Here is a 144,179-nt window from a genome sequence, read left to right on the forward strand (position 1 = left end):
GCGGAAGTTCCAGGTTGGTTCCATTGTCTTTCTCTTATCTATTATACATAGAAGAAATCATGAATTGATTTAAATTGTTGTTTCTAGGGTAGCTGCCAAACCTAGAGGGCTAGTCGTTCGAAAAGACACTAGTTTTCCCAAAAACACTAGCCTAGGCCACACTAACCCTTAACATGATGGGATTTTGTCCCACAGAGTTTCAAACCAGTGACCTTCACATCACGAAGTGACTTAACAATACACCCCATCACTGTCTATTCTACGCCCTGTGGACTTTTATTATTACTATTATTTATAAAAAAAGTTATATATAAACGAAATATATATACATTGACAAAAACATGGAAGAAGATTCTTAATCATAGAGATTTATCTCTAATGGAGCTTCTTAATCTGTAAATAGGCTTTGTTACAATATAGTGGGCCAAGACAATGGCTTATCAATACCATATGCCCCAAAAACCATAAATCACTCAGTATGACATATGGGACTTATTCATATGACATTTTTTCAATAATTAATAATAATAATAAAAAAAGAACATAACTATGGAAATAAATCTCAACCATTGATCTGTGTATGCTACTATGAATATTTTAGAATATTTCATAGAGGTCAAATTCCTACCAACTAGTAATTATTAATAATTTTTCCCATAAACATGTCTATTTGAGATAGGCATTTAATGGTTGCCCTTGTAAAATTAAATTATGGAGGTCCTATTCCAAAATAAAAACAGGACTAATTAAAAAAATATAAAAATATATCTTAAATTACAATATGTCCACATAAAAATGGCACATTTTAAATATTATTTCAAACAAATATTTATATTATACTATATTAAACTCAAATACATTAATATATTAAATTTTATGTTTTTTTTAATTGTATTAAAATCTACAAAATTAAAATGTTATTAATTTGTGTTAATAATTATAAATTATGTGTTAAATTGAATTCTACATTATAAACTTATAATATGATTGTAAATTTGAAATATTGTTTTACAATGATTTTTAAAAAAATTGGTACTATTCTAGTAATATGAAAATATAATAGTAATAAACGGTGATGAAGTGTACACTTAAGGCATTTAGTGATGTGAAGGTCACTTGTTTGAAACTTCTTGGGCAAAATCCAACCATGTTAAGGGTTGGTGTGGCCCATACGAGTGTGACTCCCCAGTGATTTTGATGGAATAAATGCCCCTAGGTCACAGTTTCTCAAGCCAAAGGTTAAATGTGCAATCATCTCAAGACTCACACAACTTAGCAAACAAAAATAATATATGAAAATGTAATAAAAATCAATGATCTAATTGGTTGATAACAACAACACATTGGAACATTGATTTATTAGATTTTCATGTTTAGTCAAGACAAATATACATGCATTAAAATTTATTCATATACACAACTATAAAGTGAATATTATCAAGTTTTTCATTTAAGTCATTTATGAAATTTGTCATTTAATTTTTTTAATAAAAATATTTTGAATAAATATAATAAACATATTTGTAATAAACTAGGTGTTTGTTGGGTTGGAGCATGCCCTAAGACTGTTTATGCTTTGCTAAGAGCTAGTCCTCCTTGACAATAAGGAATCAAGTTAATTGCCCGAGACCCAGAGGAAAGAGTGAAAGCTTGCCCCCTTACATACCACCAGACCCAGAGGCAGGAGTGAAAGCTTGCCCCCTTACATACCACCAGACCTAGAGGCAGGAGTGAAAGCTTGCCCCCTTACATACCACCAATGGGTAATTTCATGTGGCATGGTTTTCCTTGAATAACGGTGATGATTCAGCGTACATTAGGGGATAACAACTAGTGATGGTTAGTGGATAACAACTAGTGATGGTTATCCTCACTACTAGTTTGCCAACTAAATTATGATAGGTTTTCCCACCTAATGGACTTTAAGTGTGACTTTTTGAAAAGTTTTATGATTTATTTTCCAGTCTAATTTGTTTAGAATGTGATAGGGATTCATTGAAATCACAAATTTGGTAGGTGAACTCTTCACGATTGAAATTCAGTGGGGTTTTTTAGGGCGTTGAAACCATATATGCAGTCAAAAAACTAGTTTAAACAACAGAAATCAAAATTTAGCGACAATTTTTTTAGTTAAATTAGCACTTAAAGACTACTCCCAATAAATATATATATAAACATATTTTCATTTTAATTTACTAATACTTTAAAAACAATATTTATTATTGTTAAAAATAAATTCAAAATTCAAAATTTTCAACCTCCTGAATTGAAAAGTTTTCAATTTCATAAACCATTTTCAACTAACCAGAACTAAATGAACATTAAAGAAACCAATTTAGAAAAAGAAACCAATTTAGAAAGTATTAGTAGTAGTTTTGTGCAACTATATGTAAAAAATTTAATCTACCACTTTAACTCCCAATTTTTTTAACCTAAAGCTTACTCATATCAAATCAAAGTGTGCGACATTAATATTTTAAGTTATAATTATTTATATAACTTTAATAAACAAATTTACTTGTCTTTGATTTACTTTTGTCATCCATTTTAATATTTTAAGTTCTAACTATTTTATACAACTTTAATAAACAAATTTACTGGTTTTTTATTTACTTTTGTGATCCATATCATTTTAGTTATGATCTATATTTTTTTAGAGTGTCTTTGGAATTAATCACATCATTAATTATTGGTAGACCTTTTGAATCATTTAATATCGTTCATCCTTAAGACAAAGATGAAAAAACCAATCCATCCTTAGGTATAAATAATGTGGATTTATCATGTTCCATAAATTAAAAAAAAATAAGATTAATAAAATATTTTTTATGTTTAATTAAAATATGTTCATATTTTAATTAAACAAAAACAAAACAAAAAAATTATTAAAGTCCAAAAAGTCCCACTAAAGACAACTCCAGTTTTTTATAGGTTTTTGAGGATGAACCAGGTTAAATGGTTTGAAACATGGACCAATAATTAATGATGTGACTAATCCGAAAAACCATTCTAAAAAAATTACTTTTATCAATTCAAAGTGTAAAATATTAATTTGACAATCTTTAATTATTGTATATGATCTTAACAAACACATTTATATATTTATATAAATAATTGTTTGGTAAGTGCTAATAGGCATCAATCCATAGTAAGTATCAAAGCACATCATTATACATATGATATTCCTAAAATTGAAAAAATCATAAAAACTAACTAAATTTTAACTTTATTTTAAATCACTATTATTATTACTATGTCTAGAGCCAAGTATAAAAGAGATGTGGTAAGGTTATGTTATGTAATGTAAATATTTTGACTTGGTTGAATTGCATAAAAATAAAAATAAAATAAATAAAATTAAGTGAGTCAAAAAAATTTAATTAATAATTATTTATTTTATTTTATTTTTATTTTTATGTAATTTGACTGAGTCAAAATGTTTACATAACATAACAAGACAAAACATTACAACATATCTTCCATATTGGACAAAATAATTATAATTATTGATTAGTAATATTAATAATTAAACTTGATCCATCTTAACTCTGGAGCCTAAAGGGGTCAAATCTCTCAAAACATAAACATTTCCTAAGTTTTGCACTCAAAAAAGAGGTTTGCACCATGAAAGATTTAAGGGATCAAATCTCTCAAAATATAAACATTTCCTAAGTTTTGCACTCAAAAAAGAGGTTTGCACCATGAAAGATTTGATCCCTCCCATGGCTTCATAAATCCTCAATTAAAATGAATCTAAGTTGATTTATGAAAAAAATTAATGCATAAATTAAACACATACAATTAAAAAAACATGAAACAACAATCTTAATAATGAAGATTTATCTCCATTTTATCATGGAGATTATTAATTTGTAAATAAGCTTTGTTACAAACCATGGGCTAATATCCTAGCTTATAAATACCACATATCCAAAAAAAACCATAAGTCACTTCATATGATACTTGTTCATATGATATTTTTTTAATTAAATAAATAAATAAAAAGAACAAAAAGAGTATAACTACTTTGGAGATAAATCTTAATTTTTTTATTCTACGGAGGTTAAATCTAGATCATTCACTGAATAATTATTAATAGCCAAATTAAAATTCTAAAAATCATATTCCAAAATGAATAAATAAATCTTATGAACATATTATTATACCTGCATGGTATTAGGCATTCAACTTTGTTTTGACTACATATTAGTTTGTCTTTGACCAAAAAATTCTGCCATTTATCCATGGTTTAACATCAACAATTCATTTTTTTGTTACTTTTTATTATTATTTAAATTTATTTATTTGTAAGATGATTAGTTGAGGTCTTATTATGGACTATTTAATAGCTTCTATTTCTATTAGTTACTAATTTTGTATTTTTAGTTTTTTTTACCTTTTTTTCTATTATTTCATTTTTCATAAATTTTCTCATTTTTTCAATTTAAAATGACTTCTTGTATTAAAAACATATTTTAATAAATTTAATTATAAAAAATTAAATATATTAATAAAAATAAAACAGATAAATATATAGGAAAAAATAAACACATATATTAAAGTGTATATATATTAACATAAACAATATGACTTAATCATATATATATATTAACATAAACAATATGACTTAATCATATTTCTTAATTTTTGTGATAGTATTCAACACTACTATATTTTATTAATTATTTTATATTTTAATAAAAAATTGTATTTATTGTTTTTTAATTTAATTAAATTATATTTAAACCACATATATTAACTATTACATAATTATTATTTTGAATAAATTAAATATTAAAATAAATTTAAATTAATATTTTAAACGAAAAAAAACAAAGAGATGTAAATGTACACTGCTTTTTATACACGTTGGAAAGAAATCATGGTCTTAGTGTCATAACTCTAGCTTATCCGACTAGAATGTATTTAATTTTAGTCACTATCCATAGATGGAAGGTTAATCGAATATATTTTTTCAACCTTGCTAAACCATGAATATAATGTGCGACGAGGATAAAAAAAGTTGACCATGATTCTTCATTCAAAGTCTAGAGAACTCTTAGGAAACGAAATTAAATTTACGAGGGATCATTTTCAAATGTAAAATATTTTATGTTATTATTATTTTTTAATTAAAATTTTTATATTTAAAATAAGGTTAGTCAAATTATATTAATATCGTATCGTCATTTAATATATTTTTAATAAAATTAAGAATTGTTTAAATTTTTTGGAGAAATTATACAAAGAATAAAGAAGAATGATCAAGATGAGGAGAAAGATTAACTGACCAATAATATATAAATATGCAACCATAAGTTCCCTAACGGTCAAAGAATAAAAATTAAAAGAACGTTAAGGGACAAAAATCAAATTAGTTAATTTTGAATTTTATTTTAATTTATTTTATTTTAATTTAATTTATTTTGAATTTTAATTATAAAAATTAATAGTTCTAACCATTTATAATAATACTTGGTTATTAACAATTTTTATATTTTATTATAATTTATTTACTGTTATTTTTTAAGATACAACTATATTATCAATTAAAATTACATAATTTAATTGATGATTGTTAAAACAAAAATAAATGAATAAATAAACGTGATATTATTAATAAATACAACTAGAATTATATTAATTTAATTAAGGTTTGTTTTAACAAAAATTAGAATTGTATTAATTTAATTAAGAGTTGCTAAAAAAAACAATACCCTAAAACAAAACTTAAATCAACCGAGAAAGAAGAACGAAACTTATCTTTGTTCTTACCCCCTTAGTTTCCTTCTTCTTTCTTGGTTGATTTATGTTTTGTTTTAGGGCATTGTTTTTTTTAACTAATCCTTAATTAAATTAATATAATTCTTAATTTTTATTTATTTTTAAACAATCCTTAATTAAATTAATATACTTCTTAATTTTTATTTATTTTTAAACAATCCTTAATTAAATTAATATAATTCTAATTGATAATATAGTTGTATTTATTAATAATATCATGGTTTTTTTCTAACATTCATCAATTAAATTAATATAATTCTAATTGATAATATAGATGTATCTTAAAAAATAATAATAAATATATTATAATAAAATATAAAAATTGTTAATAAAAAATTATTATTATAAATTGTTAGAATCTATCAACTTTTTATAATTAAAATTCAAAATAAAATAAATTAAAATTAAATTCAAAATTAACTAATTTAATTTTTGTCCCTTAACGTTCCTTTTTATAAATCTTTTAATTTCTACTCTTTGACCGTTGGGAGTTTACCTTTGCATCTCTAAGATTTATATATTATTGGTCATTTGATCTTGCTTCTCACCTAGATCTAGGTTCAAAACGCATAGACCCTTTGTTCTCTATCTAATTTCTCGCGAAAATTTGAGCAATATATCATGAATCACGTAAGCATAAAATCTGAGAAAATTAATAACTAGTATAGATTTATCTAAATTTCATATCTACAAAGAGGGATCAAATATTTGGAGATGTGAACCTCTATTTGAGTGTAAAACTTGAGAAAATGTTTGCACCACAAGAGATTGGACTCTTCTAGACTCTTTGTAGATCTTGGGTTAATATGGATATATGTTGGTTTTCAACAGCACACAAATAAATTGTTTTAACTATAAAAATGATTAATTTTTGTAGAAATTCTCACTGTAGATTAATCTGATTATGCAATGTACTAAAGCAAAATACTTAATCTACTTCTACAATCAAACTTGTAGAAGCTTAACCGATTTGAGCAAGATCAAACAGAACACATATAACAGAGAAGAAGAATCAATCACACATGAAACACAGAAGAATACTCTGGGGAAAGCCTCAGCTAAAAACCCCGCTATCTATATTATCATACAAGTGGAAATATCTCAGGATTACACAAAGATTTAGCTCTCACAGCTATCCAGCTCTCAGTACAATCCCTCTTACTGCTCATAGACAAACTAAACAACTCATATTCCTTTCTCTCTGCCCTCCAAGCCTCCTATTTCCTTGCGTTGTTTTCCCTGGGTGTTCCTGTTGTAACCTTGTGTGACACTGATCTCACACACTGTAAAACTGCACAAATCTCAAGGAATGAATTCCTTCTGCATGCAAGAGATTTTCTTATAGGAAAATTCTAGCAACTGATAGTACACTGTCCCTGCCTTTAATCTCAACTAGGTCTTTGTCTGAACTGACATGCATGAGTTATTTATGAGAGAATATTCAGTTATCTGGAGTACACTAGTTTCATGCATGCATGCATTAACTGACTGAACTCACAATTAGTTCCTCAAACTATTTGGAACTAATTTAACTGTACTTAACTCAGTTAACTGAGCTAACTAATTACAACTCAAATACAACTCATCCTTATCTCCTTAATTAAGGGATAACTTCCTCAATCAAAGGGATAACTGTTGCATGACTTCACAAATACTTCATGTTTGAATTTGTCCAACTTAAATTAACTCAAGATGAATTAATTAGTTATTTTTCAAATAGCTGGTGAGACTAAATTCAAATTTTAATTCAAGGACAAATTAAAATCGGACTATTCTTGTTGCCACATTTCAACACTCCCTCCCAACAAGAAAGGGATTATCTGCCACCTCGATCATGTCTCTATGGAACTCGAATTTACACTTTGACAATGCCTTAGTAAAGATGTCAGCATCTTGCTCCTCGGTCGAAACATACTGCAACAACATGATCCTCCTCGCCACACAGTCTCTGAGATGATGATATCGAATGTCGATGTGCTTGGACCTGTCATGAAATACTAGATTCTCAGAGAGTTTGATACAACTCTGATTATCATAATAGATCATAGTTGGATCCATCCTCTGATCAAACAAACCAACTAGAATTTTCCACATCCAAATGGCCTCACATGCTGCCTGACTTGCAGCCATGTATTCAGCCTTTGTTGAGCTGAGTGCAACTGACCTCTATTTCTTGTTGTGCCAAGAAACTGCAGCGGACCCAAGGTTGAAAATTCCTCCTAATGTGCTCTTCCGATCTGATGGACTCCCTGCCCAATCTACATATGTAAAGCCCTATAGCTTCACTCCCTCTATCTGTCTGTACCATAATCCATACTGAGATGTGCCTCTGAGGTATCTCAAAACATGCTTAGCGGCCTTCCAAAATAGCTTGGTCGGGACTCGGCTGAACCATAGCTTGACTCAGCTGGCTCACCGCATAGCACAAATCTGGTCGTGTGTTCACTAAGTACATCAGTGAACCCACAAGTTTTCGATACACAGTAGCCTCTACTACTTCTCCTAAAGTAGCGCCCTCCTTCCTCCAGTTACCTGCTAGAGGAGTCTGCATGGGCTTGCACTTCTCCATGTGGAATCTCCTAAGTATCTCATTGGCATACTTTCCTTAAGACACAAACAACTCCCCATCCTTCTGCCACACTTCCATGCTTAGAAAGTAGTGCATGAGACCCATGTCTTTCATCTCGAACTCTCTTGCAAGGTCCTCCTTACAAGAGATGATCAACTAATCATCACCTGTCAATATCAGATCATCAATGTAAAGAATAATGATCAACTGCTTACCTTTTACCATGATGTGGTACAGGTTCGCATCTGCTTCACTCTTTGTGAAGCCCAACCCAGTGAAGTAGTCGTTGATCCTGGTGTACCAAGCACGAGGTGCTTACTTCAGCCCATATAAATCTCTCTTGAGTTGGCACACATGCAACTCATGATTGAAGGTCTCAAAACCTTCTGGATGCTCTATGTACACCTATTCCTCAATCTTGCCATTGAGGAACGCAATCTTCACATCCATCTGATGGATCTTCCAACCCATCTGTGCTGATAGTGTCAACATCGATCTGATAGATGAGTACCTTGCTACAGGAGCAAAAGTCTCATCATAGTCGATCCCCTCGACCTGTGAGAAACCACGGGCAACAAATCTTGCCTTATGTTTCTCCACACTACCATCAACAGCTTGCTTTACCTTGTAAAGCCAACAGGAACTCACAACTGACTTGTTCTCCGATCTTGGAACCACATCCCAAACATTGTTCCGAACTATGGAGTCATACTCCTCCACCATAGCATCAACCCAAATCAGTTGTTGCACTGCTTCCTCAAAGGAAGATGGCTCGGTCTCAACACATTCCCCAACAAGGGCGATGTATCCAGTGTACCTATCAGGTGACCTCCTTTGTCTGCGCTGAGAATATGGTTCTCCCACATTCTCTCTCCCATCCAATAACAATCTGTCAACTTCTCTCGTGTGCTTCTACCCATCTCTGGGAGACTCTGCTTGAGTGGATGTCTCCACTCCTAGAACCTCTGCATGCGACTGCTCCACATCAATCTGAGGCTCCTCCTCCTTAGGAACCAAAAGTTCCTCCATAGCCTCTAGTTGGAGCTCCCTCTCAAGGGAAACTCGCATGGCCTTCTGCTCATCAAACTTAAGATCTCTGCAAACCACTGTCCTCCGACTGGTAAGCAAGTACACCTGATAGTTGTGGGGTGTATCAGTGTATCCCACAAGTATCCCCAACTCATTTGTCGGCTCAAGCTTCTTTTGGGAATCCTTGGTCACATGGAAATATACCGACGAGCCAAAGATCCTGAAGTGACCCACATCTGGTCTCTTCCCGGAGAAAGCTTTCTCTCGTGTCTTCATCCCAAGTATGCGATGTGGACTTCTATTCTGCAAATAGACCGTTGTGTTGCATGCCTCAACCCACAAATGAAGTGGTAGGCCTTGGTCATGCAGCATCGCCCGAGCTTCCCCCACAATTTTTATGTTCTTCCTCTTGGCCACCCCATTCTGCTGTGGGTTATGAGGTGTCGTCAACTCCCATTTAATTCCTTCCGCTACACAGAAGTCCTTAAACTCTTGAGAGACATACTCTCCACCATTGTCACTTCTCAAGGCCTTGATCTTCTTCCCTGATTATTTCTCAACCAAATCTTTGAACTCACAAAACTTTGGGAAGGTTTGATCCTTCTTATGCATGAAATAGATCTGGAATTTACAAGAAAAATCATCAATGAAAATCATATAATACCTTTGTTTCGTTTCGTGGTTGATGCTGTCGAGAATGGTCCACACACATCAGTATGAACTCGCTCCATGATTGCTTCAGCTCAGCTGTCTCGATCATGAAAGGAAGACTTGGCGTACTTTCCCAAGGTACAACCTTTGCATGTGTCCACTTGCTCAATTTTACCTTTGGGAAGTCCGATAGGAATATGTTGCATTATCTTCAAGGCTCTATGATGCAAGTGGCCCAAACGCCTATGCCATAAATCGACAATGTCTTGGCTTTGCACCAATTCTTCTTTCAAACTCAATGCAACACAGTCATCTACCTCCAGCTTGTACAGATTCTTCACTCGAATCCCAATCCTCTTGGTCTGACCCGTGGCTATGTGCCTTAGGAACGCCTTTCCTTTACTAAAGACAACATTGTAGCCTTTGTCTTCCAACATCACGACTGATACCAAGTTCTTCTTCAGTCTAGGCACATACTTACATCAGTCAGGGTGAGAGGAGCTCCATGCTCCCTCTGAAACACAACCGTACCTTCACTTGATACACGATACGTTCCATCATCGCCCATCTCTATGTGCATCTTGAGGTTTTTCTCTTCCAAGGTACTGAATAAGCTCTTATCGTCGGTCATGTGGAATGAGGCTCCACTGTTCAGGTACCAAACACAACCCACCATCGATGAAACCATACATGCGATGAGGGTAAAATCCAATTTGAACTGAGAGGCCAGTGCCTCACCTTATGATCATTTGGAGGATCCCTTCTTGGATTTCTTCAATGGACAATTAGTTGCATAATGGCCCACCTCATGACAATTAAAGCATCTCACTTTAGATTTGTCAATCTTCTTCCCACCATGAGAAGAACTCGATTTGGAATGGGAAGCCTTCCCTTTCCCTTTCCTCGCCTTACTTGCTAAGGCTAGATTTTCTTCATCATCATGCTTAGATGAAGAACCATCTATGGTGCTCCTCCTGATCTCCTCCTGCATCAGATCCGACCACAATCATTCCCATCCGGCAGTTTCTCTCTTCCATTCACTGAGTCTTGGTAGCTATGCCAGCTCTTAAGAAGACCGAGGAGAGTAAGACTCACCATAACATCATTGGCTGTCGTTATTCCCACACTTCCAAGCTCATCTTTATAGGTGATGAGCTTGTTCAAATATGTAGAAATAGTGTTGCCCTTTTGACACTTGATTTTCCGAAGCTTTTCCTTGAGCGCCAGTTTCCTCTGGTCGCTACTGTTCTAATATAGGTCCTTCAATGTCTTCCACATTGAGAACGAAGTCTCCTTCCCATGGAGACTCGAGAGAATATGGTCTCAAACTCCCTCCTGAAGAATCCTCCTCGCCTTCACCACACACTTCTTCCATTCTTCCAATTCTTGGGCATTAGCTGTTGTTGGCTTGGGGATTTCTTGATCAATGAAATCCTTCAAACCATTGTCTTCTAATACTAGTTCCATGTGATTCTTCCATGCTATGTAATTCGATCTACCATCCAGTGCATACTCGAGTCTCAAGCCATTGAACACCATTCAATAACTTAGAGGTGTGATAAGAATTCGATTTTGTACCTGCAATCAAGAACTTCAAACTTCGAATTTGTTCCCTTCTATGTATGTTATTCACAACTTATCACCTTTGCTCTGATACCATGTATAAACTATCACTGTAGATTAATCTGATTATGCAATGTACTAAAGCAAAATTCTTAATCTACTTCTACAATCAAACTTGCGGAAGCTTAATAGATTTGAGAAAGATCAAACAGAACACATATAACAGAGAAGAAGAATCAATCACACATGAAACACAGTAGAATACTCTGGGGAAAGCCTCAGCTAAAAACCCTGTTATCTGTATTATCATACAAGTGGAAATATCTCAGGATTACACAAAGCTTTAGCTCTCACAGCTATCCAGCTCTCAGTACAATCCCTCTTATTGCTCATAAATAGACTAGACAACTCATATGCCTTTCTCTCTGCCCTCCAAGCCTCCTATTTCCTTGTGTTGTTTTCCCTGGGTGTTCCTGTTGTAACCTTGTGTGACACTGATCTCACACACTGCTCCAACACACTATAAAACTGTGAAACTCTCAAGGAATGAATTCCTTCTACATGTAAGAGATTTTCTTATAGGAAAATTCTAGCAACTGATAGTACGTTGTCCCTGCCTTTAATCTCAACTAGGTCTTTGTCTTAACTGACATGCATGAGTTATTTATGAGAGAATATTCAGTTATCTGGAGTACACTAGCTTCATGCATGCATGTATTAACTGACTGAACTCACAATTAGTTCCTCAAACTATTTGGAACTAATTTAACTGGACTTAACTCGGTTAACTGAGCTAACTAATCACAACTCAAATACAACTCATCCTTATCTCCTTAATTAAGGGATAACTTCCTCAATCAAAGGGATAGTTGTTGCATGACTTCACAAAGACTTCATGTTTGAATTTCTCCAACTAATTAACTCAAGATGAATTAATTAATTATTTTTCAAATAGCTCGTGAGACTAAATTCAAATTTTAATTCTCAATTTTAATTCAAGGACAAATTAAAATTGGAATATTCTTGTTACCACATTTCAACAATTTTCACTTGTTTCCTATAATGTAAAAAAATATTTTTATTAGTATATATATTTTTTAAATGTTACATCTATCTCTCTATATATATAAAAGTATTTGTTATTAATACTTTTTCTAAATGTTACATGTCAATTCCCTATTATAGTTTGAATGAAATATTATTAATTTTTTTACTCAACATGTTTAACCCACATGCATATTTTTAAATATTATATATGAATTCTATATAAATTATTTTATTTTTCTCTACATATAGTTGATATAAATTTATGTTATTTATAATTGATAGTAATAAAATTTTGTTTTTTTAAGTAAACCAACTTTATATTACATGAAATTTACAATAGGGTACATCATAATGGCGATTGAGCTATAAAACTGCAACATTTAGTTGTATCATGAAAGCCCGGAAGATGTGAGATAAAAAGAGAACCCAAAAAAATCCTAAAAAACTGGCTTGAGCCAAAGAACCAGGTGCTTCGCTGAAAGAGGAAAATGACTTGAAGTTGATAGAAGTTGAATCCATCATTCCGACAGTTTGAGTACAAAGAGACGAGTAAAGAAAATAACGTAGGTATGAGAGCATAGATGGCTAAGTGGTTTTAGAGAACCTATTCGAGTCAATTTACTACTCCACATGTTGCCCAGGAAGCTCTTCTAGAATCAACGTTGGGTCGTAGTAATGGTCGACTTCCAGTTGAGGATGAATAGTTGACTTGGGGATAACACTTGCGCACAAGTTGTTGAATGGGATCACTGACATGGAGGGAATGTTCTGAGTTGAAGGAAGATATGTGCTAAGATGTTGATAATGCCCTATGCCAAGATAATGACCACTACCACTAGATGGAGCAAGAATTTTGGTATCGTGCTCCAAAATGACAGTTGAACTCTCAGATGAGGAGGCAGTAGCAGAGGTGGTAGGAGAGTGCAGTTGGAGGCCCAGGGCTCTGGCCGTGTCTTTCATCGTCACCTTAGCATGACCCGAGTAGAACTCCAAGTTGAGGAGATGACCCTTGAGCAACAAGGAGAACTCCTCATGATCACGAAGCTGAAGTCTAAGCACGTTGCGCAGAGCCCATGCATGGTTCCCCACTTTGCGAAGCACCAAGGTTTCCAAATATAACACATTACTATAGTCAATTGATTACAGCTTAAGTGGTTGGGAAAAATAGTTGTTATCCTCCCCACCCGGGTTCAAGTCTTGTAAGTTGACATGTTGATGCTCTGGAATAGAGTAACTTTGTTGTGCTAGTAAGTGAGTCTATACTGAGGGCTAGCCTAGTACCAACAACCTCTCTCCTGTAATGCCCAATTATTTTTCTATATGTTTTTTAATTTTATGGTTCCCAACACAATAGTGTTTTATAAAATGTATATGGGCACTTAGTCACGGGAGCTCTTTCTACTCATGAGCTCTCACAATGGTTTTTTTTGGGTTTTTTTCTAATGCATGGATACACACAGGATGTATATATAAAGAATGTAATTTTCAATCATTTATATGAATTAAAATACAATTTTTTCCCTAGTGAAATAACAATACATGACGACATCTCCCCCAAATGGCTATTGAGCACCTCTCAACCCAATAATCGATTGTAAAACAAAATAAATATAACTATTTTAAAATTGAGTATATGAAAAAGATGATAAACACAAATATTAATATTTTCTAATAAAATAAATGAAATAGAAAGGCATTAGCATATGACTTAGAGTGAATAATTTTAAATGAGCATATATCTTCTTCTTCTTCATTTTCCTAAAGAAATTATTGTGATTTCTATTTCTAAATTGATTGGAAATTGCATGTCACATGTGCATTTTGCATTGAAAAAGTTAATATTACATCTTAATGTATATTTCATTTTCATTTTTGGTAAAAAATAGCCCTTGTTCTTGCCTTCTTTCTTTCCTTTTTAAACTCATGGCACCCCTCTGGAAAAGGTTTCATGGTGACTAATGTTAATTTAGAAATCAAATAATCAGGATTTGTATGAAAATTTGAATGTTTAGGATTTCTATGGTGTGCCAACTCTTTATGAGAATTGGAGTTGTTAGATTTGTGAAGTTTATACATTCTCGCTAATGTGGCTTTATTTGCAATTACCACAATTCAAGTATTTTGGTCTCTTCTTTATTCATTGTAGAGGGTGTTGATTCATCAACCTATACTTGTAGGTATACATTTATATCTCTCTCTAAAATTGTAGTTTGTTAATATTTGACATTTTGCTCCTCTTTATAATTTGATATATGTTGCTTAGAATTGTCATCATCTAGGTTTTGGTTTATGTCTTTTTTTTCATTGCAGGATGATCTCATGCTTGAGGACATTAATCTTACAAACGACATTATTGTTGATGAATATAACAACAGAAAGTTGTATTTTTATAATCTAATTCTTGATTCCATTTAGAGCCTTTCCTTTTAAGTATCATTGTATCTAATAATCCCTTATTAATGTTGATTTCTACACATATGCATGCATATGTCATAGGACGAAGATTTATTTGTTTTATATTTGTTTTTAAATATCTACCCAAGGTATTCCTAATGACTTCCAAAACTATTAAGTTCCTAAAGTATATTGATAGATTTAGGAGGCATACCCAAACAATAATTTTGGTGATGCATATATGGGATGGATTAAATTCCAGGAATCATGGGGTGACCAAAAGCCTGGCTCTTCCCCAGTGGCATGGGCCCTCCTCAAAAAATTTATGATAATTGACAAGACTATGAAATTGGAAAATAAGAAAACTTTTGGAAACAATAAATACCTCAAAATCCTTTGCAGAGTTTGAATAGAGCCAATATTACAAATCTGGCATAGAATGCCAGCACCATTAAATTGGAATATTAATTCCTTGGATTTACAATGTAAAAAGAGGAAGAAAACTATCTCCTACTTACCTTTACTATTGGAAACTTCTTTACTTTCTCCACAATATACATGTTAGGCAAATGATTCAAGCAACAATTGCAAAATTTTCCTTTGATTTCATTCTTAAAGGAAACAGGCTTTGAAGATGAATATACCTTGAGGCCCATTGTTCCAAATAATCATAAAATCAAAACAATGCTTGAATAATTCATATTTTGTATTCAAACAATAGAGATTGGTTCTCTATTTATTTACCCTAAAAGAGAAGGTAATTCTAATTCACGTGAATTTGTATTAAAACTCCAATTTGCACTTGATATGTTCTCCTAAGAAAAATTATTCACCCATAAGAGTAAGGTTTTCCTAATGAGAGACTTACTAATAAAATTAAATCAGGTTTTTATAACATGAGATTCACCAAACACTTGTTTAGCAAGCCTATCAGGTTCAAACAATTAGAATGCAAGCATTTTGACAAACACTAGGCTTGAGCCTACCCCCTTCGATAAATTTAGAGCCAATTTCATGTATCCTCACACTTATTGCACGCATTCCTACAAACACTCGAGTAAACAATTCATCAAACACTTGGCGTGTAGTCATAGATATCTTTAGTTACAGGTATAGGTGCAAACACATAAAACATATTTGTTATGGAAAAAGCATGGGCTCCTTCCTTTTCTTGTTGGGAGTTTCCTTCTTGATCTATTTATACATAGCCTTAGCTAAAAGCCCCATCTGCTGGTAATGTTCACATAGAGATTAAATTACAATGGCACATCCAAATTCAAGGGAAAAATCTCCTTCAAAGGCCACTAATGATGTTCAGTCTCTGAGGGTCTCATGATAATAGAGATACTCCCCACTTTATCTCTCAATATCTATTTGCATCTGCGGGAAAATGAATATCTATTAACTACAAGAAGTAGGTTTCCATCACTATATAAAATGTTAAAATCACTACTACTAAAATGAGTTACCTTCTTATGTATTATTAATTCAATGTAGTAAGGTGCACATAAATGTGCTTGATCATTGCCTGGTTTTGAAATTGGAAGTGATAAATTTCTTAGGGAACTTAAACCTTAAACCCTCTCCATTGTACTCTCTCTCTCTCATTTCAACTGAAACTAGGACACTTGTATTATATATAAAATTTATACCTAGGATAAACAACAAAATTATGTATTATTGATGTCTATAATTTCTAAACAAAATAGACAACTTCTTATATACAAATGGTAGAGCTTATATATGTCTTCTATCAAAACATCATAGAACTTCTTACCGTTGTATATTCTAAAGTGAACACCTAATATTCTAATAGCATTTAAAAGCATTAAAACTTAATAGAAAATACGACTATAGTTAGCTTATTTCAATCCAACATTGGAGAGGAAGGAGTCCTAATTTCCAAGCTCCATTTCCTCTATCGACCAATTGATTGCATTGAGCCCTCCTTAAAATCCCCCTAAACATAATGGATCGACATTCTTTGATTAGGGACCCATAATTAGGTTCCTTTTCTCAAGTTTATAACCATGTTTCTCAATATATTACACTCATCTTCCTCAATGACAATTTATGGGTATTGTTAAACTAGTATACTCATAATTGAGGAAATTTGGGAGGTGCATTGATGTTTTTTCTCATAGACCTTTGTGGTTAGCAAGAAGAGGGAAGTCCTATTTCAATGAATATATTCTTTGTGAGTTTGAATAACTCTTACAATTTATTATAATTCCTTGTAGGCCATAGAAGTAACAAACATGTAGGGCTACCAACCTAGTTTAAAGTTCCACCCAAGGAACAATTGAAACAAGTAAATAGCTTCACAAATCCATGGACAAAGTAACACCACTAAGATTCCACCAAATTCAATAATTTTTGAGGGATTATAATCCCACTGATCCCGGGAATAATAGTGTTAAGAGATTGAACCCGCAAATGGAGAAACCCACAACACTAGAATACAAATGCTTTCTATGACAGAGGCATATAAAGCCAATGCGACCAGAACCAAATTGTTTGATAGGGGGGAGATATTTCTTAACTAGATCAAATAATGTTAGATCTAAGGCTTTTGTGATTCATAATGTAGATATCAGTCCTTCGGATTAATCACATCATTAGGATTTGGTCGACGTTTCGAACCAACCAATGTGGTTCATCCTCAGGACCAAATCCTAATGATGTGATTAATCCAAAAGACTGATATCTAGATCAAATAAATTAAAATTTGAAATAATATATATAATTTTAATTTAGTTGATCTAGTCAAGAAATATCTATATAAATATGGGTGTATAAGAAACAAAAATAATCAAAATGAACTCCCATAAAGAGATTATGATGTATAGTTCGTTGTAATTCAATCATTCAACTATTTTCTCTCCAAAATCACCTATAAAAGATCTCAAAAGAAACAAAGTAAAATTTCAAACATTAATGATTATACTTTGTTTCTTTTGAGCTCCTATATATATATATATATATATATATATATATATATATATATATATATATATAGAGCTCAAAAGAAACAAAGTAAAATTTCAAAGGCTAATGATTATGTGTGTTGGGTTGGGGGGGGAGGAATGGGGGGAGGAGGGGGGGGACAAATCATACTTTCTATCTCAAATAAAATTGAAAGTACATTCCAAAGGAGGAATTCCATGATGAGGATCATAAAATCCTCTCTCCTTTCCAAAATATTGCTTCCATGTAATTGAGTTATTCATATATTTCCCAACAATGTTCAACTGCTCAACTTCATAGTATCAAAAAACTTCTTTCACTAAAGACCATATCTTATAGCATATTAGATGTAAGAGCTATGATCACAAGCAACAATTGTATACCCTTAAATTATTCCAAAATGAACAAATTTGAAGGGAGACTAAAAGTTGATTTCGAAAGAACCTCTATTGCAAGGTTGTATTTTATATCAACATGCTAAAAAAGATATATCTTGGAATAATGTGATTATCCCTTGAATTTGATTTGCAATTGCTTTAAGTCCCAAGCATATAACCTAAGTACATCCTTCCATCCAATTAATGACCAAGGCAGAGTTCGCAAAATATTGTATCTTTTGTGTACCCATTGAAATTGCAATTTTGAGTAATGAAAACAAAGCACTAAATTCACCCATGTTATTTGTGACTATCCCAATATTATTCTTCCCATGAAACCTATGATGATTTGAGATTGATGAAACAAATATTATCCTATAATGTTGGCCCTCTAATTGAATTTTCTCTTGATCCGTACTTAAACAGGAATGCAACAACTTACAAATATAGTCATAAACACATAGATGCAGCAGAAAAACACTTCATTTCATTAATAGAAAAATATTGAACTATGCTTATAAACATAATGGAAATAAGATAGCTCAAGCGATGGTAGCTTATCTCTGAGAAGAGATGTGGTGGCTACGTGCCTATGAACTGTGTTACAATGAGGCTCAAGGGCCTATTTATTATTTAAAATCATGATAAAACCCTAAAAAACCAAAAGCCTAACCCCAGGAGATGTAACACCAAGAGTTTGTGGGCCACGTTGGGGTTAGTTGGGCAGCCAACTTCCCAAGGTCGTAACTTGGTCATATTATCTCTGTTTGGCGCGTAAGATACCTTATTGGAAAGGTCTCACCAAGTAATACAATTTTTGCCACAGGCCCTTTCCTGTGGCTATAATCCTATTGCGAACCACAAAAAACGTCGTTTAGGGGGTCAAAATGGCTCTAGAAGTTCAGGACCCAAAAAACTGCTAAAAATAGTAAATGCTGAAATGAACAAGGAAAACGATGAAACTGACTAAGGGTTCTAGGTGGAATAGGAGGGTGGACACTAATATACACCTGGATCATTCCTCCCCCCTTAGGAATAAATGGTCCCCATTGTGTGTGGAGCCTCCATGAGGTGAGGAAATTTCTATTAAACCTAGTCCCTGGTTAACCACTTGCCCTAGTGAAGGAGTTGGGCTACTTTGACAACTCAATATAATTTTATCCTCTGTTGGTGAGTGTTATTGATCTGTGTGTCCATGATCTGATCAGATGTGGCCTATTCCATGCAGTCTGGGTTGAGCTCTGTTGGTGTGAGTTGTTCTGCAATGTCATATGTGTCCAACAATGGTGGAAAGTATGACCGAAGGTGATCTACATTGAACATTGGGTGCATACCAAGGAACGGTGGGATGCTGAGCTCGAAGGCATTGTCACCGATGGGCTTGGTGATGGTGTATGGCCCATATCGGAGCGAGTGAAGCTTTCGGTGGGGTCTGGCAAGGTGCCCCTTCTGCAAATGTACCCAAACTTTGTTGCCCACTTGGAACTTGTGCAACACTCGATGTTGATCATGGTGTTGCTTGTACTTAGCATTGGCTCTATCCAATATATCTTGGACATGCTGGTGAATGTGTTGAATGCGCTCAATGAAGTTGTTATCCCTTTCAGCTTCAGACTAAACGTGAGCTGAATCTACCTGAGTTGTTGCAAATGGTATGGCCACACCAATGGCACATAATGGCTTAAATCCCAGCCCTACCTAAAAGGGGTTGTTGCTTGTTGAGCTGTGGAGAGCTCTATCGTAGATGTATTGGAAATAGGGGAGACTTTCATCCCATGTGCTTGGATTCTTCAAGTTGTACATGCACAGAATGTGTACGATCATCCTATTGACAACCTCTGTATGGCCATCAGTTTGGGGATGGAAAGTCGTGGACTTAGCAATTTTTGTATCCAGCATCGACCAGAGATTGACCAAAATGCACTCAGGAATCTGTTGCTCTGATCTGAGACAATGGACTGTGGGATCCCAAAGTGTACCCACACTCGCTCAAAGAAGTTCTTAGCAGTGGCCTCTGCTTTGATACTCTTCTTACAGGCCTCCATGATGGCCATCTTAGAGAATATGTCAAAGACCACGAAAACGAAATCATTGTCATGCTTAGTAGAAGGAAGGCTTGACATGTAATCCATGGAGACAGATTCCCAAGGCCATCTAGGAGTAGGCAAAGGATTATACAAGCCTTTCTTCTTGATGGTGTGTTTGGCAATGGGGCAGGTGGTGCAGGATCTAATGTACTTCCCAACATCCTGACGAAGTTTTGGCCAATAAAAATACTTCTGCAATACCACCATTGTTTTCTCTATTCTGAAATGTCCAGCAACTTGACTATAGTGCGCCTCCCAAATCATCTTGGCACGCTCACTTGAAGGAACACATATGTGTCCCATGTGGCATAATTGTGCATCCTGAAGGTGAAAAATTGGAACTTGCTTCCCTTCCAGGAGTGTCTGTTATATGTTACCAAATTCTAGATCACTCTTGTAAAGATGTGGCCACCTCGATGTCTCGTGCCCACAGGAGTTGAGCACATTGATCAACGCCATAACTGGTGGTTGGCTGAGGCAATCAGTGATGTTATTGGTGCCGCCCTTCTTATACTTAATATTCAAATGGAATTGTTACGGATAGGTTGACCATTTCTGATGGTGATCGTTCTGCAACTTCCCTTGTGTTTGTATGAACTGTAAAGGTTGATGGTCTGTGTGGATGACTGTTTCCTTCCCCATAATGTAATGCATCCATTGACAGCAATCCTACACAATGAAATACATTTCTTTGTCATAAGTGGGTTAATTTCGGACTATCTGAAAGTGTCTCACTGTGGTAAGCCACTGAATGCCCATGCTGAGTAAGAACAACACTAATAACATAGTCGGAGGCATCTGTCTCAATCTAAAATTATTGTTGCAAGTCCGGTAATGTGAGGATTGGTGTAGAACAGAGGTAATTCTTCAACTCGGAGAATGCTTTTTTTTGTTTCTGACCAAAAAAACTTTGCTTTCGCTCCACTCTTGGTGACTTGACTTAAAGGCCAAGTGATATGAGAGAACCCCAACATGAACCTACGGTAGAAATTGGAAAGACCTAAAAATTTGCGGAGCTATGTTAGAGTGGTTGGGGCCAAACAATCCCGAATGAATTTTATCTTGGATGGGTCCACATGTACACCCTTCTCATCAATGATGTATCCCAGATATTGAAACTGGGTCAGGCCAAAGGTGCATTTCTCCAAATTAGCACACAACTTGTGTTGTCGCAGGGTTTGAAGGACCTGACGAATATGGTGGAGGTGGTCTTCTCAACTCTAGCTGAAGATCAAGATGTCGTCTAAATATACCAGCATGAATGCATTGGTGAAGGGTCGCAAGATGTCGTTCATCAGTCTCATGAGGGTCGTCGGGGAATTCGTCAATCCAAATGGCATGACCAACCATTCAAAAAGGCCCTCCTTGGATTTGAAGGTAGGCTTCCACACATCATGGGGTTCTATAAGCACCTAGTGATAACCTGACTTCAAGTCAATTTTGCTTAAATATTTGGCCCCTTTGAGCTGGTCTAGAAGGTCATCAATCCGCGGGATTGGGTACCTATTCCAGACAGTGATCTTGTTCAGTGCCCGATAGTCAATACAGAGCCTCCAAGTCCCATCCTTCTTCTGTACCAATACAATCGGGCTCCCACAAGGTGATGAGCTTGGCCTAATGTTCCCTTTCTGCAATAGTTCCTGAATCTGCCTCTTGATCTCATCGTTCTGCAGAACAAAGCATCAATATATCGTCCATTGGGAAACGGCACACCCAAGGTCAGATCGACGAAGTGCTTGACCTGACAGTGTAGAGGTACCCCTATGGGTGAGGCGAAAAGATCCCTGTACTCCTCCATGACCTTGTCCATATGTTATTGTGTAGAAAATCCCTACTTGGAAGTCGTGGCCACAACCTTTTTCTTTCCTTGGGGGTGAATCATAAGGAAAATAAATTTTCCGGTCTGGGAAATGATCTTACTACATTACTTTGCAGTGATTAAAGAGATGGCAATAAGCGAGGCTGCCTCCGGTATCCTGTACAACTTATTAGCCAAAGTAATAATCACAGAGAAAGGTCTAGACTCATATACAAAATTTCGCTTCCACAAGTATGGTTGTCCTAAAAATACATCACAAACTTCAAGAGGAGCAACTTCACAGTACCTCATCCATGAAGGGCTTGATGTGCAGATCTCTTGTAGGACACCTCAGCTCACCATACATCCATAAAGCAGCCAACATTAGCTCACTTCTCACAGATTTCCCACGTCATTTTCAACATTTCACCAATCTGCCCTAATTTTTGCATTTTTCTCCATAAGCTTCCCTCTTGCCATTTGAACAAATCCAACCATCGTTTTCCCTCTTGATCTTCCTTAACAGGCTCCAGACACTTCAACACCTTCATATAGCCTTCAGTTACCCTTTCCCATCATTTTTCCTCCTTCAAAACCTCCAAAAATAGCTCTCGACCTCCTCTGGTAGATCCTCCTATAGATCCCCTGCAGCCTCCTGTAGAATTTCCTGTAAATGATTTTTCGAAATTTGATTGCAAGGGAAGTCTTCAGAAGGGTACTAGGGGATTCTTAGGACCTCTCCACACCTTCCTCCACCTCTGTAAAAACCAAATCCATCCTCCATCGCCACCAAACCTCCGCACAATCACAATCCGATAAATTACAAGCATAATAATTTCACATAAAAACACTCAAAAAAATACAAAAAGATGTTTTCTTCTCATTTCTTTTTAGAAGTAGCTTGAATAGATGCAATTTACCTTTTCAGTAGTCAATGGCACTCATTTCATCAGTTTTCATCTCTTTTCCTGCAAAAGTAGGGTTAGTTGGGAAAATTAGGGTTTGCTAGGGTTTGCGTTACACTTCAGTCTTCTTTATTTTTCTGCAAGTAGAATAGTCTTTGTAGAGTTAGCTTTCTTTCATCACAGTTAAAAACTTCTTCTGGAAACTCATAGAAGTTGGCTTGAGCTCCTAGTGATCTTGCGCCAACTGACCAAGTGACAGCCTGCAGTAAGAGCTAGTACTTGTGCATACAGCACCGTCGCTTCCAAGTTTGTTACGAACTACCGGGTTGATAAAAGTAAAGTAGGAAGCCCCAAGAGTTGCAGCATTATTGCTGCAATACTGGTGCTCACCACCTACCGTAGCATGGTCCACTTTATGTATTTGTCTTCATATCTCCCGACAGGGTAATATTGTTCCTTGATGGCATCTCGGAAAGAATTCCAAGTGGGTGAGGCTAAAAATAGCAAGGGTTCACTCTCGTCCTTTTGTTCACACTAGGTTTCCCACCAACCCTTGATGTGTGGGGCGGCTTTGAGAAGTGCAAAAGTAATCTTTTCTCTATTAGAAAAGTCATGAACTGAAAGATGTCCTTCCAACAGATTTAACCATTTATCTACGGCGTCATAATCTATCAAGCCTTCGAATATGGTAATATCGAAGTTAACTTGTACCTTAAAAGGAGTGGTGCCTCCAGAGTGGTTGTTGGATGAGGATGCATGAAATGTGGGTAGTCGTCGAAGGATCTAAACAAAGTTATTCATCATCGCATCCCTTTGTCGCTCAAGGGCTTCCTCGAGCAAAATTTTGAAAGGATCTCCTGCCCCCTCGTATTTATTTTCTTCCGCCATGGGAGTTCGTCAGATTTTTTGAGGCTAATCTTGCAATGGTTCAACCAGATCAAACCGTAACTCCTTATATCCTGACCTCGTTGGGGACATGCAAAGAAAAACAGAGAAAGAGCAGATGGATATGATACCACTGATCCAAACTTAAATAGGAACGCAATAGCTTATAGATATAATCATAAACATAGAGATGCAGCAGAAAAACACTTCATTTCATTAACAGAAGAACATTGAACTATGCTTACGAACAAAGTGGAAATAAGATAGCTCGGGTGATGGTAGCTTATCTCTAAGAAGAGATGTGTTGGCTACGTGCCTCTGAACTGTGTTACAGTGAGGCTCAAGGGCCTATTTATTATTGGAAAACATGATAAAACCCTAACCCCAAGAGATGTAACACCAAGAGTTTGTGGGCCCTGTTGGGGTTATTTGGGCAGCCAAATTCCCGAAGTCGTAACTTGGTCATATTATCTCCATTTGGTGTGTATGATATCTTGTTGTAAAGTTCTCAGCAATTACTATAGGTTTCACTATAGGCCCTTACCTATGGCTTTGGACCTATCGTAGACCCCAAAAAAACATCATTTAGGGGGTCAAAACTACTTCAGAAGTTCAGGGCCCGAAAAACTGCTAAAAATAGTAAATTCTGAAATAAACAAGGAAACAGATGACACTGATTGGGGGGTCTAGGTGGAATAGGTGGGTGGCCACCAATATCCACCTAGATCAACTCTATTGCAGAAGCCCTATAAATAGGACTTATTAATGCATGAACCTTCAGGCAAACAACAACCTAGGGGACAAGTTCCACCCTTCAAAGGAATTAGCCCGAATATGGCTTGTATAGCCACAAAGAATGGAGTTATAGCCTTAACTTAAAATGAGATTCTATGGTGAACTGCCCAAATCCCCTAGAAAGACCAAAGGGACCACTGAAAACTTTTCCAAAACCCACCTTTCTGGAAAGTATTTGTAACACTCTTCAATCTGAAGCGATCCCACAGGGAAGAAAAATTTAATTGTAGTTCCATTTCCAAACTTTGCCTATGTAAGAACAATTTATGAATAGATGAGTAATATCTTTTGTGGTTGCACAACACAATGAACAAATCCATGGGCCCTCAAAAGCCTATGAATCATCCCAAAATAGGTTAAGACTCGATCTCAAAGAACCAACCACAAGAAAAAGAATACTTTTTAATGGTGCTCTGAATTTCCACAACTTTTTATACCACCACTTCTTCATTTTCTTTCATAGACTAATATCCCATATTTGTAGTGTAGATCCCCCAAAATGTGTTATAGACCAAGACCAACTCATATTCTTTGACCCCTATCCAAATATGCACCCATGATAATTGTGCAATGTATTGAACCCAATGATCATTCCAAATCTCATCCAAATGTAAATCCTCCACTATGATCCAACCTTGCTATCATATATTTGTTGAGTCCTCCTTCATGGTCTTATTTAAGGTATAAATCCCCCTCTCATATAGAGTCAACACAAGGAATATGTAAGAAATATATTCCAATTATAGCCAACAATAACATATTTACCTATACAGAAGTTATTACCATACCTAACCCATGAAGTGAGGTGAAGCCCTACAACTAAAAAATCCTAAAAGATTGACTTCCATTGAGGAAGAATTGGATAAGCTCTTGTGGTGACTATGAATCCAATCCCATAAAGTGCCTAGGGCTATATATTTGGCAAACAAAATATCTCTCCATAAATTGTCTCTCGTTATGAAGACCCATAATTACTTTCCTATCAATGCCTTCCCAAACTAATAAATATTTTTAATACCCCACCCACCTAGCTCCTGAGGAAGAGCTAAGTGTGTCCAACTAACTAGTTTTGAACCTAAATACTTTGCAGAACCTTTCCATAAATAATTAAAGGTCATCTTTTGGATCTTGTTCAAAATACTTTCTGAGATAAGTGCCATCAAATGCTAATAAATTAGGATGTCCTTAAAAACATAATAAGTATAAGATAACCTCCTCTTGAAAGAAATCAATTACACCATTTGCTTGAAGCCAATTCTAATCTATGATGCGATATCCATTAAGTTTGATATAATAGCCCAAGTATTTGAATCCCTCATTTATGGAATGTACTTGGAAACCAAATATATCCATCACTTGTCTCTTGTCATCATCCATAAAGTCTATAATGTAAATATACAACTTCTCCAAATTCACTACCATCCTTGTAGCTCCACAAAATGTATTTATGAGTTTATTAAAACAAACTCCTTAAGCAATTTTACAACAACAAAAAGTACATCATCAACAAATAATAAATGTGTAAATCTCTTTCTAATTGGATCTCATTAATAAGATGGGAGTGTCTATATTTATTCATTAATATACTCAGTCCTTCTACATAACTAACAAAAATAAATATGGAGAACGATAACACCCCTGCCGAAAATCCCTAGACATCCTGAAGAATTTGATCTAGATCCATTAATTAAAACCAATAATGAAAAGGACACACCCCATTATCCACTCAACCATTTGTAAATTAAACCCAATATGTAATAAAATAAATTATAAGAAATTCCATGAAACATATTCATAAGCTTTAGATAAATCTATATTCAAAACACAATGGGTCTCACCTCCATTTTAACCAAATTAACACATTCTTGTGCTAACCTTATTTCTTCATGTATCAATCTACCCCCTAAATAATCTTTGCCATAATCTCATAGATATAATTACACAAAGAGATGGGCTAAAAATCCCCAAAGTTCTTAGGGAAATCAACTTTTTTGAATAAGTGATATAAATGTGGAGTTGAAACTACATGGTATCCACCTAGAAAGAAGCACTTGTTCTATGCCACATAAAAGATCACCTCCCACAATGTCATAGAAATATTCCAAAAAAATAAGTTTTCCAACCATAAGAACCTGGGATCTTTCATTTTTTTAAAGTTTTGATGACTGCCAACAACTCATATGAAGCCATGGACTGAAAGAAAACCTCATTCTCCTCTTCATCCAAAAATTCGAGGAAAAATTCCAACAACTTTAGCATAGAACCAATGTCCTCATGGATAGTAGCCTTTAAAATCTCACTAAAATAATTGATCCCAAAAGTCAAAATGTCCTTGAAACCTCTTATTGAATTACCATCCTTGTCAACCAAGTGTCAAATTGTCTGGGAATTCTTCTTGAGGTTGGTGAAAATTTCAAATTATTCATGTTTTGGTCACTAGCTTCAAGATATTGAACCTAAGTTTTTAACCTCCATTCCCTTTCCTCAGATAGAAAGAACTTAATATATTCCTTCCCTAAGGACCTCAAATGGGAAATTTTTTCCATAAACATTCCTCCACTAAAATTTAAGGAATCTAATTCTACCTTTATCTCATGAAGTTGAATATACATTTTCTCCCTACAAACTCTAGCCCAATTGACCACCTTCTCCTTAATTGTCTTCAAATATGAGTGAATTGCAAACATGATAAACATTATTCTTTCATATGAAAGGGAACCCAAGAAGACTTAACCAGCAATCTAAATTCCTCCTCTTCTCCCCATTGATGATTATACTTGAACAAGAATCTAGAGTGCATTTTGTTGATACCAATTTCCAAACATATATGCAAATTGTCAAAGATATGAATCTCGCCAAACCAAGATCTAAACTGACCAAATTTTTTGATGAAGCCATGATGGGTGAGGAACCAATCTAATATCTTAGAAACCCCCACATTCCAATATTTTTATTTGACCATGTAGGGGAAATCTCAACACATTTCAGATCAATCAAGTTGACTCTTTCTAAATGACTAATAAAGAAGTTTTCCAAACAATCCTCTCTAGCATGGGAGCCCTAGATTTCACCTCAACCAAGCATTAATTTGAGATATATGCCCACAAAAATATTGTCTAATTGCAAGCACATAAGTGGCAAAATGCATTCCCAAAAATGTTCCTTATCGTCATATGGACCATAGAGATTCAATGATGTACATCGAGGTGAAGCCCATGTCTATGTACAACAAGAGCTAGCCTTAACTACATTTCAAAATAAAAATTCAAAATAAGATATCTCAAATACTAGTAACCAATCCTCCCGAAGACCTGAATGAGTCAAGCCCAATAAACTGCCATCCTTTAAAATGTTTATAGAGAGATTTAATTAACTCATTGACATGACCCATTATCTTTTGTAGAAAAACCACTTCGAAAAACTTAGCTACCAAGAACCTCTTAAGGGGAATTATTTTCCCTCCCAACCCTCTTACATTCAGAGATAGGATCTTCATGAGCAAATAATTGGTTGGGTTTTCTTGGCTCTAAGAACCCCTAATATGATACTTTTTTTTACCTAATGTATCTCTTTGGCTACTAATTCATGCAAAATGTGAATTTGTGATTTCTAACCTAGCTTACCCAGATCCCTATCTATTGGAACATCTAATCCTAGCCCCCTAAACAAATGGTTGTTATGTTTGGGCCTACGAAGATATGGATCTCGACCAAAAGAAGTTGAGGAGTCAAAGGAGTACGGGATGTGGATGGATGAGGCTTCCAGAAAATGGAATCTTGCCTCCAACATTGATAGACATTGAATGCAAACCAAAGGAAAAAGGAGAATGGGAATACATAGGGCACACGTAGGGGACAAGTCCCATAGAGAGATGTGGGATGAAGGAACAACATTTTTGGCATCATTATGAATAATAGGAGAATGTGTGTGTTCCTTATCCAAAAAATATTTAATCTAAGAATTCGAGTCCCAAATTATTTCTAATGCATCCAACCATGAATTTAATGTGTCTAGATCATCAACCACCTCATGTTTTATAGAGATATCCCAAACTAGATCCACCATCTCTGTAGCAAGAGGGATTAATATACCTTTGACTAACAAAACCTCTTATATTTTCTCTTGAAAGGAATTGTGAACCCAGGCTAAGCTATCATGATCAATATTTGTTTTGAAGGAAAATCCCCTTTGTGGACAAAGGTGATCTCTCTAGCCCAATGAGTGGGTCTAGCAACAAACTAAAATACACTTTCCTAGCTTATGTTTAACAAATGCAGAGAGAGAGTGACCTACCTCACTCTGATGCTAATCACTCAATCCTTTGGAGATGACTTTGATTCCTTTGCTTCCAGCCTCGCTCCTTGTTTTTTACGTCCGAGTGCCTACAAGGAAGATCAAAGCGAAATACAAGGTACAAGAGCATATATGGCATACATCAAACATAAACTACTTAATAGATCAAGGAGTATTAAGCTAAAAGCATAAATATTTACACAATTCTAGAAAGTGAACATTCAATGTATATATTAATAAGCTCAAAGGGGAAGCATACAACCTATGCCTTGATGTTGGAGACCTCCTTTTGGTGGATGTCCAAGTCCAAACAAATACTTTTCAAGCACTCCTTATCCAAGTTAGAATGGGCAACATTTGAGCATAATCTCAGTATAGGAATGCATTCAACCATTTGTTACACAAAATATTTTCACCATGACATTCTGCAGTCAGTGTGAGTCTATCACCACTGACACTTTCCTCCTTTGCAAGTCTTTAACCTCATCTCTTCATGTCAAGCCTTGAAAAATGAGAGAAAGCCCTTAAAAATCTCTAAAACTCTGGTTCCACACTTTCTCTTAGCATTACCTGCGGTCCCGCACCCACTGGTCATGTCCCTTGCGTACCTGGCTGCTCTATTTCTGTGTAATGGGTGTGGACCCCTGTAAAAGTAAAAAAGGCGCAAGTACATTCTTAAAAACTCACTTTGGATTATTTCTGGAAGCTTCTAGAGGGAATCTTGAGGTGGCAAGTTCGCTCCTTTCAGGTGCATGCATCCCATACCTAAAGGAGCTAACCCCTTGATGTGAGGAGCTTATCCCTTTGAAGGAGGACTCTATCCCTTCATAGGTGGTCCTGTAACTTCCTTCCTCTCACTATAAAATGAGGCATTGGGCTGGTTATTAAGGAGGTTGAAAGCTTAATATTTTTTAGGGTAAATACTATTGGAATTTAGACTTCCTAATTGAGCTTGAAAGGAGAGATTACATACCTTTTTTGATCTCATTGGGAAGAATGTGAGGCTTGTCAAAGTAAAGGAGATTCTTGCTAGGACCCTAGGAGGAGCTTGTACAACATCAAGGCACCAAAGGTTGTAAAGTTCTTCTTTGTTCAAAGTTAATACAATCAAGTTTATTTTTCTCAATAAGCTGTATTTTATAGTTTATTTCATGGATTCCTCAATCACCATGATGAATATGATTTATTATATTGGCTATGCAGGTGTTATTTGATGTGTGCTTGCTTGTGTTTGCAGGTTATTAAAAGGAAACTCATTTGGACGGTCGAAGCGTGGCTGCCACAAACTAGCGTTGGACTTAAACTAGGGTCTAAAACACCTCTTGGTTTTTATTTATAAATCGCAATATTTAGAGAAAGGTAGATTTTCTTGTTCTGTTTGTCGCTAGATATCATTTGATACTAGGGAGATCGGTCTTGTCCACAAGAACGATTTATCCGGCCGACAAAATGGCGACTCTGCTGGGGACTTGAATTTTGGATTTTTGCCTTTACTTTTACTTTGACTTGAGAAACCTTTTCTTGTTTCTGGTTTTTTGCTTGATGTGTGTGGGTTGGGTAGATTTTAGATTCTAAATTGTTTTTTGTTTTTTCACGTTTTTGAAATAGGACCACACGTTCTGTTTGTAACACAGTGTGGACATCCTTGCACTGTTGCTTTACTACACAGAGCGGTACCGCATCTGGTTATGCCGGAAGCCTGCGGACCCTGTCAAATTTTTGAAAAACCTAAAATATTTTCATCCAATTAAGCTTAGGATTTGTTTACGTTTTTTAGCCTCTTCCTAGATCTGCATGTGTCCTGTCAAAAAATTCTTGTAAGTGAATTCCATTGGAATTTTGGTTTTAGGTGATTTTCTAGAAGTTTTGCATGCCTGGTTTGATTTTCGCTTGGTCTTTGTAGTAACTCAGAGATTAGAAGCCTAAGAAACCTCAGATTACCCTGGTATTTTTGGTCTTCTTGATGAGTCTGACCGATTTGTGAAATCTTCCCTTGGTGAGAAATAGATCTCGTTTTCTCTTTGCAAAGCTTTGAATGAACTTGTTGGAAAGTTTTGAATTTCATTTTTAAAAAAGAAAACATAGTTGGGTGTTTTTTTATTAATTTGTTATTCTAAACGAATTAGTCCTTAGTTTGTTGAATAACTAAGTAAAACGTCCTCGAAAAGAAATTTTTTAAGCTTTTACTTCAATTAGGTTTTTAGAAATTATTAGATCTCAAGCATAGTTTTTCATAGTTTTGAGTGTTTTCTAGAAATTTTAGAATCTCTTTTGAAAGAAATTGTTTTCTGTAGTTTTTGAGTGTTGAAAAAGAAAAGGATTTTTCGTGAGCATAATTAGTAGTCTCGTTTTGAGTTTATTGAAAAAGACAAAAAAGTTTTTCTTTCCATTTATATGTTGAAGAAAAGATTTGATTTTCAAAAAATTGCATTCTCAACTCTTTCTTTAGCTAGAAATTCATTGAAGAAAAAGAATTGTTTATCATCTTAGGTGCATTTTTAGTGTTTTGGAGTCGAGTCTTCACACCATAAAGTTTCATCTCCATACCTTTTGACTTAAGAAACAATCATAAAAATAACACTTAAAGTAAAATTGATCTAGCAATCTTTTTATTTATAGGGTTCTTATCACCAACATAGCTTAGGCTAGTATCTTGGAGTAGGGAGTAATTAACTCTCCAAGATAGTTAAAACAAACAAGTAGCTATATCTTGTGGTAGGAGATAAATTCCAATTGTTACATCTATGCTCTGGGAAGCTCCTCTTAAAGGAGTCAAGCACGAGATCATATCTGAACCAGTGGGGTAATCAATCCTTCCTCATTGGAAACGATAGCAGATATACACGTATTAAAAACGGTAAACCTCGGATTAACCATTATCGAGGAGCCTGGGCTCACTTGCTGGTAAACCTTGGAAGGAGCCTTCAAGGGGATTGAGCTTTGTTACTCTGCCCTTGCGTGTGTATCGGATTGTAGACTATTCCCCTAGGTATATTTGTTTCTGTTGGTAACCATAGTGACCATAATCTATAGGATTCTTTCCTAAGGTGACGGTGGAGGGAAGATCCCACTATACCTGGAGCAGACGTCGACTAGACTCACTTGGACTCTCTGGGGGGTTCTCTTCACTCGAGATGGTTTAGTGAAGAAACTTGTGCCAGTCTGTTTCATTAAGCAAGTTGTCGGGGTAACTGTTCCAGCTACCCTTTCTGTATTGAATTCTGCGATGTTGGATTTCATCACCAACTAGTGTTTTTGGTACGGAAAGTTATTGTTTGTGTGTGGTTTGAACTCCTAGATTTTTAGGCGTGTGATTCAAATTGTTTGGTTCTTTAGAGACTTTAGGTGGCTTTATTGATATTTTCTTTGTTTGCGTGTGAAGTAATTAAAATATTTAATCGTGGCTGAATTACCGAGACAATCCCGTAGACTTCGGGGGCAACCTCCCGAGTATTCACCAAGCCAGCTTGAAGGGCTACGAGCTCTTGTAACTCCTAGTGACAGTAGAGTTGGGTCACCGGAAGAAAGAGAATCTTCTTTAGTTGTTCATCCTGATTATCAAGTTCAAGCAACAGAGTATATTTCCTAACCAATTTAATTTTCTGAAGTTACTGGTAGTATATCTTCTACTAGTGAATTAGCCGAAGAACTTGAAATTTTTTAGCCTGAAACTGAACCCGCTGCTACTCCATCATCAGGATTTGCTTCTCCAACTTCCAGTGGTCCTGGTTCACCCAAGGTAGGAAGGATCATTACCCAAAATCATCCCTCGGGACTCATTTCTATTGAAGAACTTGTTAGTCTAGAAGAAGATATAAGTCTCCCTGAAAATCAACCAACTTTAGAACTTAGGGAGCGTGAATCAATTTTCTATAGTCCTCCTAGGAGGGATGCCTGGTATCTCTCATTGACCAAGTTTTTAGAAAATCTGAATCTTAGTTTTTCACCACCTCGAGTTCCTTTTCATCCAACACCTAGAGGTTATTATCCTCCTTTGAATATGTCAAGAGAGTCATCCATGTTTTCCCAATCACCGGAATCATTTTTATATGGCGGTCCTTCTGTTCCTTCTGGGTATCAATCACTCACTCGTACTTTTTCAGGAGCATCTCCTCAACCCATTGAACATAGGCTATCACCTGATAATAACGGAACTAAATCGTTGAGTGTAGAAGAAATTCTTATGATGTCTGGTACTATTCCAAATCCGCAACCTCAAGGTAGTCAGTTACCGCCTGGGGGGCAACCTCAAGGTGCTCAGTTATCACCTGGGGGGCAACCTCAAGGTAGTCAGTTACCACCTGGGGGGCAACCTCAAGGTCAGTACATACCTTCGGGACAGTACATTCCTCAAGGTCAACCCCAGACTCAGTGCTTACCTCAAGGTCAACCCCAGTATCAATATATGCCTCAAGGTCAACCCCAGTTTCAGTACGTGCCTCAAGGTTATCAACCTCAAGGTCAATACCCAACCCAAGGTTTCCAACCACCTTCAGTTCAATCATTTGTTCAAGGAGCTGGAAATGTACCTTTGAATTATCAGCCCTATGCTCAACCCCGTTATGGTCCTCAATATGCTCAACCTTCTATGGGTCCATACCTCGAAATGAACATGGTGTGGGATCCATCTCAAACTCAACAAATTTTGCAACCTAATGTGCAGTTTTCATCTCAATCTGGACAACCTTTGGTTTCTGGTTCAACCCAGCAACCTGTCCAACCTACTATTCAAACTTCTGCATCTGGTGTAGCTCATCAGTCTAGGCCTAGTTCGCCTTGAACTCCACCTCAAACGACTGCTGCAACTACTGCAGCTTTTGTGCAATCTACCCCACCTACTTCTGGAGTATCGGCAGCTCCGGTTTCTACTATTCCTGTATCAACTCCTCAAGCATCTTTACCTTAGTCCGGAACCACAATTCAAACTTCGGTTCAGATGCCCGCAGGACAACCTGGTCGAAGTATGGTTGTCACAAGTCAACCGAAGTTCACTTATCAACCGTACCAGGGATAGTACCAATTCGGTCTTGCTGTTCAAAGCCCAGTTTACCAATATAAACCGTACCCTGGATATACTTATCAGCAACCTCAAAAACCCCAGTACGATCCGGTTAATCCTAGTTTTCCGGGAGGGTATAATATCCCAAATGAAATTCCAATTCCAATTCCAAGTTATCCTGGATATCCTCCTCTTGGCGCTGGTCTTATGACCCAGGGTTTTCAAGACCCTAACCGTCAGTTACCGTTTATTGAAACTTTGGATTTGCATGATTTGTCGCGCCTTACAAACGATCCAATTAATTATCTTCCGTTTTGGCCGCCAATGTCGAATAAGTTGCCTAGTGATATCCCAAAGTTTGAAGGTAAATCAGGCGAGGAACCATCAAACCATGTGATGACTTATCACCTCTGGTGTGCATCTAATCCCATTATATATGATTCAATTCGCTTGCATCTTTTTCAACGCACTCCGATTGGTCTTGCGGCCAAGTGGTACATTGAGTTACCGAGAGCCTCTTTTTATAATTTTAGTTAGTTAGCCACTTAGTTCTTAACTCATTTTCAGTTGCCTATTAGATATGACAATGGCATGGAATTACTAACTTCATTAAAACAGTCAACGTCCACATATATTTCAGATCATATTCATGAATGGCAGCGTCGACGACGTTTAGTGAAAGTTTTTATTTCGGATCAAATCTTAGTAGAATGGTTTGTTAAATCATTGTTACCTAAAATCACTGAGGATGTAGCTAAGGCAAGAGTTGTTACTGAAGAGCAAGTAATTTCTCAAGATCAGTACCTTGACCTCGTTTATACACAGTCGGGTACTTTACACGAGAAAATCCCCAACCTTCCAAAACAAAATCAAATAACTGCAGCTCCTTCAGGGTCTCATGCCGCTGATGGTATGATTGGTTCAGTTAATACCAAAAGTAAGAAGAAATCTTAAAATAATTCTTCTCCAATTATAACTTTACCAGATTCACCGACAAGAGACTCTTCCGCTGAAATTCCTGCCGATATTCATGGCGTAGAATCATCTACGGCCAAATCAAAATCCAGCGGTAAAAAGAAAGGGAAGAAGAAAAATAAGCAAAATTCAAAAGAGAAATCAGATAAAACTGAATCTATTGACGAGAAACGTAAACCTCGCTATCCTTGTCTCATTTGTGATGAAGAGCATTTTACAAGAGACTGCCCACATCACACTGAGGTTGCGAAAATTGTCAAAGGTTCTCAAACGCCTACTGTCTTGAAGGATCCTTTTCTTAGTCAAGATAGTAAGATGATTGGTTCTTCCTAAAATGCCTCAGAAGAACCCATAATGATGATGTCCCATGTTAGGATTGCAACGCGATCGCAAGATTATGGTAGTAAAAGTCCTGTTGGTGGTAAGGTAGCAGAATCTTCTAATTCAAACCCATCAACTTCAACTCCTGGTTCTGATCCGCTATAGATCGAGAAACCTAACCCAGACTTAGTAATCAAACCGCCTACTAAAGGTATACTTCAGAAGTCAGCTTTCAATCCGCATGCGATAGCTACTTAGAACTATAACATTATTGAAGACTTAGCTATTTCCCCTTCAGCAATGTCGGCTTTGGAGGTGCTGCAATCATGCCCAGCACAACGTAAATTAATTTTGTCGGCTATAGGAGCTGTTGATATTCAGGACTCGAACCTTATAATCTTCGATTTAGAGAATAGTACACCTCGCTTACCTCATCAAATGGCTTTCCAGATACCAGTGTTAGTCAAAAACAGACCTTGCTTTAGGACTGTAATTGATGAGGGAGCTTCTACGTGTATTATGTCGATTCAATGTAGGAGATCGCTTGGTTCTCCTACACTCAATCAATCCCCGACGATTCTAAAGGCTTTTGATGGCCGTGGGTTCCATCCTTTTGGAATTCTACAGGATTTACCTATAGGGTTTGAAGGCAAAACTGTTAATCTAGATGTGGAAGTGGTTGATGCCCCTCTAGATTACAACCTTCTCTTGGGTCGTAGTTGGTCTTACGCTATGACCGCTGTTGTTTCATCGGTCTTTCGGCTTATAAAGTTTCTTCATAATGGAAATATCGTAACTATAGACCAACTAACTTACTTTTCATCCAACCCAACCTCTTCTGAAAGTATCCAGCATGTCGGCAAAACAACTATCCCTTATAAGGATGTTGGGGTAGGATTAGTTAAAGATTCTGGTTTACTAGGAACTTTTTCTTTTCCTCCTCCTAACATATCACCTTCTACTGCAACTATTCATATGATTTCATCAAACACTATTGTTTTCGATGATCCTTGGATCGTACCTTCTGAATCTGAGGTGGATTCATTTGGTGATGTGATGCCTTTGAGTCCCTATGAAATTGCGTATCAGGTTGTACAGTCGTTTTCCGACCCTTGTTCAACCGAAATTGATCTAATGAATGTGGTCCATGGAGAATCACTTTCAATATCAACCTCAGATTCAACAACTTTTTCCGATCTTGTTCATACTGATGAACAGATTCGTGAAATCTTGTCTGTTGATGATTTACCATGGGAAGATCTTCATCATCGATCTTTGTTTTTACCTGAGCTTGATAATTTTGAAAATTATTTTTCATCTATTTTTACTAATGATTATGTCAAAGAACCATAAAATCCATTGCAACATCATGATTCTGAATTGAATTTGGGAAATATTTCTCAAACGGTTCATATTGACATTTCAGTTAAACCTGGAATTGTTGAAAACATTCATATAGGTGCTTCCTGTACGGAAAATGAACTCCAAACTTATAAAGCCCTATTTCAAGAATTCTGTGACGTGTTTTCCTGGTTATACGAAGAGATGCCAAGAATCGATCCAGCAATTGTTGTTCATGAAATCAAAAATTACCCGGATGCTAAACCTGTCCGGCAACGTTTGCGTCAGATACATCCGCGAAAAGTTGCTACTATTAAAGCAGAAGTTGAGAAATTACTTAAAGCAGGTTTCGTTTATCTAATTCCCTTAACGGATTGGATATCGAATATTGTTCTTGTGAACAAAAAGCAAGGAACGATAAGAATATGTATCGATTATAGGGATATTAATTGAGCTTGTCCGAAAGACAATTATCCAACCCCCTATATCGATCAAATCATTGATGATTGTGCCGGCAGTGAAATTTTCTCCTTTATGGATGGTTCTTCTAGTTACAATCAAATCAACATACTCCCTACTGATCAACCAAAACGGCTTTCATTTGTCCATGGGGACATTTGCTTATTGCAAATTACCTTTTGGATTAAAGAACATCGGAGAAACTTTTCAAAGAGCTATGTCTTACGCGTTTCATGACATCAATCACATTGTGCAACCTTATCTCGATGATTTACCTGCCCATTCATTACGTAGAGCCGATCATCTCACTCATTTACGAGCAATATTTATGAGATGTAGGCATTATCGAATTAAGTTGAATCCACACAAATGTGTTTTCTGTATAGAAACGGGTCGTTTACTGGGATTCGTTGTTTCAAAAGTCGGCATTCGTATCGATCCCTCAAAGGTTGAAGCTATTGTCAAATTGCCTCCTCCTTCAACTCTTCGCCAACTCCAAAGTTTCCAAGGGAAAGCAAACTTTTTATGTCGATTCATTCCTAACTACGCCGAGATAACAAAGGGTTTTACCAGGTTGTTGAAACAGAATACTTCATTCTTTTGGGATGAGATAGCTGACAAATCTTTTGATCCATTTAAACACGCATTGACCCATGCACCGTTATTGCATCCTCCCAACTACAACCAGGATTACTTCTTGTACCTCGCCGCTTCTCATTCCACCATCGGGATGGTTTTAGTTCAGAAAGATGAATTCAATAGTGAACATGTGATTTACTATCTTAGTCTAACTTTGAATCTGACTGAGCTTAAATATTCGCATGTGGAGAAATTGGCCTTGGCAGCTGTTCAAGCTGTCCAAATATTTCGTCATTACATCTTACTACGCAAAACTACCATAATTTTTTACTATAACCCTATGATCTATATTTTAACCAAACAATTGCTAGGGGGCAAGTATTCCAAATGGATTGTTATCCTGTAGGAATTTGACTTGGAATTTGAAAAATCCAAGTCGAAGAAATCTTTGGTATTTGCGGAACTAATGTGTGACTTCCCACGTGCTGATACTAAAACTGTGGCGGAAGAGCCCATTGCTGACGAATCCTTGTTTCTTATCAGTACTCTTGATCCATGGTATGGAGATATCATTATTTATCTCCAAACCCAATCTTTTCGGCCTGAAATTTCACGATCTCAGCGGAGGAAAATACGATTCCAATCCCAATAATACAAAATCATTGGAGATACACTCCGTCGTCGTGGGGCGGATTCTGTTTTCTGACGTTGTTTAACTCATGAAGAAGCTAAAAAGTTTCTAAATTACTATCACTCTGGAGCATGTGGCGGTCATATGTCTAGGTATGCCACATCCCAAAAGATATTGCGCACCATTATTTCTGGTCTTCTTTATTTAAATATTGTATTTACGCGGTCCGAAAATGCCATAATTGTCAAATTTTTTATCGAAAGATGCGTGCTCCACCTGCTCCTTTCCACCCTATAATTGTCGTCGGCCCTTTTGCAAAGTGGGGTATCGAATTTATTACATGTAACCCTCACTCGGCTGGGGGCATGCGTATATCATCCTTGCGGTAGATTATTTTACCAAGTGGGCCGAGGTGATGCCTACATTTTCGGCAGACGGCAAAATTGCTGCAATTTTCATTTTCAATCATATAATTACTAGATTCGATGTTCCACAAGCGATTATTACTGATCATGGGAGTCATTTTCGAATTATCATGATGACTAAACTAACAGATCAACTTGCCCTGCGTCACGATAGTTCTACTCCATATTACCCACAGGCTAATGGTCTGGTTAAAGCTATGAACAAAGTTCTAGTCATCATGATCTGACGAATCATTGGTATTCGTAGGTCGAATTGGCATAACATGTTATTTTCAGCGCTTTGGGCATATCGAACCTCAGTAAAAACATCAACTGGTTTCACTCCTTTTCAACTGGTTTACGGTTTGGAAGCTGTGTTACCCATTGAATGCAAAATCCCGTCATTGCAAATAGCCATAGAGTTACTCCCAACCACTTCCGAAGAGGAGAAGCGTTTGTTGTACTTAGCTCAGCTAGATGAGAATCAACGTGATGCTGCATTAGCAATTGAAACTCATGCCAAACGAATTAAAGCTCAGTACGATCGAAATGTTACACCTCGTAATTTTACGGAAGGAGACCTAGTCTTACTATCCAATCAAGCAAACGATAAGCTAGGGGCTAGACAATTTGTACCTATGTGGCATGGTCCTTATGTTGTTGAGCGAAAGCTGGTGAAAGGGTCCTATGAATTGGTAGATTTTGACGGTGTCTCTTTGGGTAAGCCCAGAAAGGGTCTTTATCTGAAGAGATATTATGCTTAAATCTAGGTGTGGAGATTTTAGTTAGATTAGTTTCTTTCTATCTGGTGTGTTTTAGATTAGAAAATTGTGCTTAGTTTAGAGAGTGTTTTTATCATTATTCCTGCTTATCTTGATTTTACTCTTGATATTGCAGATGTCGACGTCTCTTCAAACATACATTAGTACAATGAGGGTGCTTGTCGTAATACACGGAACATTTCTTCTGCAGCTTGGGTTATCTATTCACCCTCTGATGAGTTGGTATCTATGCATGGGGTAAGCCTCGGTCAAACAACAAACAACATTGCAGAGTATAGTGCAGTGATTGAGTTATTATCTGAATCCATCTCATTTGGGTTTCAGAGTTTGATTGTTAGGTTAGATTCTGAAGTCGTTGTATTGCAGCTTAATAGAGTTTATGCCATTAGAAATCCAGTGTTATTAAGATTATTTTTGAGAGTTCGTCTCTTGGAACACATTTTCGGTAGACGGAAAAACTGCTGCAATTTTCATTTTCAATCATATAATTACTAGATTCAGCGTTCCACAAGTGATTATTACTGATCATGGGAGTCATTTTTGAAATATCATGATGACTGAACTAACAGATCAACTTGGCCTGCGTCACGATAGTTCTACTCCATATTACCCACAGGCTAATGGTCTAGTTGAAGCTATCAACAAAGTTCTAGTCCTCATGATCCGACGAATCATTGGTATTCATAGGTCAAATCGGCATAACATGTTATTTTCAGCGCTTTGGGCGTATCGAACCTCAGTAAAAACATCAACTGGTTTCACTCCTTTTCAACTGGTTTACAGTTTGGAAGCTGTGTTACCCATTGAATGGGAAATCCCATCATTGCAAATAGCCATAGAGTTACTCCCAGCCACTTCCGAAGAGGAGAAGCGTTTGTTGTACTTAGCTCAGCTAGATGAGAATCGACGTGACGCTGCATTAGCAATTGAAACTCATGCCAAACGAATTAAAGCTCAATACGATCAAAATGTTACACCTCGTAATTTTTTGGAAGGAGACATAGTCTTACTATATGATCAAGCAAACGATAAGCTAGGGGCTGGAAAATTTGTACCTATGTGGCATGGTCCTTATGTTGTTAAGCGAAAGCTCGTGAAAGGGGCCTATAAATTGGTAGATTTTGACAGTGTCTCTTTGGGTAAGCCCAGAAATGGTCTTTATCTGAAGAGATATTATGCTTAAATCTAGGTGTGGAGATTTTAGTTAGATTAGTTTCTTTCTAGCTGGTGTTTTAGATTAGAAAAGTGTGCTTAGTTTAGAGAGTGATTTTATTATTACTCCTGCTTATCTTGATTTTACTCTTGATATTGCAGATGTCGACGTCTCTTCAAACATACATTAGTACAATGATGGTGCTTGTCGTAATACACGGAACATTTCTTCCGCAGCTTGGGTTATCTATTCACCCTCTGATGAGTTGGTATCTATGCATGGGGTAAGCCTCGGTCAAACAACAAACAACATTGCAGAGTATAGTGCAGTGATTGAGTTAGTATCTGAATCCATCTCATTTGGGATTTGGAGTTTGATTGTTAGGTTAGATTCTGAACTCATTGTATTGCAGCTTAATAGAGTTTATGCCATTAGAAATCCAGTGTTATTAAGATTATTTTTTAGAGTTCGTCTCTTGGAACGTGAATTTGATTACATTGAATACCAGCATATTCCAAGATATTTAAATACATTAGCAAATGCAATTACTTCTCGAATGTTAAATAGACATTTGCAATAATAAAACAGTAAATTTAAAAACATTCCATAACATGTTTTACAAGATAGCCAGTAATAGTGATATAGCATAGCATAGAAGTGTGTCAAATATACATCGTCTTCGATCATAGGTTGAAAAAAACCTTATTATCGGCAAAAATGATAGTACAAAAAGAAAAAATGTCGTATCAAATCTACAAAAATGATCATCCTATCACTGGTGATGATCACGATAAGAAACCACTACTCGGGCCACCCTACAAAGGAACCTCCTGAAAGGCCCTGGGACCCCAATCACACAGCGTTGTAACCTAAGTGGAATGTCATCTATGCTAGTCTCTGGAAAATTTGCTGTTAAATGCTCTAGATGATTTTCCAATTCGGTCAGGGTCTCTGTAGATTCGTCCCGTGGGACCGGTACTGCTACAGCTAGGTGTCTCCTCTCATAGGGCCGGAGAGTGGCTGGTCGCCGTGGACCCACATCTGCATTTGAAACTTTTACTATCAGTTTTGGATGATTTAAAAAAAAAAAACAAAAAAATTTAAAACTTAGAAAATGTTGAGAATGATTTTACCTGAGTCATCCCACTGCTCTCCTGGTGGAAGAGTCATATCTAGATCACCACGATAATCCATCCCAGCATAAGAAAAATCTTGAATCGCGAAAAGTTGGTTCTCCAACCAATGAAAATACTTAGGAGGAAATTGAACAACCTCTGAACCCTCCTCGGGATGATGGGCTATAACTGCAACCCAACGCATCAGCTTGGGCTCTCGGGGAAGTCCAACTCCAACAGAAAGATTTTGGGGGACCAACATCAGGACCCTCTCTAGACCAAAGCTCACAACTAAGAAACCATATCCAAATTTTTTTAGTTGTCTGTTCTTTGCTCTAGTCAGTTGGCCTTTTACATTCGCCAACACAGCTTTGCACTAGTTGAAGATGGTGCCTCGATAACAGTCTACTGCCATTCACATATGGGATCCGATAGCTACATTCAGTGTTGCGCTTCCGCAAAGTCTGGTGACAGTAAATGCAATCACTTTGATTTCAGGACAGGAGATGGTTTTGATATCAATCCCTTTGTCCTTTGTTTGGTCATTACAAAACTCTAGTCGGAGACTATCGACAGACTGGCCACCTGGCCTAGTCCCGAATAGAGATAATTGTTCACCTCTCTTGGGCAAACCAGTCAAGAAGTAAATGTCCTCTAGCTCCATTTTGAGCCGGTGGCCACCAATAATGAAACACTGGTCCTGTATATTCCATCTGTCCACCAGCCACTACAAAAAGTCTACTTGGGCCCTCATGCCAGGTATGGCCCAGAATTTAAATAGCCTGCATGCCCTCAATGCATCTATTGAGGGTTGATGATTAATTGCGGCAAGGTCCACATCTTCGTGCTCCCGCCAAATGAGCATTGTGTATATCCTACATTGTAAAAAATGTGGATTAGAACATTTTAATTCAAGAATTTTTGGGCAGAAATGAAAAATTTACAAATTTAAAACCTATTTCGCGGTGTCCGCACCTGCTAGTTAGGGACAGTGCGTAGATCTGCACTCTGCCCAAGCAGCAAGTGCAGGCCCCTGGCTCTTTCCTTTGTAGGAAAAAGTCGAGGTCCGTAGGTTTCGCATGTTGTGCCTGCAGACCCCCGCGAGCGGTGTTTTAAACTAATTTTTCTCTAAAAAATCAAAATGGAAGCCTAAAAACAAAATTCAAATGGTTGAAATGCAAGATTAAAGTGACGTGGATTACTTGGAGGTGACGGTTTTCATTTCCAACGGACGGATTTTCCGCAATCTTCACAGGAAGTTTCTTACCCAAAAGCTCTCTTTTCTCACTCTGAAGTCAAACGGTAAAAATGAATTTACAAAAGCCCTTTTTATAAGCTTTTTTGAATAAAAGAATTTTTAATTTGTTTAATTTTCACTTTAAAAAGGTAAATTTTCGATGCATTTTTATTTATTTTAAACAGGTATGAGTAATTTTTGAGTTTTTGTGCAGAATATTGGATTTTTCAGGCAAAATTGATCATTTTCAACAAAAACATTAGAGTCCTCTTTAAGCTCTTTTCTGACTCGTAAAATGTGAAAAGATTGTCGAGTTTTTCTTTTTAAGCTCGTTAAAACGGAATTAAAAATATGGTCCACTTATAGCTCTTTTCTGACCGTATAAACATGAAAATATTGTCGGGATTTTGTCGTTTCAAGTTCGATATTGGTTATAAAACGACGTGTCATTGATCACTTTTTTACTTTTTCGAATCAAAGGCACTAATTATGAAAAGTACTCCTTGATCGTAATGGTCAAGCGGTTCTCTCAAGTATTATTTTATGCTTTTTCAGGCTTAGGAGACACAAATTTACGAAAAAGGACAACCATGGAGTTTTCTTAAGTTTTTCTTCTGACTCCCTAAAATTGAAAAACATCGAGTTTCTCCTATACTGGACTCGTTAAAATTTAACAGTAAAGGACCTGTTCAATTTCAAACAAGAACGGACCACTCCTTCTTAGGGTTCAAATTTTAAACTAACCTGGACTCATCCGAAGGATGAGCTTATAATCAAGCAAATGTTATCCTCCTCAAGCTTGTCAAAAATAAAGAGGTACTTGCCAGAAATGGTGGGGGAAAAGAGAGAAAAATGAACTTGTTTGTTATACTTTGTGTCCTAGAAAAGCATTCAACCACTCTTGAACACAACACTTTTTGTTAACCTGGGTTGGGAAATCCTTTGCCTAACAGCTAATCAAACCATATTGAAAGTCTTCAGCCAGTTTCTGGGTATTAGCTTTGGGTCAATTGTCACCAAACCATCTGCAGTGTCGTTATGTGTTCAAGAGGTCAGTTCAAATAAACGATTCATCTGCAAAATATCTGTCATCCATCTTGACCATCCCTGAGTTAGTCCTTGCCAAATATATTTCTTCAAACTTGATCTATGATTTCGTGTTGTGGGGTTGCCTACGACGGATCGCTTTCTATCGACTTCAGCTCATTATCTAGAAGGATGATCTAGAAATCGTCAGTACCTTGGAATCTGCATGCCTCAATGGTAGGTTTCTCGCCTTTGACGACAGGTTGCATCATTGACCTTCGATCAAAGGATTCTATGACATGTTCGACGTCAGCTCATCTATTCACATTTCATGGATTGTACTGAGTACTTTGAGAGCCATTGACATTACTAGTGGTTTCTCTCACACTTGTTAATAGTTTACATCATTGACTGGTAATCAAGTGGTTTCTACCATGTTCGACTTCGACACATTCATTCACATGGATAGAATCGTACTAGTTCGGGAAGCAGAAATCAAGACCCTGGATCTAGTTTCCACCATCCAGGCTGCGAGGAATTTTGTTATTCATTATACAGTGGACTATTCATAAACAGATGGCTGCGCCCATACTGTGTCTACATATGTCTATACTTGTGATGTATTACAAAATCATTCCTATATCAGAGCAGTTTAGTTAGTTCTCTAGTCAGTTTTGATCTGAGTATGGGAATGCCTACCTCAGCGATGATATGATCACATATATATATTTTGTATTGAATGTTTTTACAGGTTCCAACCAGGCTCTCCACAGGATGATCCTTGAAATGATAAAGTACTTCACTCTTCTTAGATGACAAATATTATCCTCATCTATTACAGACTTTGCACTTTAAGGGGCAATTTGTTACACAAAATATTTTCACCATGACATTCTGCAGTCAGTGTGAGTCTATCACCACTGACACTTTCCTCCTTTGCAAGTCTTTAACCTCATCTCTTCATGTCAAGCCTTGAAAAATGAGAGAAAGCCCTTAAAAATCTCTAAAACTCTGGTTCCGCACTTTCTCTTAGAATTACCTGCGGTCCCGCACCCACTGGTCATGTCCCCTGCGTACCTGACCACTCTGTTTCTGTGTAATGGGTGTGGACCACTGTAAAAGTAAAAAAGGCACAAGTACATTCTTAAAAACTCACTTTGGGTTATTTCTAGAAGCTTCTAGAGGGAATCTTTAGGTGGCAAGTTCGCTCCTTTAAGTTGCATGCATCATCCCATACCTAAAGGAGCTAACCCCTTGATGTGAGGAGCTTATCCCTTTGAAGGAGGAATCTATCCCTTCATAGGTGGACCTATAACTTCCTTCCTCTGCACTATAAAATGAGGCATTGGGCTGGTTACTAAGGAGGTTGAAAGCTGAATATTTTTTAGCGTAAATGCTGTTGGAATTTAGACTTCCTAATTTAGCTTGAGAGGAGAGATTACATACCTTTTTTTATCTCATTGGGAAGAGTGTGAGGCTTGTCAAAGTAAAGGAGATTCTTGCTTGGACCCTGGGAGGAGCTTGTGCAACATCAAGGCACCAAAGGTCGTAAAGTTCTTCTTTGTTCAAAGTTAATACAATCAAGTTTTTTTTTCTCAATAAGTTGTCTTTTATAGTTTATTTCATGGATTCCTTGATCACCATGATGAATATGATTTATTATATTGGCTATGCAGGTGTTATTTGATGTGTGCTTGTTTGTGTTTGCGGGTTCTTAAAAGGAAACTAATTCGGACGGTCGAAGCGTGGCTGCCACAAACTAGCGTTGGACTTAAGGTAGGGTCTAAAACACCTCTTGGTTTTTATTTATAAATCACAATATTTAGAGAAAGGTAGATTTGCTTGTTCTGCTTGTCGCTAGATATCAGTTGATACTAGGGAGATCGGTCTTTTCCGCAAGAATGATTTATCCGGCCGACACCATTGACCAACCATTTTGGGATGGAAGGTAGTTGATTTATAGGAAGGGAGAGGGAGTTAGGGATCCACAAAAGAGGGAGGAAGGTCCACTTCCCAATGGGAAAGCCCATAATGATAACATCAAGAGCTCCAAATGAGAGAGCTCGACCATATCTACAACAACCAATATCCATCTCGTTGTTCTTGAAGTTTCTAGCATACGAAGCTTCTCCCCCATTTTCAAAAAACCTGCTAGAAGAGGTTCAGCACAGGTTTTCATATCAAAACCCACACTGGCAGTGCTAGGGTAAAGCAATGCAACCTTCCATCATCCAGAGTAGGCACTGGAAAAGCGTATTGGCCCTAAAAATTAGGGTTTTATCTAACCTTCTTCAGAATTTACTCAGGGAAATTTTCCTTTAGTTTTTAAGGGATGTTTTTGTCTATGTATCATGATGGATATACTTCATAGTTGTCAACATTTTGGCACTTCAGGATATGGAACAAGAAGTGAGTAGGAGGTGTGACAAAATATTGTGTAACAGATTCCCCCTAAAGCATGAAGGCAGAATAGGGGGTGATGGCTGGGATTCTTTACGGGTCAAGGCAAGAACTAAAACAACACCATCAGGAGACCTGCAAATCATGCATATACATATACATACCTGACATCTCTGATAAACATAGGGATCTACTAATACATGAATCCACGGTATGGACGCCGCCATTTGAATAGAATGGATCATGTGTATGGATCCACGGTATGGTCGCAGCCATCTGAAAAAAGAGGATCATATATATGGACACACGATATGGTTGCAACCATTCGTACAGAGGGAAAAATGTGTACAATCGTGAATAACTCATAACTCCATGCAACCTGGATTTTATCAAACAAAATCCAGGGTCTTGCGCTTCATCTTGATCCAAGCAATGTATGAATTCTAACATGTGAATATATGTGTCGAAGTCAAACATGATAGAAAACCACCTGATTACCAATCAATGATAAATTATTAACAGGCACGAGAGAAACCACCAATAATGACAATGGCTTTCAAGGTAAAATCAGCATAATCCATGAATGTGAATAATGAAGATGAAGTCAAACACCTATGGAATCACCCAATAGAAGGTCAATGATGCAAACCTGTCGTCAAATGCGAAGAACTTGCCAATGAGGCATGCAACCTCTAAGGTACTGGAAGGGAGTTTCTAAATCATCTTCCCGGATAATGAGTTGATGTCGACAGGAAGTGATTCATCGAAGGAGGGCCATAATGAATCCCACATCATCGACATGAAACAAAGGATGTGGTAGAGTAGATAAGTTTGATCCAGGACTGTGACAAAAAGTCAGACAATGTATAAGTGGTAAAGAACTGCAGATATGACTTCTCTTGAAAATATCGACGACACGACTCTCGAGTTTGGAAACATTTGACTCAACATGGGATTATAGGTCATGATGACGAAGAATATAATGAGAGGCAAAATTGATTTCCCAAACCCAAGAAGGCAAGTGACTAAGTGAGGATGTCCCAAACCCGACACGAGCAATAGATGAGTGTCATGTTCAAGAGTGACATGCTACCTTTACAAAATACAAGAGATGATCGCTTTCACTTTTCCCCCACCATTTCTAGTGAGTACCCCATTATTTTTTATCGCAAGCTTGAAGGGGATAGCATATGCTTCCATATAAGTTCATCCTTCAAATGAATCCATCCTAGTAAGTTTTACGAGCCCTAGGAAGGAGAAACTCGGTCTTGTCATGGTGACAAGTCCTGCATCGTTTAAGTTTTACGAGTCTGACGGAGGGGAAACTCGACATCTTTTTCATGTTTAGAGAGTTTGAAAAAGAAGTGGAAAAGAAAACTCCAAAGGTCCCTTTTCATAAATCATCTCTTGAACCCAAAAAGGTAGAAAACAATATACAAGAGAACCTCTTAGTCATGTTCGACTAAGGTATTCCTTTTTCATACAATAGTCTATCTTAGTCCAGAAAAGGGTTAAACTTATACTAAGTAGACGTCATTTCATTTTCTTTAACAAGTTCGAAACGACAAGTACTCGGTAATATTTTCATTTTTCGAGAGTCAGAAAAGAGCTTAAAGATGACTCCAGGGGGTCGTTTTTTTGTTTATTTTTTACGAGTCTGAAAAAGTGATAAAATAAAACTCGTTGAATCAGTCAAAATAAATCATCATCACCAAGTATGCATGACTTATCACTGCACAAGGAAATGTGCATTACCATTTTCAAGGAAAATTATTAAAAAATGAGTGAAATGTGCCCTAATTTGGCAAAAAAATACTATTTAAAACGTATAAAAAACCCAAAAAGTAAATCATTTTTACCACTTCACCAATTTGCAAATCTAAGAGCATTTTACCTCGTTTTACCTTGATTTTTAGGCAAGGAGTATGATCAATCCCAGACACCATTCGTTGAGCCGTTTGCTGCAAGTAAGATATTTGTCCCCTCCGTTCATTTTGGTTCTCATTTCATGAATTTTCATCCATATATTAGGTTGCAAAGAGGATTTAAAAAAAATTATGTCAAAGGCGATCAACACGGGTTTTACCCATTTTACCCGTATTGATCACCCCGTGGTCAACTAGGCCATTGTGCTGGTAGCGCGTGAAAATTCACACACAGTCACGTTGGTGCCGAGGTAAAAATTTCTTGTGAAATCCTCCATGTTGAATGGTTTTTCTTCAATTTGATTTCCATGGAAGCTCATGAAATGTTGTTTTATTTATTTTCCACAGGATAATTAGTCCAAAATGGTGGTTGAATGGAAAGAAAGAGGACATGAAGCTGAAGACCATCAAGCAGCTCAGGATCCAAATTGTATTGATGCCCTACGAGCATGCGGGTTGCTCAAGTTCTTCAGGATTCTTGGGATTAGATCCCAACATGAGTTACTACAACATTTGATTAGTTGGTGGGATGTGGATCACCAACTATTCATGATCAAGGACCAAGAACTCAAAATAGATGTCGCAAACATTTATTTCATTATTGGCTTGTCTAGAAAGGGACAATAGATTCATTTTTTTGGTTCTCGCACAAGAGGAGAGAGCACGATAATGTTGATTGCAAGGCATTTTCCAGGGACTAAAAAGACCCAAAGTGGGAATATAGATATAAAGACCATAAAAAATCTCCCACTACGAACAATCCTGCATACTACGGCCTGAATAGTTGGGGCTCAAGCATTGCATGAAGCAATAAAATCTCATTTCCAATATGCAATCGAGTGTCTAAATCCCACGGTCTTCAACTGGTGTGAGGGCTTGTTGGTCTGTATGAAGCACCAACTTACGAAATGCAAGTTAGGAAGTCTAAAACAATTCGATTTCGGATCCAATTTAGTGACATTCTTCCTAGAACGTGTACCATTGCTTTGTTATCAATGGATAGAAGTGGATGCACCAGTGCCCAAAGATCCACGATTACTTAGATGGGGTGAGTTGATGCCTCAACATGGAGGCAACCAAAAAATGTCATTCCCTCCAGCATTTGTCGTATGGTTGCATCAGCAGATAATCATGGTTGACGATTCGGTATATGCATGCACAGATTTCTGAGGAGATCCAGATCTTCCACTTCCACCAGGTGCACAATGGACTGATGCAAGTAAAAACTATCTTTAAAGTTTTTGAAGTTTTTGGATTTTTTTATATGTATTGAGATTTAACTTATGATGATTTGCAAATGTGGGACCAGAGAGACCTCCAGGGGTTTCTCTGATAGCCAGATGAGTGGCACGCCAGATTGAGGAGGCTCCTTATGAGGAGGGAGCAGATTCGATTGTCGAGGTAGAGCGTAACCTGGAAGCTTTAACCAAGGGCATTCCAGAGTACGCCTCGATAGATGAGGTGCCATTGCAGTACCAGAGACACATTGTAGGGGTTTCCACCAGACTGTGTCAATTGTTGGGCCGAGTTATCAGGGCTATTTCGTGTTACCATGAGCACCATGTGGGCGAATAGCCAACTCTAGTTTACTTTCTGCACTGATGTAGGCTTATGAATCCATGTGTCTCAGAACACAAATTTTGTCATTTTGATGTAGCAAACTCTATATATATATATATATATATATATATATAGGGTTTCCTGTTCACCGTGTCTATTAGCCAATGCATCTGTTAATGTGTTCATGCATCTCATAATGTCATGATAAGTAATAAAATCAAAATTTTGTTCCAAGAGATGAACTCGCACATACATTCTCAAAATTTGAGGGTTTATAACTAAATATTGTCTATTAAGTTGTAGTACAATGAGCTGTGAATCAAGATTCACGATTAACTCTCTAATGCCAAGAGTAATAGCTTCTGACAAAAGTTCGATGACTGCACTATATTCGGAAATGTTATTAATCGTACAAACTAAACATATACCTTGTAAATTCACTAACTCGCCATTGGGGTCATAGATTTCCCATGCAGCAGAAGATAGATTCTGTGTACTACGACAAACACCATCAGCGAAACTAACATAATGGTTGGATGACATATGCAAACCAAGTAGAGAATGAGGTAAGCAGAGGAAAGCTCATTTGAAAAAGAAAACTAACACACTAAAACCACACTGCACACTAATGAAACACACTAATGTACAAAAGTATTTACATGAAAAATCATGCATAATACTTCTTAAGGTAAAGCCCGTTTCAGGGCTCAGCCAAAGAATTTCCTTCATAATTGACTAACTCATAAGCTCCTTTTTGTAAAACTCGTTTAACAACGTAAGGCCCATCCTACATTGGTTCAAATTTCCCATCTCCCAATTTGTCATTGCCTTGATCATATACCAATACCAAGTCACCTTCAACAAAAATAAGGGGAGAAACAGTTCTATTGTATTGAGCCTTAACTCGTCTCTTTCGAGCTTCAATTATTAACACAACAATACGATGAGTTTCATTGAACCTTTCAAGGTAAAGTAAACGTTCCTCCTCAAGTGAGGTATTAGGGAGTAATTTGATAGTTAGTTTCAGTGAAGTAATTTCACACTCAATCGAAAGAGTTTCCTCTAGACCATACACCAACTGAAAGGGTGTGACTCTAGTGGCAGTCTTTGTTGTTGTTTGATAATACCATAGAGCTAAAAATAACATGAGATGCCAATTTCGTGTATGCATCCCGATGGTGTGTTGAAGCATGGTAACCAAGGCTTTGTTAACGGCCTCAACTTGGCCATTGGCCTGTGGATAATAATGATTTGAGTTGTCGTGATGCAAACCCAACTAAGAAGTGAGCTCTTCCATCATGTAATTTCGGAAATGAGAGCCATGATCAGTGATGATGGCTTGAGGGACACCAAATTGAGCTATGACATGGTTGAAAAGAAATTGAGCGGCAGTTTTACCATTAGCAACGTATGTAGGCATCGCCTCGACCCATTTAGTGAAATAATCAACAGCGACGATGATATAACCATGCCACCAAGCTGAGTGAGGGTTACATGTCATGAAACCAATACCCCATTTAGAAAAGGGGTTGACAGTAACAACTAGATGTAAGGGTGTGGGTGGGGCGCATTGTTTACAGTTGTAAAGCTAGTAGGAGTGACATTTTTGGGCTGCTAAAATGAAATATTTAAAGATCGAAGCCCAGAAATAATCGACACGAAGGATTTTCTAAGTAGTAGCATATCTTGACATATGACCACCACAGGCCCCAGAGTGACAATCACTTAGGACTCTCTTAGCTACTTCAAGTTTCAAACATCTACGAAGGATAAAATCTACACCAACATGGTACAAAGTATTGCCAACAATCTAATATGGTTGGGACTAATGTCGAATGTGATTACATTCAAAATTAGACAACTCTGATCGAAAAGTTTGGATTTGGATATAAACAATGATATCCCAGTACCATGGGTCAATAATATTGATGAGAAAGAGAGTTTCATCAGGAATTAGCTCATCAAAAGTCGTAGATGTGGTTACAGAGGAAAGGTCACAAATTAACTCGCGAAAACCAGTGATTTCTTTGAATTGGTTGTAGCAAATTCCAAATCAAATTAATCAAGGATAAAATCCACTTAGAATACTTACCCCCCAGCAATTGACGAGTCAGAATGTATGTCATGATGTTGCAGTCAGAAATCACAGTAGTTTTCCACAAGAGAATATAGTGTCGAAAACGTTGAACAACATGAAAAGCTACTAAAGCCAGTTTCTCAACATGGGCATATCAAGTTTCAGTGTCAATAATATTTCGGCTTAAGTAGTAAATCACATGTTCATTTCCATCATCATCATCTTGAACCAATGCCATAGCCATCAAGTGCAAGACGTAATCGTGGTGGTAATTCGGGGGATGCAGTAAAGGAGCACTACAAGGATGCTCTTTAATGCATCGAAAGATCTTTAAGCGATTTCATCCCAAATAAATGGGATCCCTTTCTTCCGAAAATGAGTAAATCACTTGGAAAGTTCAGCGTAATTAGGTACAAAATGACGAAGGAAATTAGCTTTCTCTTGCAAGCTCTACAACTGGTGTAAAGATGATGGAGGGGGTAAATTCACAATGGCCTCTACTTTGAGGGGGTCAATCAGATGCCTTCTTTAGATACAACAAACACTAGGAGATGATCAGATTCAATGTAAAAGACACAATTATGCAGATTTAAAAAAATATTGTAGTGTCTACAGCAAAGAAAAATCACTCGAAGGTGGTCATGATGGTCATGACGCTTAGCAGAATGTGTTGGTAAGTCGTCAAGATATGGTTGAAAGATGTGTTTAATTTCATGAAAAGCATAAGACATTGCTCCTTGGAAGGTAGCACCTGTGTTTTTTAGAACAAAAGGGATTTTTTTATAGACAAAGGTTCTCCATGGACATATAAAAGCAGTTTTATGTTGATCAGTAAGAAGAATGTTAATCTGGTTGTAGCTAGAAAAACCATCCATCAAAGAAAAAATCTCACTGTTGGCACACTCATCAATGATCTAGTCTATAAAAGGAGTTGGATAATTATCTTTCAGACACGCCTGATTAATATCATGGTAATCAACACAAACACGAATAGTCCCTTGTTTTTTAGTCACAGGAACAATATTTGAGACCCAATATGTCATTGGAATAGAGTAAATAAAACTATCCTTAAGAATTTTTTCAACTTCTCCCTTTATAGAGGTTGCCTTTCTAGGGTGCACTGGGTGAAGACCCTGATCAGCAGGCTTCACATTTGGATAAGTAGGTATTTTTTGCACAACTATACTTGAATATATGCCAATCGTTTCTTCATATGAACAAGCAAAGACATCACGAAATTCCTTGAAAAGGGATTTGTAAATATTGATCTCATCTGGAGAACAAGAAACCCCGACATGGATGTTTTTGACAATTCCTGGTTTAACAGAAATGTTGATGCGCATCGTAGTAGTAATTTTCCCCATGTTTCCTTCAAAAACTTCATGCACCAAAATAGGCATTTGAAGTGGATGAGTTGGTGCATTGGAAAAAAAAATTTCTAAACACGGTGAAATCTATCCAAGACTCAGGATAAATGAGAAACTATGATGGGCATCATTCCAAAGAGTTTCTTCAAGAGGCATAACCTTGGTGATACTCTCGTCGATTGGAAATGTCTCATTCAAGGGATCCAAAGAATCCCAAGAACCAAGCCAAGGGGATTGTGAATACGCATCTAGATGCATAATAATATTAGCATGACTTTAAGAAGTGGCCGCTGAAGCCAAAACAACAACTTGATAAGATTGTTTTGTTGGGCTGAGCGGCATGACATCACCAAAGGAAATAACTTGATTGGGATGAAGAACGATCCAAGGATTGTGTGAAGTGGAGATCATGTTAACGGAAGTGACATTTGGAGGTGGGAGGGAAAAAATTCTCATAAGATCAGAGTCTTTGAAAAGACCCGCCCCAATACTCTCATAAGGGATGTCAGTATTTCCCACATATGGCACATTGCCATTTGAAGAGCTAGAAGAGAAAAAGGCTAACTGATCAATGGTGACTATTTTCCCCTCATGAGGAAAATGGAGCACGAGGAACAACGTAGAAACCACGCAAAATATAGCATGGGTCCAACTCTGACCAAGTAGAAGGTTATAATTCAAGTTGGCATCAACGACTTCTAGATTTATAGTTTTCCCTTCCAATGTTGTGGGAAAGTTTGTGAGAATATTGTATGGATGAGATCCGCTACCATCGAAGGCTTCTAAGGTGTTAAGAGACTGGTTGAGAAGCAGAGAGCCAATTTCTTTCCAACATGAGACAAACATGATGCAGGTGGAAGCACCCCCATCAACAACATTCCTATGAATCGTCTTCCCTTTGATAATGACTTGGATTAAAAAGGAAATCTGATGTGGAAGACGTGGCATGATTTTCCAGGTCAAAGCCTTAATCAGACTCAAATTAGTAGGGCCAATTCCTCTTATAGAAGATAGTAATGCTTTCCATTGTGATGGAAAACTTTGGAGAACTTCCAAGGCACACATCCCCGAAGGCGCTTGAGCTAAATCTTCGACAATATTATAATGTTTAGACGCTCGCGCATTCGGATTGTATGATGATTTCCAAAGGACACCCTTAGGAGTTGGTCGAATAACAGAGTCATTACTGGGTCTCTAAATATGAAGAGGACCAGAACTGGGTGGAGTATAAGTGGAAGGTGTATCAATAACTTCTTTCTCCACAACATATTTGGGAGGCGTTGGATAGTCTTTTGACCAAGTGGCAATAGAAATAGGTATCGTTCCACTCATATAAACCTGAGAGCCTGAAGATGTAGAAGATTGTGGTTTCTCTACCAATTGGGTTTGTTGTGATGGAAAAGGTTCTTTTAATACATTCAGTGTCCCTTGGGTGCCTTTTAACAAATGACTGACTTCAGCATGATGGGGACAATCCTTGGTATAGTGATCTTCCTCACAAATGAGGCAAGGATATTTGGGCTTACGTTTAGACGCATCATCAGCAGATGATTTCAGAGGATACTATTTTGGGGTATCATATTTGGATTTTCCTTTACCCTTATTTTTACCTTTTGATGTTTGTTTGTCGCAATAGATTGAACGAAATTAACCTCAGAGGTTTTACCAAGATGTTGAGAAGGATTCGAAGGAGAATTGGATGCAGTAGTTGAAATGGATTTCCAATTTTTCGAAGCAGAAGAAGCTTTACTATAACTTTGAGTCATTTACCCAATAATGACATCGATGGGTAGTGCCTCTAAAGGTTTGGAAGATGCAGGATCATTAGACGGTCTCAAAGCATCAGGCAAGAGATCATACAATGTGCCATATTAGGAATATACCATATCTAGATACTAGGCACGGGCAATGGATTGATCTTCGGTCACACAAACACCCATAGTGATGTCCTTGGAAATTTTATTAATGAAGTATTTGGTAAACCATTCAGTTAAAAGTTCATCAAGAATATATAATTTGATAAGGCGCAACTGACGTCTCCATTCATGATTATGATCGGAGATGTGGTTAGCAGCATTCTGTTTCAAAGACGTCAGGAGATGGGTACCAGTTTCATATCGAACTGGTACCTGGAAGTGAGTAAGGAAGGTCATTGCTAAAGTGTTGAAGTCTTGGAAGGCGCCTCGAGGTAAATTGATGTACCAATTGTGGCAGCACCTGTCAAGGTTCACTGGAAAAGACATAGACGAATGGAATCATCAACCCAAGAATTGGATGAACACCATACATGGTAAGTTATAACATGAGCCTGGGGGTATTCTCTAGTCTTTCCTTTGAATTTCAGATAATTGCCAGGAATCTTAGTAGGATCCGGAGGCCAATACGATGAATGGAGTATTGGGTTTTTTATGAGACTTGACACATCTAGTAGTTCAAATGTTGCTAGAAATGGAAAGTATGGATTGAAAGGCATGGGGGCCTTTGATAACTTGTGGATTCCAACCTTACTGGTATGGGTTCTACCCCTAAAGCAGCAAATTTTGACCATAAGGAGTTTGATATTGCCCCCACTTAGAGGTATTTTTACCATACAATAGTGGATTTTCTCCCCACAAAGGTGGGTTTTGACCAAGGTAAGGTTGATACTAACCTGCCATAGGTCATTGAGAAACATAAGGTGGATAAAACAACTTTTGAAGAGTATTGAGTATAAGGTTTTTGTTGCAATGATTGATCTTCGTGGTAAAATTGTTTACCCTGCTGTTGCAGGGGTTGACCTTGTTGTTGTAAGCGTTGGCTTTGTTGGTACAAGAGTTGGTTTTTTTGCTGCAATGGTTGTTGATAAGGCCCTTGTTGCACATAAGGTTCTTATTGTACATAAGGTTGTTATTGCTACTAAGTTCCTTGTGGAATTTGTTGGGTTCCATGTTGGTACTGATAGGTTCCAGTTTGAAATTGACCAGATGTCCCAAATGAGGGATTTGGACCAAACTGCATTTGGGGTCTTGCTTGTTGATTAAAATGTGGATTTTGAGGCTGTTGTGAGCCATATGGAGGGTACGATTATTGGTAGGGTATATGGGCCAAAATAGGTTGTTGATATGGGATTTGGCCTGATCCAGATGGAATAGATGATCCACTAGGATAAGGTACACTGCCAAAATTTTGACCAACTCTGGTAGTGTGAGTTTGAGATCCACTCACATAAGTTCCACCCAAAACAGGAGGTACATATGGAGGAGGTGGTTGTTGCCCCCCATGCAGTGGGATAGGTGGTGGCACATATTGTCCACTTAATGGAGGACTTGAGGAACCTATAGGGACATTAACCGTCCCAACCGTAACTGTTGGTTGTATAGGAACTGAAGAAACTGTAGTTTGTATAGGAATTTGAGAGGCCACACTTGAAACAAATGGACTAGAAGTAGGCATAGCGCCTGATGACCAAATGGGATTATGATAAAGTGAAGACGCACTTGGAGTACCTGAAACCAATTGAGCCAAAGAGGTGTAACCTGGTGGAAACAAAGGTTCACTTCTTTCAGGCAGTGGTGGAGGTGGCATACTTCCCACATACGAAAAGCCTTCAGGTGGAAATTTATATTCAGATTCATCGCCAACACCAGGAGTGTGAGTGGCTGAGACTTCTGGAGGAGGATCTTGAGGAGAGGTTGGAATCTCACCTTCTGATGCCATGGGTGGAAATAGTTGGCGAGGGGGAATCTGCGATGATCGAGGAGAAGGCTCCAAAGGTACATCGAGATTATCAAACAGACTATATGGTTGTTGAGGAGATATGACCAACGGATCAAAAAGTGGATTCGGAGGGAATAATAAATACCTCAGTAGAACCTCAGGAGCTTCTAGATAAGATTTCTATGATGATGAGTCTCAAGGTTGAGGACGAGAGGCAATGGGTTGAATACTCAGGATAATTCCAAGTTCAAAACCTTGGGCTTCAAGTGACTATGAAATATTAAGATGGACTCCTTGTGGTGACCCTTTAGTATTAGATAATGAAGGGGATATGTAAGGTGAACCCAGTGGTTCAGCCACGATCACCTTTCATCAAAATCAATAGGAGGTGGTTTATTTGAGCTTACAATTAAAATTTACTATTAATCAGGCAATGTGAGGCCAAGGATAATTGCATAGGTAAGTCATGTTATCGTGGGCAGTTAAATTTTAGAAGTTAAAAACAAGAAATAAATCAAAAGGGTGTATTAGGCAAAAGGGTTTACCAAGTATTCGTGAACCTCTATATACACCTTAGTTGAAACCAAGGACTTAACGTACAGTGACCGATCTCCCCAAATGTTATGTTCGGTGTATCACATCTAAAAGGCGACTAACTCAGTTATCTATGGCTAAAGGATAAAAACCTAGTGGGGTCTCCCAATATATACGCAATGGTACGAGGATCACAAGTTCGTGTTAGCGTTGTCTAATGCATAACCGTTCGATGAGAGAATTCCCATATAATTACCAGATTGCCAGATTTTTGAGGTCTAAAATGGGCCTCCTAAGAAAAATGTACAACAAAAATAAACTTTATAAGAACCAATAGGATTCAAGATGATGATGTCAACCATGGGGGATGATTCACCATTTTTGGAGTAAAAAAGTAAAAATATTAAAAAATAATAAAACAATAAAACTATTTTTTCAAATTGTATTTTTTAAATTATATCCCTAAGGTTTTACTCGTATTTAGAGTGGGAGTAGTCGTTGGATGCAAAATTTAATTCCTCATCCAAGGAGTACCCATGTTGCATAATTTCAATGGACCCTGCTACACGAAAAATGAGAAATACATGAAAACACGTGATTGCAATCACGTTTTTCATGTATTTCTCATTTTTCATGTAGCAAGGTCCATCGAAAGTATGCAACATGGGTACTCCTCGGATGAGGAATCAAATTTTGCATCCAACGGGTGTTTCCACTCGAAATTTGAGTAAACCCATATGGAGATAAGTTGAAAATACGAGTTGAAAAACAATGTTTTTCTTTTTTCCCTCTAAAATTTGATGATGTAATCTAATCTTATTTTATTATTTCCAATATTATTTTATAATTTCCATAGGAAGCATTTTAGACCTTAAAAGCCCCTAATTTACATGAAGTGCCTCTGATATACCTGAGAGTATCAGAGAACGATCTTATATACTTTCGTACGTCGAACAGGATTTCACCCTTGAGATACAATGCAGGCAGTTAATGACAGCTGCTATGTTTATATACGTCGGAACACGTCTCTAGCCTAGACCTCTAAATATTTGCGTTAAGTTCCAAACGCTCCTTAGGTTTATTGAGTAAATGTTAACGTTATTCTTGAATTATGTTTCAATTTTTTGCTCAAACAATGTCACCTAAATCCTAAAATGAAACTATATGAGAAAATGAAACTTTTCACTTCAATGAAAGCTAAACTAACAAAGGAAGATAATTCAATTAATTAATGCATCAAACAAGAGAATGTATCAAAGAACATGTCTCCACTAACTTTTCTTTCCAAATGCAAAATACAAAAGCAAAACAATCTTCATTATCTTATATGCAATCTATCGAAAGCAAAATGATGTTTACTTCACTAAGATGCACTTTATATAAATGATGTTCTCTTTGATTTTTGGATGCTCTAATGCAATCAAAGCTTTAATTAAATAAAAAATGAGATTTTGATTCAAATGATTCTAATGCAAACAATGCACCAATCAAAGCAACACCAACTCAAATCCAAAAGCACTTAAATGAAAATGTCTTTCACTTTTCTCTTTTGAATGAATAAACAATGCACCATTTTCATCTTGTAAACTAAACAACATAATCTATTTTCTATCAATAACAAAGATGCTTTTTCAAGTGCACGATAACCTTATGCAATTGAAAAGAAACTTTGCAAAATATAGGCCAAAACTAATGAAAATTGATGTTTTGAATGATTTTAACAAATAAATAGATCTAATCAATCAATGAACTACAAACTCAGTGACACTTACAAACATCAATTAACAATAAAATGACTTAAGAACCCTAGAATGTCATGTACATTCTCCAATGAATTAGTCACGGCGTGTAGCATCACAATTTTGGCATCAATTTTGGCTTAGGAGGAGGACCCCACATGCAGAACTTAGGAACTATAAGCAATTTGATTTATTTTTGGCAGCTAGTGGAATGTGGGAGCCACCATATGCATAATTAAAACTTGGACAAGGAATGTGTTGGATGGAATTCGAACTAGTGGAAGGAGGGGCCCACAAGAGGCTAAGGGGTTCCAAAGTGATAAAAGAGAATGGAGCTCTCATTTTGCAGCATTCTGATTATTTAACAAACAAACTTACTTCGTATGCTCTGTTGCTTAGCAAATCTATCGGTTGTTTAGTCACCAGTCTTTCGCAGGGAAGATTCAACCTCTACTTTGGGGGACTATTTTTTCCCGCCCTAGGGAGGTTGTTCCATAGAGGGTGCAAGAGTTTCAACATCAATTCATAGTTCATCCAACCACGCAGAGGAAGGGACTGCGTACTTTCTGGGTAGCCAGAAATACGCAGAGGAGGATTGAGCCAACCAAGAGGTCCCTAACTTGTTGGGAGTTCTGGGAGTAAGGAAGGTAGAGGGTTGACGGTATTTTCTCAGAGTTTTGTATCCAGCCAGTTAGTACACAACAATACGCATTTCTGGGCAGAGGGACTATGCAGTGGCCTCTAGCAGCAAATTTGTGGGGCTTAGGTGAGCATCCATCAGGGCCAAGGACCATTCGGGGAGCAAGGGATCAGCTACTACAGGTGAAAGTAGCATTTGAGGGGTGTTTCCATGTGGATTTGCAGGCTGTTTCCTGCAAGTCAAATTTGGCAGCAGTCTTTGAAGAGGGGCTCCCAAGAGGTGGAAAATCAAAATTCAAAATAAGAGAAATGTTTTTCTGGGTTTTTCTAGGTTTTTTCCAAGGAGTCTAAGGCTAAAATGACATAATTTTTTGGGTGGTTTTTGGGCACATTCTAGCAGGTCGAAATCAGCAAAACACTAGTTTTCGGAGACAACGCAGTGCATAGTGGTGCAGCAACTGAACATCCATCTTTCTAGCTATTCCATCACCTGGGTTTGGTCCAGCTTGTCCTTGACACAAGCCCAAGTGAACCACTTCATTCATATATTCTACACATGCTCTCATATTTCATAATATATGTCTCAGCAATTTAAGTTTTATAGTATTTCATGGGTGTTTTATACATGTGTTTAATTTTATGTTGTTGCACTATTTGTTTATTTTAAATATCACTTAAATTCCTATTTAGGAACATTACAGTGGTATCATAGCCTAATTTTTGGCTTAGATGTGGGGTTGGTTTCCTATGAGAGGAGAAGACCGGGAGAACATCACTTACCAGAGGTAGAGGTACAGGAGCAGAGAAAGGGAGCAAGAAATTACACCAGACACGGAGGAAAGAGGGAAAATAGTGGCCGAAGAGGAGGAAATGATAGAGCCCAAGAGTAGGGAGGATATGGCTTTCGATAGCCCCTTGAGGGCTCTACATGACTTGGCCAAGGGGCAGAAAGACATGTTGGAGAAGATCAAATCACAGAGCCGAGACAGAGCCACACCTAGAGATTTTTGTGTGGAGAGACTTCCAGGGCTTCTCATCCCTTCTATCATCCCTCACCAACAGTGTAGTGCCCTTCAGTGAGTGTGCCCACTAGGGCCACTGTGATGCAGGAAAGTGTTCCCTCTGCAGACAGAGGCAACCCCTGTAGCCCTAGAGTGGTTCTAGTCACAGCAAGGACAAAACAACAATTGATTCCCTTAAATATCCATCGTTGGAGGCCTACCTCAAACCAGTGATTGATTAAGTTCCGTTGCGCTGCTCCAGCTTCTGTTTCCTTCTCCTTAGAGAGTATTTGACCTGAAACAACACAAAACAACAACAAAGCACATAACCAAGAAACAACAATGATCTATTTACTCACAAAGTCAAGAAGTCATGAGCTATCAAGTAAATTACATACAAGACATAGGAAATCATCATTGATTGTATTAATAATGAAACAAGAGTAAGCTTACAATCGAGTCTTGACGTCGCAAGCCTTCTCAGAGGGTCCAACCAGTGTGTTTCTTCAAGCATTCACTCTCAAAGATGGGTCTCCCAAATAGCAATATCTCTCTCTCTCTCTCTCTCATTCACAAGATTTACACAAGATTAAGGGCACTCCACACCTTCTTGCAAACTATAAAGCAATCCCACACTTGTCACACTCACACCAACTATCTATCAAACTCAAAAATAGCAGTAGCACTGTGCAACCAAAAGAACTAGCAGATGATAGCAATGGTGAGTGATTTTATAGGAGAAGGAGTCTCCATGAAATGAGGGAGAGGGAGCTTATCCTCAAGACAAGCAGCACGAAAGACAGAACTACCATGCCAGAGGGAGGAGGGCGACCCAAACTGACCCAACAACCAGGTCCAGAGACATCCAGAAGGCCGACTGTTGGAACGAATTCGCCCAATCTGGATCGTCGCGAGTTTATAACTAAGATTTAGCACTGACATCGCTAGTAGGCAATGTAATCAGTCAAAACGTCGTGAAAGATATCAAATAGACTCGTGCCAGAGCATGAAATCCGATCGTCGCGGGAATCAGATGTACTCCCACGATGGAAGTGCGACTGTACTGATTATGACCGCTATCCATCGCGTATATTTAGCTAATTATCGCGACGAGGCAGAAAACTTAGGAAAAGTGGGTCAATTGGCAACATAAGAGAGCACTTGTTCAATATGAGAATGTTTTATTGGACACATGACACAATAGAAGGACTAGGGTGAAGGCAGTGACAAATTATTGTGTAATAGATGCCTCCTAAAGTATGAACCCCGAGAGAGTGGGAGGGGTGAAATGCTTTACGAAACTGTCTGAGCTGGAACACCATCTGGAGGAACCTGCAGGCACAAGTACAACTGATATCTCTGATAGTGAAATACATGTAGTCTAGGCATGGGCGCAGCCATCCAAAAGACATACAAACTAGGTCTGTGGTATGGACGCAGCCATCCAGCTAGTAAGACCATGATAATGATAAAGGTATGGTCGCAGCCATCCATCAACGAGTCATGTAATCACGAACCAATCCATATAGCCCAAACATGTGTAATCTTAGTTCAGGGTCTTGAAACCCAACCAATCATAGTACAAATTCTAGCATGCTAATAGATGTGTTGAAGTTGAGCATGATAGAAAGTCGCTTGATTACCGGTCAATGAGGAAAACCGTTAACAAGAGTGAGAGAAACCACCAATAATGCCAATGGTTCTCAAGGTACTGTTTAGTACAATCCATGAAGTGTGAAGAATGAGCTGAATTCAAACACTCATGGTATCTCTAGATCAATCTCCTGGATAATGAGTTGATGTCGACAAGAGACAATCCATCACAAGAGGGCCATAATGTTTCCCCCATCAACGACATGAGATAAGGAACAAGTGGTAGATGGCAAAACAGAGTATCAGAAGAGGAGGTAAGGATGTGAACTGCAGAAGGATTATACTCTTGAACATGTTGGCGACACGACTCCGGAGGGTGGTAGCATTCAAGTGCCAAGGGATCGAAGGCTTGATGGAGGTAGCGCAGATTAGATGGAATAAGGCTAAATGGCAACCCAAAACCCCGGAAGGCCAAATGACGATGTATGAATACCCCAACCCGACAAGAAGCAAAAGTGTTGATGTTCAAGAGTGACTAACTGCCGTAGGTAATCAATGACAACTTCCAAATTTTCCCCCACCATTGCTGGCGAGTACACCAATTATTTTTTAAAACAAGCTTGAAGGGGATAGAATATGCTTGTAATATAAGTTCGACCTTCGGCCGAATCCAACCTAGTAATAGTTTAATGAGCCCTAGGGAGGAGAAGCTCGAGTCTCGTCATGGTGACAAGTCCAATGTCGTCAGGGTTTAACAAGTCCGACATAGGAAAAACTTGGAGTCTTTTTCATGTTTAGAGAGTTTGAAAAAGACATGGAAAAGAAAACTCCAGGGGGGTCCTTTTTCATATATTTGTGCCTCTCGAGCCCGAAAATGTATAAAACAATACCCAAGAGAACCACTTGACCATTACGATCAAGGAGTACTTTTTGTGATTAGTGACCTCGATCTAAAAAATTAGAAAAGTGATTGAAACCACGTCATTTTGTAACCAATAACGAACCTGAAACAACAAAATCTCGGCAATCTTTCTGCGTTTATACGGTCGAAAAAGAGCTTAAAGCAGACCGCCTCTTATTTCGTTTAACGAGTCAAAAGGAATAACTCGGCTATCTTTTCGTCTTTTAAGTCGGAAAAGAGCGTTAAAGAAGACTTTATGGATCAAGTGCGTACAAAGTACGTCATAACCTCACCACCTGTAGCTCTGCACAAAAACACGTCAAACGTAAAACCCATTCGACATAAATGATTAATATATGTGGAAATATAGTTAAAAAACCAAAAACCCTTATTAACCATGCAATAAAAATGAGAAAACCCACATTTTAAAGTATGATTTTTTAATTTTTTAAAAATTACTATAAAAAGCAGGGGGGGTAATTCATTTGTTTTTACCATTTTCACTGTTCATTTTACCTTTGAGTGTTTGGAGTACCAACCTGAGCAAACTTCTCAAGCTGATTCCGACCTCATCCATCCACGATTCGTCTTGAAAACTTCGCCAAGTACATTTCTCCTTGCACTGCATTTTAGTAGTTTTTTCATGTAATTTAGTGCTAGGTAGGTGGAATTAGGCATATTTTCAAATCTGAGTCTACATCTCAGTCGTCGCGAAAAAGCCACTCGATTCCACGACGACCGAGCATGATTACACGTACCACCTCCGGGATCGTCACGAGAAACTGATGTACTCTTGCAATGATCGTGAGAAAAATGAACTATTAACTCCATGTTGTCACTACTGTTTTGAAAACAGCCACGATGGCGACATTAAATTGAATTTTTGTGTAAATTATGAATTTAAATTTATAAAATGAGGTCTAATTCATTTTTCTTGTCATGCAAGGCAACATGGCATTTGTTTGGCAGGAACGAACTCACGATATCAACGATGAGGAAGCATTCAATGATGTTGGGTGCCGAAATGCTCTACGGGCTTGCGGGCTACTGAATTTTTTTCTCACTCCGCACCTTCGGGCTCAACCTGATTTGCTAGAGTTGCTAATTCATGCTTGGAACCCAACAGACGGAAAATTCATTATCTGTGGCAGAGACATTGAGTTCAATGCTACGGACATATATTTCCTGACCGGATTATCCCATCGCAGTGAGAGGCTGATTCTAGAGGGCCAACGGGTCGTGGGTGAATCATTAGACATGCTAATAGCACGAGTGTGCCCACGGGCACGCAAATCAAAAAGCGGGAAGGTGGAAATTCCCACAGTGGAAGACTTGGTTCTTCGTGCAGTTCTATTCATGGTGACGAGGGCAGCGGGCTCCCAAGCCCAACACGAGGCAACAAAGACCCAACTCCGGTTGGCTCTTGACTGCCTCAACCCGACCATGTTCAACTGGGTGGAAGTAGTGATGGCCAACATGAAGAGACAGCTCACCAACTGTCGTCATGGGGAGGCAAAGAAGTTTGGCTACGGGTCTATCTTGATCCCACTCATGCTGGAGCGGGTGCCAATACTACAGTTGCAGGATATGGACTTGGACAGGCCTAGACCGCGGGAGACCAAGATCACACGGTGGGCGCATGTTATGCCACGAGGGGGTGGCAGACGACCAGTGTCATGGGGGACACTATTCCGTGAGTGGTTGGATCGCCAGACGATCTTCGTCGAGCACTAGCCATATGTTGGTATGGACTTTCGTGGAGACCCCGACATGTAGCTGCTCGTTGGCGAGCAGTGTGATGATGGCGGTAAAACACTTGATCACACTATTTTGTATTTTGTCTTTCATGATGTTTTTAGATTTATTTTTTTTATATGCATATGTCCTAATGATGTATTCTATGGTACTTGCAGACGTGGGACCAGAGAGGCCTATGGGGCTAGCTCCAGAGGCACGAAAGGATCCACGGGGCATCAAAGAGCTGGCCTTGGCTCCCCCAGTTGGCAATTCAGTGGAGACGGTGGCCCAAAATCTTGAGGGCCTGACGAAGGGGATCCCTGATTACTAGGAAATTGAGGAGGTCCCCATAGAGTACCAGATACATACAGTAGGGGTGATACCTATGGTACACCGACTTTCGAGGCGAGTCGTACGAGCGGTGGTGTGCTATAGGGAGCATAATCCACCGCAGTAAATGCCTAGGTTTTATTTCCTGCTGATCTTTTGAGAGACATGTGTCTCGGATGTACAGAGAGCATAGACTCCATTTGGACATATACACTTATTTTTTGAGTGCCTCGATGCACCACACGAGATATATATATACATATTCCTATGGTTCATCATTGTGTTTTGGATGCTTCTATATGTTGTTTTAATTAGATGTTACGCAAATGTTTATCTAATACATGGTTTGCTAATGCATCAGTTAACATGTTTAATCTTCTTGGAATGTGTTGATATGTAATAAAATCAAAATCTCTTTCTAACAATTTAACACGTAAATACAACCTTAAAATCCGATGATCTCTGGAGAACAAGCTGAGAATCCAGATTCACAACCAATGTACGAATACCGAGGTTGATAGCCTCAGTCAGTAATTCAATAACAGCACTATATTCAGCGACATTGTTTGTGGTGCAACCTAGACAAACACCTTGAAGGTCTACTAACTCACCGTGAGGATCATAGATCACCCATGCCATAGAAGAAAGATTCTGGGTACTGCGGCAAGCACCATCAGCGAAACCAACGTACGGTGTACCAAACATCTGCACATGAAGCAAAAATACATAATCTGTGGTAATTACGCCTACACACCAAGCCAGACATGAAAACATGCACACAACACATCTGTTGAAAACACACGTATGTACAAATCAAAAATGCATGGGGTTCATGCATAATATTTTTTCAGATAAAGCCCATTTCGGGGCTTATCTAGAGGGTTCCCTTCATAATCAATCAGCTCATAGGCCCCTTTTTGCAAAACTCATTTTACAATATACGGCCCATGCCACATAGGCTCGAATTTGCCTACCCCCAGCTTATCATTTGCTTGATCATAAAGCAGGACTAAATCTCCTTCAACGAAAGAACGGGGATGGACAGTATGATCGAAGTGAGTTTTCACTCTCTTCTTCTGTGCTTCAATAGCTAGAGAGGCTAGTCGACGAGTCTCGTCCAGCTGCTCTAGGTAGAGAAGACGTTCTTCTATCAGATTAGTGTAGGGGAGTAATTCGACTGCGAATTTCAGAGAAGGGATCTCACATTCAATGGGAAGGGTAGCCTCTAGACCGTAAACCAATTGGAATGGAGTGAACCCAGTGGCATCCTTTACTGAAGTTCGGTAGGCCCATAAGGCAGAGAACAACATCAAGTGCCAGTTGGACTTGTGCATGCCGATGGTGCGTTGAAGCATCGTAACTAGAACTTTGTTGATGGCTTCCACTTGGCCATTGGCCTGGGGATAGTACGGTGTCGAGCTATCATGCTGCAAGCCTAGCTGGGTCATTAACTCAGTCATCATATGATTACGGAAATGTTTTCCGTGATCAGTTACGATAGCCTGAGGGACTCCGAACCGTGAGATGACTTGATTAAATAAAAATTGCGTTGTTGTGTGACCGTCTTCAAATAGTGTAGGCATCACCTCGGCCCATTTTGTGAAATAATCAACAGCAACGATGATATACCCATGCCCCCCGGCTGAGCGAGGGTTATAGGTTATATAATCAATACCCCATTTGGAAAAAGGGCCGACGGTAACGACAGGGTGCAATCGAGCGGGGGGCACGCGCATCTTCCATTGGTAGATTTGGCACTCATGACAAGAGCGGACAACAAGAATGCAATATTTAAAGATAGAGGGCCAAAAATAACTAGCATGGAGGATCTTCTGAGCAGTAGCATACCCAGACATATGACCACCACAGGTGCCAGAATGGCAGTCATTTAGAACTCGTTCAGCTTCCTCGAATGTTAAGCATCGGCAGAGAACAGAGTCGGTGCCGAGACGGTACAGGGTGTCCCCAATAATGTGATAAGGTTGAGAATGATGGCGAATCCATCGTCGAGCATCCTTGGACAAATCGGGATGAAAAGAGGATGTCTGGAGATAGACAATAATATCCCCATACCAAGGATCGAGGGTGCTGATCAAGAACAGAGTTTCATCCGGAATATGGTCCTCTAACCAAGAGGGCGCAGTAACAGATGGCAGAGAGCAAAGCAACTCAGCAAAGACGAGGGACTTCTTAGACTTGGCAGTGGTGAACTCCAAGTCGAACTCTTGAAGGATGACAATCCACTTTGAGTATTTTCCCCCCAGTAACTGACATGACAGGATGTATGTCATCGGGTTGCAATCAGAAATCACCGTCGTGGTACGCAATAAAATATAGTGGCGGAAACGCTGGATGGTGCAAACAATGGCCAAATCCAACTTCTCGACATAGGCGTATCAAGTTTTCGTATCTAGTAAATTGCGGCTGAGATAGTAAACGACATGCTCAGTACCATCATCATCATATTGAACTAGAACCATGCCAATAGTGGTATCGACAACGGCTAAAGACAGAGTGTATTCATGGTGATAATCAAGGGGACGCAACAATGGAGTAGAAACAAGGAAGGCCTTGAGGCACTCGAATGACTCTTGTGCAACGACATCCCAAAGAAAAGGGGTATCCTGCTTTAATAATCGCGTATAGCCTTTGGCCACTTCGACATAATTCGGAATGAATCGTCGTAAAAAATTTGCTTTACCCTGCAAACTCTGCAATTGCTGCAAAGAAGCAAGGGGAGGGAGATTCAGGATGGCTTCGACTTTAAGGGGATCAAGACGGATACCCTCCCGGGAGACGATGAACCCGAGAAGTCTGCCTGACTCAATGCAGAAGACACACTTATGCGGATTAAGCCGGATACGATAGTGTCGACAACGGAGGAAAATTTCACGAAGGTGAGTTGGATGGTCCTGGCGCTTTGCTGAATGAGCCGGAAGATCATCCAGGTAAGGCTGCACAATGTGTCAAATATCATGAAACGCATAAGACATTGTGCGCTGGAAGGTGGCACCGGCATTTTTTAAACCGAAGGGGAGCTTTTTATAAGCGAAAGTGCCCCATGGATAGATAAAGGTGGTCTTGTGTTGATCCGCAGGCGAAATATTAATCTGGTTATAACTAGAAAATCCATCCATAAATGAATATATCTCACTCCCAGCACACTCATCAATGAGCTGGTCAATGAAGGGTGTAGGGTAGTTATCTTTGGGACAAGCACGATTAATATCATGATAATCAACACATACCCTAATAGTGCCCTGTTTTTTAGCCACAGGGACAATGTTAGAAACCCAATCTGTAAGTGGGATGGGGTAAATGAAGTTGACTTTAAGAAGCTTTTCAACTTCCACTTTAATAGCTGCAACCTTTCGGGGGTGCATGGGGCGTAGACGCTGTCGAACAGGTTTGGCACCTAGATATGTAGGTATCTCATGCACCACGATGCTAGGATCAATGTCGGGCATCTCTTTGTAAGACCAAGCAAACACATCACGAAATTCGTGAAAAAGATCAGTATAAAGTTGAATCTCTTCCAGAGTACAAGTTACTCCAACATGGATGTGCTCGACAATCCTTGGTTTAACAGAGATGTCGATTGGCTGAGTTTGCGTAATGTTTCCCATATTCCCTTCAGAAGACACTTGATGAACTTGGATGGGTGTCTGAAGGGGTTGAGATGGGAGACAAGGAGCAAACCGCTCGAGACAAGTAAGCATTTCCCGATGGGCAGGGAGAAACGAGGAACAATGGTGATGATCAGACCAAGGGGGTTCCTCGAAAGACATGGTCTCAATAATCACTTCATCAGAAGGAAAAATTTCCTTTAAAAGGTCTGAAGAAGCACCATCTCCAAGCCAAGGGGATTGAATGAACGAGTCGAGAGCTTTGCTCAAAGGAGTTGATTCTGAGGATGGAGCCGATGCAAAAACAATTTCGACGTAGTTGAGCTCGGCAGGACTCAATGACATCTCATCACCCCAGGATTTTATCTGATCAGCAGGGGGAAGAACCCAAGGATCAAAGAGAACAGAAATCATATTAATGGGGGCGATGTTGGGAGGTGGGAGTGAAAATACACCCATAAGGGCAAGATCTTTAAAGAGTCCAGCACCCACACTCTCACATGAGACGGAGGTATGCTCCATAAAAGGCACGTTGCCATCGGAGGAGGAAGAGGTGAAGAAGGACAGCTAGTCTACTATGACGATATTCCCCTAATGAGGAAAATGAATAACACGAAATAGAGATGAAGCCACTACTCGCATGGAATATGTCCAGCTTCGTCCTAAAAGGAGGTTGTAAGTCAAATTAGCATCAACAACTTCGACCGTCTTCCCTTCCAGAGTAATAGGCAAGCGTTGGAGTATACCATAAGGACGAGATTCTCTCCCATCAAAGGCTTCCAAGGTCATAGGAGACTGGCTCAGAGTCGGAGAACCGATAGCCTTCCAACAAGCAACAGACATTATGCAAGTCGAAGCACCTTCATTAATGACGGTACAATGAATCGTTTTAGAATTGATGATGACTTGGATAAGGAAGGCAATTTGGTGAGGCAGTCTCGGTATATGACTGTCTAGGTCAAAAGTGATCAGGTCCGAGTCAGCCAGGTCAATGCCACCGATAGCCGATAGTAAGGACTTCCTCTGAGAGGGGCAGCTCTGGAGGACTTCTAATGCGGACATAGCTGACGGAGCCTGGGCTAAGTCCTCAACGATGTTGTAGTGCTGAGCAGCACGAGCATTAGGGTTGTAAGAAGACTTCCAGAGCACGCCTTTAGGAGGAGGTCGGATGACCGCTTCAGTGCTAGGTCGCTCGATATGAAGGGGACCAGAACTGGATGGAGGAGCACTAGAGGGGACCTCAGCCTCCTTCCCGGTAGGCGACGAATACTCTTTTGCCCGAGTACTAATGTGGACAGGGATCATCCCAGCCATAAATACTTGAGAGCCAAAGGGAGAAGAGGATCGAGATGGATCAGCCGCCATTTGTGTTTGTTGTGAAGGAAAAGACTCTTTGAGAATGGTAGGAGTCCCAAGGGTGCCTTTCAACAAGCGACTAAATTTAGACTGCCTCGGGCAGTCTTTAGTATAGTGATCCTCATCACAGATAAGGCAAGGATACTTAGGCTTGCATTTGGTACCTTCCTCGGGTGGAGGTTTAGGGGAATCCTGCTTCGGTTGATCAACCTTATTCTTCCCTTTTCCCTTCTTTTTTCCTTTCGAGGCTTTGTCCGCCGTGGTGGACTAAATGGCGTTAACCTCAGAAGTGTTACCAGAATTGGATACAGCCTGAGAAGTGTTTTCATTCGAAGCATTTGACTTTTGCTTCCCAAGGTTCGCGGAATATTTCTTAGAGGGCGATTAACAGAACCAATGACGCTGTCAACAGATGGTGTTGGCAGGGCTTTGGAAGTTCCGGGCCTCGGAGCATCAGGCAAATAATCATATAGTGTACCAGACTAGGAGTAAACCAAGTCAAGGTACTGAGCACGCGCAATAGCCTGCTCTTCAGTTACACATGCCCCCATAGCAATGTCCCGGGCTATTAGACCGACAAACGAGGTTGTGAACCAGTCAGTCAGAAGCTGATCAGGAATCCAAAACTTAATCAAACGGTGACGTCATCTCCATTCATGGATATGATCGGAGATGTGCGTGGCCGTGGTCTGTTTTAAGGATGTCAGGAGATGTGTGCCCGTCTCATATCGAATCGGCAACTGAAAATGAGTTAAAAATGCCATTGCCAATGAGTTAAAGTCCTGAAAAGATCCGCGAGCTAGCTCAATATACCATTTAGTAGCAGAGCCAGTGAGGGTCCATTGAAAAAAGGCGGAGCCGGATTGAATCATCAAGCCGTGAATTTGACAAACACCATAGAAGGGATCTTCTCCAACTTTACCGTCAAACTTGAGACAATCACCGGGAATTTTAGTTGGAACCGGCGGCCAATACGGATTATGAAGAATGAGATCTGTGATGCAAGAAAGTGTTCCCTCTGCGGACAGAGGCAACCACTCTAGCCCTAGAGTGGGTCTAGTCACAAACAAGGACAGATCAACAATAGCTTTCCTTAAACAGTCATAGTTGGAGGCCTACCTCAACCGGTGGTCGATGGAGTTCTGTTGCGCTACTCCAGCTTCCGCTTCCTTCTCCTAATGAGTGATCAACCTGAAACAATGCAAAGGAAATACAACAACGCATGTAACCAGAACAATAATCATCTATTTACTCACAAAGTCAAGAAGTCATGAGATATCACGTACATTACATACAAGACATAGGAAAACATCATTGATTGCATTAATAATAAAATAAGAGTAAGCTTACAACCAAAGTCTTGACGTCACAAGCCTTCTCAGAAGGGTCCAGCCAGCATGTTCCTCAAGCATTCACTCTTTGAAGATGGATCTCCCAACATACAAGTCTCTCTCACTTATAAGTTTTACATAAGATTAAGGGCACTTCACAACCTTCCACAAGCTATCAACAATTCCACACTTGTCACACTCACACCAGCTATCTAGCAAACTCACAAATACTAACAGCACTGCTCAACTAGCCAACTATCAAAAAACTAGCAATTCATAGCAATGGTGAGAGTTTAAATAGGAGAAGGAGTCTCCATGAAAGGTGGAAGAGTGAGCTTATCCCAAAGGAAGGTAGCACAAATGACGAAACAGGCATGCCAGAGAAAGGAGGGCGATATAAACCATGCCAACAACCAGGTCTGGAGTCATATGGAAGGCCAACTGTTGGAACAAATTCGCCCAATCTGGATCATCGCGGGGACATAACTAATCTTAAGCGCTGACATCGCTATTGGGTAACGTAGCTAGTCGGGTCATCGCTAAAGATTACAAACAATCTCATACTGGCACATAAAATCAGACCATCGCGGGAATCAGGAGTACTTCCACGATGGCAGCGCTTCTGGACTATTTAGGAGCGCCCTTCAACGCGTTTATTTAGCCAACATATGCGATGAGGAAGATAACTTAAGAAAAGTGGGTCATTTGGCAACATCAAAAAGTATTTTTCTAATATGAGCATGTTTGACTTGGACACATGACACAATAGAAGGACTGGAGTGAAGACAGTGACAAATTATTGTGTAACAGATGCCCCCTAAAGTATGAAGCCTGAGAGAATGGGAGGGGTGAAATGCTTTACGAAACTGACTGAGCTGGAACACGATCTGGAAGAACCTGCACGCAAGTATAATTGATATCTCTGATAATGAATTATATGTAGTCTAGGCATGGGCGTAGCCATCCAAAAGACATACGAGATAGGTCTGTGGTATGGACGCAGCCATCCAGCTAATGAGACCATGATAATAATAAAGGTATGGTCACAGCCATCCATGAGGACTCAGGTATGGTCGCAGCCATCCATCAATGAGTCATGTAATCATGAACCAATCCATGCAGCCCGAACATGTGTAATCTGAGTTCGGGGTCTTGAACCCATCCGATCATAGTACAAATTCTAACATGCGAATAGATGTGCTGAGGTCGAGCATGATAGAAAGTCACTTGATTACCGGTCAATGATGAAAATTGTTAACAAGCGCGAGAGAAACCACCAATAATGCCAATGGTTCTCAAGGTACTGTCAAGCACAATCCACGAAGTGTGAAAAAGGAGCTGGAGCCAAACACTCAAGGAATCACCCAATCGACGACCAATGATGAAAGTCAACCGTTGGGTGTGTAGAACTTGCCATTGAGGGATGCAAGCTCTAAGGTACCAAAGGGGATCTCTAGGTCAATCTGCTGGATAATGAACTGAGGTTGACAAGAGATGACTCGTCACAGGAGGGCCATAATGTTTCCCCCATCAACAACACGAGATAAGGAACAAGCGGTCGATGGCGAAACAGAGGATCAGAGGAAAAGGCGAGGGTGTAAACTGCAGAAGGATTATACTCTTGAACATGTCAGCAACACGACTTCGGAGGGTGGCAGCATTCAGGTACCAAGGGAATCAAAGGCACGACGGAAAAGGCGTGAATCAGACAGAATGAGGCTAAATGACGACCCAAACCCGCGGAAGGCCAAATGACGATGTATGAATGTCCCAACCCGACAAGAAGCAAAAGTGTCGATGTTCAAGAGTGACTAGCTGCCATAGACAATCAATGATAAACCTATTGTTGAGTCCAACCTAGTAATAATTTAACGAGCCCTAGGAAGGAGAAGCTCGAGTCTCGTCATGGTGACGAGTCCAATGTCATCAGGGTTTAACGAGTCCAACATAGGTAAAACTCGAAGTCTTTTTCATGTTTAGAGAGTTTGAAAAAGACACGGAAAAGAAAACTCTAGGGGGCTCCCTTTTCGTAGATTTGTGTCTCTCGAGCCCGAAAAAGTATAAAACGATACTCAAAAGAACCGTCTGACCATTACGATCGAGGAGTAGTTTTCGTAACTAGTGACTTCGACCCGAAAAAGTAGAAAAGTGGTCGGAATCACGTCATTTCGGAACCAATAACGAGCTTGAAACGACAAAGGCCTGATAATATTTTCATGTTTACACGGTTGGAAAAGAGCTTAAAGGCGACCACCTCTGATTTCTTTTAATGAATCAAGAGGGACAACTCAGCTATCTTTTCTTTTTCAAGTCGAAAAATAGTGTTAAAGACGACTTTGTCGGACCAAGTGTACACGAAGCTGACATACTTCCACTACCTGTAGCTCTGCACAAAGCACATCAAATGTGAACCCATTCGATATAAAATGAACAATATACATAGAAACATAGTTAAAAACCAAATTTCGACTAACCATGTGACAAAAAATGAGAAAAAACCCACATTTACAAGATATAATTTTTTTAATTTCCAAAAATTACTATAAAAAGGGGTTAATCCATTCATTTTTTACCATTGTTACTGTTCATTCCACTGTGGAGCATTTTGGAGCACCAAATTTGGTGAGCTAATTCCGGCCTTGTTCATCCACCATTCACCCCGAAACTGGTTCCAGGTAAACAGTCGTCATCCTGCGCTTCAATTCAATAACCTTTTCACGCATTTGAACGTTAAATGTGTTAGTTTAGGCGGATTTTTGGACCGAGCTCCGCCGCTCGGTCATCACGGCTATAGTCGTCGGGTCTGCGATGACCGAAAAAATTGACACATAACGCACTTCGGTTATCGTGGAAAAGTTATGTACTTCCGCGATGACCGCGAAAAAATAGAATTATTGACCTCACGTCATCGCGTCTGTTTTAAAAACAGATGCGATGACGACGCGAACTTATATTTTTATGCAAATTACGCGGTAAATTTTGCAAACGAAGTGCTAATCCATTTTTCCTTGTCATGCAGGCGATAATGGCATTTGTCTAGCAAGAACGAACGCATGATGACAATGATGTGGAAGCTTTCGCTAACGTGGGGTGCCGAAATGCATTATGAGCATGCGGATTGCTCAAATTCTTCCTTACTCCACACCTTCGGTCACAACCTGATTTACTGGAGCTACTGATCCGGGCCTGGAATCCCACAGATGGGAAATTCATCATCCGAGGCCGGGATATCAAGTTTGACGCTACAGACATATATTTTTTGACCGGGTTGTCCCGTCGAGGTGAGAGGCCCATTCTGGAGGGGCAGCGACCCGGGGGCGATTCCTTAGAGATGCTGATGGCTCAAGCATGCCCACAGGCACACAAGACGAGGAGTGGGAAGGTGGCAATCTCAACAGTAGACGACGTGGTCCTTCATGCTATGCTTTTCATGGTGACACGGGAAGCAGGCTCCTAAGCCCAACACGAGGTTTCGAAGACCCATCTCCGGCTGGCTCTCGAATTCCTCAAACCAACCATGTTTAACTAGGCAGAAACGGTGACGGCGAACATGAAGAGGCAACTTAACAACTGCCATTGAGGAGAGATGAAGCAGTTTGGTTATGGGCTGATCTTAGTCCCGCTTATGCTGGAGCGGGTGCCAACACTGCAGTTATAAGACATGGATCTGGATTTGCCCAGACCACATGAGCCCAGGGCCACACGGTGGGCACGCGTCATGACACGAGGAGGTGGTGGACGACCAGTGTCGTGGGGGACACTGTTTCGAGAGTGGCTGAAGTGCCAGACGATCTTCGTGGAGGATTGGCCATATGCCAGCATGGACTTCCGCAGAGATCCTTGTAGAGCCATAAAAAGGGTCTCTTTCACCTCTAATTACCTCACATTAATATGTCAATCCGGGAGCGTTTTGTTATTTCAAAGAGTGTCTCGGTCTGAGGCTATCATTTGTCAGAGTAATGCTAGTAGTACAGCGTTCAGAAATACAAGAGTAAATGGATGCTTGTCTACAACTAAGCTACTTCAAAAGAGTAAATCACACACTCAGAAAACTAGGCAACTTATCAGTCAAGGGTTCGGCAGCGATAACCCATCCCTTTGGAAACTGATGGAAAGGAAATTAGAGAACAGACCACGGGTCTGGGAGCCAGACAGTAAATGTCGAGGCTCACTACAGCCTTAGATCGTCTCCCACACCAAAACAACAAATGCCAGTAAATGGAACGACAGATAAGAAAATGGAATGGCAAATAAGAAATCGAACAACAAATCTGGAATGGAACAACAATTCTGAAATGGAACAACAATTCTTAAAAGGAACAGTAGCTAAACAACTAAGTCTCTCAAGCAGTAATCAAACTTAATCTACTAACTCAAATGCATTAATCGTAATCAAACAGCAATCTTTCACTCTTAAGGCAGATCAAGCAGCACACACTAATGGAACAGCACTGATCACTGATAAGTTAAGGAACAGCGCTTGGAAACCATATACGCACACAACACGCTTGAATAGTAATCAGATCTAAGCATCAGTCCCAATCAAAAGGAATACGACTGCATTTCAAAATGGAACAGTATTGCTTCTGAATCCAACAATCGTAAAGAACACAACTTTCAAGATGAATCCTGTAACATGAATGTACAGCACAAAATCTCTGTAATAAAATAGTAACAATATTCGGTTAAGACTAATAATATTCAATCAACTCTGAAAGGAACAGTAATATGATGCCGAGTCAATACAATAGTTTTGTCCGTAGCAATCTTAATGAATTAATCTTAATAGAGCATGTGATGTAAACTTATAAAGCATATCAGATTACCAAATAACGACGATAAGCAAATCACGCAGAAATCAAATCATAATAATACAGAAGCAAGTGTCCTCTGGGGCCGGGCCCTTAGCCTTCAAAGGTACACCGCTTGAGGTTAATCCAGGCGCAGAGATGAAATAATCACCAAGTTTGTATTAATGCATGAAACAAAATTACAATGAACCAGTTCTTATCGAGACTCGATGATCAAAGTTTTGATATTAACAGAAATTACATAAAAGCATAATCATGTCAAACTCCCCAAAGCTAACAATGTTGTCCCTTTTTATAAGGGTGATGGCGGAGATGTCTAAGTAACAAGATAGATAAAACAGCGATCCCTCAGGATCAAGGATCCTGAGGGATTCGCCGAACCGTTAATCCTTAATCATCTTTTTTCCCTCCTGCGCCGAGCTGGTGTCTTCACCTCCTTTTTAGGGCCGATTTGCTTTGATCTGCTTAGCCTTGTTTGCATTCAGTCTCCCGTCAAAGGGACAGCGGTTACCTCGTCCTTGTCCTTTCCTTTGGAACAACAACTCCTCGTTTTCACCCCTTCCTGCACGAGGGAATGACAATTGTCAGCGGTTAAGTCTTGCATATTAATCTCACATGTTTTGTTATAATTCTTTATCGTTTTCCAAGTTCATGATGCAAAAAGGTTTACAAGTTCTACTGAAAAGCCACTGAAATGATCATCAAAAACATACCTTTTTAGTACTCCACAATCCTGACATGCAGCTGCCCGCTGGAGAGCAGTGGGATGATGTTGGTAAGACACTTGATCACATTTTTTGCATTTTATTTTTTATGATGTTTTTGATTTTTCATGTATATGCCCTAATAACAAACGCTATGGTATGCAGATGTAGGACCAATGAGACCCGTCAGGCTGAATCCAGCGGTGAGGAGGGATGCGCAGGGCATCGCAGCACTCGCCTTGGCTCCACCAGCTAATGATACGGTGGAGACAGTGGCCCGGAACCTTGAGGGCCTAACAGCAGGGATTCCAGATTACATGGAGATTGAGGAGGTCCCCATAGCATTCCAGATCCACACAGTAGGAGTGGAACCTAGGGTGCATCGCCTGTTGAGGCGGGTGGCATGAGCGGTGGTATGCTATAGGGAGTATAACCCACCACAGTAGACACATAAGTTTTATTTCCTACTGGTGAATTTTTTTTTTTTTGAGAGACATGTGTCTCAGATGTATGGAGAACACAGACTCTATTTGGACATGTACACTTATTTTTGAGCGCCTCGGTGTGCCACACGATATATATATATATATATATATATATATATATATATATATATATATATATATATATATCCTATGGTTCATTATTGTGTTTTACATGATTTTTATATGCTATTTTGATTACATGTTACGCAAATGTTTGTCTAATACATGGTTAGCTAATGCATCAGTTAACGTGTTTAATCTTCGTGGAATATGTTGATATGTGATGAAATCAAAATTCCTTTCTAATAATTTAACACGTAAATACAACCTTAAAATTCGATGGTCTCTGACAGAATATCGCCCATTGAGCTGGTGGACGACAAGCTGAGAGTCCAGGTTCACAACCAATGTATGAATACCGAGATTGATCGCCTCGGCCAGTAACTCAATAACAGCACTATATTCAGCGACATTGTTTGTGGTACAACCTAGACAAACACCTTGGAGGTCTACTAACTCACCATGAGGATCGTAGATCACCCATGCTGCAGAAGACAAGTTGTGAGCACTGCGGCAGGCACCATCAGCAAAACCAACGTAAGGTGCACCAGACATCTGCATAAGAAGCAAAAGACACAATAAGCGGCAATCATGCCTACACACCAAGCCAAAACATGAAAACACACACACAACACACCTGCCAAAAACACACGTATGTACAAATCAAAGTGCATGAAATTCACGCATAATACTTTTTCAAGTAAAGCCCATTTCGGGGCTTATCCAGAGGATTCCCCTTATAATCAATTAGCTCATAGGCCCCTTTTTGCAAAACTTGCTTTACAATATAAAGGCCGTGCCACATGGGCTCGAATTTTCCTGCCCCCAGCTTATCATTCGCTTGATCGTAGAGCAGGACTAAATCTCCTTCAACAAAAGAACGAGGATGGATAGTATGATCAAAGTGAGTTTTCACTCTCTTCTTCTGTGCTTCAATAGCTAGAGAGGCTAGTCGACGAGTCTCGTCCAGCCGTTCTAGGTAAAGAAGGCGTTCTTCTACCGGAGTAGTGTTGGGGAGTAATTCGACGGCTAATTTCAAAGAAGGGATCTCGCACTCGATGGGAAGGGTAGCCTCCAGTCCGTAAACTAATTGGAATGGAGTGAAACCGGTGGCATCCTTCACAGAGGTTCGGTAGGCCCATAAGGCAAAGAACAACATCAAGTGCCAATTAGACTTGTGCATGCCAATGGTGCGTTGAAGCATCGTAACTAGAACCTTGTTGACGGCTTCTACTTGGCCATTTGCCTAAGGATAGTATGGAGTCGAGCTATCATGTCGCAAGCCTAACTGGGTTGTTAGCTCAGTCATCATATGATTATGGAAATGCTTACCGTGATCAGTGACGATAGCCTGAGGGACTCTGAACCGTGAAATAACATGATTAAACAAAAATTGCACCACTATGTGACCGTCTTCAGATAATGTGGGCATCGCCTCGGCCCATTTTGTGAAGTAATCAACGGCAACGATGATATACCCATGCCCCCCGGCCGAGCGAGGGTTACAGGTCATATAATCAATGCCCCATTTTGCAAAAGGGCCAATGGTAACAATAGGGTGCAATGGAGCGGGGGGCGCGCGCATCTTCCGCTGGTAGATTTGGCACTCGTGACAGGAGAGGACGGTAAGAATGCAATCCTTGAAGATGGAGGGCCAAAAGTACCCAGCACAGAGGATCTTTTGAGCAGTAGCATATCTGGACATGTGACCACCACAGGCGCCAAAATGGCAGTCATTTAAAACTCGCTCAGCTTCCTCGAATTTTAAGCATCGGCGGAGAACAGAGTTGGCGCCGAGATGGTACAGGGTGTCCCCAATAATACGATAGGGCTGAGACTGATGACAAATCCATCGCCAAGCATCCTTAGACACATCGGGATGAAAAGAGGACGTTTGCAAATAGACGATGATATCCCCGTACCAAGTATCGAGGGTGCTAATTAGGAACAGGGTTTCATCCGGGATATGGTCCTCTAACCGAGAGGGAGCGGTAAGAGATGGCAAAGAGCAAAGTAACTCAACAAAGACAAGGGATTTCTTAGACTTGGCGGTGGTGAATTCCAAGTCGAACTCTTGGAGGATAACAATCCACTTCGAGTACTTGCCCCCAAGCAGTTGACGTGACAGGATGTATGTCATCGGGTTGCAATTAGAAACCACTGTCGTAGTGCGCAACAAGATATAATGGTGGAAACATTGGACAGAAAAAATGGTGGCCAATGCCAACTTCTCAACATGAGCATATCGAGTTTTCATATCTGATAGATTGCAGCTAAGATAATAAATGACATGCTCAGTGTCATCGTCATTATCTTGAACGAGAACCATGCCAATGGTGGTATCGACAGCGACCAAATACAGAGTGTAGTCACGATGATAATTCGGAGGACGCAACAATGGAGTAGAAACAAGGAGAACCTTGAGACGCTCGAAGGACTCTTGAGCAGCGGCATCCCACAGAAAGGGGGTGTCTCGCTTCAATAACCACGTAAAACCTTTAGCCACTTTGGCATAATTCGGAATGAATCGTCGTAAAAAATTAGCTTTGCCCTACAAACTCTATAATTGCTGCAAAGAAGCAGGGGGAGGTAGATTCAAAATTGCCTCGACTTTAAGGGGATCCAAACGGATGCCCTCTCGGGAGACGATGAACCTGAGAAGTCTGCCTGACTCAACGCAGAAGACACACTTATGAGGATTAAGCATGATGTGGTAGTGTCGACAGCAGAGAAAGATTTCGCGAAGGTGAGCAAGGTGGTCCTGACGTTTAGCTGAATGAGCTGGAAGATCATCCAAGTACAATTGCACAATGTGTCGAATATCATGGAATGCATAAGACATTGCGCGTTGGAAGGTAGCACCGGCATTTTTCAAACCGAAAGGGAGATTTTTGTAGGCGAAAGTGCCCCATGGACAGATAAAGGCGGTCTTGTGTTGATCGGCGAGCGCAATATTAATCTGGTTATAACCAGAAAAACCGTCCATGAATGAATACATTTCACCCCCAGCACACTCATCAATGAGCTGGTCAATGAAGGGTGTGGGGTAGTTATCTTTGCGACAAGCCCGGTGAATATCACGGTAACCAACACAGACTCGAATAGTGCCCTGTTTTTTAGTCACAGGGACGATATTAGAAACCCAATCTATGAGTGGGATGGGGTAAATAAAACCATCCTTAAGAAGCTTTTTAACTTCCGCTATAATAGCCGCAGCCTTTCGGGCGTGCACGGGGCGTAGACGCTGCCGGACAAGCTTAGCACCCAGATACGTAGGTATCTCATGCACCACGATGCTAGGATCGATGCCGGGCATCTCTTCGTAAGACCAAGCAAACACATCATGAAATTCACGAAAAAGATCAGTATAGAGCTGAATCTCCTCCGGAGTACAAGTTACTCCGACATGGATATGCTTGACAATCCCTGGTTTAACAGAGATGTCGATGGGTTGGGTTTGCGTGATGTTTCCCATGTTCCCTTCAAAAGACACTTGATAGACTTGAATAAGTGTCTGAAGGGGTTGGGATGGGAGACAAGGAGCAAACCGCTCGAGACAGGTAAGCATTTCCCAGTGGGCAAGGAGAAACGAGGAACGATGGTCATGATCAGACCAACGGGGTTCCTCGAGAGACATGGTCTCAATAATGGCTTCATCAGAAGGAAATATTTCCTTTAGAGGGTTTGAAGAAGCATCATCTCCAAGCCAAGGGGAATGAACGTATGAGTCGAGAGCTCTGCTCGAAGGAGCAGGTTCGGAAGGTGGAGCCAATGCAGTAACAATTTCGACATAGTTGAGCTCGGCAGGACTCAACAGCATCTCATCACCCCATGAGTCTATCTAATTGGCAGGGGGAAGAACCCAAGGATCAGAGCGAACAGAAATCATATTAATAGGAGCAACGTTAGGAGGTGGGAGTGAAAAAACACCCATCAAGGCAGGATCTTTAAAAAGTCCAACTCCCACACTCTCACATAGGATAGAGGTATGCTCCACAAAAGGCACTATGCCTTTGAAAGAGGAAGCGAAGAAAGACATCTGGTCTACTGTGACAATCTTCCCCTGATGAGGGAAATGAATGACACGAAATAGAGATGAAGCCACATCTCGCATGGTGTATGTCCAACTTCATCCCAAAAGGAGGTTGTAAGTAAGATTAGCATCAACGACTTCAACCTCCACTTCAACCATCTTCCCTTCCAATGTAATAGGCAGATGTTGGAGTATACCATAAGGGCGAGACTCTCTCCCATCAAAGGCTTCCAAGGTCGTAGGAGACTGGGTCAGAGTCGGGGAACTAATAGCCTTCCAACAAGCAACATACATTATGCAAGGTTAAGCACCTTCATTAATGATGGTACGATGAATCATTTTGGAATTGATGATGACCTGAATAAGGAAGGAAATTTGGTGAGGCAGTCTCGCTATATGGCTCTATAGGTCAAAAGTGATCAGATCCGAGTCGGCCGGGTCAATGCCACCGATGGCCGATAGCAAGGACTTCCTCTGAGAGGGGAAGCTCTGGAGAACTTCTAAAGTGGACATAGCTGATGGAGTCTAGGCTAAGTCCTCAACGATGCTATAGTGCTAAGCAGCACGAGCATTAGGGTTGTAAGAAGATTTCCGGAGTACACCTTTAGGAGGGGGTCGGATGGGCATCTCAATGCTAGGTCTCTCGATATGGAGCGGACCAGAACTGGTCGGAGGAGCGCTAAAGGGAACCTTGGGCTCTTTCTCAGCATGCAACGGATACTCTTTTTCCCGAGTACTAATGTGGATGGGAATCATCCTAGCCATAAACACTTGAGAACCGAAGGGAGAAGAGGATTGGGATAGATCAGCCACCATTTGAGTTTGCTGCGAGGGAAAAGGCTCTTTGAGCATGGCAGGAGTCCCGGGAGCACCTTTCAACAAACAACTAACTTCAGACCACCTCGGATAGTCTGTGGTATAGTGATCCTCGTCATAGATAAGGCAAGGATATTTGGGTTTACGTTTGGCACCGTCCTCGGATGGAGGTTTAGGGGAATCCTACTTCAGTTGATCAGCTTTATGCTTTCCTTTTCCCTTCTTCTTTCCTTTCGAGGCTTTATCCGTCGTGGTCGACTGGACAGCGTTAACCTCAGAAGTATTACCAGAATTGGATACAGCCTGAGAAGTATTTTCATTCGGAGCATTCGAATTTTGCTTCCTAGGGTTCGCGGAAGATTTCTTGGAAGGCGGATTAACAGAACCAATGACGCCGTCAACAGATGGTGTTGGTGGGGCTTTGGAAGTTCCGGGTCTCGGGGCATCAGGCAAATAATCATATAGCGTACCGGACTAGGAGTAAACCAAGTCGAGGTACTGAGCACATGCAATAGCCTGCTCCTCAGTTACACATGCCCCCATAGCAATGTCCCGCGCTATCAGACCGACAAATGAGGTCGTAAACCAGTCGGTCAGAAGTTGATCGGGAATCCAAAACTTAATCAAACGGCGACGCCATCTCCATTCATGGATATGATCGGAGATATGTGTAGCCGTTGTTTGTTTCAAGGATGTCAGGAGGTGTGTGCCCATTTCATATCGAATTGGCAATTGAAAATGAGTTAAAAATGCCATAGCCAATGAGTTAAAATCTTGAAAAGATCCGCGAGCTAACTCAATATGCCATTTAGCAGCAAAGCCAGTGAGGGTCCTTTAAAAAGGCAAAGCCAAATTGAATCATCAAGCCACGAATTTGACGAACACCATAGATGATAATTCATAACGTGGGCTTGGGGATCTTCTCCAGCTTTACCATCAAATTTGGGACAATCACCGGGAATCTTAGTTGGAACCGGTGGCCAATACGGATTATGAAGGATAGGATCATTGGTCAGTTTGGACACATCCGGTAATTCCAACATTGCTAAGAAGGCTAATTGAGGGTTAAAGGACATCTGAGGCCGCGGGTAGGAGGTAGTACCAGAGTTCCAGCCAGCTACTTGTTGCCCCCATTGATTCTGTCCGGACGGATTTGGCCCAGGAGGGTTTTGTTCGTAGGGATTTTGTCCATAGGGGTTATAGGATGGCTGACCCTGGATTTTCCCCCGAGCACTCCATTGATTACCAACTTGGCCTGCAGCAGCAACATACTATTGCTGGTAATTTTGATAAGGACTCACCTATAGTTGTTCATAATTTTGGTACGGGGCAAATTGAGTTTGCCCTTGGGACTACTGGAAACCATAAGGCAGTTGGGCTCCAAACTGAGCTTGGGAGCCAGGATGCATTTGATAGGCCGGTTGAAATTGAGATCCAACCTGCATTTGAAAACTGGATTGGGTCTGGAGCCCAGACTGGGGCTGAGAACTGGGTTGAGCTTGAGAAGAAATAATCATTTGAGTGCCCGGTTGAGCAGGCCCAGATGGATGTCCTTGAGAGAACTGAGGCTGAGCCACCTGGCCAGAAGGTTGACCTAGTTGAGATTGAGATTGGCCCATTTGCCCAGAAGGTTGAGCTTGCTGGGTATTAGGTTGTCCTTGCACAACTGAGCGTTTTCCTAATGGACCATATGGATGAGCAGATTGGATAGTTGGTTGACCTGATTGGATTTGAGGCTGACCAACTTGTCCAAACAGTTGACCAGACTGGACAGTGGGTTGGCCTTGCTGAACGTAAGGTTGACCGACTTGCCCAGAAGGGTAGCCTTGCTAGACACCAGGTTGGCCTTGTTGCATGTAAGGTTGTCCCAAATTACCAGAAGGTTGCCAGAAATAGGTAAAAGACGGACCACCAGAGGCCGAAGGTTGTCCCTGGAAGGGTTGTCCTTGTGGGCCTCTAGGTTGCCCGGGATAAGGTTGTCCGTAATACTGTTGCCTATAGGAGGGTTGCGTGTAAGACAGCTGACCTTGATAAGGTGGTCCTTGAAAATTCACAGGGGATACTTGGCCACCGCCATAACCAGTGGTGCCCCAAGCAACAGATAACAGAACCGTGACCTCAACGGCGGGTTGAGATGGCAAAGGTCCGGGATAATAAATATGAGCTCCTCGAGAATCATAATAATGAAACGGATTTTGAGGATCCGGATCCTGAAGAGCTTGTAAATATTGATCGTATGCCCCCCCTACTGGAATGGAACCAAAAGAAGGTGGGGCACTTAGTGTAGGATCAACAACTCTGGGTACAGATGCCGATGGGCCACTATTCGCTGATCCAGATGAAGGTCCAACAACAGTGGTGACAACTGAGTATGCAGTAACAGCACCAACAATATGGGTTGAAGAAGCCACACAGACAGTTGGAATAGTCGGGACTGAAGTGACAGACCACATTGTGAATTTGAGGAATAAAAGACTCTGAGGTCGAAGTGACGGTGTGATACCACATAGAACTCGTAAGGGAGGTCCTAGAACCCATAAATCCCTCAAAGCCTTATAGCGTAAAGGCAACGTGACACCAAGAGGGGTGATACAAAAAGGTGTAGTTTCTATTGAGACGGGAATTTCACCGCTCGTCACAACGGATTCTTCACTCATGACGGGGGATGTGTCCTCCATGTCAGAAGAAGACATCGAGACCGAAACACTAGGAGGAGTACCAGGAATATCTTCTTCAGAAGGCTCCCAAACGGGGTTCCAGTGAATATCGTAAGACTCGTCCTCTGGAGCACGAGAGTTAATCGGTTGGATACTCAGAATAACAGGGAGAGTATCACTCACAACCGGTATCTCAGGAGCAATAGAAGAGGGAGACCCTTGGTCACTTGGAACGAGAGACGGGATCGGTGATTCCGCCAGGATGATGATTCAAAAACCCTAGGAAAACTAACGAGAAAGGACCCTACTCAAGCTAACGCAAACAAGATCTAACAGGGTAAATGTGAATCGTGGCCGAATAAATTTTAAGACACAGGAACAGAACTTGACCTTTTCATATTTAAAGAGTCGAGAAAAGGACAAAAAGAGGACTTTAGTTGCCTTCGAATGTTTAATGAGCCTGAAGTGACAAGTGCTCAGATGGACCTTTTCTTTTAGGGAGTCCGAAAAGGAACGAAAATGACTGCTCTGGAGAACTAGGAAAAAGGTTTACCAGACAAATCCGTAAAACTGCATATACACCTTCGCAGTCATATGAAAACCAAGGACTTTCTGTATGGCATTTAATCTTCCCAAATGCTGTGTTCGGTGTGTTACGGCTTGTAAGGCGGCAGACACGGCTTCCTAGGGATAAAGGATGATAACCTAGTGGGGTCTCTCAACATATACTCGACGGTACATGGGAGCACAATTCTGTGCTAGACCACTATTGAGTCACAGAAGGAGGAATCACCCAACCTTGAGTGGAAACAAAAGTGACTAGGTTTAACGACGCCGGAGCACGTCTCTAGCCTAGACCTCTAAATAGTGTGCGTTATGTTCCAATGCGTTGCTAGAGTTATTCAGTTTATTTTAGAGTTGATCTTGGATTATGTTTCAGTTTTCAGGCCTTACCATGTGTATACAACAAATCCTAGGATGCAACTAGAATGAATGAAATATCCTTTTTCTTCAATGAACACCTACCTACGGGAGGGTAGAGAGATCATTCCCAAACCAAGAAAACCAAGACAACAAAGGCAGTCACTCAATGCAAGCAGACATCAATTCCTAAAGTGCACGGATACTACTAATGAGAGATTTAAACATTCGCTTTCCAATATGTAAACTTGAAATGCAAATTCACTTTCACTTTCGTATACTAAATGAATGCAATTCTTTTGATTTTGATGTCTTTAAATCTAAAAGAAAATAGATAAGCAACCAGCAATTGTTGAAAAACCCGGTTGATCCATACAATTGTGATCTATGTTCGGTAGCGAAAATAAATAGAATCAATGCCAAATATCAGTTCAATAACAATGACTAAACAATCAACCAAAAACAAGCAAAGGGGAAGGCTTAATCAAACCAATAGAAAGCTGCAAACAAATCTTTGAGCAAACAAGCAACCAAGCCAAACTGATCCAAGAGACTTGAAACAATGAACTAGGTCACATAAGCAAAAAGAAAGATTCATTCAACAAAGCTCACAAGAGGGTGCCTCAAACATAAACAGTGAAAAGCAAGTTATCAAACAAGTGAGAAAAGCAAAGGACTAGCAGGACCAATGGACTCAGGAGGCAGAATTGAGAAAATCAATTCTACAGCAATCAGTGTGGGTAATACACAAGCAACAAGCGCTGATAAAGAACACGCCGCAGCAACAGAGCGATGTCAACGTGGAAGTACACGACTTTTCCGTGATGGTCTGATTTTCAGAACCATCGCGACTATGAGGCGTAATTACGCGATGACCAGGATATTACAAAAGGGTGGACGTGATGACAGCGTGACTGTTAAATTTAAAGCCACGATGATGTTCAAAACAATAACAGGCGAACCAAAACTCCCAAATCAAAAACAGTCAATCCTTCAACCAAATGGAGGTATTCCCATATCAACCCAGGAAACACAGAAGACTAATAACTAATCCCCAAACTTCAAAAGGGACCAAACAAAAAAATCAAGACAAGAGTAAACAAGAAAAGAACAAAGGCCAAAGATCCCCATTGGAGTCGCCAATTTGTGACACAGGAAAGTGTTCCCTCTGCGGACAGAGGCAACCACTCTAGCCCTAAAGTGGGTCTAGTCACAAACAAGGATAGATCAACAATAGCTTTCCTTAAACAGTCATAGTTGGAGGCCTACCTCAACCGGTGGTCGATGGAGTTCCGTTGCGCTGCTCCAGCTTCCGCTTCCTTCTCCTAATGAGTGATCAACCTGAAACAATGCAAAGGAAATACGACAACGGACATAACCGGAACAACAATCATCTATTTACTCACAAAGTCAAGAAGTCATGAGCTATCAAGTACATTACATACAAGACATAGGAAAACATCATTGATTTCATTAATAATAAAATAAGAGTAAGCTTACAACCAAAGTCTTGACGTCACAAGCCTTCTCAGAAGGGTCCAGCCAACATGTTCCTCAAGCATTCACTCTTTGAAGATGGATCTCCCAACATACAAGTCTCTCTCACTCATAAGTTTTACACAAGATTAAGGGCACTTCACAACCTTCCACAAGCTATCAACAATTCCACACTTGTCACACTCATGCCAGCTATCTAGCAAACTCAAAAATACTAACAGCACTGCTCAACTAGCTAACTATCAAAAAACTAGCAATGCATAGAAATGGTGAGAGTTTAAATAGGAGAAGGAGTCTCCATGAAAGGTGGAAGAGTGAGCTTATCCCAAAGGAAGGTAGCACAAATGACGGAACAGCCATGCTAGAGAAAGGAGGGCGATATAAACCATGCCAACAACCAAGTCTGGAGTCATCTGGAAGGTCGACTGTTGGAACAAATTCGCCCAATTTGGATCATCGCGGGGACATAATTGATCTTAAGCACTGACATCGCTATTGGGTAACATAGCTAGTCGGGTCATCGCTAAAGATTACAAACAATCTCGATCTGGCACATAAAATCAGACCATTGCGGGAATCCAAGTGTACTTCCGCGATGGCAGCGCTTCTGGACTGTTTAGGAGCACCCTTCAGCGCGTTTATTTAGCTAACAGACGCGTTGAGGCAGATAACTTAAGAAAAGTGGATCATTTGGCAACATCAAAGAGCATTTGTCTAATATGAGCATGTTTGACTTGGACACATGACACAGTAGAAGGACTGGAGTGAAGACAGTGAAAAATTACTGTGTAACAGGATCATTTGTCAGTTTGGACACATCCGGTAACTCCAATGTTGCTAAAAAGGGTAATTGAGGATTAAAGGACATCTGAGGCCGTGGGTAGGAGGTAGTACCAGAATTCCACCCAGTTGCTTGTTGCCCCCACTGATTTTGTCCGGACGGATTTGGCCCAGAAGGGTTTTGTCCGTAGGGATTTTGTCCATAGGGGTTATAGCTGTAACTAGACGGTTGACCCTGGATCTGCCCCCCAGCATTCCACTGATTACCAACTTGGCCTACGGGAGCAACACATCGTTGCTGGTAACTCTAGTAAGGACTCGCCTGCAGTTGTTGATAATTTTGGTATGGGCAAATTGGGTTTGTCCTTGGGATTGCTGAAAACCATAAGGCAGTTGGGCCCCAAATTGAGCCTGGGCTCCAGGCTGCATCTCATAAGCAGGTTGGGATTGGGATCACCCCTGAATTTGAAGACCAGATTGGGTCTGGAGCCCAGACTGGGGCTGAAAACCGAGTGGAGCTTGAGAAGCAACAATCATTTGAGTGTCTGGTTGAGCAGGCCCAGACGGATGTCCTTGAGAGGACAGAAGTTGAGCCATCTGGCTAGAAGGTTGGCCTAGTTGAGGTTGAGGTTGGCCCATTTTCCTAGAAGTTTGGATTTGCTGGGAATTGGGTTGACCTTGTAGAACCGAAGGCTGTCCAGACTGACTAGATGGTTGAGTAGGCTGGACAATTGGCTAGCCTTGTTGAATTTGGGACTGACCAACTTGTCCAGAAGGGTAGCCTTGCTGGGTACCACGTTGGCTTTGTTGAATGTAAGGTTGTCCTGGGTTACCAGAAGGTTTCCCGAAGAACATGAAAGAAGACCCACTAAAGGCTGAAGGTTGTCCCGGAATGGGTTGTCTTTGTGGGCCGACAGTCTGCCCTAAAAAAGGTTGTCCATAGTACGGTTGTCCGTAAGACTACTTTCCATAAGATGGTTGGCCTTGATAGGGTGGTCCTTGAACATTTGAAAATTGCACTTGGCCACCATGGTAATTTGTGGTACCCCAAGCGACAGACAACGAACCGAGACCTCAACAAAAGGTTGAGATGCTATGGGTGCAGGATGATAAATATGGGCTCCTCGAGAATCATAATAATTAAATAGATTCTGAGGATCCAAACTCTGAGGAATTTGGGGAGATTGATCATATGCTCCCCCTGCTGGAATGGAACCAGAAGAAGGTGGGGCACTTAGGCTAGGGTCAACAACCCCAAATATGGGTGTCGCAGGGCCACTATGTGATGGACCTGCTAATGGCCTAGCAACAGTGGTCACCACTGAAGGTGCAGTGGAGGCACTAACAGCGGGGGCTGTGGAAGCCACACAAACGACTGGCATAGTCAAGGCAGATGTCACATTGTGAATCTGGGGAGTAAGAGATCCCGGAGTCAGAGTGACAGTAAGAGACCACATGGAACTTGTAAGGGGAGACCTAGAACGCATGATATCAGCCAAAGCATTATAAAGTAACGGCAGCATGATACCAAGGGAGGTGACACTGAAGGGTGAAGTTTTCGTCGGGATAGGAATCTCACCGCTCGTCAGCAAGGACTCTTCACTCGTGATGGGGGATGTGTCATCCATGTCAAAAGAAGACATTGGGACCGAAACACCAGGAGGAGTAAGGGGAAAATCTTCTTCGGAAGGCTCCCAAATGGGGTTCCAACGAATATCGTAAGACTCGTCTTCTGGAGCACGAGAGTTAAGCAGTTGGATACTCGGAATAACAAGGAGAGTATCACTAACAACCGGTACCTCAGGAGAGATAGAAGATGGGGATCCTTGGTCGCTTGGAACGGAGGACGAGATCGGTGATTCCTCCAGGATGATTTAACTCAAAAGCCCTAGGGATAACTAATCGAGTAAGGCGAAATAACCCTACGCAAACTAAAATGCAACAAGATCTAACCAGTTAAGTGTGAATGTGGTCGAATAAATTTTAAGACACAGGAACAGAACTTGACCTCTTCATCTTTTAAGAGTCGAGAAAAGGACGAAAAGATGACTCTAGTCGCCTTCGAGTATTTAATGAGCCTGAAGTGACAAGTGCTTAGATGGACCTTTTCTTTTAAGGAGTCCGAAAAGGAACAAAAGTGACTGCTCTGGAGAAACTAGGCAAAAGGTTTACCAAACATCCCGTAAAACTGCATATACACCTTGGCGATCATATGAAAACCAAGGACTTTCCGTACAGCAGTCAATCTGCATTACGGTTTGCAAGGCAAAAGACACGGCTTCCTAGGGATATAGGATGATAACCTAGTGGGGTCTCCCAACATATACTCGATGGTACTGGGAGCACAATTCCGTGCTAGACCACTACTGAGTCACAGAAGGAGGAATCACCCAACCTTGAGTGAAAACAATAGCAACTAGGTTTAATGACGTCGGAGCACGTCTCTAGCCTAGACCTCTAAATAGTGTGTGTTATGTTCCAATGCATTGTTAAGTTCATTCAGTTCATTTTAGAGTTGATCTTGAATTATGTTTCAGTTTTCAGGCCTTACCGTATGTATACAACAAAACCTAGGATGCAACTAGAATGAGTGAAATATCCTTTTTCTTCAATGAACACCTACTTATAGGAGGGTAGAGAGATCATTCCCAAACCAAGAAAACCAAGATAAACCAAGAGACACAATGCAAAAACACATCAACCCTACAGTGCACGAATACTACTAATGATAGATTTTATCATTTGCTTTCCAATATGCAAACTCGAAATGCAAATTTACTTTCACTTTCGTATACTAAATGAATGCAGTCTTTTGATTTTGATCGCTTTAAGTTTAAGAGAAACAAACAAGCAAACAAGCAAGTGTGAAAAAACCAGTTGATCCAAATAGTTGTGATCTATGTTCGGTAGTGAAAAGAAATTGAATCAATGCTAAAGATTGGTTCAATAATTGTCACTAAAAAAAATCAACCAGAAACAAGCAATGGAGAAGGCTCAAACAAACCAACAAGAAAGTTGCAAACGAACCTTGGGCAAACCAGCAACCAAGCCAATTGATTCAAGAGCTTGAAAGAATGAACTAGGTCACACGGGAAAAAATGCAAGATTCATTCAATAAAGCCAAAGAAAGAGTGCCTTAACCATAAACAGTCAAAAACAAGCTACTGAGCAAGAGAAAGAAGGCAAGGGATCAACAAGACTGGTAAATTGAGGAGGTAGAATTGAAAAAAAAATTCTACAGGAATCGTCGCGGGTACTACACAAGCAACTAGCGGCGATAAGCCAATGTCTGTAGCAACAGAGCGACGTCGTCGCGAGAGTACACGTCTCTTCCGCGACGGACCGATTTCAGAGTCGTCGTGACTGTGCGACGGGATTCAGCGACGCACAGGACTTTACAAAAGAGTAAAGGCGACATCGGCACAACTGTTAAGCTATTTTCCACGATGATACTAAAAAACAATGATAAACGAACAAAAACTCCCAAACAAAAACTAGTCAATCCTTCAATCAATGTAGGGATCTCCCAAATCAACCAAAGTAACCCAAAAGACTTATAGTGTATCCCCAAAATTCAAAAGACACCAAATCAAAATCAAATCAAGAGAAAACAAGAGAGGCAACATACAAAGGAGTCCCCAGCATGGTCGCCAACTTGTGATGCAGGAAAGTGTTCCCTCTGCGGATAGAGGCAACCCCTCTAGCCCTAGAGTGGGTCTAGTCACAACAAGGACAAAACAACAATTGAGTCCCTTAAATAGCCATCATTAGAGGCCTACCTCAAACCAGTGGTTGATGAAGTTCTGTTGCGCTGCTCCAGCTTCCGTTTCCTTCTCCTTAGAGAGTAATTGACCTGAAACAACACAAGACAACAACAAAGCACATAACCAAGAAACAACAATGATCTATTTACTCACAAAGTCAAGAAGTCATGAGCTATCAAGTAAATTACATACAAGACATAGGAAATCATCATTGATTGTATTAATAATGAAACAAGAGTAAGCTTACAACCGAGTCTTGACGTTGCAAGCCTTCTTAGAGGGTCCAATCAGTGTGTTTCTTCAAGTGTTCACTCTCAAAGATGGGTCTCCCAAATAGCAATATCTCTCTCTCTCTCTCATTCACAAGCTTTACACAAGATTAAGGGCACTCCACACCTTCTTGCAAACTATAAAGCAATCCCACACTTGTCACACTCACACCAACTATCTATCAAACTCAAAAATAGCAGCAGCACTGTGCAACCAAAAGAACTAGCAGATGATAGCAATGGTGAGTGATTTTATAAGAGAAGGAGTCTCCATGAAATGAGGGAGAGGGAGCTTATCCTCGAGACAAGCAGCATGAAAGACGAACTACCATGCCAGAGGGAGGAGGGCGACCCAAACTAACCTAACAACCAAGTCTAGAGACATCCAAAAGGCCAACTGTTGGAACGAATTCCCCCAATCTGGATCGTCGCTAATTTATAACTGAGATTTAGCGCTAACATCGCTAGTAGGCAATGTAATCAGTCAAAACGTCGTGAAAGATATTAAATAGACTCGCACCGGAGCATGAAATCATTCGCTCTCAAAGATGGGTCTCCCAAATAGCAATATCTCTCTCTCTCTCTCTCTCTCTCATTCACAATCTTTACACAAGATTAAGGGCACTCCACACCTTATTGCAAACTATAAAGCAATCCCACACTTGTCACACTCACACTAACTATCTATCAAACTCAAAAACAGCAACAGCATTGTGCAACCAAAAGAACTGGCATATGATAGCAATGGTGAGTGATTTTATAGGAGAAGGAGTCTCCATGAAATGAGGGAGAGGGAGCTTATCCTCAAGACAAGCAGCATGAAAGACAGAACTACCATGCAAGAGGGAGGAGGGCGACCCAAACTAACCCAACAACCAGGTCTAGAGACATCCAAAAGGCTGACTGTTGGAACGAATTCGCCCAATCTGGATCATCACAAGTTTATAACTAAGATTTAGCGCTGACATCGCTAGTAGGCAATGTAATTAGTCAAAATGTCGCTAAAGATATCAAATAGACTCGCGTCGGAGCATGAAATCCGATCATCGCGGGAATCAGATGTACTCCTGCGATGGAAGCGCGACTATACTGATTATGACTGCTGTCCATCGCGTATATTTAGCTAATTATCGCGACGAGGCAGAAAACTTAGGAAAAGTGGGTCAATTGGCAACATAAGAGAGCACTTGTTCAGTATGAGCATGTTTTACTGGATACATGACACAGTAGAAGGACTGGGGTGAAGGCAGTGACAAATTACTGTGTAATAGCGACACTACCCTCCTTCGTGCCAATAGCACATATCAAACCAGTAAGGGAGGAAGACACTCCCCAAACGAGGGATTATTTCAGAGAGTGGCAGGCGATGGACGAAGATTTCAAAGAAGCCCTCTCCTTCAGAGATTACTGCAGGCTCAAGTAGAGTGCGAGGAACAAGGGGTACGGAGGACAGCGACCCAAAACTATGAGCTGCAGATAACTATAGGGAGGATGAACTTCCCTACATCAATGGCACTGCCAAGTGCACAGTTGTTGTAGTGTTTTCTTCTCAATGATGTACGAAAACAACCCACTTAATATTGTGGATGAAAAACAATATCAACAATAGAAATGATTAATAAACATTGTAGATCTACAACTATTGATAGAAACAAAACCTGCCAAAATTCTAATCTATGCTACGATCATAGTTAGACAATGAAAGAAAGAGTAATAACCCCAAACATCCAATGGAAACGAGATATGTAAAGAATAATTTAATAATAACACCTGTGAAGAGAATAGATAAATGTTACCAGTTCCCCTCTATTGGATGGGTTCTTGGCTATCCTCAAACATCTTCAGCTTCTATAGAGTCTCTCTCCTCTATAATGCATAAACCCAACATAAATATGGTGCGCAACAATGAAAATAATCAGAGTTACAAGAGTGAGTGCAACAATGAAAATAATAAAAAGTGAATAATAAATGGAAAACCATCCTATTTATAACAAAATATTGAGTTACCCTCAAATAATGAGCAATAATAAAATATTATTGATCCCATTCTTGGAATTACCACTTGGAATATTTTATTATATTTGTTTAGGAGGGAAAAAGTATTTAAACTTTTATTTAGAAATAATAAATAAATAAATGATTTATTTATTATCTCAATGAATTAGTTAAGGAATAATAAACTAATAAGGATTTATTTAATTATTCCTAAGGGATTTAGTCAAATTTAACAAAGAATAATAATTAATTAGTGATTAATTAGTTATTCTTAGAGAAAATAAAGATAAATAATTATTTATCTGTTTTTTCATGATTGGGTCAAATTTCACAAGGAATAATAATAAAACGGTGGTTAAATTAATTATTCCTAGAATAAAATCAAATAAATAATTATTTATTTAATTATTCTTCATGGGTTTAACTATAAATTACTTAATAAAGGTGATTTATTAGGTAATTTCTCACAGTGAAAGCAATTTTACTAGGGTAAAATTGGCTTTACATGGTGTACTTTGATCCATCTAATAAATTAGGCTAGATGATCATTTTTTTGGTGATCATAACAGTCAAGGCTTGGGTTGAAAAGATGGACATACACTTTCAACTCAATCGGATGACGAAATAGGATGCCATTAAGATTGCAGCACTACACTTGGAGGGGGAAGCCCATGACTGGTGGTTTCACGGCCTAACCACTTTGGGGCATGCCTAGATAGTTTCATATGAGGACTTCACTAGGAAGGTGGTGGAGCGATTTGATCAGAGGAATCCAGAGGCATCCTTCAGGGAGCTGACACAACTACGCCAGATAGATAACCCAGAGCAATATTTTTCTAATTTTTTTGTGTGTGCCAGTGATGGTCCTGAATCTATCCGAGGCCAGGAGGGTATACACCTTCATTGAGGATTTGCTTAAGCCTCTGCATGGACTGGTGAAGTCATGTAGACCCTCTATGTTGTAGGAGGCATTGGTGTGCACCATAGATTTGCACGGGGGCATCCCAAGACCAGAGCACCATTCCTTGCATGGACCCCTTTCCCAGAAAAGGGGCACGAGACTAGAACCCCACCACCAACGACCACACAAGGAAGGGGACAGATAGATGAGGAGACACGAAAGGACCTCTGGAGGAGGAAGCTATGTTTCACATGCAGAGAGCCCTGGGCACCAGGCCATAGGTGCACAGAGGGTAGAGCACATTACATTGAGGTCTTTTCTGACAGTGACCAAGAGGACGAGGTGGAGCAGGATTATGGTGGGGTAGATGGAGAGATTTCGAGGGACAGAGGGCCACCACCACCACCACTGTTACACAGTAATTTGTCACTACCTTCATCCCAGTCTTCCTACTGTGTCATGAGTCCAAAATCATTCATGCTCATGCTCTCTGATTTTGCCAAATTACCCACTTTGCCAAAGTTTCTTCCTCATCGCGTCTGTTGGCCAAATAAACACGCTGATGAGTGCTCCAAAACAGACTAGAAGTGCTGCCATCGTGGAAGTACATGTGATTCCCGCGATGGTCGAATTTCATGTGACAGCGCAACTGTCTCTTTTAGTTTCCCGCGATGACATGACTAGCTACGTTATTCAATAGCGATGTCAGCGCATCAGACCCGTTATGTTCCCGCGATGATCCAGATTGGGCGAATTTGTTCCAACAGTCGGCCTTCCAGATGACTCCAGACCTGGTTATTGGCCTTGTTTATGTCACCCTCCCTTTTCTGGCATGGTTGTTCCGTCATTTGTGCTACCTTCCTTGGAGATAAGATCAACCTCCCACCTTTTATGGAGACTCCTTCTCCTATTTAAACTCCCACCATTGCTATGAGCTGCTAATTGGGAATTCTTAGTCTTTGGAGTGTTGTTGATAGTATTGTGAGTTTGCTAGATAGTTGGTGTGAGTGTGACAAGTTTGGATTTGTTGATAGCTTGAGGAAGGTTGTGAAATGCTTTTGATCTTGTGTAAAACTTGTGAGTGAGAGAGACTTGTGCATTGGGAGACCCATCTTCATAGAGTGAATGCTTGAAGAACAAGCTGGCTGGACCCTCCTGAGAAGGCTTGCGACGTCAAGACTTTGGTTGTAAGCTTACTCTATTTCATAATTAATGTAATCAATGATGTTTTCCTATGTCTTGCATGTAATGTACTAGATAGCTCATGACTTCTTGACTTTATTAGTAAATAGATCATTGGTGTTCTGGTTACGTGCTTTGTTGTATTTCCTTTGCATTGTCAGGTTGACTACTCATTAGGAGAAGAAAGCGGGAAGCTAGAGCAGCGCAATGGAACTCCATCGACCACCGGTTGAGGTAGGCCTCCAACTTGAACTATTTAAGGAAAATTGTTGTTGATTTGTCCTTGTTTGTGACTAGACCCACTCTAGGGCTAGAGGGGTTGCCTCTGTCTGCAGAGGGAACACTTTCCTGCATCACAAATTGGCGACTCTACTGGGGAGCTGGCCTTTGTTCTTTTCTTGTTTACTCTTGCCTTGAGTTTTTTGTTTTGGTCTCTCTTGAAGTTTTGGGGATTCGTTACCTGTTTTCTGAGTTTCCCGGCCTGATCTGGGAAATGTCCCTGTTTGCTTAAAGATTGATTGTTTTTGGTTTGGGAGTTTTTGGTTCGCCTGTTGCTATTTTGAACATCATCGCGGCTTTTAATTTAACAGTCGTGTTGTCATCGCGTCACCCCTTTTGTAGTATCCTGTTCATCGCGTTATTACGCTTAACAGTCGCGACGGTTCTGTAAATCAGACCATCGCAGAAAAGTCGTGTACTTTCGCGCTGACATCGCTTTGTTGCTGCGTATTGTTCTTTATCAGCGCTTTATTTCCGGTGTATTGCCCGCGTTGATTGCTGTAGGATTGAATTTTTTCAATTCTGCCCCCTGAATCCATCAGTCTTGCTAGTCCCTTGCTGTTCTCACTTGGTTGATGACTTGTTTTTCACTGTTTAGAGGCTGAGGCACTTTCTTGTGAGCTTTATTAAATGAATCTTGTCTTTCTTGCTTTGTGACCTAGTTTCATTGTTTTAAGTCTTTTGGACCAATTTCACTTGTTTGCCTATTTGCAAAGATTCGTTTGTTGCTTTCTGTTGGTTTGATTGAACCTTACCCTTTGCGTATTTTGGGTTGATTGTTTAGTGATTGTTATTGGACCAATCTTGGCATTGTTTCGATTTATCTTCACTACCCGAACATAGATTACAATTGTTTGGATCAACCATTTTTCCACATTTGTTTGTTGCTTATTGGTTTCTTTAGATTAGAGGCATCAAAATCAAAAAGATTGCATTTAATTTAGCATGCGAAAGTGAAAATGAATTTGCATTTCAAGTTGCATATTGAAAAGCGAATGATTAAATCTCTCATTAGTAGTATCCATGCACTTTAGGAATTGATGTCTACTTGCATTGAGTGACTATTTTGTTGCCTTAGTTTTCTTGGTTTGGGAATGATCTCTCTACCCTCCCATAGGTAGGTGTTCATCGAAGAAAAAGGATATTTCATTCATTCTAGCTGCATCCTAGGTTTTGTTATATACATACGGTAAGGCCTGAAAACTGAAATATAATCCAAGATCAGCTTTAAAATGAACTAAATAAATCTAACAACGCATTGAAACATAACGCACACATTTAGAGGTCTAGGCTAGAGACGTTCTCCGGCGTCGTTAAACCTAGTCACTTTTGTTTCCACTCAAGGCTAGGTGATTCCTCCTTTTGTGACTCAATATTGGTCTAGTATGGAATTGTGCTCCCACGTACCGTCGAGTATATGGGGATACCCCACTAGGTTATCATCCTTTATCCATAGGAAGCCGTGTCTGCCGCCTTACAAGCCGTAATGCACCGAACACAGCATTCGGGAAGATTGACTACCGTACGGAAAGTCCTTGGTTTTCATATGACTGCCAAGGTGTATATGCAGTTTTACAGATTTGTCTTGTAAACCTTTTTGCCTAGTTCTCCAAAGTAGTCACTTTCGTTCCTTTTTGGACTCCTTAAAAGAAAAGGTCCATCTGAGCACTTGTCACTTCAGGCTCATTAAATATTCAAAGGTGACTAGAGTCATCTTTTGTCCTTTTCTCGACTCTTTAAAGATGAAAAGGTCAAGTTTTGTTCCTGTGTCATAAAATTTATTCGGCCATGATTCACATTTACCCGGTTAGATCTTGTTTTGCGTTAGCTTGAGTAGGGTTCTTTCTCGTTCTCGATGGCAACATTCACCGAGTCTACTGGCCAAGGTTTTCCCTCAGATGGAAATCCTGGTCTGTTTTCCTCATTTGTAAATGTCGGTGCTCCATATATGGCAACACTATCGTTGCCTGGCTTAACCATCGGTTTGCCCGTATGGTTGTTTTCAACCTTGGTGGTACTGAGTGCCATGACTCCTGTTCCACTATCTCCTTCGTCTGAACCAAGAAATGTTGATTTCAAGGGTGAGCCTACGCCTTCTTCTCCTGCTTCCTCCTCCTCTCCTCCTTCGCCTAGTGAAAGTTTCACATTAAGTAACCAGGAGCCTAAGAAGAAGAAGAAGAAGACGAAGAAGAAGAAGAAGTCCGATAAATCCAAGGCCACCTGTGCAGTTACCGCTCCGAGTCCATCCCAGGTCGAACCACCTTCTGCTCCTTCACGGAAGGTTAAGTTTCCTTGTAAATTATGCAAGGGTGACCATCTTCTTCATGATTGTCCTGGCATTCCAAGGATCTTAGAAGTATGGTCTCACGACCCAGTTCGTCCCTCATCGTCCTCTGAAGCTCAAGGCGATGCTATTCTAGCAACTGGAAACAGTAAGAAGGACGGGAAGATTCGATTCCCCTATAGGCTATGTGAAGGCATCCATCCCCTTCAACTTTGTCCGCTCCTGGGTAAAGCTTCCATCGTTTTGGAAATCCTAACAGCTTCTTCACCCCAATTGCACGTTGGTTATCAGTGGCTTTCATCCAACTCTCCCTCCATTGACAAAGAGATTGACGTAGATTCTTCTCTTGTCCGTCCTTCTTCTTCCGAGCCTAGCTGTGCTTAGCCTGTTCCAGACCAACCATTGGTTGGAAAGAGTGTCAACTTAGGTTCACTACCTGTTGATCACTCTGTTTCAGAAGAGCGTCATGCTCATGTTCTCCTCGTCTCATCAGATTCTCTAGTGTCTGAAAACGACTCTCCTATCCCAGCTGATCTCGAGAGTCCTTCTTCGGTTCCTTGGGGGCAGGGGGGCAATCATACGATTCCCCCACCAAGTATTTTGGCCGTCACCTTTGATTGGAGCCATTTGACCGCTTTCCACCTTCCAATCCTATGTTCCTTTCGAGCTCACAGTGCACGCCTACGATAAGGCAGTACCTGGCACTGTCTTGGATGAGGGTGCGTCCGTCAGTCTTATGCCTTCCACTACTTGGCAAGCTTTGGGCTCCCCACAGCTTGTGCCGGTCACACAGAATATATTGGCATTTGACGGAGAACCTTGTCAACCTCTGGTTATCCTCCCAAAGTTTCCTATTACTCTAGGGGGTAAAACCATCTATATAGATGTCATGGTCATTCAAGGTGCAAATTTCAGTCTCCTCCTTGGCCATGACTATATTTATGCCATGGGGGCCCTCGTTTCTTCCCTTTTCCATGTGGTCTATTTTCCACACGAGGGAAGAATAGTGACTGTAGGTCAATTATAGTTCTTTCGTCCCCCGTTGCCTCCTGCGCAGCAGTCATCCCCTCTCGGTTCCTGCTCGCAAGCAGTACCTTCTTTGCCACAGGTTAATTATGTGGCTACCCGTTCCATTTCCGCCTCTACTGATGACCATGCAACTGGTCTAGTACAAGATGTACTGGGGGCATTGGAAACCAACCTGTCATTGGTGCATCCTGACATATGTCCCTCCCAGAGTGTGTTTCTTCCATCCCGTGAAGACCTCTTGGGTGCCACGTTCTTGGATGGCCCATGAACAGGGTACGAGGATAGTTTTTTCCTATCTCAACCTCATTAAAAAATGGAACAAGGAATCCCGAGCATAGTTCCTGATCTTTTGTCAAGCTCATTAAAAAATGACACAAGGTGCCCGAGGATAGTTATTTTCTTGTGTCGACCTCATTAAAAAATGAAACAAGGTGCCCGAAGATAGTTTCTTGATCTTATGTCAACCTCGTTAAAAAATGAAAGAAGGGTTATGAGGATAGTTCTTATTCACTATGTCAACCTCATTAAAAAATGAAACAACTCCTCCCTTTCAAAATCGAGTCTTTGATTAAGATCTCGTAAAATCCAAGTCGAGTCTTTCCAAGATCTCGCAAGTGAACCTTCATTCCATTCACTTCGTTGAATTCAATGAAGCTTGTGGTGCATGCACCTCGATTTGCATCATCATGCTGGGGGCATGCGAACTCATAACAAGCATAGTTTTTTTGTTTCAAGCTTGTGAAAACATGAAACCGAATCCAAGCAGAGTTCCCCATGGTTCAAGCTTGTGTAAAAATGAACCCACACCTCATTTACACCTCGTAATTACCGTGTGTGTATGTGTTTTCATGTTTTTGGCTTGTTGTGAAGGCGTGATTACCGCTTATTGCGTCTTTTGCTTCTTGTGCAGATGTCTAGTGCACCTTACGTTGGTTTCCGCTGATGGTGCGTGGGTGATCTACGATCCTCACGGTGAGTTGATAGATCTTCAAGCTGTGTGTTTAGGTTGTACCACAAACAATGTCGTTGAATATAATGCTGTGATTGAGTTACTGGCCGAGGTGATTAATCTTGGTATTGGTGCATTAGTTGTGAACCTGGACTCTTAACTTGTCGTCCACCAGCTCAATGGGCGATATTCCGTCAGAGACCATCACATTTTAAGGTTGTATTTACGTGTTAAATTGTTAGAGAGGAATTTTGATTTCATTACATATCAGCATATTCTACGACGATTAAACACGTTAACGGATGCATTGGCTAATCATGTATTAGACAGACATTTGCGTAACATATAATCAAAACATCATACAAGAAAGCATATAAAGCACAATAATAGACCATAGGAATATGTATATATATATATATATATATATATATATATCGTGTGGTGCACCGAGGCGCTCAAAAATAAGTGTACATGTCCAAATAGAGTCTGTGTTCTCTGTACATCTAAGACACATGTCTCTCAAAAATCACCAACAGGAAATAAAAACCTAGGTGTCTACTACGGTGGGTTGTGCTCCCTATAGTACACCGTCGCTCGTGCCACCCGCCTCAACAGGCAGTGCATCCTGGGTTCCACTCCTACTGTGTGGATCTGTGACGCTCTGGGGACCTCCTCGATCCCCATATAATCTGGAATCCCTGCTAGCAGGCCCTCAAGGTTCTAGATCACTGTCTCCATCGTATCCTCCTCCGGAGGAGCCAGGGCTAGTGTTGCAATGCCCTGCGTGTCCCTCCATGCCTCTTGGAGCCAGTCCAAGGGGTCTCACCGGTCCTACATCTGCATACCATAGCATCCGTCATTAGGACATGTACATGAAAAAATAAAAAAACATCATAAAAATCAAAATCAAAAAATGTGATCAAGTGTCTTACCACCATCATCACACTGCTCTCCAGCGGGTAGCTGCATGTCAGGATCTCCGCGGAAGTCCATGTCGGCATATGGCCAATCCTCCACGAAGATCGTTTGTCGCTCCAGCCACTCTCGGAAAAATGTCCCCCACGCCACTGGTCGTCAGCCCCCTCCTCGTGGCATGATGTGAGCCCATCGCGTGGCCCTCGTCTTGCGTGGCCTGGGTAAGTCCAAATCCATGTCTTGCAACTGCAGTGTCGGCACCCACTCCAGCATGAGCGGGACTAACATGAATCCATAACCAAACTGCTTCGTCTCTCCTCGAAAGCAGTTGGTGAGTTGCCTCTTTATGTTTGTCGTCACCGTCTTTTCCCAGTTAAACATGGTGGGATTGAGGCACTCGAGAGCCAGCCGAAACTGAGTCTTCGAAGCCTCATGTTGGGCTAGGGAGCCCACTACCCGTGTCACCATGAAAAGCATAGCACGAAGGACTACATCATCCACTGTTAGGATTGCCAGCTTCCCGCTCCTTGTCTTGTGTGCCCCTGGGCACACTTGAGCCATCAACATATCTAGGGAATCACCCCCGGGTCGCTGCCCCTCTAGAATTGGCCTCTCACCTTGACGAGACGGCCCGGACAAAAAATAGATGTCTATAGAATCGAACTCGATATCCCGACCTCGGATGATAAATGTCCCATCTGTGGGATTCCAGGCCCTGATCAGTAGCTCCAACAAGTCAGGTTGTAACCACAAGGGTGGAGTTAGGAAGAATTTGAGCAATCCGCATGCCCGTAATGCGTTTTGGCACCCTGTTGTTGGGAAAAGTATCCAATACGGAATGACCCTATCCCACTCTAAGGGTGATAGTACCTCAGCAACAACCGAATGCAAAGCTATTCAAGATTACTTCTTTATGAGATGTAAGAGAGAGGAGAAAGGGATCCACTAACCGTTATCTTCCGCTAATGGTTGATCCAATCTTCCCTCTTTGCTGCTTGCTCCCAGCTCATTGCTCTTTCACTGGCCCAGCTACACAGAGATCCTGCAAAAGCACAAGAAAGGGAAACTACAAGAAGCATACATCCATAACTGATTCAAGGATTAGAATAAATCAAACATACAAGTATCAATACGCCACAAAGACACATGCATATAGAAGAACCTCAAATGCTTTATTAATGGAAGAAGTAAAGTTCTGAGAGTGTTACAACCATAAGAGGCCCAATCCAGCAACACCTCCCAGCAGAAAGAAATCTCCTCTTCACCTCCCTCAAAGCAATCACCCAATAGTTCTATGCACAAACCAACAGCACTTCCTTACATTCACAAGATTCCAGCCTCTTTAGACCTCATGAGAGAGCTCTATATATAGGATTTTTGGAGAAAGGATGAGTCAGCTTGAGCTTGGCATGGAGCTGACTAGTGTCCTCTCCCACTTCAGTTATTCTTCAGTTCTTGAGTCCACTTGGAGTTTCTTGCTTCCACTTGGAGATCTAGATCCTCTTACTCATCACAAGGCGAATTCCCTGATCCAAGTGTCATTTTGGAAGCTTCCTGGGCATTTGACACCTTGCAGAATGACTGTGCCACTTGGCCAATCTCGCCCAGCGCAGGTAGCCTTCATTAGAGTTGACATTCAGCGCAGGTACAGAGTGGAGTAGTTGACATTCAGCACAGATGCTCAATGGAGCAGTTGACATGATCCAGAATTAGCTTGTTTTTGAGTGTTTTCAGGTGGAGAACTGATATTTAGTGTTGTGGTTTGCTGACCTTGTTCCTCTAGGGGTAGGAACAACATGTTTAGGGACTTTGGATCCCTTAGATTATTGACATTTCATGCTTCATGCTGTAAGGCACAAAAATGTCTATAACAGTTGCCCCCTAAAGTATGAGGTCGTTTATCGGGTGAAATGCTTTATCAGGAGGATCCGAAGTTCATTCAATCGCTGAGAGGTGACCTGTAATAAATACAATACAATACATTATTTTTCATTCTGCTTTCATGATCTAGCTGAGGCGGGCATTCCCATGCTCAGCTTTATAAATTCATTTTGGTACATAGAACAGATGATCGTCTGATGGTAGACTGATAATTCTCTGCTGAAATTATCATCCTTTGAGTAGGATGATCATCTGCTGTAATGATGTACATATCAAATGTCTTTATATCCTGAATATATATCGCAGCCCGGATGGATGAAACTAGATCCGGGGTCTTCAAAACTTGTTCGATCTTCACTCTAAGTACAAGTCGATCCATGTGAGAATTGCGTTGAATTCGAACATGGAAAGACATCGCTTGATTACCGGTCAATAATGTAAACCGTTAACAAGCGCGAGAGGAATCACCAATAATGACAATGACCCTCAAGGTACTGCAGTACAATTCACGTGGTGTGAATAAAGGACTTGGCGTCGAACACCACGCAAAATCTTCTGGTCGAAGGTCATTGATGTATACCTGTCGCCGGAAGTGAGAAACTTGCCATTGAGGCATGCAAGCTTCAAAGTACTGGGGGGGTTTTGTCCCTAGATCAACTTCTTGGATAATGAGCTGAAGTCGACAAGAAGTGATCCGTCAAAGGAGGGCCTTAATGAATCCCACATCAGTGACACGGAACGGAGCTAATGATTTTAGTGGAGGTGAAAACAATCTGTGAAATATGATTCAGGGTGGCGATCATGGGTGGATGAAGGATAATGTATGGCAGTGGATGGGACACGGTTGACTCTTTCTGAACAACATCTCTTGAACATATAATGACACTGATGTGATGGATCGGTAACATTACCCCAAATGTGGATGGTTTGGCGAGGACCATGGTGATGAGACCGGTGAATGAAACAACCCAACCCGATGTGATACGGAGGACAAAGTGTCATGTTCAAGAGCGACTTGCTACCATTAAAGCTTTGAGGTTCTCCCAATTTTTCCCCAGTCATTTCTGACCAGTACCTCTTTATTTTTGTCAAGCTTGAGGAGGATAACATATGCTTGTTCTATAACCTGCCCTTCGGGCAAGCCCATCGCTATGTTTTAACGAGCCTAGCGATAGGGAAACTCGTTCTCGTCTAAAGACAAGTTTGTCGCTATTTAATCATTTTAACGAGTCTAATGACAAGGAAAACTCGGTCCTTTTCAATTTTAGAGAGTCTGAAAAGGTACAGAAAGTTAACTCCAAAATTCCTTTTTCGTCATCTAATCCCTTAAGTCCGAAAAAGAATAAAACAATACAGAAGGGATGAGTTTTCGATAACTTTAACGAGCCGAATAAAACAAGCGCTCGACCTTTTTGTGCAATAATCCCTCAGGTCCAAAAAGATTAAAATCTAGAGGAGGGATAGCTCTTCCGGTCCATTTAACGAGCTGGAAGGCCAAAACTCGGCAAATTTTTCATATTTAACGAGTCAGATGAAAAGAGCTCAAAGAAGACTCATCTTTTGAGGAACGAGTGATAAACAGGGATAGCAGCAGATTCCAGGTACAGGTTGGAATTTTCCAATCACGGCAGTGTCACAAGGATGGCTAGGTGGAATCACTCTTCGCAGCTGTTCCTCAAAATGGGTAAACAATCATATGGAGGTAAACGATCGGCCAGATGAACGGTGGAGGTGATGGCTGCAGCAAAACACGACCAAGGTCTTTTTACGGTTGATCAGGGTACATTCTTGATGGTTATTTACCGGGAAGTTCATTTTTTAACGAGCTTAAACTTGCTCAAAAGCTTATGTTTATTTTTTAACGAGCATGAACTATGACGCTAAAACTGTTCGGATCTCGCTTTTCTATTTTTTAACGAGCATAAATTCCGCGGTAAAACTGCTCGATAATACCAGTCATAAGATAAGAAATGTCTCCCGTGAGATAGCTATTTTTTATGGAGCTTTATCTCACGAAGCTATGTTCCTCATATTCTTTCTTTATGCAAGTTTGGAAACGGCTAATCCTACGAGTTTAAAGGGTTAGACCTACAGGTTTAAAGGGAGGACCTAAAAATTTAAAAAAATAAATAGTCGTCCCTTGCTTGCACTCCAAAAGATTGCATGCCCCCAGGTATATGGTACAATTTCAAGGTTGCCCCTACTTATCCGCTAAAACATTTGTTTTAATGGGTGAGGCTTGCCTCTTCCTGGTTACCCAAAGACGGTTCTATTTGCTGCCGCAAATCAATCTCTTTCTTCAGCAATGTCTACCGAAATAGACAAGGGTGAATGACTCTTTGTCAAACAAGTAACCTTGACAAAAGAATCCTGTTCTAGAACAACCCCTCTTCCTTCCACGGACGGGGTACGGACTAGTCATATTCTTTCGCGGAAATTCTACTTTATACCCAAGGTTTCCTCTGCCCAAAGCAGACCAGGATGCATGCCCCCTGGGTTCCAGTCCCATCTTTCCGAATCACTCGCACTCATCGGGAAGGAGGACTGGGGGTGGAGACATTTCTTGGGTGAATACACCATTCAGGGTTGGTATCTGACTATTTGCGATGCGTGATCCCGGAAATGAAAGTTGGTCTACGAGCTTGACCATTCTTCCTTCGTGTGGAAAACACATTACTCTAAAGAGTGAGGAGACTATAGCTCCCATGCAATATATATAGTCTCGTCCAAGGAGTAGGTTATAATCCAAGGGTCCTTGAACGACCATCACATTCATTTGAACGGTCTTCCCTTTCAATGTAACAGGTACATTGGGGAGGACACCTAATGGTCGACTGGTTCCTTTATCAAAACCCGAGAGATTTCTTATCTCAGGCAAAAGCTCCGGGGAACCCAGTGCTTTCCAAGCAATAGAGGAAAGGATACTCACAGATGCCCCTTCATCAATGATAGTTCCAGCCATTACCATTCTGTAAATTTGGACTATGATTCTGAATGGTATACTGGCTGGTAACCGGGGTCTTCCTAGTTGGTTCCAATCAAAGGATACAACTAGGTTGCTTGGTGGTGGGACCGAATACACGGCCGGATATGACCTTGACGATGTTCCTTCCTGCGATAAAGGAATGGGCGCATTGCCCTGATGCTCATCAGAGTCGATGTTGATGAAAAGAATCTGGATGGTGTCATCCTTATTCTCTTCAGTGAGGGTGTCATTTGAAGATGAATCTTCAGTGACGGTGTCATTTGAAGATGAAACCTCTGAAGGCGGAACCGGGTCAACTGCCGTATCGACCTTTAGACTTCCGTCTGGTCTGGATTCAGTAGGTTCATTTTCAATGGCTGACACTTCAGCTGACCACTTGAGCGGGCCAGCTGTGTTTTCAACCAACGAAGGACTTGGCACGAGTTTTTTGTATCCAGGAGGAAGTCTCAACGGTGAAACCGGGCGAGCTTCCAAAACTCTCTTCGCTTCGTCTAAGAAGGGACAACGGTGGATGGCGTGATTGCCTTCACACAGTCTGTAGGGGGATCTTGCTCCCCCTCTTTGTCTTGAACCTTCACTTTCGCTGGTTGACGGTAAGCATTCAACATGGCTATCAGAGGTTGATGCTCCCGAATTGTGCAACCGAGGGGACCAGTCCTTTAGTATCCGGGGAATACAGGGACAATCTCTATGGAAGTGGTCTCCTCTACATATGACACATGGCGATTTAGGCCCGGTCTGTGCTGTGTGTGGATTTTTGTCAGATGTCTTTTGCTTGCCCCCAGTCGCCTTAGGCTCCTTCTTCTTCTTCTCCTTCTTCTTCTTCTCCTTCTTCTCCATGGGAGCTTGGCTTTTGCCGGCTCTACCTTGTGAAGATGAAGGATTGGAGGAAGAGTTATAGGAAGTTGAAGGCTGGTGGGCAGCTCTAGACTGATCTAACTGTTGACTCGACTGTTCAGGAACCGTGGTGTTCTGAACTACATTGGTTGAGAATAGCCAAATAGGCAGGCCAATTGTCAGTCCTGGAAGCGACAATGTGGCCATGTGGGGAGCACCAACTTCTCCCCAAGAGGAGAAAAAACTAGGATTTCCATCATGTGGAGTTCCTTGGTTGGGGCGTTCCATGTTCTCAACCTAAAGACCAACGTAGGAATAGGAGGTGATTATGTTCCGTTTAAAATGAATTTTATAACGACGCTTTAGACACAACTTGCTTTTTCACTTTTTAAGAGTCGAGAAAAAGCTAAAGATGACTCTAGTCTCCTTCGATGTTTTAACGAGCCCGAAGTGACAAATGCTCGGATGGACTTTTTCAGTTATAGAGTTTGAAAAAGGCCAAAAGAAATTGCTCTGGAGTTCTAGGCAGAGGGTGTGCCAAACTTTTCGCAAAACCACAGAATACGTTTTACGGTACGAGTGATCGATCTTCGTGAATGCTGTGTTCACTGCATTGCGATCAGTAGGGCGGCCGACACGGTTTCCTATTGGATAAAGGCTTTGTTCCTATAGGGGTCTCCCAATATATACGCGACGGTACGTGGGAGCACAAGTCCGTATTGATACTTATCGCTTCACCGTGGAGGAATCACCCAACCACTCAACGCTAAGATATCACGTTTAACGATGCCGAAACACGTCTCTAGCTTAGACCTCTATGTGTTTGCGTTATGTTTCAATGCGTTGTTATGTAAATTCAATTCATTTTAATGTTGATCTTGTTTAGCAGTTTGCCTTTATGGATCACCACGAGATGTATAGTAACACTCCTAAATGCAGTCTAAGATGATAAGCAAGCTTTTCAATCTTTCAACTTTGAAAATCTTAACTACTGAAGGAAAAGAAAGATAACATCTTTTCACACAGATCATAGAGCACACACTAATGCACTTTTTCCTAAATCATCATACAAGCTGTCATAATGCACATGCACAATGCAGGTATTTCTTTTCTCTTTCTTAATGTTTGTTCGACACAGAAAGAAAGCTGTTGTATAATTTTGAATTCAATTTCAAGTGAAAGCAAACAAGCTTGTCCAAAATCAAAAGACACCTTAAGATTTACTTGTTTCCACACTATAATATATAAATTCAAACCAAATGACGAAAGCAAAAGCTCAATCAGCTATGAACAGCAAACAAACTAACTCTTAAGATCAAAACGACACTTTATCACAGGTCTAGATCTAAGAGGTCACAGCAAGACTAGTTCACTTTCGTTATGGGAAACTGTAAATGATACAAGAAATACACAAAGAACAACTACAGTTTCTTTATACAACCGAGGCGGAATAGTGGCAAGGAAAGTTGGGTTCAGATAGGTACATTGACTGGTAACAGGCAGCAAAAACAAGAGTTAAAACAGGGCAAGAAATAGCAGGAAACCCCAGTAGCACAAGGCAAGACTGGTCCAGCGCAGGTGGGACACTGTCTGTTTGACCTTCAGCGCAGGTAGCCCCTTCGGGAACTGCGCTGAAATGCAGACAGCCTTCACAGCAGTTGCACTGAAGAACGAAACTTTCGTTTCTCTTGGTTTCCGGGTCACAGATTGCTCAAAAATTCACAGTTTTTGGCCAAATCAGAAGCTATCAGTCAAGTACACACTAAGGGATGAAAAGGAGGATGAAAAGCTATCACTAAGAGCTTATTAGAGTCCTTGTGGATCAGCTCTTCAAATCATAAACTTGCCCAGAAACTGAGCTAGAGTAGCTGCCCTCTACTTTGCATTTGAAAGATCCAAATGCAGTTCGATTCGGTACTCCCTGTGTTTATGAAATGAATAGCAAAAACACAAACAACCAACAAGATACGATCCCCAGTGGAGTCGCCAATTTGTTGTTGGGAAAAGTATCCAATACGGAATGACCCTATCCCACTCTAAGGGTGATAGTACCTCAGCAACAACCGAATGCAAAGCTATTCAAGATTACTTCTTTATGAGATGTAAGAGAGAGGAGAAAGGGATCCACTAACCGTTATCTTCCACTAATGGTTGATCCAATCTTCCCTCTTTGCTGCTTGCTCCCAGCTCCTTGCTCTTTCACTGGCCCAGCTACACAGAGATCCTGCAAAAGCACAAGAAAGGGAAACTACAAGAAGCATACATCCATAACTGATTCAAGGATTAGAATAAATCAAACATACAAGTATCAATACGACACAAAGACACATGCATATAGAAGAACCTCAAATGCTTTATTAATGGAAGAAGTAAAGTTCTGAGAGTGTTACAACCATAAGAGGCCCAATCCAGCAACACCTCCCAGCAGAAAGAAATCTCCTCTTCACCTCCCTCAAAGCAATCACCCAATAGTTCTATGCACAAACCAACAGCACTTCCTTACATTCACAAGATTCCAGCCTCCTTAGACCTCATGAGAGAGCTCTATATATAGGATTTTTGGAGAAAGGATGAGTCAGCTTGAGCTTGGCATGGAGCTGACTAGTGTCCTCTCCCACTTCAGTTATTCTTCAGTTCTTGAGTCCACTTGGAGTTTCTTGCTTCCACTTGGAGATCTAGATCCTCTTACTCATCACAAGGCGAATTCCCTGATCCAAGTGTCATTTTGGAAGCTTCCTGGGCATTTGACACCTTGCAGAATGACTGTGCCACTTGTCCAATCTCGCCCAGCGCAGGTAGCCTTCATTAGAGTTGACATTCAGCGCAGGTACAGAGTGGAGCAGTTGACATTCAGCGCAGATGCTCAGTGGAGCAGTTGACATGATCCAGAATTAGCTTGTTTTTTAGTGTTTTCAGGTGGAGAACTGATATTTAGTGCTGTGGTTTGCTGACCTTGTTCCTCTAGGGGTAGGAACAACATGTTTAGGGACTTTGGATCCCTTAGATTATTGACATTTCATGCTTCATGCTGTAAGGCACAAAAATGTCTATAACACACACCGCATCGGAAAAAGCTTCTATATTTTTGTTATCATGCGTGCATTCTTGCCAGACGAATGCCATTATGCCCTGCGGGACAAGGAAAATTGGATTAGTACTTCGTTTAAAAATTTTAACGCGTAATTTGCGAAAAACATGAGTTTTTGTCGTCATCGCGTCTGTTTTAAAAACAGACGCGATGGCGCGAGGTCCCTAGTTCATACTTTTCGTGATCATCGCGGAAGTACACCACTCTTCCGCGATGATCGAAGCGCGCTTAGTGTAAAAAGTTATCAGCTATCGCGGACCTGATAGGCTAAACCCGCGATGACCGAGCGGCGGAATGCGGTTTGAAACCCGCCTAAACTAACACTTGGAACGATCAAAACGCATGAAAAAAGCATCAAAATGAAGTGCAAGGCAACGTGTGTCTACTTGGAACCAGTTTCGGGACGAATGATGCACGGACGGATCCGAATTTCGCTCGCCAACTTTAGTACTCCAAGTTGCTCCACGGTGAACTGAACAATGCTATGGTAAAAATGAATGGGTTAATTCTTTTTTATAGTGATTTTTGCAAATTTAAAAGTTACATTTTATAAATGTGGGTTTTTTCTCATAGTTTTACCATATGCAGAATCAAATTATTATTTTTAACTATGTTTTTTATATGTATTGTTCATATTGTCTCGAATGGGTTTACGTGTGACGTGTTTTTCTTGTGCAGATCTTCAGGTAGTGGACTTGCGGCCGTTTCGTATACACTTGATCCCGGAAAGTCATCTTTAAGCTCTTTTCCAACTTGAAAAATGAAAACATGGCCGAGTCTTCCTCTTAACTCGTTCAAAGAAATAAGAGGAGGTTGCCTTTAAGCTCTTTTTCCGACCGTTTAAACACAAAAAGATTGCCGGGTTTTTGTCGTTTCAGGCTCATTACTGGTTGCAAAACAACGTGCTTCCGACCGCTTTTCTACTTTTTCGGGTCGAAGTTACTACTTACGAAAAGTACTCCTCGATCGTAATGGTCGAGCGGTTCTTTCGAGTATTGTTTTATACTTTTTCGGGCTCGAGAGACACAACTCTATGAAAAAGGACCCCCCCTGGAGTTTTCTTTTCCGTGTATTTTTCAAACTCTCTAAACATGAAAAGGACTTCGAGTTTTACCTATGTCGGACTCGTTAAACCCTGACGACATTGGACTCTTCACCATGACGAGAGTTGAGCTTCTCCTTCCTAGGGCTCGTTAAAATATTACTAGGTTGGATTCAACAACAGGTTTATCATTGATTGTTTATGGCAGCTAGTCACTCTTGAACATCGACACTTTTGCTTCTTGTCGGGTTGGGACATCCATACATCGTCATTTGGCCTTCCGCGAGTTTGGGTTATCATTCTAGCCTCATTCCAATCGATTCATGCCGTCTCCTTCGAGCCTCTGATCCATTGATGCCTGAATGCTGCCACACCCCCCTCCGGAGTCATGTCACCGACATGTTCAAGAGTATAATCCTTCTGCAGTTTACACCCTCGCCTTCTCCTCTGATTCTCTGTTTCACCATCTGCCACTTGTTCCTTATCTCGTGTCATTGATGGGGGAAACATTATGGCCCTCCTGCGACGGGTCGTCTCCTGTCGACATCAGCTCATTATCCAGGAGATTGACCTAGAGATCTCTTTTGGTACCTTAGAGCTTGCATGCTTCAATGGTAAGTTCTTCGCACCTGACGGTCGACTTTCATCATTGGTCGTCGATTGGGTGATTCCATGAGTGTTCGACTTCATCTCCTTTTTCACACTTCGTGGATTGTGCTGAACAGTACCTTGAGAGGCCTCGGCATTATTGGTGGTTTCTCTCAGGCTTGTTAACAGTTTTCATCATTGACCGGTAATCAAGCGATATTCTATCATGCTTGACCCCAACACATCTATTCGCATGTTAGGATTTGTACGATGATCGGATGGGTTCAAGACCCCAAACTCAGATTACACATGTTCGGGTTGCGTGGATTGGCTTTATGATTACATGACTCATTCATGGATGGCTGCGACCATACCTAAGTCTTCATGGATGGCTGCGACCATACCTTTATCATCATCATGGTCTCATTAGCTGGATGGCTGTGTCCATGCCCAAACTACATGTAATTCATTATCAGAGATATCAGTTGTCCTTGCATGCAGGTTCTTCCAGATGGTGTTCCAGCTCAGTCAGTTTTGTAAAGCATTCACCCCTCCCTCTCTCTTGGGCTTCATACTTTAGGGGGCATCTGTTACAAAGTAATTTGTCACTGCCTTCATCCCAGTCTTCCTACTGTGTCATGAGTCCAAAATCATTCATGCTCATGCTCTCGGATGTTGCCAAATGACCCACTTTGCCAAAGTTTCTTCCTCATCGCATCTGTTGTCCAAATAAACGCGCTGATGAGCGCTCCAAAACAAACCAGAAGCGCTGCCATCGCGGAAGTACACGTGATTCCCGCGATGGTCGAATTTCATGTGACAGCGCAACTATCTCTTGTAGTTTCCCGCGATGACATGACTAGCTACGTTATTCAATAGCGATGTCAGCATGTCAGACCCGTTATGTTCCTGCGATGATCCAGATTGGGTGAATTTGTTCCAACAGTCGGCCTTCCAGATGACTCCAAACCTAGTTGTTGGCCTTGTTTATGTTGCCCTCCCTTTTCTGGCATGGTTGTTCCGTCATTTGTGCTACCTTCCTTGGAGATAAGCTCATCCTCCCACCTTTTATGGAGACTCCTTCTCCTATTTAAACTCCCACCATTGCTATGAGCTGCTAGTTGGGAATTCTTAGTCTTTGGAGTGTTGTTGATAGTATTGTGAGTTTGCTAGATAGCTGGTGTGAGTGTGACAAGTGTGGATTTGTTGATAGCTTGAGGAAGGTTGTGAAGTGCCTTTGATCTTGTGTAAAACTTGTGAGTGAGAGAGACTTGTGCATTAGGAGACCCATCTTCATAGAGTGAATGCTTGAAGAACAAGCTGGCTGGACCCTCCTGAGAAGGCTTGCGACGTCAAGACTTTGGTTGTAAGCTTACTCTATTTCATAATTAACGCAATTAATGATGTTTTCCTATGTATTGTATGTAATGTACTAGATAGCTCATGACTTCTTGACTTTATGAGTAAATAGAGCATTGTTGTTCCGGTTATGTGCTTTGTTGTATTTCCTTTGCATTGTTTCAGGTTGATTACTCATTAGGAGAAGGAAGCGAAAGCTGGAGCAGCACAACAGAACTCCATCGACCACTGGTTGAGGTAGGCCTCCAACTTGAACTATTTAAGGAAAATTGTTGTTGATTTGTCCTTGTTTGTGACTAGACCCACTCTAGGGCTAGAGGGGTTGCCTCTATCCGCAGAGGGAACACTTTCCTGCATCACAACCACCTCCACAGGGAGGGGCATCTCTTGCCTCATAACGGGGATTCCTTGCTTCTCTATGCAGGATTCCTAAGTTTTTAACACTCCGATCAGAGGTACACTACAAGCACAGAGGGTGTTGGTACTAGTGGACAGTGGGGCTACCCACAACTTCGTAGATGCACAGCTAGTCCAAAGGCGTGGCCTCACCATGGCAGAGTTTGAGGGATTCTCCGTCCTAGAGCCAGGTGACTGTACCATCCAGTGTACCATATATGTGCCCTCCTTGATAGTAGATGGAGTTCATGAGGCGAGACGGAAAACTGGTGGTTTTGAGAGGCATGCAGTCTTATCCGAATCAAACAGTTTCGGCCCACATGATGGAGGTAGATATTCGACATGGGGACATTGCATGGGCAGTCGAGTTGACGATCTCATAGGCTAGGGGATAGGCACAGTCACCACCAGCAGACATACATGCTCTTCTGGAGAGGTACTCAGTGGTGTTCGTACATTCCACCAGGGTAGCCATGTTGGCTTGATGAGGCCTAACCTAGGTTTGGAGTTAATTAGCCAAACAAATCCCTACACTACTGGCCCTTTCGGCATCAGCCCGCGATGTGCGGACTGAAGTCTCACCCGAAGCAGTATGGGGAGATGCTGGAACCAAGTTTCTGCACCCTAGAGATGTCTGAGGGGTCGATTTATTCTCACTGTGAATACCTTCGCACAAGTCACTTCGCACACTATCCTGACCTGCGATACCTCCGCAATCTATTATAACCACCTTCACGCAGCCCTCACCAAGGGTTGGGGTGCTTTCGCACTGCTATGGAAGCGATCTCCACTATTTCCCTGAATTACAATGCGTATCTTACTTATGTTCTTACAGATGTTAGTTAACTTCATGTAAACAAATACTTTATCTCACACTTACTTAATAAACACAATCATATATGTTCGCGCATCATATAAACAAAAAAAATGTAATTTATACCTAATACATTCAATGCATAAAATAGTAAATAAATACACAAGAATGGTCTAAAACTTCTCTTTATTAATGCTTCAATCAGTTACAGACTCAACCTACCCTGCACACTCAGCGGCGGGCTACTAGGCCTCTGCGCACTCAGCTGCAGAGCCTTCTCCCACTCTACAACCCAAAGACTCGACTCTACACATCAGATAAGACTCAATTCTTCATCATTTATCTTTCTATTTCTATTGCTAAATTACAACTTAGAGCCTAATCTCTAAACCCAACATTACATTACAAAATTGAGGGCAGACAACCCTATGACTCATTTATGACTTCGCGCTCCGCGCCCACAAATTGCGGAGTCTTTATATCAGATTTACATCTTTTGACCAAAATCTTGGCTCTTAGCCCCAAAAATTCCCTTGGGGAATCCAGTGCCCAACAGGCCCCCAACACAAACATCGTGACTCGCCCTCGAGTCACTCTGTCGGTGCGGAGATATTTGCACGGAAACTTCCCAACTCTGGCTGGACTGCTGCAAGATCGGCAGCACACTGAGCAGCTACCTGTTGTACCTCTTGGACGCGTTGTTCAGAGACTGTTGTGTCTAAACTGCTGCCTTGCACCTGTTCCTACGTTCCCTGCATATACACGAGCTTGGCTTTAATTTAGGTTGTAATGATGAACGCCTCATCGATCCATGGTTGTACGCGCGCCTTCAGGACAGCTTCCTTATGTTGCGCAGCGTCTACCTGCTCCTTGAGCACTTTTGTCTGTTACATCTGCGCGAGCCTCTGTGTAAGGGCCACCGTCTGCGTAGTCCCTTTTATTTCATCATATTTTTGTTGTAGCTCGCACGCCTCTATTTCCAGGTGTTGTATGTTCAGGTCCTCCTACAGAGTGGTGAGGACCTCAAACGATTCTTCAAAAATTTTGGTGTAGTCCTTCATTGCACTGCTGATATCCGTTATTCCTACTGTAATGGCACTGGCATGCTACTCTTTCACCTCTGGTAGAGTTGAAGGCTGGCCTTCAATTACAGCTCAGCTGTCTAAAGGTTCAGCTGGAGCTGAACCTTAGCCATCTCTTCTTTTGCCTCGCGCAACCTTGCTGCTAATCTCTGGATGCGTGCCTTTATTGGTGCCTCTACTGGGATGGCCAAATCAGGGACCATCTAGCAGGCCTCTTCGACCACCTACACTAGGTGCATGTTCTGTGTGACAACCTCATCACGCTACAGGCTCAGTTGTTCCATATTAATTCATTATTTGCTCATCACCTGGAACGCGTGATTCTTCCTGGCCCGCAGTTCTGCAGTCACCCCATCCTGCAGCACATAGAGCGTCTCCCGAGGGAGCGCAACCATGTTTATCCTGACTTCCTTCAGCACACTAACCATAGGTCTGTCAGCCTCATTTTCTGTAACCAGTTCCCCCTCTAGCAGCACTATAGTGTTGGTCGTGCGGGTGCGCAGCATTTCCTCAGCCGCAGTCATGCCTACTGTGAGGCTAGTCGATAGAGTACTAGCCTGAGGAGTGCGCACCTGCAACTCCTGTATCTATGTCTGGAGGGCCACCAACACCATTTTATTTTCCTCCGCGAACTGTTGGAGGGCCTCTGCGGTGACGTCGCACACCATCTCCCCTATATCATGTAGATCCCCCTCAGTGAGGGTGATCGGGTCGAAAGAAGTCTTGGAGGCTTTTGACTTCTTCTACGGACCCACCTACTCTCTCGGGCCCTACCGCTTTAGCTGTGTGGATGTTGTTTGTGGGTCCAAACCACCTTCCTTTGTCTTGGGCTCCTGTTCAGGCAAGGGTGTCTTTTGGCCCTGGCGCTCCTTCTCTGCTACCTATTACTGTTTTGTAGTTGCCTTCGCGGCGTCACGCGCCTCCTACGCCTTGGCTATTACCGCTTCGTTTCTTCTCTTCTCTTCCAACTACACCATCTGCAGTTTTGCCTCCTCCTTTTTCCTTTGTGCAACGGACTTCTCTAATTCCACTGTGGATTTGGCTGGAGCGCGCCACTCTGGTGGCCACGACTCAAGCACAACGAATATGAGATCGTCTGTGGCCAGGTAGGGGAGCTCGTTCCATTTCTTTGTGGTGTCCTTTCGCACCCTGATATATACATGATGGAAGTCCACCTTGAACTCCGTGAAGCTCCACAAACTATTATAGATAGTGGGTGATAACCGCGGCTTCCGGTTAATCCCCATTCTAATGTTCATTTCCATGAACACCCAAAATATTTTGTTGTCTCAGATCCTCTGCTCATCTTTAGTTACCCATAGCGAAGTGTACTTTGCTACCTCCAGAAGATCCTTCGCTATCGTTGGGAACTGGCTGTCCTCGGGCAATTCCCAAGCCACCAACACTATGGACAGCAGAAGCCATGCATAGTGGAAAGTCTTCCACTATTTTTGTGCCTCGCGACAATTCTCCAGGAACTCCTTGCACAAGTACTCCAACCAGTTAAACTGGACCCCCTCTGTGCACTGTGCGGCAAGTGCAACCACTGGTGTGGGCACCTCATCCGTGCGGTACTTCTACATAAACTTGCCATCCAGTATCTATGTCGCGACTCTGAACGCATTATTGTTGATACTGGATATCGCGTACCCCCTATTCTTCTTCTCCAACTTGAATTTTTTATTCATGGTCGCCGCGATGGCCAGATCGTTGCTCTTACCCTCCAAAATATCTGCTTGGTCCTCCCCCTTGGAGGGAGTCAGTTAATTCTGTGGATTAGGTGGTCCATGATGAGGATGGGCTCCTCCAGCCACAAACACCCATCATGCACCAGGCAGAGCAGCTGCCTGATGACAAAGATAGTCCTTGGGGTGCGATGGTAATGCGGCACCCAAAGCAGGTTTAACAACCCTTCTTTCTCTACTTCGTGCAACCACTTGTGTGGCTCCAACTCTATGACTACCGCTGTTGTTTTCTTCTTCGGCCGCATTAGCTACGCAGTTGCCAAGTGTGGGAATTTCTCGTGGTCTGCGAGATCCCAATATTCAAATTTTAGAACCGACACCCATCCTAAGTGCGCTCCTTCAAAAATGATATCATCGAGGAGCAGTGGAGTCTACAGAGAGCTTTTGCTCTCATCTAGGTCCTTGGGCACCCTTGCTTTCCCTTTCCACGGAGGAACATACGCAGGCAACCTGGTTAGAGGGTCTACACCCTGGGTTTCTTCCTCCATTTCTTCGTCCTCCTCCTCGTCCACCAGGATTTCCTCAAGGCCTTCCTCCTCCTCATCGACTTCCAAATTAATCGCCTTCCCCTTTTCTTCCATGGTCAATTTAGTTCTCAGCGGGTTTCAAGGGGACACGTGCACCAGTACCATAGGTTGTTTGTCTTTCTTGGGCCTCAGCGTGTGCAGCAATTTAGGGATTTTTGCAACTATCCCGGCACTTTCTAGGGTGTCTCCTATTGCCATGGCCTGAGTGGCCTCTTCAACGGTCATCTTTTCGATATCCATGGCTTCCTTTGGCGTGGTCTTACTGTTGTTCCATAAATATCTCAATGGTTCAGGTAGGTGCTCAAATAATACCTTCGACTTCAAAAGATCGAACAAATCAGGGTTCATGAATCTCTAGGTGTGCAATAGCTCAATTCTCAAATGGCCAAGTGTTGTTTGTTGGGCAACCCTTTGCAATTTATAGCGCTTTTTGAATTTGAATTCGACCATTCCCCCCAAATCTGGTCCATTAATGTTCCCGTGGCGGCATATTTTCCCAAATCTAGCCCATAAATTTTGCCTTAAATTCCTGTCACCCACTCCATTTGGTCTCAAACCAAGCATCGCATCATGAATAGTGACTATAACAGTCACTTTCCAGCCAACCCACGCGGCAGCACAACTACCCTTGTGCTGTCGCAGACCTTGTGACACCTCGCTACTGTGCGCAGTCCTGACATCGTGCAGCTCTTGGGCAAAGTAGTTTATAGTCCCTCACCTCCTTTCAGCTACTTGGAGCACTAAGACTGTGCTTCCTACAGCTAGTCAGCTGATCAGGTTACCTATGCAGAGCTTCAAATGAATGCCATTTACTTTCCCTAGGAAGAGTTCATTATTCAACTTCTCCAACTGTACTGTGTCGCCCTCTGTGATTTCCTTAATAACATACGGTCACATCCCATGCAACAAACTGAGAAATTCTCGGCAGTGGTCCCCAAGTATTTCAATGTAATCAAGCTCGTCCTGCTTTATCACTACGGTCTTTCTATCAAGAAATTCCTTCTTTATTCCTTCCTCAAGCTTCTTGGCTTCCGCTTCCGCCATGGCGCTTTTTTCCCCTCAACCGAACTCTTTCATTCATGAGTTCTTGGAGCCTAAGATCACCCTGTTAGATCTCCTCATCGAGTCCCAACTTTTCATCTTCGAGCTCTTCCAATGGCATGAGCCTTTCTTCCAGGGCTCCACGGTCTATTACCCTTGCGAACGCCACTATGCGCAGACTAGACACAATAGACTTCATAGGTATTATGACCTCTACTCTATGAACCAACCAAAAAGGCATCTGTCCGAGTACGCGTAGGTCCCAGCCACTCCGCTGTGCGTTGCATACCTTGTTCAGCGCGTTGCACCTCTTATGAAATGATTCCACGGGGATAATCTTATGTGCGACTGTTCTTCCCACATACTGTCTGTCAAACATTAAGAGCCAACTACACATATGTCCCCCCAACACAAGATTATTGTCCATACCTCTCAGCACGAAGTTCATGCACATCCGCGTAGGTTGTTTTCCATGTGTCAGCATCCACCTGGCTAGATGTGCGAGCGGATTATCCTGCCCATTGCATTTATCTATCAATCGCACTCTAGGCTTCCCAAACCATGTGCGCATCATCCACCTACATTTGTGTCAGTCCTCAAAGCTCCTGTTACACAGTAATTTGTCACCATTGGTCACCGTCCCTATCGCCCCGTTCCCGTACATTGGAGGATGCATTCCGGGACCTGTGAGCAGTGACATAACCCAAAAACACTTGCATTATGTTCCCCTGAGTATGTACTTCATGTTCCCTGAAGACACCTTCTGCAAATTATCCCTGAAAAGTGCTATTTTTCCATTGGCGCAGGTCCACAGTGTCCTACCTGCGCCAATCACTGAGATCCTCAAAAGGAGGTGCGACCATTGGCGCTCTGTCACAGAACAACACCCGCGCCAACCCAGTTTGGTAATGATTTTTGACAAACGCGCGCCCATATGTTTTTTCCCTTCATATCACGAAGTCTTTTGAGGGTAAAATCCATCGGATAGAGGTCGAGAGTCGTCATCTATCCTTGACATCTATCCTTTCAGAGATAATGCCAATCCACAATGGGTGTCCTGGTTCATTGAATCTTCCTCCCTTCTCCATCTATAAATGTCTGTCCTCATGCATTAGACAAGCTAGTTTTGGTAATGCTAGTTGTGATTATGCTTGTCGTGAGTGATAGTGAAGCATAGAGAGGTTATACTGCCGGAGAGGGGGTATATTGCAAGACACACATAGCTGCTCACCCAGCCAGAGGAGAGGTTCAACGTCAGAACCTTGGTTGTAACTTTTCTCGTCTATTATTCATTAATGAACGACTGCTGTTATGGTTCCAATCTCATTGTCTACTATAATGATGTTTGATTTATTTCCTTTCTGATTGAAATATAGTTGTACTTTGGTGGATTTTATGCTTGTATTTGTTTCTTCCTTTGCATGTGCAGGTGTCCGTTCGCGAGGATCGCAAGGATTGTGACCTGCTGGAGCAAGGGAGCGGGAATCTCAACTCTGCTTCGACATTAGCGTTGGACTCCAGGTTGGTCTTCTTAATTCACCTTTAATGTACAACTAGGAACTTGCATAACAGCGTGAATTGATTGTGGCTAGTTCTGTTTTAGGCTAGTGGGATCACCTCTGTCCGCAGAGGGGATTTACCTATCCAACAGCTCCCTTTGTGCCCAACCACCTCGTGGGCATAGCGCACAGTACCTAATTCAAGGCCTGGAAAAGTTGCTTTTCTGGCACCTCCCTTTCAAACTTATCTAGGAAAGTATCTACCTCACTTAACCCATCATAAGTAGGCAGATCCCTCACTTCTGTCGATCCGCAACACAGCAACCTTTTTATCATATTACAGTTCAGGATAGTCACCTCATGTAACCGATTCTACCATCGCTCTGTTTCCTCATCAGAATCTGACGTACAAGAGCTTTCACGCTCCCATGAGATCCGTCCATCTGCGGTGGGATTCACCTAGTCCTGGTTTCACACTATTATCTTATAAATGCAGTCCAAATAATCGTCACTTTCATAGTCGCGTACCGGCTCTGTATAGCACGATCCTTCAGCAGGGTCCAAGGGTATAACTACGCGCAAATACTTCTTCTCAAAAATCATCTTGCGCTTCTTTAGATTAATCATGCCATTCATGTCACTGGCCCAATCAATTCCTAAGAGCACCGGGTATGGATTGCTATCATCAACAATCTCTATTACTTCAAAGTATGTTAGCACGCTCGCTCCCTCAATATCCACAGTAATTCCCTGCAATCTCCCCATAGGTATTATCTTTTGTTGGTTTGCCATTCACCACTGAATAGGAGACCATTGCAGTGTAGACCTCCCCATGCGCTCCCATGTCTTCTTCGGCAAAACATTCGCATCTGATCCTAAATCCATAATTACTTGGTCCATCTCATATTCTCCAATCTGCACGGTTAACCTCATTTCTCTTCCCATCCTCGTCTTATGGTTTCCAATCTTCTGGATTACGCTTGGTTCTCCTGGCGCGGTCCCAACGCATTTGTTAATGAGTTCCTGCAATCCTTTTACATCTTTATTGTCACGCAGTAACTTCACACATGTTTCCAGAAATGTCCTAAGCATAGATGGGTCCATCTCCGGCTCTGGTCTATCTTTGCTTCCTAAAGTGGAGGCATCCACGAAGCTCTTCTTAGCTTCCATGAAGGTTTCCTTAGCTTACTCCAAATCAAACTCTGCTTCTTTCGTTAGAGCCTTGCAAACCCAAGTACTATCTTCAGGTTGTTTGCCTTTATCATCTCCTGTCACAATTCCACTTCAGAGCACAATGTTCACATTCAGATCTTCCTCGCGTGACTCATACCTCATCATCTGCAGGATTTGAGGCGAGGGAGGTGGTAGTGCTCCTTTGTCACGTATCCTAGCTATCAACATAGGAAAATCTTCCGTCTCATGATCAAACAAGGTACAATACAGACATGATGGACACGTTGGGTTCGTACAATTGTGGGTATAATGTCTTGGCCCTCCACAATTGTAGCATATCAGCTGTCCATTACCTCTTTCAGGTCCTCCTCCACCTCGGCCTCGTCCGCAACCCTGAAATCATGTTTGCGCCACTCCTGCATTCTGGTCTAGGGGTCGCGTTTTGGTCTGAACTCTGTAGGTAGGAGTTCTATCCATCATTAGCTCATAGCTTCTACAAGTGTGCTCATCGTGTCCCACTGACCTACAAAAGTTACAGAAAAATTGCTACAAATTTTGAGTATACTTTTGTAACAAATGGCAGTTGTCCGTAGCGTGTTTCCCTCCTATTTGACAAATCGCGCACCATAAAGCAGACGTTGTGCTAGGTCCTACTTGTGCCTCCGGTCTTAATGGCATTGGTCCTCCTCCTACAAGGTAATTTTCGAACACCGGGCAACGATCCTTATCATGAACCTGACCCTTTCATTTTACGCACCACACCTCTTCGCGCACTTCCGGGCGAGCTGTCATGTCCTATTTCAGACTTTGCATCTCAAGGCATAAGTTTTTCAACTACAGGTGGATCCGCTGAACTCCCAAGTGAGGATCCTACATCGGGGTCTCATGCAGCCTCATCACGATCTCTAAGGCCTCTGCATTAGTCATTAACTTCTTCTGTGATAGCGCGCTCCTCAAATGCGGCGTTAACGATGCTACAAACCATTCGCGATGTTGTCCATCCGTCAGATTCACATTAGCTTCGCAAATCGTACACTTCAACCTTTGATCCAAATCCCAAGGAATTTTGCCTGGTAGCATCGTGATTTCTTTGAACCCATTGACCGATTGTGCTTCATACTTCAGCGTGCCAAATACTTTGTTTAGCGCTACTTGGATATCCGCAATTCCTGCATTCAGATTATCATTGGAGTGCTTAATATACCAGGTCAGCGCGTGGTCCTGCAAAGCACTAACTAATGTCGCTTTATTTATATTGTCATCTGTAACTCCCTGCGCTTCCCGTACAGCTTTTATGACGAACCAAAATTGGTCTGGGTCCTCATTTCCCACTCATTTCAACATAGGCAACTTTATCGTGCATGCCATATTGACTCGCAGTGGTGGTGGAGGTGGTATGGGTGAAGATGGAGGTGATGGTGGTGAAGTTGGTGGCGATGTGGGTGGGGGTGGTATGCGCAGAATCCTCTACCTTATCAAATGGATCACACTTCAGAGAGAGACCTTCACGAGTTCTTCCTCATCCCCTCACGGAGGTGAAATCAAGGGGCTAGTTTCTGGTCCCTTACTTCCTTCGTTTCTGTAGGTTTTTCTGCTTCGTGTAGCTCCGAACATCAAGGTAATTACATAACCCTCTTTTCACACAATAGAATTTTAATCCAAGTATTCAGAGACTTTACGTACTTACCTCATGGTCCCTTGAGAAAGCGTCACTCTGCCTCGCTATAGCTAACTGAAGTATCTACCGCGAACTTAGTAATGAATCCTCCTATAATCTGATCGAGCCATTGATCAATAGCAAGTGTGATCTTATCCTTCGATGCTTCCAATCTGCACACCAACTCTGGGGTCCACACAATACGACCATCGAGATTCCACCTTCCTTGGTTATATGTTGGCTTTGCAATCCACTAGTACAGCTCAGTAGGGAAAAATTCAAAAAAGATCTCGTGGATTTCTATGTACAGATAGCAATCTAACCACTCTTCTTTTGTTAATCGCGGATTCCTATTCTCCTGTGCCGCGAAATCATGAATCGTCCTTTCCAACCAACCTTCAATTTCATTCTTAGTTGGATTCCAATGATACAACATCAGACATCTCTATGCAGATTCTGGTCCCAGCAACATAACCATTTGTTGGCTTTATGGGGCCTGACCCAGGTTCGGAGTTAATTAACCAAACAAATCCCTACACTACTGGCCCTTTCGGCATCAGCCCGCGGTGCGTAAACTGTAGTCTCACCCGAAGCAATATGGGGGGATGTTGGAACCAAGTTTCCGCACCCTGGAGATGTCTGAGGGGTCGATTTAGTCCAACTGTGAATACCTTCGCACAGGTCACTTCGTGCACTATCCTGACCTGCGATACCTCCGCGATCTGTTATAACCGCCTTCGTGCAACCCTCACAAGGGGATGGGGTGCTTTCAAGCTACTATGGCAGCGATCTGCACTATTTCCCCAAATTACACTGCGTATCTTATTATCTTCTTAGAGATGTTAGTTAACTTCGCGTAAACATATACTTTATCTCACACTTAATCAACATAATCATATATGTTCGCGCATCATATAAACAGCAGAAATGTAGTTTATACCCAATAGTTTCAATGCAGAAAATAGTAAATAAAAACACAGGAATGGTATAAAACTTCTCTTTATTAATGCTTCAATTGGTTATAGACTCAACCTTCCCTATGCACTCAGCTGCGGACTACTAGGCCTCTGCGCACTCAGCTGCAGAGCCTTCTCCTACTCTATGACCCAAAGACTTGACTCTACACTTCAGACAAGACTCAATTCTTCATCATTTCTCTTTCTATTTCTATTGCTAACTTACAACTTAGAGCCTCGCTCTATTTATACAATCCCATGGTCAGCAGACCAGGGGTAGATCTCTAAAGCGAACATTACAATACAAAATTGAGTGCGGACAACCCTATGACTCATTTATGACTCCGCGCTCTATGCCCACAAATTGCAGAGTCTTTATATCGAATTTACATCTTTTGACAAAAATTTGGGCTCTTAGCCCCAAAACTTCCCTTGGGGTATCCCATGCCCAACAAGCCACCAGATAGAGAGTTTGAGCACACCCGTGAGCTAGAGCCGGGTATACAAGCAGTCATCACTACCCCTTACAGGCACCCCAAAGCCTATAAGGATGAGATAGAGAAGGCTATTTAGGAGTTGCTTGCTTTGGGTCACATCAGGCCTAGTTATAGTCCTTTTGCTTCTTCTGTAGTGTTGGTGAAGAAGAAGGATGGGACCCTCAGGATGTGCATAGACTACAGAGCCCTTAACAGGAATACCCTCAAGAACCAGTACCCCATTCCCGACATTGATGAGCTAATGGATAAGCTTAGAGGAGCCAAGTACTTCTCTAAGATCGATCTGCGTTCCTGGTACCACCAAATCAGAGTTCAGGATCAGGACATCCCCAAGGCAGCATTTCGGTGCCACTATGGGCACTTTGATTTTCTGGTCATGGCATTTGGGCTGACCAATGCTCCCGCCACATTCCAGTCTTGCATGAACCACATCTTTTGGGGGCAACTGAGGAGGTTTGTTTTAGATTTTCTTATGATAGCCTGTTCTATAGCTAGACATGGGAGGAGCACCTACAACACTTAGAGGAGGTACTGCACATTCTACAGGAGCAGTAGTTCTATGCCAAGCTCTCCAAATGTGAGTTTTCATTAACAGAGATGCTCTATCTCAAGCATATCATTGGAGCAAACGGGGTGAAGGTTCATGAGGAGTAGATCTGGGCCATCCGGGATTGGCTAGTACCCCGAGACATGACCAAACTGAGAGGCTTCTTGGGCATTTGCACTTACTACAGGAAGTTTGTCAAGGGGTTCTCAAAACTAGCAGCACCATTGACTGACTTGACCAAGAAAGGGGCCTTTACATGGATTGAGGGAGCACAGGCCGCTTTCGATCGCCTCAAGGAGGTGATGAGTAGTTTCCTTGTTTTAGCACTCCCAGATTTTTCCCAGCCATTCACGGTGGAGTGTGATGCATCAGGGGTAGGAGTTGGAGCTGTATTGTCACAAGAGGGGCACCCCATAGATTTCAAGAGTCGGAAGCTCCTGCCACATGAGTTGACATATTCTATATATGACAAGGAGATGCTGGCCATAATGCATGCATTGGCCAAGTTCCGCCAGTACTTGGTGGGAAACTGATTTAGAGTGAAGATTGATCACAATAGTCTTCAACATTTCATGGGGAAGCAGGGCCTCAATGACAGGTAGCAGAGATAGATCAGCAAGGTGAAATCCTATGACTTCGATATTGAGTATGTGTGGGGCAAGCACAATGTGGTGGTCGATGCTCTATCCAAGAGACCGGCTGGGTTATCTCTTATGAGCATCTGCTAGGATTGGAAGGCTCAATTGTTCGTTGAGTACTCCAAGAATAGGAAGGCATGCGAGGTGCTAGAGGGGACACATGCAGATGAGTGTTACCGTGTGATGGATGAGGTCATCTATTATAAGGGGCGCATTTACTTAGTTCCAAACTCGCAATTGAGGGAGAGGGTACTCCAAGCATCTCATGATTCACCACTGTTCGGACACTAGGGGTTCTAGAAGACTTACATGGCTGATGAGAGGGGTTCACGTCGAAAGGCCTCAAGGAGGACGTGTTGCAGCATGTAAGGGAGTGTGAGGCCTGCCAACGGAACAAGGGGGAGTTGACTCACCCTACAGGGCTATTACACCCACTTCCCATTCTAGAAGGGAAATGGTAAAGTATCTCCATGGATTTCATCATAAGGCTCCCCACAGTATAGGGGAAGGATTGCATATATGTGGTGGTCGACAGGCTGACCAAATTTCCCCACTTCTTCACCATCCCCACTAGATTCACGGCTACCCAGGTTGCTAAGTTTTTTTTCTGGGAGGTTTTCAGACTACTTGGGATCCCCAAGAACATTGTTAACGACAAAGACAGTAGATTCATGGGTGGCTTTTGGCAAGAGCTTTTCAGGTTGGTTGGGACGGAGCTTACTCCTAGCACCAGTTACCACCCTCAGGCGGATGGCCAGATAGAGAGGGTCAACTAGTAGTTGGATGGGTACTTGAGGAACTATGTGACAGGTCAGTAGAGGATGTGGATTTGATGGTTTCACTTAAGCAAGTTCTTCTACAACACCGCGCACCACATGTCTATCGATATTACTCCTTTTTGTGCCCTCTATGGTTATGATGCTCTAACTTTTATTGATGTTATTTTTGAAGATAGTCGGGCCCCAAAGGGCAAAGATTGGGTCTAAGAGAGCCAAGATATCCTCAAAGCTCTCGAGGATAATCTAGGGATAACCCAAAATCAACAAAAACTATATGCAGATCGACACAGGGCAGAGAGGTACTTTGAGGAGGGGGACTTCATGTAACTTCAGTTGCATCCTTACGGACAGTCTACACTGAAACAGAAGGGGGCCAAGAAGCTACAACCACACTTCTATGGGCCCTACCAGGTGACTAGGTGGGTTGGGGAGGTGGCCTATGAGCTAGCGCTACCTTCGGGGAGCATGATCCATAACATATTTTATGTCTCATGCCTGAAGAAGGTGTTGGGACAATAGGTGACCATAATAGCTGATCTACCCCCATTGGATGATAAGGGCCATTTGGTGCTGGAACCAGATGCCATACTCAAAAGCAGGGAGAGAAGACTGAGGAGAAGAACCATCAGGGAGTTCATGGTGCACTAGAAGAACTTGCCGAATGAAGATGCCACCTCGTAGGGTGAGCACATACTAGAGCACCCGACTTTGAGGTTGCTTGAGGGCAAGCAAAATTTGGGAGGGGAGGATTGTCATGTCCCTTCTCAAATGAATTAGTCATGGGGTGCAGAAACAAAATTTTGGCTTAGGAGGAGGACCCCACACGCAGAACTTAGGAACTATAGGCAATTCGATTTATTTATGGCATCCAATAGAATGTGGGGCCACCACATGCATAATTCAAACATGGCCAAGGAATGCATTAGAGGGAATTCAAACTAGTTGAAGGAGGGGCCCACAAGATGCTAAGGGCGTCCAAAGTGATAAAAGAGGATGGAGCTCTCATTTTGTAGCATTCTGATTATTTGAAAAATAACTTTACTCTTGTACACTTTGTTGCTTAGCGACTCTACCGGCTGTTTAGAAACGAGTCTTTAGTAGGGGAGATTCAAACTCTACTTTTTCGGACTATCCATGCCTGCCCTAGGGAGGTTGTTCCACAAAGGGTGCAGTAGTTTCAACATTGATTCATAGTTCATCGAGCCATGTAGAGGAAGGGACTGCACACTTTCTAGGCAGCTAGAAATACACAGAGGAGGATTGAGCCAACCAGGAGGTCCCTAACTTGCTGGGAGTTCCAGGAGAAAGGAATGTAGTGGGCTAAGGGTATTTTCTCATATTTTTGCAACCAGCTAGTTAGTACACACATTCATACACATTTATGGGTGGAGGGACTGCGTAGTGGCCTCAGGAAGCAAATTCATGGGGCTTGGGTGAGCAGCCATCAGGGCCAAGTGCCATCCGGGGAGCAAGGGATTAGCTACTACATTTGAAAGCAAAATTTGAGGGGTGTTTCCAAGTGGATTTTCAGGTTGTTTCCTGCAAATCGAATTTGGCAGTAGTAGCTGGAGAGGCGCTACCAAGAGGCCGAAAATCCAAAGTCAAAATCAGAGAAATTCCCTTCTGGGTTTTTCCTGGGTTTTGTCCAAGAAGTCTAAGGATGAAAGGACATAATTTTCTGGGTAGTTTTTGGGCACATTCCATCAGGTCGAAATCAGCAGAACGCCAGTTTTCTGGGATAGCACAGTGCATAGTGGTGCAACAACTGAACGTCCATCTTTCTAGCTATTCCATCACCTAGGTTTGCTCCATATTGTCCTTGAGACAAGCCCAAGCACACCACTTCATTCATATATTGTACTCATGCTCTCATATTTCATAATATATGGCTCAGCAGTTCAAGTTTTACAGTGTTTCATGGGTGTTTGATACATGTTTTTAATTTTATGTTGTTGCATTGTTTGTTTATTTGAAATATCACTTAAATTCTTGTTTACGAACATTACATAGAACCAATCCAATTTCACTCCAAACACTTGAAATCTCAAGAGACAAGAATTTGCTAAAGAAATAAGATAATTAGACAAAACACCAATAAATACAATCACAATGGACAAGAAAAAGGACCTAAGGGGCTTAGATACATTGGATTTAGGCAAAGAAACCCTCGTTTTCACCAATCTCTAAGATCAACACAACTGTAATGGCCAAACTCATGTTAAATAGGGGTTCAACGTGACTGTTTTAAAGGAAATCAAACTGGCAGTGCGACTGTTCGAATCAAAAACTCGTTAGGTGTGGAATAAGGCAAAAAACAAAAAAGATTTCAACAAATAATCCAAACTCAACACTCTAAGGTAGTAATCAGTGATTGTGCAGGCCTATACAGGCTCAAACTAACTGAGAACTCAATGGTCGGACAAACTGATCAAGAGATCAGATCAAAAAATAGATTCAAGAGGTTATAAGATCCCCAGTGGAGTCGCAAATTTGTTGTGAAGACAAATCCCCTCTGTGAACAAAGGCAATCTCTCTAGCCCAATGAGTGGGTCTAGAAACAAACTAAACAAACTAACATACACTTTCCTGGATTATGTTTAACAAATGCATAGAGAGAGACCTACCTTGCTTTGATGCTAATTGCTCAATCCCTTCGATATGACTTTGATTCCTTTGCTTCCAGCCTCGTTCCTTACTTGTTCTTCACGTCTGAGTACCTACAAGGAAGATAAAAGAGAAATGCAAGCTACAAGAGAATATATGGCATACATCAAACATAAACTACTTAATAGTTCAAGGAGTATTAAGCTAAAAACATAAACATTTACACAATTATGAAAAGTGAACATTAGATATATATATTAATAAGCTAAAAAGGGAAGCATACAACCTATGCCTTGATTTTGGAGACCTCCTTTTGGTGGATGTCCAATTCCAAGCAAAGACTCTTCAAGCACTCCTTCTCCAAGTTAGAATGGGCAGCATTTAGGCATAATCTCAGTATAGGAATGTAGGAAATCAATGACCAACCATTTTGGGATGGAGAGGAGTTGATTTATAGGAAGGGGGAGGGAGTTAGGGATCCAAAAAATAGGGAGGAAGGTCTACATCTCAAGGCCCATAATGATAATATCAAGAGCTTCAAATGGGAGAGCTCAACCATATCTACAACAACCAATATCCAGCTCATTGTTCTCGAAGCTTATAGCATACGAAGCTTCTCCCCCATTTTGGGAAAACCTGCCAGAAGAGGTTCAGCACGGGTTTTCATATCAAAACCCAAGTTGGTAGTGCTAGTGTAAAGCAATGCAACCTTCCATCAGCATGGGCAGGCAGTGGAGCAAAGCGTGTTGGCCCTAAAAATTAGGGTTTTAGCTAACCTTCTTTAAAATTGACTTAGGTTTGTTTTCCTTTAGTTTTTTAGGGATGTTTTCATTTGTGTATCATGATTGATATACTTCACAGTTGTCAACATTTTGGCACTTTGGGATATGGAACAGGAAGTGAACATGAGGTGTGAAAAAATACCGTGTAACAATATTTTGGACCTCTTGATTCACTTAACCCTCATTACCATCAATATATCTACAAGTTCCATTGTGAGACTTTGGAGAGGAAGCAATTGCAAATATCCTCCATACCCCAGTTAAACCCCCATCCCCGGGGCTCAAAGAAACCACATTTTTTCTATAAGGAGAAGGAAGAGACAAATATGCCATCACATGGCTGACAATAGTACATTTATAACATCTAAATGGAACATCTAGGTAATCGAATATCTGGGTAAAAGATTTGTTCCCATTAACGATTTGAATAAACTCATATAGTCCTTATCGAGCATTGATCTCCACAAATGAATACTATCGAAGAGAGGTTACAATCTCTAAAACCCAAACCACTAACAATGAACTTATTAATAGTATTCCTGATTACCAAAAAGCCCACCTCGTTCAAAAATTCTAATCGGAGATTAGGCAATTTAACCCATATTGAAGTACAAACATGTGAAGCGAACTGAGCATCAAATAATGGATGTCATGGCTTCAAGCGAAACATGTTGTGGTACATAAACAATCTCTACACCAGAATATTCTATGCATCCTCCTCACAGTGAAAGAAAAATCCATTCCAATGCCTTGAAAGACTGTGACAAATGGGAAGATAACCCAAGAAGGGGATTTGATGAATTTGTATCCACTTGAAAAGTTGTCACAAGTTCATTCTACATCCAAAAATTTTACCATACAATAGTTTTTTGGAGAAACCTGCTCCAATAGTAAATACTTACCCACCACTAAAGGAGCACTAGAACCTCACAAACAAATGGTTATTTTCCTTTTATAGTCTTTCTGTAGAGGTAAAAAACTAGACACAAATTCCTGAAGGTAATCTAGATATAAGATGGATTTGATGAAACCTCTTCCTTGGCATGAGAAATTAGATAAAGGCACAATGTACTGAGGATTTGGATATATTATGATGTTGGGGAGTCATGAGATAAAGAATGAGAATTATCCTCTACAGTATTGCCTCCCATAAAATTTGCATGTGAAGCACTAGAATATAGGTAAGTCTTGCCAACCAAGGTGTAACACCCTCCTCCCACACTTACCGAAGTTCACTGGTCCACTAGGGTAAATATGTGAGAAAGAGTTACTATGATATGAATCAACCTCCTAGGTACAGTTAAGGAAGTGGAATCATCCAACCAAAACTTTACCGCCCTACTTCAGAAACTACAGGACCCCTAGAGGCTAAAAAATCACTCCAAGTGCCCAGACCTTGAGCTAGACTGCCTTTTCACTGACCTAGACTACCAAGCACAAGCATAACACTACCTAAATTTGACTTTAACACTCCAATCTCATGGATGACCCTTCATCCCAGTGACTGCAGTCTAATTTACTCAGTTTTGTGCATGTGACCATGAGATTTGAGCCACTTTTTCAAAGCTAGGATCCAAACCTCTGCCCAGAAATCGATAGAAATTCCAAAATGATAAAATACATCAAGACAAAGATAGATATACAAAACTTAGTCAAGCACTTGACCTAACCAGGCCCAACCATGACATTCATTTCATCAAACACATTGAGAACATGTAATCTACAGGTTATAAATGCAAATCTGAACAAAGGGGTCTCATACTTATCTAAGAATCGTCAGGAAGGTCTAATGCCCTCTCACAATAGTTGCAATAACCTATATTAGGCCATGCATTCAATAACCATTCATTTACCAATCAAAACATAATGAGAGCCATAATTAAAGTCTGTCATAAAACCATGCGTATAACCAAAATATAACCAGAATAATAACAATGATAGAACAACCATAAAAGCCACATAATAACAAGTATAAATATTCATGAAATACAAGGGGAAAAGGGCTCTTATTAATATATGCAAAATCCAACCAAGTCATGGATTTCCATGTACCAACCAACCATAGATTGGGCTGAACCAAATATGTCTTTTAGTCAATCACCCCCATGCCATATTCCAAGCATGAATGTGGGACTCACAACAACCAAGGATTCCTCAGGCTTTACAGAATTTCCCGCCATTACCAGTCAAAGGATGTCTAGGCCTAAAACCCTCATATATACATCCAGGCTTTACCGCAATCCCTCCATTATTGGTCAAGGGATTCCTAGGCCAAACAATAAACATACACTACAAGGCTTTATCACAATCCTGCCAAAACCGATCAAGGGATCACTAGGCCCTAAACAAGCTTGGATGCCTCCGATTTATTCACCAATACCTTGAGGAATTTTCTCGTCTCCACCCTCAAGATTTACCATATATTATCTGAAAATGGAGGAAAGCTCCTCCTATAAAAAATCGACCGTCCTTTGACACTTTGCAAGTTAAGAAAACGGGTCTTTAAAGGTAAAATATGTTTCACAAACTCTTCAAGATAGTGAGTTAAGTTTTCACATGAACCAAAAAGAGAAACAAATTCACATGCAACTCAAGATGATAAACATGAAGAGAAGAAACCAACATTTGATAGCGAAGTCCACCCCTCTTGGGTTGCGTCTTCGGGCCTGCGCCAATTGCTAGGCCGCTATATTGATTTCAGCAGCAAATGAGTACATTACAACTTGTTGACAACCAAATGATTTGTTTCTCCTACAAAGAATTCTCACTCAGAAAGATGACTCCCTACAGTAAGTCATGAAAATGTCAACATAAAAAGGACTCTCACACAATAGGTCCTTGTACTCCACCTGAAATCAAAAGCATAAACATGCAACTCCTTCACAATGAAGAGTTAAAAATGGCTTCTCTCCTTAACACATTGAGAAAAGACTGAAAAGAGTTGCTCTACTAAAGTAACAATTGTTGCATATGAAACTAGAAGGTTGGAAAACCTCTAACTAGGCTCTCTCCATGCTCAAATATGCCTCCATATTGCTTCAAATTTATCTTTGCCTCTAGCACTAAAAGACTTGATAATGAAAAAAGTCCATCATAAAGTGCTAAATCATAAAATTAAGGTTTTCAATGAGTCCAAGACACTCAAAAACCCCCATATAAGCTCTTCTTGAGCTAAAAAAGGTTAAAAATTGAGCAAGGTATGCTTCTCCAAGCCAAGCTCTGTTATATGTCCTTCAAATTGTAAAAACATGATAACTACATGATGATTTAACCCTTTACACATTCCGTCAAATGACCATTTCAGCTGGGACCAATGATATTCCTGTCACAAAAGGTGCAATTCGTTGCCTCTTTAATTTCGCCAATAACCCCCCTTAAGTGCAAAAATTGAGTCACGTGTATCCATGTGTTGATCTGATAATCACCCTATGAGTGACCTGAGTTAAAGATTTATTGAATAAAGGTATTACATACTCATGTGCTGGTGTGTGTGTGTCTATGTTATTTAGGCAACGGATTGATCAGATTGAAAATACACAGACACTTGAAATGGAAAGACAGCAGAGAAATACAGTAAGCAAATACAAGAACACAAGAAATTAATAAGGAGTTCACCCTATCCTCCAGTGCTACATCTCCAGTCCAGGTCTCAGTGGTGGCCTTATTTTATTGTGTCTTAAGTAGAGAATTACAATGAAGGAGCTCAATGTGAGTCTCCTGAAATGGAATTTTCTTGGCAGGGTGGTTCTTAGATGCCCCAAGCCACTAGAGTACACAGACTCTCTTCCTTACCAGCTCTGTGACCTTTCGGGTCTTTAATGGAAAGAGCCCAATGTGGTTCTCAGTCCGAACAGATCCTCTCTGGGATGGATTGAATCTCTCAAGCTCTCTGGTGCTCGATGTTGCCTTTGGTCAACTCGGCCCTCTGTCTTCCATTATGCTTTTGCTTCATTGTCTTTCTTTCCTCTGTTCTTCCTTTCTGTGTTCCGGTCTTCGATGTTCTCCTTGTACTTCTGCTTTACCTGTGCATGGCTTTAAGGCCATCCATTCTCATGGTTGTTCGATTCCTCTTTCATTTCCCATCAGATCGCTTGCTACAGCTTCGCTTGGAGTTCCCCGTTCAGCGTCATCATCAAGCTCACAAGGAGTGGCCACTTGTCCTCCTACAGCTGCGCCAACTCGCTTCGTCGGTTTGGTTCTTCCGTTATGTCATGGAATGATTCTTCTACCACCTTGGCAGTCAAATCGACATCAAATCTTTACAAACTACGACTTAATCCCCTGTCGATTCCGCTTTCCCATCGGGCGCGATCTCAGCCTTTAGATCTGGGGCCTCCATATCTGACGCCATTCACACATTTCATGCGGTTGACTTGCTCGACCGTTAGCACAGGATAGTGGCGGTTTTCTCTCTCCTCCACTTGCCACGCATCAACCACTGAGTGGGATCGCTCTGTTTTCGCCAATTCCGCTTACCACTTGAGGGTGCCCCCGATCAATACCGCCAGTTTTTCAGAGTGCGGGTCCCGCCTGTTATAGACATTTTTGTGCCTTACAGCATTGAGCATGAAATGTCCATAATCTAAGGGATCCAAAGTCCCTAAACATGTTGTTCCTACCCCTAGAGGAATAAGGCTAACAAACCACAGCAATTCACAGAAGTTCTCCACCAGAAACTGCTCAAAAACAAGTCAATTCAGGATCAATTCAGTGGCTCCACTAGCTGTCTGCGCTGAAATGCAAAGTCAACACTGGCTACCTGCACTGCAATGCAGGTAGAAGCACTACCAGGGTGCGCTGAGCGGGAATTGACAAATGGAAAGTTCATTCCGAGAGGTGTCAAGACCCAGGAAGCTTCCAGAATCTTCCTCAATGACACTTGCCTCAGTGAATTCGACTAGTGATGAGTAAGAGGTTCCCAATCTCCAAGTGGAAGCAAGAACCTCCAAGTGGAATCAAGAACTGACAGAGGGAGGGGACACTAGTCAGATCTCAGCTGACTCATCCTCTCTCCAAACATCTATATATAGATCTCTCCTCCATGAGATCTAGGGGCTGGAATTTTGTTATTGCAAAGAATTGTTGTTGGTTTGAGACTGGAATTATTGGGTGCTTAATGCTTTGAGGGAAGTTGAAGATAGGAATTTCATTTGTTGGGAAGGAGATGTTGGATTGGAGCCCTCTGGGTTGTATCTCTTCCTGAACCTTGTTATTCATCAATAAAGCTATCTTGGTTTCTCCTATATGCTTATGTGTCTTTGATGTATGATTGCATTAGTGTATTTAGTTTATTTCTAATCCTGAACTAGTTATGAATATGAATCTATGTCTTTGTGTAGTGTTCTCTTCTTGTGATCTTGCAGAAACCTCTTGAAGCTGGGCGAGCGAGAAGACAAGTAGTTGGGAACTCCCAAAGAGAAGAGGAACCGGATCGAGGGACAAACGGAAGACACCGGTTAGTCCATCTATCTCTCTTCATTCTTAATTCATAAAGGAAGAATACTAGAATAGCTGTCTCTGTTTGTTGCTAAGGCACTGTCACACCTTAGGTGGATAGGATCATCCTGCATATGCATTTTTCCCCACAACAAATTGGCGACTCCACTGGGGAAATCTGTTTAGTCATTTTATTTGTGTCTCTATCATTGCTTGTTTCATAGACTCAACAGCAACAATCGAACTGCATCTACTATTCTCATATGCAAAGTAGACAGCTGCTGCTTTGATCCAATCACTGGATTTGTCTATGATCTGAACAATGGACTCACAAATGATTTGATGATCCTTTGTGATAGATCTTAGCCCTTCCTCAAAGCATCCCTTTGATTGTACCTTGCTTGTTGCTTTGATTTGGCCTGAAACTGTAGATTAATCAGCAAACTGTGACCCAGAACCCAGTGAGAAACTCTCGTTTCTCCTTCAGCACAGACCCTGTGAAGAGGTTTTGCATTTCAACGCAGGTCCCATGAAGGCTACCTGCCCTGAATGTCAAAACCCCTGTGTTGAGGGTGCGTTGATCCAGTTAGGCCTTGTGCAGCTGGGGTTCTCTGCTTTGTTTTGCCTTGTTTTGATCTCTGATTTTTGCAGCCTGTAACCAGCATAGGTACCTGTCTGATAACTCCTTTTCTCTGCTTAAATTCCGCCTCCTTTTGTACAAAAAGATTGTGAGTGTTTTTATGTGTTTGTGGCGTCATTTACAGTCTTCCTTTGCAAGAGTGAAATAGTCATCCTGTAGCCCTTGATTCAGATATGTTGATTGTGATCTTAGGAGAGAGTTCATTGGCTGTTTACAGTTGATTTTACATTTACTTTTGCTTTTGGTTTGAGTTTGTCTCTTTTAAGTGTCGAAACAAGTATTCATTTCGGAAATCGTAAAGTGTTGTAATCTCTTCTACCCTCTCTGATTTCGAAAAATTAAACTTGTTTGTATTTGTCATTTAAAAGCAAATTCAAAGTTGTACAAAAAGCTTTCTTTGTAGGCATCAATACTAAGAAAGCGGAAAACAAACACCTGCATTGTGCATTTGCATCTTGATAGTTTGCATGCTTGATTTAGGGAATGTGCATTAGAGTGTGTTGATTGCTCTTTGAGAAAATATGGTGTCTTTCTTTTCCCTTTGTAGCTAGGATTTTCATAAGTTGAAAAGATATAAAGCTTGCTTATCATCTTTAGACTGCATTTAGGAATTGTATCATACATCTCGTGGTGAACCTCAAAAGGCAAACTTCTAAAAAGATCAACCTAAAATAAATTGAATGAACTTAACAACGCTTTGCAACATAACGCACAACATAGAGGTCTAGGCTAGAGACGTGTTCCGGCATCGTAAAGCCTGGTGACTGTCGATCTCGTTGATGGTGGGTGATTCCTCCTGAGGGACGATAGCGCCAGTACAGATTGTGCTCCCACGTACCGTCGCGTATATATTGGGAGACCCCTATAGGCATAAAACCTTTATCCTTAGGAAGCCGTGTCGGCCGCCCTACTGATCGCAATGCACTGAACACAACATTCAGGAAGATCGACCGCCGGTACCTTAAAAAGTATTCTGCGGTTTTGCGAAAAGTTTGGCACACCCTCTACCTAGAACTCCAGAGCATTTCCTTTTGGCCTTTTTCAGACTCTATAACAGAAAAAGTCCATCTGAGCATTTGTCACTTCGGGCTCGTTAAAACATCGAAGGAGACTAGAGTCATCTTTAGCTTTTTCTCGACTCTTTAAAAGTGAAAAAGCAAGTTGTGTCTAAAGCGTCGTTAAAATTTATTTTAAACGGAACAATCACCCCTATTCCTGCGTTGATCTTTAGGTTGAGAAAATGGAGCACACCAACCAAGGAATTCCCCTTGGTGGAAATCCTAGTCCCTTCTCCTCTTGGGGAGATGTTGGTGCGCCCCATATGGCCACATTGTCGCTTCCAGGACTGACAATTGGCCTGCCGGTCTGGCTCTTTTCAACCAATGTCGTTAAGAACACCACTACTCCTGAACAGTCGAATCAACAGTTAGACCAGACCAGAGTTACCCACCAGTCTTCTACTTCCTATAATTCTTCCTCTCCTCCCTCCTCTTCGCATGGTGGAGCTGGCCAAGCCAAAAGCCAACCCCCTAAGGAGAAGAAGGAGAAGAAGAAGAAAGAAAAGAAGAAGAAGGAACCAAAAGCGACTGGGGGCAAACAAGTGGCGTCTGACAAAAATCCACACACAGCACTGACTAGGCCTAAATCGCCATGTGTCATATGCAAGGGAGACCACTTCCACAGAGATTGTCCCTGCATCCCTCGGATACTAAGGGACTGGTCTCCCCGTTTGCACAATTCGGTGGCGTCAACCTCTAATAGCCATGTTGACAGCTCACCGTCAACTAGTGAAAGTGAAGTCACAGGACAAAGAGGGAAAACTAAATTTCCCTCCAAACTGTGTGAAGGCGACCATGCCATCCACCGTTGTCCCTTCTTAGACGAGGCTAAAAGAGTTTTGGAAGATCGCCCGGTTTTACCAGTGCAACTTCCTCCTGGATATCAAAAACTCCTGCCAAGTCCTTCACCAGTTGAGAACCCGGCTGGCCCACTCAGGTGGTCAGCCGAAGCACCTATCATTGAAGATGAACCGTCTGGATCCATACCTGACGAAAGTCAAAAGGTTGAGGCGGCAGTTGACCCGGTTTTGCCTTCAGAGGCTCTATCTTCGAATGATACCGTCACAGAGGAGAATAAAGACAACACCGTCCAAATTCTCTTCATTAACACAGACTCCGACGAACAAGGGGGCAATTTGCCCATTCCTTTGTCGCAGGAAGGAACTTCGTCAGAGTCATACCCGGCCGTCTATTCGGTCCCACCACCAAGCAACCTAGTTGTCTCGTTCGACTGGAACCAACTAGGCAGACCCCGTTTGCCAGCAAACATACCATTCAGAATTATCGTTCAAATATACAGAATGGTAATGGCTGGCACTATCATTGATGAGGGGGCATCTGTGAGTATCCTTTCCTCTATTGCTTGGAAAGCACTTGGTTCGCCAGCGCTTTTGCCTGAAATGAGAAATCTGACAGGCTTTGATAAAGGAACCAGTCGACCTTTATGGATCCTCCCCAATGTGCCCATAACATTGAAAGCGAAGACCGTTCAAATGAACGTGATGGTCGTCCAAGGACCCTTGGATTATAACCTACTCCTTGGACGAGACTATATATATTGCATGGGAGCCATCGTTTCCTCACTCTTTAGAGTAATGTGTTTTCCGCATGAAGGAAGAGTGGTCAAGCTCATGGACCAGCTTTCATTTCCCGGATCACACATCGCAAATAGTCATATACCATCCCTAAATGGTCTCTTCACGCAAGAAATGTCTCAACCCACGGTCCGTCCTCCTGATGAGCGCGAGTAATCCGGGAGGATATGACTGGAACCCAGGGGGCATGCGTCCTGGTCTGCTTCAGCAGGAAAACTTTAGGTATAGGGTAGGTTTCCGCGGGAGAATATGACTAGTCCATACCCCGTCCGTGATTGGAAGAGGGGTTGTTCTAGAATAAGATTCTTTTGTCAAAGTTATGTGAGTTGGCGGGCATCGTCGCTCACCTTTGTTTATCTCGGTAGACATCGCGAAGAAGTGTTTTATTCGTGGCCGCGAATGGAGCAATCTTTGGTAACCTGAAAGAGGTAGGCCTCTCTCGGTAAAAAAATTGTTTTGCCGGACTAAAGAAGGGGTAACCTTGAAACTTTGTTTTATACCTGGGGGCATGCAAACCTTTCGGAGTGCAAGCAAGGGGCGGCTATTTATTTTTTAAATTTTTAGGTCCTCCCTTTAAACCTGTAGGTCTAACCCTTTAAACTCGTAGGATTAGTCGTTTCCAAACTTGCATAACGAAAGGATGTGGGGCATAGCTTTGGTAAGGCGCAAGCTCCATAAAAAATGGAATCTTACATGAGACATTCTTATCATATGACTGGATTGATCGAGAAGTTTTAGCACACAGTTCATGCTCGTTAAAAAATAAACGCAAGATCCGAGCAGTTTTATCGTATAGTTCATGCTCGTTAAAAAATAAACATAAAATCGAGCAAGTGTTTCAATCCGCGTTTAAGCTCGTTAATAAATGAACTACCCGGTAAATAACCACAGTGAATGTAATATCATCAGCCATTAAAGCCTTGGTCGTGTTTGCACCGTCACCTCCACTTTTCCATTGGCCGATCATTCACCTCCATTTGATTGTTTACACATTTTGAGGAACAGCTGCGAAGAGTGATTTCACTTAGCCATCCTTGTGACACTGCCGTGATTGGAAAATTCCAAGCCTTACCTGGAATCAGTTGCTAACCTATTTCATCACTCGTTCCTCAAAAGACGAGTCTTCTTTAAGCTCTTTTCATCTGACTCGTAAAATATGAAAAGATTGTCGAGTCCTTGGCCTTCCAGCTCGTTAAAGGGACAGGAAGTGCTATCCCTCCTCTAGATTTTAATCTTTTTGGACCTGAGGGATTATTGCACAAAAAGATCGAGCGCTTGTTTTATTCGGCTCGTTAAAACTATCGAAAACTCATCCCTTCTGTATTGTTTTATACTTTTTCGGACCTAAGGAATTAGATGACGAAAAAGGACTTTTGGAGTTAACTTTATGTACCTTTTCAGACTCTCTAAAAATGAAAAGGATCGAGTTATCTTTGTCGTTAGACTCGTTAAAATCATTAAATAGCGACAAACTTGTCTTTAGACGAGAACGAGTTTCACTATCGCTAGGCTCGTTAAAACATAGCGATGGGCTTGCCCGAAGGGCAAGTTATAGAACAAGCATATGTTATCCTCCTCAAGCTTGACAAAAATAAAGAGGTACTGGTCAGCAATGACTGGGGAAAATTGGGAGAAACTCAAGAAAACTTTGATGGTAGCAAGTCGCTCTTGAACATGACACTTTTCCTCCATACCACAATCGGGTTGGGTTGTTTCATTCACTGGTCACATCACCATGGTCTCGCCATACCATCCATATTTGGGGTAATGCTACCAATCCATCGCATCAATGTCGCCATATGTTCAAGAGAAGTCGTTCAGAAAAGTCAACCGTGCCCCATCCATTGCCGTACATTATCCTTCATCCTTTCATGACCGCCACCCTGAATCATATGTCACAGATCGTTTTCACCTCCATCAAAATCATTAGCTCCGTTCCGTGTCATTGATGTGGGATTCATTAAGGCCCTCCTTTGACGGATCGCTTCTTGTCGACATCAGCTCATTATCCAAGAAGTTGATCTAGGAACAACCCCTTCAGTACTTTGAAGCTTGCATGCCTCAATGGCAAGTTTCTCACTTCCGGCGATAGGTATATATCAATGACCTTCGACCGAAAGATTTTGCGTGGTGTTCGACGCCAAGTCCTTTATTCACACCACGTGAATTGTACTGCAATACCTTGAGGGTCATTATCATTATCGGTGATTCCTCTCGCGCTTGTTAACGGTTTACCTCATTGACCGGTAATCAAGCGATGTCTTTCCATGTTCGACTTCAGAACATTTCTCACATGGATCGACTTGTACTTAGAGTGAAGATCGAACGAGTTTGAAGACCCCGGATCTAGTTTCATCCATCCGGGCTGCGATATATATTCAGAAAAGATAAAGACATTGACATGTACATCATTGCAGCAGATAATCATCCTATCCAAAGGATGATAATTTCATCAAAATTATCAGTCTACCATCAGACGATTGTCTGTTCTATGTACAGAAAAATGAATTTATAAAGCTGAGCATGGGATTGCCCGCCTCAGCTAGATCATGAAAGCAGTATGAAAAATAATGTATTGTATTGTATCTTATTACAGGTCTCCTCCCAGCATTGGATGAACTTCGGATCCTCCTGATAAAGCATTTCACCCGATAAACGGCCTCATACTTTAGGGGGCAACTGTTATAGACATTTTTGTGCCTTACAGCATTGAGCATGAAATGTCCATAATCTAAGGGATCCAAAGTCCCTAAACATGTTATTCCTACCCCTAGAGGAATAAGGCTAACAAACCACAGCAATTCACAGAAGTTCTCCACCAGAAACTGCTCAAAAACAAGTCAATTCAGGATCAATTCAGTGGCTCCACTAGCTTTCTGCACTGAAATGCAAAGTCAACACTAGCTACCTACACTGCAACGCAGGTAGAATCACTACCAGGGTGCGCTGAGCGGGAATTGACAAATGGCAAGTTCATTCCGAGAGGTGTCAAGACCCAGGAAGCTTCCAGAATCTTCCTCAATGACACTTGCCTCAGTGAATTCGACTACTGATGAGTAAGAGGTTCCCAATCTCCAAGTGGAAGCAAGAACCTCCAAGTGGAATCAAGAACTGACAGAGGGAGGGGACACTAGTCAGATCTCAAGCTGACTCATCCTCTCTCCAAACATCTATATATAGGTCTCTCCTCCATGAGATCTAGGGGCTGGAATTTTGTTATTGCAAAGAATTGCTGTTGGTTTGAGACTGGAATTATTGGGTGCTTAATGCTTTGAGGGAAGGTGAAGATAGGAATTTCATTTGCTGGGAAGGAGATGCTGGATTGGAGCCCTCTGGGTTGTATCTCTTCCTGAACCTTGTTATTCATCAATAAAGCTATCTTGGTTTCTCTTATATGCTTATGTGTCTTTGATGTATGATTGCATTAGTGTATTTAGTTTATTTCTAATCCTGAACTAGTTATGAATATGAATCTATGTCTTTGTGTAGTGTTCTCTTCTTGTGATCTTGCAGAAACCTCTTGAAGCTGGGCGAGCGAGAAGACAAGTAGCTGGGAACTCCCAAAGAGAAGAGGAACCGGATCGAGGGACAAACGGAAGACACCGGTTAGTCCATCTATCTCTCTTCATTCTTAATTCATAAAGGAAGAATACTAGAATAGCTGTCTCTGTTTGTTGCTAAGGCACTGTCACACCTTAGGTGGATAGGATCGTCCTGCATAGGCATTTTTCCCCACAACACCACCTTGTCCTTTAGCATTTTTTCCCATGGTTCTCCCGGCTCTCCATGCGACCAAGTGCTTAGGGCTTCTCCATTCTGAGGGTTAATTGCACTTCAAAAACTCCCTCTGTTTACCGATCTGGGCCTCCCAAGGGCTAATTTCGCCTCCCGCACAATCTCCATGGGCCTCGGTCAGCGCACTTTGACTGAGGTCCTCATCGTTCCACGCTGGCTGCCAACTGCCACTGGTTTAGAGGTGTTTTTTATCGTTGTTTTGAATTATTTGATGTCTATCCCGACCTGATATAGTCATGGTTATTTTGATTATTCTTCATGGATCCAATTTGAATCATGTCCTTCCTACTGAGAAAGCTTTTGGACCACCAAAAGTTGGTTTTTAAGCATCGACTAAGTGAGGGTACTGTTGTCTCACTTGTCCAATCTCAATCCACTTTGCACTGCTTGGCTTTGAACCTTTGAGCCCAACTCTGAGGTACTCAACATCTCCCCTGCGTGTTGTCCTCACCTTCCTGTCTAGCACTGTGTCTTCCTACAATTCATTAAGATATTCAGGTAGCAGGTCATCAATAGAAGGAAATTGACTTTACTCTTCAGGATCCTCAATCATTGAAGGCTCAAACAATCTCAAGCAATCTGCATTTACAACTAAGTAGATGTGCATGTAAGCTGGTAGATCAAGGCGAAAATCATTTTCACCAATCTTCTCAAGTATCCTAAAGGGTCCATACCTGATAGGCTTTAGCTTTTTACCTTCACCTTGCATCCTATCCTTGCTGATATACAGCTAGACCTGGTCACCAACTTAAAAACTATGCTCCATTTGATGCTTATCATGCCTAGCCTTGTACTTGGCTTGGCTCTTTTCCAGTTGTTCCTGTACTT

The sequence above is a fragment of the Pinus tabuliformis genome, chromosome 5_2 (genome assembly GCF_031772625.1).
Source record: "Pinus tabuliformis cultivar Carrire ecotype Pingquan chromosome 5_2, CPIR1, whole genome shotgun sequence".
NCBI classification, from domain to species: domain Eukaryota; kingdom Viridiplantae; phylum Streptophyta; class Pinopsida; order Pinales; family Pinaceae; genus Pinus; species Pinus tabuliformis.